Source organism: Hyaena hyaena, unplaced genomic scaffold (assembly GCF_003009895.1).
Source record: "Hyaena hyaena isolate Hyena2069 unplaced genomic scaffold, ASM300989v1 scaffold_1296, whole genome shotgun sequence".
NCBI classification, from domain to species: Eukaryota; Metazoa; Chordata; class Mammalia; order Carnivora; family Hyaenidae; genus Hyaena; species Hyaena hyaena.
Genome location: NW_024081931.1, coordinates 277279 through 421457, shown reverse-complemented (window position 1 = coordinate 421457; position 144179 = coordinate 277279). Strand labels below are relative to the sequence as shown.

The following is a 144179-nucleotide window of genomic DNA, read 5'->3' as shown; positions in this document are numbered from 1 at the left end:
TAACGGGGAAACACTGCAAACAACTAAGATTTCCTTCAGTAGCAGGATGGACACATGAACTACTGATATACCCTACAGTGATTGGCACAAATGACTTAGAAGTATGTATATTAACATGGAAGAAATATTAAAAATATAATGTGAAGTGAAAAAAACCCAAGTTATAGGATTATATATTTAGGAGGTAAAAGTTTAAAATTATGTTTGGGATGGAAACACTTTGGCTTCAGAGTAGTGGGCTCCTCCGGGCAAGAGGGAGGGGATCACATTGGTAAGGGCCACGAAAGCAGCAGCCTCACTGAACCCAAAGCAGGCTCCAGGCTCTGAGCTAGCTGTCAGCACAGAGCCCGATGCGGGGCTCGAACCCACGAACTGTGAGATCATGACCTGAGCTGAAGTCAGACGCTTAGCCGACTGAGCCACCCAGGCACCCCTGGAGTTATATTTTTAAAGCAACCTTTTTTTTTTTTAATGTTTATTTATATTTGAGATACAGCACGAGATGGGGAGGGGTAGAGAGAGGGAGACACAGATCCGAAGCAGGCTCCAAGCTCTAAGCTGACAGCACAGAGCCCCACATGGGACTCAAACCCAAAAGCTGTAAGATCATGACCTGAGCTGAAATCCGACGCTTAGATGACTAAGCCACCCAGGTGCCCCCAAAAGCAACATTTTAACATCCATAATATAAAGTTGAAAAGAAATTTGAACTAATTCCATTATGGAGTCAAACTACATACTAAGGCAGTGAATGATTTGTAGATTTTCAACACTGTACCCTGACTTAGGATTTGAGCTTCCGCTCTTTAATTATAATATAGCTAGTAATCTGCCTATGTGTCTGTCTAAATAGCATGGCCAGTGAGAGTGTATTCTCTGGTTTTCTTCTTATACAAAATCCCACTTGAAAAGAGGATAAAGTGTGTGTGTGTGTGTGTGTGTGTGTTTCTAACACTAATTCTTACTAAAAACTTCTCCAGTATGGTAATTTCAGCATGAACTTGCTTTAGCAGGGTAAAATCAATGTTCCAGACTTTTTCCCCCAGGGACTTATGCAGTAGACATGAGTTTTCTCTATGGAACTATGTGCTAGGTAAATTTTTTGTGAACATAGGATTATCTTTTCACCATGATCATATGGAATATTGAACACAACATCATCCAAATGTAAGAATGCAACTTCACCACTTCTACATTTCTACTGTACACAAAAGTTACAGGCAAGTTTAAAAGTGACCACTATTTAGAAATTTGCTGTAATCCTCCTGTGTCTATCCTTTTCACTCACTTAGTACTTTGTACAGTCTTTACTCTGCAAGTACCACGTTGTACTATTTCTCCAGTTTTCCCAAATGGCAAGGAGAGGTTTCTGACACTTTGGAAGGAAGGAGAATTTATAATTGAAAAATAAGATTTTAAGGAGTTGAGGCAGAGGAGCTAGAAGTGAACATATAAAAGTTTTTATACAATCGTTGTTGTTCACTAAGTTAGAGAAGCAAAAATAAAACATTCATGGCTGCTGCTAGGCCATACAGCTCCTCTGTGCAAAATTTACAATGTACCTCTTTTTCTGGATGGACACAGCCTCAATCAGCCAGGTGCGCTTATGCACAACCTGACCAACCATACGTGGCAGCTCTGAGCGGGATTATCCATAGCATTTTACACACCTTAAAATAATCATATGGATATGCTACAACTAATTTAAATGTGCTTGATAGAAACTTTTTTTCAAGTTTACTTAATTTATTTTGAGAGAGAGAATCCCATGCTGTCAGGACAGAGCCTGATGCAGAGCCTGAGATCATGAACTGTGAGATCATGACTGGAGCTGAAATCAAGAGTCAAATGCTTAACTGGCTGAGCCATCCAGGCTCAGTCTTGATAGATGCTTTATTGGGTCTGTCTTCTGCCCTTGAACAATATGCATGCAGATATCTTTGCTGAGATAGCATGTACAATAAGAAACATTTTTCTTCCTCTGCATCTGTGTGTCCATCCAAGTAGTCAGCAAGTCAGGCTGTTGAGTCATTTCCCACACTTACTGTGGTTCCAAATGTGATGTCCCCAGCAGAACCCAGGGACAGTGATGGGAGCAGGCATCTGCTCAGGGCCATAGTCCATAGGGGCGATGTGGCCCAGGAGTGCAGTAATGCGGCAGTAAATGGTTTCAGACACACAGCACCTATGAAGAGAAATAAAATAGCTGGAGTGCCAAGCTCTGCCTCCTGATTTTGCGATGCCCACACGGAGTCCCATCCCGTCAGTTAAAGGTGAGCAGTTCCAGGCAGCTGGAGCTCTGAAACCAAGGAAAGCATGGCACCAGGAACTTTGTGTGGATGGAAGAAATGATGGGTTTCTTTTATTATCTTATATACCTCCCGATAACTGGCTAGGATAGGAAGATTCCAGAAGAAAGAACTACCAGAAAAGCTGGAAATGTTCTGTTGATTTTTTTTTTCAGACCACTATGTTTCAATCAGAATCAAATTAGTGTTTCCCATATACTCTCAAAATACGTAATTTTGAGCAATCACACAGGAAAGTGGCAAGTAAAACACGGAACATTTTTACCTCTGAGACTTTTCTTTTCTTCTTTGTAATTAGTACGTATTTTGTGGAGAGAGCCTCTAAAACTACACACACACACACACACACACACACACACACACACACATATATCTCCTGTACCTCATTAAACTGACAATTCATTGATTGCTTTTCCAATATGAATATGGGTTCGTGTGTTTGGGTAATAATCTGTGACAACCGTCATTTATCTTGAGAAACTGTCCCGTTCTGGCCCCCGTGCAGGCTGGCTTGTGTGTCCCCTCATTCTTGGAGCACATCTTGCTTTCTGGCACAAGATGCTCCAGGCTCATCTACTTGCCCTGCCCCAGCCTGGGGCAGGTCAGCTGTCTCTTCGGGGACCCTGGTTCCTTTGAGTGGCCAGTGGTGTTTAGGACTCAGGGTCTGGCTGCTGGGGGGGTTCACCGTTACTGGAACACTCTTGCTCCCTTCTCTCTTGATGTACGTAGGTATAGAAACACACACTTAAGTTTATAATAAGTTCTGTCTCTGCTGTTTATTGAAGCTCTTGACCTCACGCCAATACCTCCAGTCTGAATCCATCACCATAAAAGTCCTTTCCTTCCTGCCTGTGTTTGTACCTCTCTCCTGCACGACAAACCTGGCTCCTTTAGCTTTACGGTTGTCCCTCCTTTTGAGAGTTTTCGTTTCCCTTGGTTTCAGTCCAGAAGTAGACGATCCTCCTTCTAACCTATTATCTGGTCACGAGTAGCCTAACACTAGGTCACCGCACCTGTCAGTCACCTCACCTCCTCTCATCACGTAGGCATTGTATCATCTCGCGTCGTCACAAGAAGTAGAGGGGTGAGTCCAGTAAGGTATTTTGAGAGAGAGACCGCATCCATACAACTATTATTACATTACATTCTTATAACTGTTCTACTCTATTATTATTGTTAATCTCTCACTGTGCCCAATTTATAAATTAGGCTTATCACGTATGCATGTCCGGGAGGAAATATGGCATATATAGGATGGTACTGTCTGTGGTTTTGGGGGTCTTGGAAAGTATCCTCTGCGGGTAAAACAGGACAACCACACTTTACTCCTCTGATCACCTCATCTGCGATCTCAGCGGCCGTTCCTTCCCCTGCCCGGGTGCCCTCTTCACTTGAGGGTACTGGTGCCCCTCGCCCCGCTCCCCTCCACAAGGGCACCCTTCTCCCACTTGCCCCAGCACCCCCGCCTGGTGCGTCTGGGCAAGGACGCCCTCCCCTTCGTGGGGAGCTCTGACAAACCCCGCCGGGCCACCCCAGTGTGCAGACAGACAGACACTGCGTTCTCCTGGCCGGGCTGACATCCTGTTCTGGGCCACTGTGACTTCTTCTTGTCTTTTCCTGCCTCAGCTGGTAGCGTTAGGACAGAATGATCTGAGAAGGAAAGAGGAAGGCAGAAGGAGGGGGAGTTACATGTACTTTTTAGGAATGAAAGGATCCTAACCTTAACCTCACCAAATAAATGTTGAGCCATTTTAAAAAACAGCGTTTATCCAAAGACGTGCCAAATTGTTGGCCTTCCCAAGGCATCCCGTGTCTCTGCTTGGCCCTGGCTGTCAAGTCCTCTTATCTATGACTTAGGTCCTTCCTTCCGTACAGTCCCAGAGCACAATCCCAAGGAAGTAGGCTTCTCTCAGCTTCCTTTATCTTCCTGAGTTTTCATTGAAGAAATGCTCTGTGGTTTACCTTCATTTTCTATTTTCAGCCATTCTACTTCCACTTCCATTCTTTTTTTTTCTAAATATGCCCATTGAGGGTGACATGGCTTTATTGGCATCAGAGTTCTCAGGCTTGCCAAAGAGATGTATAGCAGTAGGTTTGTTGCTAGAATTGATTTATCAGGAACTGGTCACTGAATTTCTGTACATGTTTATTCCTGAGTCTAGAGCTGTTTTTCTTTTTTGGTTTGTTTCTTTTTTAAGAGCTGGCATTGCAACTGATGCACAAGAGGCAATCACTGCATGTTTGTTGGATTGTAACAAGGGATCCTGACAGATGTAGTCCCCACAGTGTTTGAGCACTTGATGAGCCAAAGCTGGGAAAACTCCCGACTTTTCATTTATTTGGTCAGCTGTCCCCTTGTTCTGGGGAAACTAGGCAAGACAGGCCTTTAGTAATGAAAGGGGAAGCAAAGGCCTTCTTTTGGAACTGACAGGTGTTAGCTAAATGCTATGTGCACAGGGGCCCTTACTGTGGACAGAGCCGCCTTTGCTGCCCATTATCTCTGCATTAGTGGGGTTTTCTAGGTGCGGATCCAGGCCATGGTGTTTAGTATGTCAGTGCTCCAAATATGGGCGCAATGTGTATTCTTACTCTCGTATCAGGAGAGAGACCGTGAGGAGTCTGGGAACACACGTGGGGCTCCAAGCTTCTCTTATGCTGGAGAGGCTGTGCCAAGAAACTTTGCTTGGAGCAAGGGGACCTGGGTGGGATTTGGCTGACCCCACGCGGTGTTGTTAAAGATTGAATACTGCATTTGGGAAACGCACTGGTATAGAAAAGCGTTCTGATGTCTTTTGGGGCTCAAGGACAATACTACAGTCCTTTAGCTGTAGGAGTGGAGGCTGGGAGTTTCCTGTGAAAGGAACGGACAGTCCAACCACCAGTCATTCTGGAAAGAGGTCCGTCCTGAGGAAGGAGGTGGGAGCAGAAGGGGTGGGTCTCAGCAGAGGCAGAGAAAGAACATCTTTTCTCTAAGTCCTTAGGTTGCTCTGTCTGGAGCACTTTGGGAATGATTTCCAGGAAAGCTTTTATTTCACACTCTTAGGCTTGCTTTGAGCTTTGAGCACTCCATTCCAAGAAAAAAAAAAGAAAGAAAGAAAGAAAAAGCCAATTCTTTATTTTGATCAACATGCTCATGTATATGGTAGTGGCTCACAGCATTTAATTATCTGGCTCATCCAACATGATTGTAAAGAAACAATGAAACTAAAATAAAAAGCTGAAATGTCAAAGTAAAAAGGTCAGGGAGATCTAATTAGTTTCACAAAAGGCCCATGTTGATTTCCTGATGGAACAATTCTTTGTTGTATGGGGAACTGTCTTCCCCATTACAGGGCATTTAGCATTCTTGATTCCCTTAATTTGGGGGACAACCAGAAACCATGCCACACGTTTCCAAATGCCGCTGGGTTGAAAGTAACCTTTCGCATTGAGACCCACTAAAACATTCATTTCCTAGAAGATAGGAGGCTGCACTGGTCACGTGACTGCCCAAATGACAGAGTGAATGAGAGAGCTGGGAAGGAAACCAAGTCCTCTCACTCCTCCAGGTAAGTCTTATCATCCTCTTCACCCGAAATTAAGACACGAAAGTTCAGAGTGGTTAAGTGCATGCCTTGGGTCACACAATTCATAAATGGCAAAGCCTGTAGTCAGACCCAGATCTGCCTAGTTTCAGAGCCCACCCATTACATTCATCACGCGATGCTCATATGCTAGTTCATATCCAGTTTGAAAATGAGGATCCTAACATGCTGGACGCTTTCTGCAGGATATTTCCTCCTCTCCCAACTCACAACTAATAAAGGGAGAATCCATAGATTTTTCTGATATTTCTAAAATGTTCTAATTTTTCTCATAAAAGATACTGTAAAAGGTGACATTTTAAAGTGATAGATGATGCAGAAATCTCTAAATTGTTTTGTTATCACTCAACTATTAATTCATTTTGAATTGTGCAAATAATTAAACTTTGCTTAACCCTGCATTCTTTCAGTATGACCAACTTTATCATGTGAGTTTTCATACAGAGATATAAAATGTTGATGAAACATGTTACTATTAATGTATTGCTATTTAAAGCAAATCTTTGGATTTCTAACTGTGGAAATTAAGGATTACATATTATATTTTGTGTAAAATGAAACTAAATATTAAGGACATGTTTCTGTATAGCCTCTCTTCATAAACCTAGCCCATTAATCAGTTCTGTTGATCTGTGTAATCAGAATCATTCTGGTAATTTGATATTTGGAACTGGCACACGAGATTACTTTTTTTCCTATATGGATGATATGAGAGCTTTTCTTTTTAAAAAATTTTTTAAATTTTTTTAAAATTTACTTTTGAGAGTCAGAGAGAGCGTGAGCAGGGGAGGGTCAGAGAGAGAGGGAGACACAGAATCTGAAACAGGCTCCAGGCTCTGAGCTGTCAGCACAGAGCCCAAAGCGGGGCTCAAACCCATGGAATGTGAGATCTTGATGTGAGCCGAAGTCGGATGCTTAACTGACTGAGCCACCTAGGCGCCCCATGAGAGCTATTCTTTACCAAAATACTCTCAGTGCTATTTGCTCATGTTTCCAAGACACTTGTAAAGTAAGGCATAATTATAAATTGAAGAGACCGATGCCACCAGTGATAATGAAAATCCTTCTCATTGCTATGGTCACCCAGCAAATCATAACATGCTGATATTAAGCCTTTTGAGATTATTTTATAAATGTAACTGCAAAATTCAAACATTCTTGGAGGACTCTATCTTACATATGAAAACATTTCTTTTTAGCTAACAGTGCTTTGTTCCTTATTAGGAGGCTGTAATTCTGAGTCTAATTCAGTCATATAATTTAGAATAATTTTAAAAATGTATTTAGAAAGTCAATGCTTACAAAATGTGATTGAGTTGATCTTTTTAAATAGAACAGAATGTCATTTAGCCTTACTGGATCAGAAACATTTTAAAATACAGTGCTGTATTTCACAATCACTGGAAAGCAAAATTCTCCACATGTGCATTTACTTAAAATAGCTAGATAATTATTAGCCATTTCATAACTAGAGGAATGGTCAGAATCCCAATGTCTACTCAATTAACATGATTTTTTATTCAATTTGACAGACATGCATTACTGTATTGATAGAAATTGGAGTTGTCACCCACTCCATAGAGATTATTAAGAGGCTGTAATGTATTTTTTTTCTGTTTACATACAGTATGCAGAATAGCAAAGGCATACAAACTATCAGAAGTCATATGAAAATTTTATACATATCTAGGAATTTATAGCAGAAATCATTGTAATACCCTTTTCAAAGGGTTCATCACACATTTATTCTAAGGATGATGCCATTGCTCTAAACACCTGTTTCTCAAAATGGGGGTCATGATCGCTGGGTGCCAGAGGATACAGCTCAGATATCCATGAGATCTCCATAAGAAATTTAAAAGTTGCATTTATGTGTCTAAGGTACCCTGAAAACTTTTAATAACATCACGTTATGGATCATCTGAGCGACCGTCTCATAACTGAGCACTGCCAAGAATTTTTATGCCTCTACATGCGTTTGTGTTTCTGACTCATTAACATCAAAGAACGGTACTCTCTTTATCATGGGTTAGTAAGGAAAAAGCACAGATATTTTCATGCCAAATGAAGGCCAAGTAAGGAGTTGGCCGTGCTGTCCCGAGGTCTCTCCGCAGATTGAAGGGATAAAGTGGCGGGAGAATTGAGTCATCAGCAGTCATGGGATGGCATAGCAGTGCCGAACTCCAAATGCCTGCAGTATAGCAGTCACTACCGCATGCGCGTCAGGAGTATAGCAGCTCAGGTTCAGAAAAACATCATCTGTCGAGTTCAACTTATGTAAGTAACTTGAATTATATTGGTTTTGTCATTTTTGTTTGGATTGAATTTGAAAATTTGTTGTGCTTTATAATTTTATAAGTGCTATCAGTCCAAGGATTTTTACTCCTGTTTTTATATTTGTACACATCTAAGTAACATTGCAGTAAAAAGTAACTGAAGACAATACTAGATGGTCCACAAGATTTTTTCTTTTAAAATATTTTATTTATTTTGGGGCATCTGGGTGGCTCAATTGGTTGAGTGTCTGACTCTGGCTTTTGGCTCAACTCATGATCCTAGGGTCGTGGGATCGAGCCCTGCATTGGGCCTCTGTGCTGAGCGTGGAGCCTGCTTAGGATTCTTTCCCTCTGTCTCTCTCCCCTACTCTCTTTCTAAAATTAAAAAAAAAATTGTTTTTAATTTATTTTATTAAAAGTGGTCCTTTTGAGAAATAGCGCTCTAAACATTTTCAACCTTTTATCTAAGAATTGCCTCTGTCGTGTTGTTTTCAGTAGTTCACAATTTTCTCCTCTGGTCTTGGGTGTGTTACAGTCATTGAAGCAGACATTTTGTCGCCTGCCCCAAACCCACGAAGCCTACCTCTGGTTTCTGTCCCTCTGTTTTCCTTTCTGAAACGCAGTCTTGGTGGAACTGCCAGTCACAGTGACCCATCTCACCTCCACCCTGATTCCCTGGCCTGGGGCTGGACAGGGGATCCAGACAATGTCAGGCAGACTCTCACTGGAATTTGAGGCTCGAAGCACAGTGACACAAAGACTGAAAATAGTTGATGCTGATTCATCCCGATGGTGGAGGCCCCAGACACCCCCTGCTTATTAATTCCTGCTACTCTATTCCCTGGTTTTGCCTAGATTCTGCCCTTTCCAAAAGTTTCTGACCAGCCATTGCGGTAATTCTGTGGGCTAACCTTACCTTTCAATGAATCCCTCTATTTTTGATAGGGTGAGTCAGAATTGGTTTGTTATATATACTCAACCATTGATGGAGTCATAAGAGTAACATCTGGTAAAAAGGCTTAGTGCTAATGCCAAGAAGTTTTGTCTGGGGTCAACAAAATAATATGGAAATAAATAAAGTCTTATGAATAGCCTTTATTGGGGCTCCTCATCTGGTTTTTCATTCTCTAAACACTATTAAAATAAACTGTGGAGCTTAGCGGCCTTAGCACCAAATAGAGCTGGTTCTCTGACTTACCAGCTGTGTGTGACCTTGAGCACATTACTTGAATTCTCCAAGCTTGTTTCCTCTTAGGTTAAGTGAAGAGATTAATAGTATATACCACGTGGTATTGTTGCGAAGATTGATTAAATGAGATAAGATACATAAAATTTAGAGTAAATACTTAAAATATAAGGTGTTGTTGTTACAATTTTCACATGTATTATGAGACAGTCATTGAGCTACATGTTGGGGGGTGCAAAAATAGTAAGAGAAGAGAAATCAAATCCATCCATATTTTTCTTGGAAAAAACATTGACTTTGAAGAAGTACATTGATAATCTGTTTCAAGTGGAAAGAGAGGAATTAAACATCTCCAGGGAAATGCTAAATTAAAAGTCGAGTGAGGATGGGGAGAGAAATTAGCCAAAGAATGACAGATTGGAGATTTTATTTTATTATTTATTTGTTTGTTTGTTTGTTAGTTTATTTTTTCTTTCATGGTTCGTTGTCAAGTTGGATTCCATATAACACCCAGTGCTCATCCCAACAAGTGCCGTCCTCCATACCCATCATCCCCCTTCCCCTCTCCCCCACCCCCATCAGCCCTCCATTTGTTCTCAGTATTCAAGAGTCTCTCATGGTTTGCCTCCCTCTCCCCCACTATTTTTCCCCTTCTTCTCCCCCATGGTCCTCCATTAAGTTCCTCCTAATCCACCTATACGTGCAAATATATGGCATCTGTCCTTCTCTGCCTGACTTATTTCGCTCAGCATAACACCCTTGAGTTCTATCCACATTTTTACAAATGGCCAGATTTCATTCTTTCTCATTGCCATGTAGTATTCCATTGTATAGATAAGCCACATCTTCTTGATCCTTTCATCAGCTGATGGACATTTAGGCTCTTTCCATTATTTGGCTATTGTTGAGAGTGGTGCTATGAACATTGGGGTACATGTGCCCCTATGCATCAGCACTCCTGTATCCCTTGGGTAAATTCCTAGCAGTGCTATTGCTGGGTCATAGGGGTTCTATTAATTTTTTGAGGAACCTCCACACTGTTTTCTAGAGGAGCTGCACCAGTTTATATTCCCACCAACAGTGTAGGAGGGTGCCTGTTTCTCCATATCCTCGCCAGCATCTAGAGTCTCCTGATTTGTTCATTTTAGCCACTCTGCCCAGCATGAGGTGGTATCTCAGTGTGGTTTTGATTTGTATTTCCCTGATGAGGAGGGATGCTGAACATCATATCATGTGTCTGTTGGCCATCTGGATATCCTCTTTGGAGAAGTGTCTGTTCATGTCTTCTGCCTATTTCTTTACTGGATTATTTGTTTTTCAGGTGTGGAGTTTGGTGAGTTCCTTATAGCTTTTGGATACTAGCCCTTTATCTGATATATCATTTGCAACTATCTTTTCCCATTCCGTCAGTTGCCTATCAGTTTTGTTGATTATTTCCTTTGCCGTGCAGAAGTTTTTATCTTGATGAGATCCCAATAGTTCATTTTTGTTCTTGTCCCCTGTCTTTGGGGATGTGTCAAGTAATAAATTGTTGGGGTTGAGGTCAAGGAGGTTGTTTCCTGCTTTCTCCTCTAGGCTTTTGATGGTTTCCTGTCTCACGTTCAGGTCCTTTATCTATTTTGAGTTTATTTTTGTGTCTGGTGTGAGAAAATGATCTAGTTTCAATCTTCTGCATGTTGCTGTCCAGTTCTCCCAACACCATCTGTTAAAGAGGCTGTCTTTTTTCCATTGGATATGCTTTCCTGCTTTGTCAAAGATTAGTTGGCCAACCATTTGTGGTCCAATTCTGAGTTCTCTATTCTGTTGCATTGGTCTCTGTGTCTGTTTTTGTGCCACAGATTGGAGATTTTAGAGTGAAAAGTGATGTAATATGATGTGGCCTGTGGGAAGTTAGGGGAAAGTTGTTGTCTGTGGCTTATTTCTGGAGTTCTATATGAGAATATGGGAATTAAGGGGTGGCACCCGGTCTATAATATATATTATACTCAGAAAACAGACTCTTGGAACGGGACTTGGGGATTGGGTTATATATATATTCATGAAGCGCAGAGATCACTTGCTTGGTAGGGGAAAATGGGATGTGGATAATTCATGGCATGCAGGGGCATCATGCTTACCCCAGTTATCACTGCCTGGCAGCCAGAAGTGAAGTGCCGGTGAAGGGCAAGTCGTGGAGAACTCAGATGGCTGTGGGACTTAATTGCTATAGCGATAGTAGTGTTTGTAAGGATCATGGAGTCATCTGGCTCCTTCTGAGAACCCTACACTGTCCAAGAGAAATGAAAAGCTGTAAAGATAAACTTAAGAATACACACAGGAAACCAGAAAGTCTCCATGACAGCTTTGAGGGAATCCTTCCTTTTTGTGACTGCAGGGTTGATACAGCTGAGGGGTAAAGAGTGAAGAGGTACGAAGACAATCAAATGCTTACACATGGTAGGCTTACCCTGGGGGTAAGGGCAGTGCTGGGGCTCGAGTGGGACACGAGGCAGAGGCATGGTTGGTTTGAAGACATTTGGGCAGACAGGGACAAGGCTGAGAACTTTGAATCTGTAAATTCCCCTTAACTCCCTTGCCAGCTGAGGAAACCCCACTCCTCTCTGAGGGAACAAGCCTTCCTCTTCTAAAACAGCCTTTTATACCTGGCAACTGTCTCCCAAACTAATGTCATCACTCATTGCCTCTAGGCCCATAACAAGAGTTAAAGCCAAGAGAGCCCTGATGGAGAGGCACAAAGGCTGGTCTGGGGAGAGAGAGTTTATACATAGCCACCAGATGTCACTGATCTGTGTTGACAAGAGTCTGGGAAGCAGCTGCGAGAGCAGATTGTAAAGGTGTTAGACCAGAAGGGACACTATTTAAGGTTCTTTTGGTCTGAATTATTAACATTGGAGCACTCTTCTGGGATTCTACATTTTTTCTTTCTTCCTTTTTTAAAGACAGAGGGAGAGAGAGAGAGAGAAAGAGCAAGGGAGGGGCAGAGAGAGGGAGACACACAATCCAAAGCAGGCTTCAGGCTCTGAGCTGTCAGCACAGAGCTCGATGAGGGGCTCGAGCCTGCAAATCATGAGACCCTGACCTGAGCCGAAGTTGGATGCTTAACCAACTGAACCACCCAGGTGGCCCCAGGATTCTACATTTAATCTATTGGCTTTAGTGGGCAAAATTGACTAACCAAAATCTGGACTCAGCAGCCATGGTGAGACAGATTGTATTTTCCGAGGGTTTGGAATGTATAGCCTATCTCATGCTTAGCCCTAGGGCTAAGTAAGTTCTCTCTTTATCACAATGTAGTTTGGAGAACTAGCAGTCATTCTGATATCCCACAGAAGAGGGAATTATGCTAATGGAACTTGGTGGTCAGGAAGTAGCAAACCCCTTTGATGTCTTACCAAGAAACAAGTATGCCTTAGGACGGATAGGGTCTGGTTGTTCAGCAGGTCTGGCTGAAATCCCAGCTGCCCTGCCACGTGACCTTATGACCCAGCAGAACCAGCAGTAGGAGAAAATTTCTTTGGGAAAAGAAACTCCAATATAATAAAGATGAAATTTTTATTTTCTCATTTTTATAAAATAATATATGCTTCTTATGAAAAAATTTAAAAAGATTTTAAATGTTAATTTATTTTGAGAGAGAGAGAGAGAGACAGGTTGTAAGTGGGGGAGGGACAGAGAAAGAGAGAGACATAGAATCCTGAACATGCTCCAGGCTCTGAGCTGTCAGAGGCAGGGCTTAAACTCAGGAACCATCAGGTAATGACCTGAGCCCAAGTCGGATGCTTAACTGACTGAGCCACCTAAGTACGGCCCCTCCCCTCTTCTTATGAAAATTTTAAGACTACAAGAAAGAAGAAGAAAATAAATAAACTATAACCCCACAACTCATATAACTGTGGATTCTATTTTGATGTATCTCCTCTCAGTGTTGTTTTTTTTTTAATGCATATGTCTTTTTCCTCAGAAGAGCAGATTATATAAGACATAGAATGTTATAACTTACATTTTCTATTAAATACGTTAAAAGCACTTCCTTATTTTTCAGTTAAATAATATTTAAACATTAGTTTAAATACCTGTTTCATAGTTCATTGTGCAGATGTCTCATGATTTACTTAATTTCTTAGCTGTGGATAATTAGATTGTTTTCAGTCTTTAGCTATTTTGACAGGTTTTGCTGATCAACACATTAAAAACTTTATTCTATTAAACTAAAACCACAACCTATAAAAGAAAGAAAACTATGACCGGAAAAGTAATATATCTTTAAATAAAACAATTTATGTGGGAATAATATACATGTATTTTAAATTGGGGAGGAGAAGGGTAAAGCGTGCATCTGCCCTTACAATAATGTAAAACTTACTGAACGTAATACTTTTTGTGATTTAGGTGATTAGTTCAGTTCCATATCCTACCACTTTGAGCAATGTCTGTGACAGAATTACATGTAAAACCCACAGTTTGTATAGATTTCCTTTCTTTTTCTTTTCGTAAGAGCTGATGAATATCAAATAGCACCTCTACCATGACGTTTTGGTTTTGGTTAATTCTGCCTAAGAACGACTTGCCTAATAGTGGCCTTCTGTATCAATCATGGTTTCTATTTTCCGTATTTTGTGATGTTTGACATCTTGGGAGGCCTTGCTGGCTGGGGAGAGACTGCCCCTCCCAGGGCCAGCTGGTTCCCAGAGCTCCAACAGCTCCCTGGTGAGCGACATTTTCATATGCACATTACCCCATCCAAAGTCTGACTCCCCAGCTACTTCCTTTATTTAATTTACACCCAAACCAGTGTTTCCCCTGCCCTAAATCCGGTAACTGGAGACCCTCCCCCTCTAGCTTAGAGCCCTACGAAATTATTCAAACTATTCAATCTTAAACTTGTTCAGACCTGCCTCACCCATTTCTTCCGCCAGAAACCACAATAAAGGCGCTGGGTCATCCTTTCTCCTTTGCTCCTTCTGCCTCGTGGTGCTTTCCCTTGCGGCCCTGGGTGGTGTGGTGGCCGCCTCCCTCACCCCCCACCTTGGGAAGTGTAAGGAATAAACTCTTCTTTCAAGGGCAGTGGTCTCTGTCTGTGTCTGTCACCACCATACTTGAGTGAAACAAATCCCTAGTACCTCTTAGAACACTTACCTTCTCTCCTTAACCATAAACATTTTAAAGCTGCCTGGGGTCTCAATTCTACCCCCTTCCTGAGCCTTTCCCTGTTTATGGCAACATCCATGCTGGACTGGTGTGCATCTGAGGTGAGGGTTTAGGATTGCCCAAGCCCTGAAGTCCTGTACACTGTGTGTCCCCCCGCCTCCCTCCCCGTAATACAGAATCCCCTTTGGGTATTACAATTTGGGTTTTGTTTTTTGTTTTTAGCTGGATCTTCATGGTTTTTCCTTGTTCAAAAAGCAGAAAATGATCCATTATTTTGCTTCATAATCTTTGAATCGCTGCACAAAATGAGAGGGCCCCTGGATTTTAAATGACAAAATTTATCTGTAGCAAATGTAAATTTTACCCAGTGTGATTCTTTCCCCAAAGCTCGGTAGTTGGCCATGTAAAAGATGTTAACCAAAGCTTCCATTTGATCTCCATAGCTCTGGAGATCTTAAAAATAACTTAAAAATAACTCCTGCTGAGAAACAGAAAAGTTCCCGCAAACAATGAGATGAGGAAATACAGGTACTTCTAGGAAAACCTGTGATTCACTAGGAAAGTATAAAACAAACAGAAATAGAGCCTGAGGGCTTATGTACATATTAAAAAAGACTTTTTCCCCCCCGAAAAATAAACTTGGTAGGTTTTTGAAAAAATGACTTACTTGATAAAATGCTGAATTGAGAACATGTAGGAAATTAACTCAAACATTAAATGTTCACTGAATAGCATGTTTACACACTTGTAGGCTCAGAACAAAAATTGCAAAAGTTCTTAATAACATAATGTGTTATAACACAATAAAACCTGTTGTACTGAGGAATGATAGAATCACCATGCCTTAATTCTTGGCTTGTCTTCAGTTGGTGATAATAAGGTATTCCTTTCCCTTTCCAGACCCTCCTCCATCTGTGAAATCAAAGAATTGGACTGGCTGGATTCTTCCAGTTCTAAAATTCTGACATATTAATAATTTACTTGAGATTCTTTCTGTGACAATTCCAAGCCCATCTTTAGATCTTCAAATTAGAACCCCCTGGTAGAGACCTTTCCTCTTAATTTATTAGCAGTACCAAACACTTCTGATATATGTCAAAATATAGATGCATGCATTTATAATTTATAATAAAGAAATGAAAAAAAAGATTACTGGCTAAAATGGAAAACTCTTTGATAATGATTTCTTGAAGCAAGGAGGGTAGATGGTGTTCAGCACAGTTTTGGAGTCTGGGAGCCCACCATGTTAGTAGGCTCTGAATCCCTCTTCACTATGAGAGTAACAGTTGACACTGGCAAGTTCAATTTTAGTTCTGGTTGAATCTAAACCCCTTATTTTGCTTGTGGAATACTCCTTAGGAATATGGGCTTTTGAGTTAAATAACTGGGTTCAGATTCCAGCCTTGTCACTTGTGCTACTGCGACAAATTATTCCATTTTTTGAAGGCACAGTGTCATCATCTCTAAAATGGAGCTGAAATGCCTCCTTCGGAGAGTTACTGTGAGGTTTCAATGAGATAATGTATGTAGAGCACTCAACTGTGCTCTGTACTTACTGAGAAGCACTCAGAAAGGAGTTCCTCCTAGGCTCTATTGCCTTCTTGGATCTCAATTCTGTGCCCTTATGATCTTGTGAGATTAGGAAAAGTAAAGAAGAAATGAGATATGACTTATAATAACATAAAGGAAGCTGGGCAGGGGGGATGGAGCATCTAGTATAAGAGAAAGATGAACTGTTTTGCAAATGTAGAGAGTAGATCCTAATAGAGTTTACAAAGGCAGGGAAATTAACTTAAGAAATGACAGACTAAAAAGTTTCAGTATCAGATTAGGAATGAGCATAACATTTTGACTGTCGTAAAGCTTTCATACCACAGACATTTTGATAAGCAGATGACACAGGCTGTGATTATTATTTGGGTGAAAACAGCAGAAAACAACCAGAGGCTTCACAACAACCTTCCTCATCACCCTGGAGAATAAAATGAAATACATTCAAGGTCATTAGTTTGTTTTTTTTTTTGTTTTTTTTTTTGTTTTTTTTTGCTTGGAGTAGACATATGTCTTTTTCCCCTGTCTTTTAAGGGTTCGACTCTGTTTTGCAAGAGCACCCAGCTCATGTTACAAGTCTGGATGGGCGGAGACACCCACCTCCCATGTCGGAAGCCAAAGGGAACATTTTCTCTTTTCCAACCTGCACACACAGCCAGGGACAGCCCTGGAACTGAGCCCTGCAGACTGGATACATCTCTCAGGCTCTGGCTCCTCTCTGAGAGGTATGGTGGCATGTGAGCTAGACTCCTCTTGCTGGGCTTACCCCTGCTCAGTTCTGTGGACTATCTATGTCCAGGCTCGGTTGTGAGTTCTCTCTTCCCTCAATGTCTTGCCTTGTAGTGGCTTCCCAGTGAAACCCCTTTTTTGCTGAAGAAAACCGGTTTCGTTTGGTTTGCCCCAGAAGCAGACTCTGAGGAAAGACTTGGAAAGCAGTAGTTTATTTGGGGAGGGGGTGGCAGAAACGTTGGTTGGGAGGGTGGCTGAGTGAGATGGGAAGAGAGGCAGCTAATACACAGTGTATAATCATAGCTGCCATTGTGGGACCCTGAAATGACTACCCAGCGGAACTCTGCGAACCTGTGGGAACACGGATCTTTGTTAGCTTGCTTCCGTGGGGCGAGCACTGGGGCCGTGACGCACTGACCTCTGTTAGTCCCAGCCTGGGGGCCGCTCTGGGGCTGCTCCCTGTCCCACACTTCCGGCTGCCCTTAGCAGGGAGCACAGCCTTCTCCTGCTCTGGGACAAGCCTCCAGTTAGAGATGCAGCCAGGGGCGGGTGACTCTGGGCACAGCACACAGAGGGGATATAGGTGAGGTACTGAGAACAGCCGATCCCAGTTCCTTGAGAATCAGAACCAGGACTGTCACGTGCCAGGAGCATGGCTGGAGCCAAGCCGGCCACTCCCGGGTCAGTCATGCCAACGTCACCTGCCTCTCCAACACCTCAGCGTCTTCCTAATAGTCTCAGCCCCCCAGGTACCGCTCCTTCCAAATTCCTGGATCTTAGCAAAAACAGACCAGGCTGCGGTGTGCTGGCTGCTAGGGAATAGAGAGAGAAAAGGCTCTCTTTGACCTGATTTCCACAGTGGGAGGCAGAGTACCGAATCCCACCTAGATTGTCCTAAAATTGGGAGGAGTGGGCACTGGGGAGGCCACAGAGAAAAAAACCTGAATATTCATTGGAGCTATCATATTGGCATCTCAATTTTCACCTTCAATGGCATCCCCAAACCACGTAGCCAAACAGGAAAATCACCTGCCTGACATGATGAATTATTCTTCATGTAACTGATAGGAAGCCCCCTCAGGATCTACACCCATCTCTTATTCTGGCTATCAGGCCAATAAGCAGGGTTAAATCAGAGTAAAACTCAGCTGGGGAAGTGTCAAGCCTGCTAGCGAGGATAGAGGCTCTAATGCAGGAACACACTGACATGTGCTAGCAGCAGCCGGGAGGACGTATATGGAACCGGATCCTGAGGGTGCCAGCTGAAGGGGGGTTAGAACATAATGAAATCGAGTTGTACATTGGAGCATTCTTCCATGATATGTGATTGAACACCTTTGGCTATGACCCTGGGAAATGATAGTTCTTAAACGTTTGAAGAAAGTCAAGGCTCACAGCAAGTGAAGTAGAAATTCTAGAACTGCTGTGGCAGATGGTGGAAAAGTAGATCAGAAGAAGAGAAGAGCACATGCTGGACTGGACATATAATTGAAGGCCAGAAAGCCCATTCTGGGGAGGGTGGGGGCCCAGAGAACAGTCCATTTATGAACATATTAAAGAATGCTCTGGTCGAAATAAGTCAGGCAGAGAAGGACAAATACCATATGTTTGCACGTATAGGAGGATTAGGAGGAACTTGACGGAGGAACAAGGGGGAGAAGAAGGGCTGAAATGGTGGGGGAAAGGGAGAGAGGCAAACCATGAGAGACTCTTGAATGCTGACAAAAACTGAGGACTGATGGATGTGGGGGGAAGGGGGGGATGGACATGGAGGAGGGCACTTTGGGGATGAGCACTGAGTGTTATGTGGAAACTAATTTGACAATAAACTATTTGTAAAAAAAATAAAATAAAAAAAATAAAAATCAGGTGATCATCACTAAAAAAAAAAAAAAAAAAAAAAGAATGCTCTGGTGAGAGGGCACCAGATTCACTAAGAGTCCCTTTGGTTGTTGTCCCTATAGTACAGGGTTGATGATAGAACTGGGTTTCCTGATAAGAAGGGGAGAAAAGGACTCCACAATAATAAAGACCAGCAGGTCTTTAATCTTCAGAAGAAATGAGGCTACAAAATTGAAGTGTCATGGGGGTGGGTGGGTCTGATGTTTAAAAAGCGTACAGAGCCAGTTAATAGATGTGCTCCCCGGGAGAAAGACAGATGGGCAGGCAGTAAAGGTATTGCTTAATTTAAACCATTGAGAGAAATCCAGGATGGATAATTAAAGGATTGAATGCAGCCAGACCTAAAAGTCATAATCCTTTGCTCAGTTTTCAGACATGAGCTCTTTTAAGACCCCAGTATCCTGAATTAAGGAGCCATGTCTCTAGAAGGAAGGACACTGCAACACCATGACAAGTAGATATGGTAATGGTTCCTCTAGTTCTTTCCCAGAGAGATCCATGGCCCTTTGCTTAAATAACCAACCACTGGGGAAAGGGGAATAACCAAACATTTCTTGGACATAGGGTACAAATTGACATTGCTATCTGAGAACCTAAAGCAATTTTGTGGACCACTGTTACAGTAGGGGCAAATGGGAGGCCAGGTAATAGAGTCTTGACCCAGGTCTATTTGCTAGTGGGTCAGCTGAGTCTATAGACTGACTAGTGGCCATTTCCTTGGTCCCTAAGTTGGTATATGGCAGAACTTCTACATTGGCTCCTTGGCCTGAAAGATAAGAGCACCACAGTGGGAATTCCTTGATGCTCCTCGTCCCCTGCCCCCTGCCCCCTGCCCCCTGCCCCAGCCCCTGAGCTGTCAGCACAGAGCTCGATTCAGGGCTCAAACCCATGAACCGTGAAATCATGACCTGAGCTGAAGTTGGACACTTAACCAACTGAGCCACTCAGGCACTCCATGAAAGCCTCAGTTCTACTCTTAAAAGCATTTCAAGTGATTTAAGAGGCCTATCCAAGTTACCTATAATCTCCTTCAGTTAAAGTCAACAGGATTGTGGACTTTAATTACATCTACAAAAATACCTAGAAACACCTAGATTAGTGTTTGGTTAAATAACTGTAGGACTACAGCTCAACCAAGCTGATGCATAAAGTGGCCATCTCATTACATCCAATCTCATTAAAAAATCAAATTTGTAATGTATAGCATGGTGACTGTAGTGAATGTAACTTTATTGCATTTTTGAAAGTTGCTAAGAGAGTAAAGTTCTCATCACAAAAAAACAAAATTCTGTAGTTATGTTTGGTGACAGATGTTATCTAAACTTATGGTGGTGGTCATTTCCCAGTATATGCAAATGTCTAATCATTATGTTGTACACCTGGAAATAATATATTGTATGTCATTCATACCTCAATAAAAAATCAAACATGAGTGCTTTTCATTTCTTTAAAGAATGCTTCATTTTTTCTTATGTTTTTATTTAAATTCCAGTTAATATATGGTATAATATTAGTTTCAGGTATAGAATTTAATGATTCAACACTTCCATACCTCTTTGACACTGGCCATAGCAACGCTGCTTACTAAATATGTCTCCAGAGGCAAGGGTAACAAAAACAAAAATAAACTATTGGAACTGCATCAAAATAATAAGTTTCTTCAAAGCAAAGGAAACAGTCAACAAAACTGAAAGGCAACCTACAGAATGGGAGAAGATATTTGCATATCTCTGATAAAGAGTTAGAATCCAAAATATACAAAGAAATTATAAAACTCAACACCCAAAATAATAATGCAGTTGAGAAATGGGCAGTTAAGGGGCACCTGGGTGGCACAGCTGGTTAAGCGTCTAACTCTTAATCTCGGCTCAGGTCATGATCTCATGGTTCGTTTAGTTCAAGCCTTGCATTGGGCTCTGCGCTGATGTTGCAGAGCCTGCTTGGGATTCTGTATCTACTTCTCTCTGACCCTCCCTGGTGTGCTCTCTCTCTTTCTCAAAATAAGTAAACTTAAAAAAAAAAAAAGAAATGGGCAGTTAAGAAATGGACAGAAGATGTAAACAGACACTTTTCCAAAGAAGACATCCTGATGGCCAAGAGACACATGAAAAGATGCTCAACATTACTTATCATCAGGGAAATACAAATCAAAACCACAATGAGATGTCACTTCACACCTGTCAGAATGACTAAAATTAACACAGGAAACAATAGATATTGGTGAGGATGTGGAGAAAGGGGAACCCTCTTACACAGTGGGAATGCAAACTGGTGCAGTCAGTCTGGAAAATAGTATGGAGGTTCCTCAAAAAGTTAAAAATAGAATTACCGTATGACACAACAATTGCACTACTAGGTATTTTACCCAAGAGATTTAAAAAAAAGAAAAAAAATTTAAGGGCATTTTTAGGTTCATAGCAAAATTAAGAGGAAAGAGGCATATTCTCCTGCCCTTATACGTGTATAATTTTCCCCTAATTATCAATATCTGACACCAGAAAGGTACATTTGTTGTCTGATGAACCTACATTGACACATCATAATCACCGAAAGTCCATGGTTTACATTAGGATTCATTCATGGTGTACATTCTATGGGTTTGGACAAATGTATAATGACATGTATCCATCATTATGGTATCAGATTATTTTCACTGCCCTAAACATACTCTGTGTTCTGTGTATTCATCGTCGTCCCCTCCCCAAACTCTGGTAACCAGTGATCTTTTACTATCTCTACAGCTTTGTCTTTATAGTTGGAATCATACAGTATGCAGCCTTTGCAGATTGATTTCTTTCACCTAGTAATATGCATTTAAGCTTTCTTCGTGTCTTTTCATGGCTTGATAGCTCACTTATTTTAGTGTTGAATATTATTCCATTGTCTGGATGTAACCACAGTTGATTTATCCGTTCACCTACTGAAGGACATCTTGGTTGCTTCCAAGTTTTGGCAAATTATGAATAAAAATGCTATAAACATCCATGTGCATGTTTTGTATGGGTATAAGTTTTCAATTCCTTTGGGTAAAAACCAAGGAGCATGATTGCTGGATCATATGGTAAGAAAATGTTTAGTTTGGTAAGAAGCAGTCAGTCTGCTGTACTGTTTTTCATCCCCATCAGCAAGAAATGAGAGTTCCTGTTGTTCCACATCCTCACCCGCATTTGACATTGTTAGTGTTACAGATTTTGGTCATTCTGATAGGTGTGTTGTGGTTGAATCATTTTCTGACCAGCAAGTTTTTAGATCTTTCCATTACTTTGTGAGTTATTTAGGAACTCTTTTGAATAAAGAGCTCACCAACACCACAACAAATAAAACTGAGTATTACTGGGTGTTAAGCAGGGCACTTCGGATTCTACCTGCATTGTGTCATTAAATACTATGAGTTCAGTACTATTGTTGCCTCTTTCCTTTTTGAGGAAAGTGAGGTTTAGGGAAATGACCTAAATTCATTCAGCTGGAGTTCAGTCTAGGACGGATTGGCTTCAAGTCCCTGGCTTTTTAATTAGAACAGGTTTAGATTTACAGAAAAGTTGCAAAGATATGCAGAGAGTTCTTGTATTCCCAGTGCTGTGGACTGAATTGTGTCCCAGAGTTCATATGTTGAACCCCAGTGTGATGATATTGGGAGGTGTGACCTTTGGGAGGTGATTGGGTCATGGGGGTGGAGCCCTAATGCATGAGAGATTAATGCCCTTGTAAAAGAGAACCCAGAGACTCCCTTACTACCCCTTCTGCAATGTGAGAACACAGTGATAAGTCGGCTCTCAGTGAAGCGGGAAGTGGGCCATCACCAGACACTGAATCTTCCAGCACTTGATCTTGGACTTACAAGCCTCCAGAACTGTGAGAAATAAATGCTTTTGTTCAAGCCACCCAGTCTATGGTATTTTTGTTATTGCAGCCTGAATGGACTTGCATACTCAGTTTCCCCTAATATTTAAAAAAAATTTTTTTTAACGTTTATTTATTTTGGAGAGACAGAGAGAGACAGAGTGTGAGCAGGGGAGAGGCAGAGAGGGAGGGAGACAACAGAATCCGAAGCAGGCTCCAGGCTCTGAGGTGTCAGCACAGAGCCCGGTGCAGGGCTCTAACCCACGAACTGCGAGATCATGACCTGAGATGAAGTTGGACACTCAACCGACTGAGCCACCCAGGTGTCCCTGGTTTCCCCTAATAGTAACATCTTATGTAACTATGGTACATTTGCTTAAACTGAGTTTAACATGGGTACATTCTATTTACTAAGCTCTAGACTTCGTTCAGATTTCACCAGTTTTTCCACTAATGTCCTTTTTCTATCTCAGGATCCAATCTAAAATACCGAATTGCATTTAGCTAAGGTTACAGTTTTGTGGTGCCTGGGTGGCTCGGTCAGTTGAACTGACCGAACAGCTCAGGTTATGATCTCACAGTTTGTGAGTTCAAGCCCTGCATTGGGCTCTCTTCTGTGAGCTAAGAGCCTGCTTCGGATCCACTGTCTCCCTCTTTCTGCCCCTCCCCTGCTCATGCTCTCTGTCTTTCTCAAAAATAAACAAACATTAAAAAAAAGTTGTGAAAGAAAGCTTACAGTTTTAGCTGTTTCACTTGTATTGCCCTACAGAGAAGTTTATACATCAAAAAGATACACAGTTCCATAGTTGTTCTATGGGTCTGGGTGACACAGCTTAATAATGGGATTGCTCAGGTTGAACATTTTTGTTTTCTTTGAATATGCTGTTTTGATTTTCAGATAAACTTTGACTTTGGTATCTGACCTAAAAACTCAGAAACTTTTCCTTAATGTTTTTTGTAATAGGTCTCAGTAACACTTTTTTAGTTTCTTAGTTTTTCAGAGAAACAAGCTCCCTAGTAACCATGTTAGTGCTGCTTGGAACTTTGAAGTCCTCTTGTCCTGATGACTTCCTTCAATATGCCTTTAGTGACCTCTTCCTCTTCCTTTCCATTCCGGTGCTATCAATTTAGTCCACCCAGGAAAAGATTATTTCACATCTGGATTATTATAAGAGCCCTCAAAGGCTCTTTTAACCTCTAGATTCTCTTCAGCTCCAAACCCATCTTTAATATCAAGACCAGATGGACCTTTTAAAATCATTAGTTTCATCATATTATCCCCCTACCTAAAAAATCCTCAGGCTCTGCTTGATGATTTTGGGAGAAATAATCTAGCTCTAAAATGTTACTAAAACCTTTCTCTACTCTTGTTCCATACCATAGTCCTATGACTTTCCCAGATGAACCCTTTACCATAACAAGTCCATTCCTCTGAGTCCACCCAGCACACTGTCACTGACTCAGAGCTCATGCTTATGAGACTACCCTTGCTTGGAATGTCCATTGTCTTCTCTTTTCTGTGTCCAAATGTTTTTTCTCTTTTAAAGAATGTTCAAGGTTTATCTGATGACTCTCCAGGATGTATAAAGAGTAATTCTCTTCTCTTAGTAGTTCAGAACCTCTGGTATTTAAGTTTATCAATGTGTCCAAGTGATGAAGGGAAGCCAATTGTTAGTTCTAATTATGCTCTTCATGTGTCTTCTCATTTTGTTATTACCACCACCCACCCGTACCCGGTCTCTGTCTGGGCAAAGTTCTCTTGCGTTGTGCTCCCTAGGTACAACTAGAACAAGGACGGAACTTCAGAAGACTTTCTGTAAAACAGAACAAAAAGAAAATAAATACCAAGTTTCAAGAAGCCACAAATAGCCCAATTTTACAAAATATAAATGACTCAATCTACCTTGAGTAGTACTAGTTAGGATTAAGTTCAGATATATTGTCCAAAAACTCAAACAAAGAATGGCTTCATAATATAGTTTGTTCATTCTTGTGAAAGAAGCCTGCCGGTCTATCACTGGGGACTTAGATATTGTTTTTTCTACTCCACCATCCTTGGCACAAGGGCTTCATCCCCAAGGTCATTTCACAGTTTAATATGACTACTGGAGCTCCAGCCATCATGTACATATTCCAGGGAGGAAGAAGAGAAAAGACCAAGGGACTCAGAGTATGCCCCCCTTTAAGAGGCTTCCCGGAACTTTTACCCAACAATTAATTTCCACTTACATGTGATTAGTCATATTTATTATTATTTTATAACTTTTTATCCTTCTTGAGTTTTTATTTTATCTTTTAAAAATTCTTATTTATTTTTGAGAAAGAGAGAGAGAGAATGAGTGGAGGAGGAGTAGAGAGAGATGGGGACAGAGGATCAGAAGCTGGTTCTGCCCTGACAGCAGTGAGCCCAGTGTGCAGCTTGAACTCATGAACCATGAGATCATGACCCTGGGCAAAGTCAGAGGCTCAACCAACTGAGCCACCCAGGCAGCCCTCAAGTTTTTATTTAAATTGCAGTTCATTAACATGTAGTGTAATCTTAGTTTCAAGTGTAGAATTTAGTGATTCATCCATCACTTAATAAAACAGTGCTCATCACAAGTCCTCCTTAATACTCATTACCCATTTAGCCCATCCCTCTGCCCACCCCCGCTCCAGTAACTCTCAGTTTGCTCTCTGTAGTTAAGAGTCTGTTTTCTGGTTTCGGTCTCTCTTTTTTCTTTCCCCTATGTTCATCTGTTTTGTTACTTAAATTCCACATATGAGTGAAATCATATGGTATTTGTCTTTCTCCTACTTATATCACTTAGCATAATACTCTCTAGCTCCACCCATGTTGTTGCAAATGGCAATATTTCATTCTTTTTGATGGCTGAGTAATATTCCATATATATATATATACTGCATCATTTTTTTTTACAAATAGTTTATTGTCAAATTAGTTTCCACATAACACTCAGTGCTCATCCCCACAAGTGTCCTCCTCCATGCCCATCCCCCCCCACATCCATCAGTCCTCAGTTTTTGTCAGCATTCAAGAGTCTCTCATGGTTTGCCTCTCTCCCTTTCCCCCACCATTTCCGCCCTTCTTCTCCCCCTTGTTCCTCCGTCAAGTTCCTCCTAATCCTCCTATACGTGCAAACATATGATATTTGTCCTTCTCTGCCTGACTTAGTTCGCTCAGCATAACACCCTCAAGGTCCATCCGTGTTGCTACACATGGCCAGATTTCATTGTTTCTCATTGCCATGGAGTATTCCATGGTATAGATAAACCACATCTTCTTGATCCATTCATCTGTTGATGGACACTTAGGCTCTTTCCATGTTTTAGCTATTGTGGAGAGTGCTGCTATGAACATTGGGGTACATGTGCTCCTATGCCTCAGCATTTCTGTATCCCTTGGGTAAATTCCTAGCAGTGCTATTGCTGGGTCCTAGGGGAGTTCTATTGTTAGTTTCCTGAGGAACCTCCACACTGTTTTCCAGAGGGGCTGCACCAGGTTACATTCCCACCAACAGTGTAGGAGGGTGCCCCTTTCTCCACATCCTCGCCAGCATCTAGAGTTCTCTGATTTGCTCATTTTAGCCACTCTGACTGGTGTGAGGTGGTATCTCAGTGTGGTTTTGATTTGTATTTCCCTGATGAGGAGGGATGCTGAGCATCGTTTCATGTGTCTGTTGGCCATCTGGATGTCCTCTTTGGAGAAGTGTCTGTTCATATCTTCTGCCCATTTCTTCACTGGGTTGTTTGTTTTTCGGGCATGTAGTTTGGTGAGTTCCTTATAGATTCTGGATATTAACCCTTTATCTGATATGTCATTTGCAACTATCTTTTCCCATTCTGTTGGTTGCCTATTAATTTTCTGGGTTGTTTCCTTGGCTGTGCAGAAGCTTTTAATCTTGATGAGGTCCCAACAGTTTATTTTTGCTCTTGATTCCCTTGCTTTTGGGGATGTGTCAAGTAAGAAGTTGCTGCGGTGGAGGTCAAGGAGGTTGTTTCCTGCTTTCTCCTCTAGGGTGTTGATAGTTTCCTGTCTCACATTCAGGTCCTTTATCCATTTTGAATTGATTTTTGTGCATGGTGTGAGAAAATGATCTAGTTTCATTCTTCTGCATGTTGCTGTCCAATTCTCCCAACACCATCTGTTAAAAAGGCTGTCTTTTTTCCATTGGATATTCTTTCCTGCTTTGTCAAAGATCAGTTGGCTGTATACTTTTGGGTCCACTTCTGAGTTCTCAATTCTGTTCCATTGGTCTATGTGTCTGTTTTTGTGCCAATACCATACTGTCTTGATGATGACAGCTTTGTAGTAGAGGCTAAAGTTTGGGATGGTGATACCTCCCGTTTTGGTTTTATTTTTCAGTATTACTTTGGCTATTCGGGGTCTTTTGTGGTTCCATACAAATATTTGGATAGTTTGTTCTAGCTTTGAAAAGTATGCTGGTGCAATTTTGATTGGAATTGCATTGAATGTGTAGAGTGCTTTAGGTAGTAATGACATCTTAACTATATTTATTCTTCCTTTCCATGAGCATGGAATGTTTTTCCATTTCTTTATGTCTTCTTCAATTTCCTTCATAAGTTTTCTATAGTTTTCATCATACAGATCTCTTGTATCCTTGGTTAGGTTTATTCCGAGGTATTTTATGGTTTTTTGTGCAATTGTGAATGGGATCAGTTTCTTGATTTCTCTTTCTGTTGCTTCATCATTGGTGTATAAAAATGCAACCGATTTCTGTACGTTGATTTTGTACCCTGCAACTTGGCTGAATTCTTGGATCAGTTCTAGTAGGCTTCTGGTGGAGTCTGTTGGGTTTTCGATGTAGAGTATCAACATATATACTACATCTTCTTAATCCATTTATCCGTCGATGGGCATTTGGGCTCTTTCCATACTTTAGCTATTGTCAATAATGCTGCTCTAAACATGGGGTACATGTGTCCCTCCTGTCGGAGGCTGCGCCGGCTCCAACAGGTCCAGGGGTCCCTGAAGGATGGACGGTGTCGGCGAAAGAGAGTGAGAGAGCCCCGAGATCCTTTCTGATCACCAGGCAGGCATCTCTGTCCTGTCGGTTTTGGTGTCTTTATTTATAAGTCAAAAGTTAGCATGGCATCAGGAAACGGAATGTTTACAATGGATAGCTCTTTGTGATAAGGTGTTTTTGGAAAATGTGCAGAAACAGGTTTTACAGAAGTCTTCTTGCAGAACAGCCCCAATTATAGTGAAGTTGAGTAACTAAGAAAATAACAAGGTGTTCACATTATAATAACACTAAGATTAAGTCATAGGTTTGTAGATACTCTTATCCATCCTCATCACAGCTGCCAGGGTAAGGGAAGGTGTTTGTGGAAAGTAGGCCTTAGGGAAGGGGCTGCTATACACCATCAGTTAGCAAAGGTGTATGTACTAACTTATCTTCTGCCCTTATCTGTTCCTTCTCTCTAAGTTAGGCTCTTTGTCTCCAGGGAAGACTTGGTTTTCCAGTTATATGCTTTATTGCACCAGAGAGCTAACCATACCTTTAAAGAGTTTAGCTTATTTCCAATATATAGAATAGCCTCTTTGAGTGCATTTACCTTTGTGTCTACTTTTATGATTTCTTGAATAGCTAGGGCATGAGAGACATTTTTGGTTAGTTGATTTACATGTTGAGCTGTATGAACATCTTGGACTAACGCAACAGTAGAAACAGAATTGTACATGTAAAGGTCAGTCTTTTATGACTAGGGGTCATTAGCCTGTTCATAGCTCAAGGGAAAGTATGGAGGGAAACAGGACCTTCTGGAGACACGATGTCTGTTCCCATAATCAAAAGAAGAAGTTCCCACAATAAGTTCCTTCACAAGGTGCAATCATCATACCAGGGCCGGAATAAGGGGACAAGTCACTCCCGATATTGATCAACAAGGTACCTTAGGGGTCAGTGCTCAAGCAGAAATAATTGAGTGGGGGTGGATATCGGTCGTCATCTGATTGGCAAGAGACCGTGCAAACTTGCTTTAAGCTCACTAGGAGTTTTCTCAACTAGTGGGCTCAGAATGGCTCCCAACACCCTCCAAATCAGTATTTTGTGTCCTCTGGGTAAATACTTAACAGTCAACTGCTGGATTATAGGATAGTTCTATTTTTAACTTTTTGAGGAATCTCCACACTGTTTTCCAGAGTGTGATTGGCCATATTTAGTTTCACATTGCCATACTTAGATTCATGGGAGGATGATCAATATAGTTTTTCATTAGAGAAGATCATTTCCTTGAATAGAATGGGGTTCTGTTAACAAGCACAAAGAGAAGAATGGGTGTTGGGTGGACAATTAGTCCTCTCTACCACACATTGCTTCTATGGCTGAGAATCTCCGTTCAGAGGATGTCTTTGAGCTACAAAGCTCAAAGTCACATTGCCTCTTTGTACCTTGAACTTCTTTCCACTCTCCATGAGGGGTGTTGTCTTAGGACCCATTATATCAATGTTTTCTCAGTCTCCTGGGCTGGCTCAACCTAGAAGAGCCAAATATTTCTCTAGGTTTGTCTTTCTTGGTTTCAGTTTTTGGCCAGGGAGTCCTATCTCTTTCTAGGTGATTCTCAATATAACACAAGTGTAGTGTAATGTGCTGTAGAACTGTCCTCCAAGAGAGTAGGTGGTGACTCTAATGGCTCCCCATAAAGCATGCTTTTGGTACTTACTCTATGTGATGCCTTCCCATGTTGATTTTGGGTTTGGCCATGTGACACACTTTTGTCAGTGAGACATCAGCAAATGTCAAGCCAGAGACCTCATATGTGCTCTTGCATTAAGGTTTGCTTACTTTGATCAGCTCTGTGTAAGCAATGCAGGCCATCTTGTCAGGGAGGCTGCATGGATGAGAATAGAGACATTCCAGCTAGCAGTCTCAGCCGATCTCCAGGCATGTGAGGCCCTCTTGGATCTTCCAGCTCCAGATAAGTTGCAAGATGATGATAGCCATGTGAGTAATTCTAGACAAAATACCAAAAGAACCACCCAGTTGAGCTCATGAACAAGATCATGAGTAAATAAACGACTGCCATTTTAAGCCATTATTTTTGAGGTGGTCTTTACTGCAGAAAGAAATCTGAGCCATCTTGGACATTGCTCAGGGCTTGGGCTAGGGGTGTGGATTGGTCATACCTGCTAACCACAAGGCTGTGGTTTTAGGAATATATGCTCTATGGGGCGCCTGGGTGGCTCAGTTGGTTAAGCGTCTGCCTTCGGTTCAGGTCATTATCTCACAGTTGGTGAGTTTGAGCCCCACGTTGGGCTCTGTGCTGACAGGTAGCTCGGAGCCTGGAGCCTGTTTCAGATTCTGTGTCTCCCTCTCTCTCTGACCCTCCCTTGCTCATGCTGTCTCTCTCTCTCAGAAATAAATAAAACATTAAAAAAATGTTTTAAGGAATATATGCTCTAGTAAGCACTTGTTCTCGTCATTCAACATCCCTTTCTTCCTCTTTTGGTAAGAATACTGAGGTTTTAGTTAGGGCCGTCAGTTATTCAGTTCTCACACGTGATTGCTTTGGCCATGGTGTTTGGACAGGAAGAGGTAGGTGACCTAATCCAGACAATTAAAAGTTGGGTTTAAGACTTGTTCAAATTCTCCTTTCATCTAGAAGACAGACTGTAGTTATGGAGGGTCTGAGGAACCTGGTTCAGCCTTCCTTTTTGGTAATGAAGACACACTAAACATGCATTGGAACATACTGAAGTTTTGCTGTAAAGAAGTTCCTAAAGGAAACCCTCATGTAGAGCTTGTGAGGATGTAAACTGATACTGCCATTCTGCAGAGTAATCTGGCCATAATAAATAAATAAAAACACATACATACACCTTTGACCCAGCAACATATACACCTGGGGAAACTCTCTAGGGGACACAGATGATGATCTTCATGAGAGCAGTTTCTGGTAGCAGAGAATTAACACTAGTTGAAAGCTAGGAGGATGGACAAGTAAAATATTGTGGAATACTATGCAACATTCAAAAGTAATAATGTAGTTCAGCACCATGGCTGGCTGGAAGGTCTTGGTGCTCATCTCCCCCACAAAAACAAACAAAAAACCCAGTAAGTAAATAACTACAAACTGGTGTAAACAGCTCTGGGGAAGCTCTGGACTACAATGAAGGAGGAGCAGAACACTTCAGAGCTAAGAAACTGAGAATGGCTGCGTAGAAAAGAGTAGGAGACATTCTACCTGTGTCATGTCCAAAACAACACGGTGCCAAGAAGGATCCCCTTGGAGGGATTTTACCCCACAGGGGAAAAAGAGAGCAGAACCCTAATAAGCCTCACTGCCTTTGCAGCCTTCGCTCCTGAGGACAGCCGCAGTCCCCACCAATACTGAAGCCATCTGACGGAGCCGCCCAGAGGCCCTGCTGGTCCCCACTGCTATGCTTCTTCCCCAGGGCTGGAGCTGTCACTGCACTGACATAAAAAGGGCTATTACATGACAAACCCACAGCTCATATTATACTTAATGGTGTAAAGTGTAAAGCGTAAAGCCTGTCCTTTAAGATCAGGAATAGGAAAAGCATGTCCACTCTCAGCACTTCTACTTACCATAATATTGGAAGTCCTGGTCATGGAAATTAGGCAAGGAAAAGAAATGAAAGACATCTAAACTGGAAAGAGAGAAGTAATATTATCTCTGTTTGCAGATGAGATGATCCAACATAAAGAAAAGCCTAATGACTCTACTAAAAAATTGTTAGAACTAACAAATGAATTCAGTTAAGTTACAGGATATATAATCAACATATAAAAATCAGTTATAGGTTTCTATACACTAACAATGAACTATCTGAAAGAGAAAGAAAGGAATCCCATTTACAGTGACATGAAGAACAGTAAAATACTTAGGAATAAAGTTAACCAGGCAAGTGAAAGGCTTGTACACTGAAAACTAAGACAAACTGAAAAAGACACAAATAAATGGAAAAGATACCCCATGCACTTGGATTATAAGAATTAATATTGTTAAAATGTCCACACTACTGAAAGCAATCTACAGATTCAATGTCATCCCTATCAAAATTCTGATGGAATTTTTCAAAGAAAAAAAACTGCCCTAAGCTTTTTATGGAGCCCTAAAAGACCCCAAATAGGTAAAACAATACTGAGAAAGAAGAACAAAGCTAAAGTATCACATTTTGTGATTTCAAACTATATTACACAACTATAATCAAAACAGTAAGGTTTTGGCATAAAAACAGGCACACAACCAGTGGTCAGAGTTGAGAGCCCAGAAGACCCATGCATAGATTGTCGACTAATCTTTGACAAGGGCAACAAGAACGCACAACGGAGAAAGGGTAGTCTCTTTAATATGATATTGGGAAAACCAGATATCCACATGCAAAGGAATAAAACTGAACCTGTATCTTATGCCCTTCATAAAATTAACTTGAAATGAATTAAAGACTTACATGTAAGACATGAAACCATAAAAATTATAGATGAAATCAGGGAAGTAGCTCTTTGACATTGGTCTTGGTAATGATTTCTTGGATAAGACACCAAAAGCACAGGCAACAAAAATGGAAAGAAGTGGAGCACATTAAACTAAAGAGCTTCTGTACAGCCAAAGAAACCATCAGTATATTGAAAAGACAGCCTATGGAAGGGGAGAAAGTATTTGTAAACCATATCTCTCTCCCTTTAAAAATAAACTTAAAAATATAATAGAGTACTGTATACCTGAAAGTGGCTGAGAACATTCTCACCAAACACACCAAGAGTTAACTATATGAGGTGAGGTATGTACTAATTACCTTGACTTTGGTAACTATTCCATGATGTATATATATATCACATCACGACATTGCACAATGTAAGTAAGTACAGTTATATTTGTGAATTATTCCTCAATAAAGTTAAGGGGAAAAGAGATCATCAGTTCTAAAAACTAAGCAAGAGTAATGATGTAAATCTTTCACCCAGTGTAAAACTATTGGGTGTTTACTATAGTAAACACAGAAAGAGGATCCCATGGAATAAAAGGAATGTGAAGAGAGCAATGAAGGAGAAAAATTAAGAATCTTGCAGATTGATATGTGCCAGATTGAATGTGCCAGGAACTGAGGTTATGATTAATTAAAAAATTTGTACCTGAGGTTAAAAAAAAAAAAAAATTTGTACCTGAGGTTAAAAAAACCCCATAGTGATTTATTACAACATGAGTGATTTGCAATTTGAGACAATTTGTACATGTAATATACACTTGAATATGAGAGATTGCCCGCGTGGAAAGTCATCTCCATGGCATACTTTGAGACTTCCAAGAGTCTGCAATGCAATGGATTCTGGTTAAAATAATCTTCACTATTTCCCCCACGCAGTTAGTAAAGGAGAATGTGAATATGGGCTGATGAGAATATTTTTGCAGGATGGATGAAGAAGAAAGAAGAACATGTAATGTCAAAGGAGTGACCAACAATTGAAAAGTAACAATGTCAGCTTGAAGGCACAATTTTCTCCACTAGTGTCAGGGTGAAATTTGATGTCACAACATGATCACCAAAAATATGAGAGGGCAAATGTCAAGAATTTTCCTGATGTTTTCCTCATGGCATTCTATTCTATTTTAGTCTCATGTATCAGCTATCCAAGATTTAATACCTAGTGGAATGTACTTGCTGGAAAGAAATGAAAAATTGTATCTCACAACATTGCACATAGTGTAGCAGAAATTTTCCTCATCAACCTTAAATTCCTGTTCATAGGATTACAAAAGATAATGAGCTGATTTTTTTTTTTTTTTTTAGGATACTGCATTTTTCCCATTGGCAAGAAAATAATCAAGAATTGAGTATGAATGATGAGATGCTGGTGTATCAGTGGGTTGAGACCTCTTAAAATTGCTTTTTAGGATTTTTGGCCTATAAGATTATTTGCATACTCAGAAATCCAATGTGGTCATATCTGAATGTTCTGAAAATTATGAATTTATAAGTTTCTATATATATGAGTTTGTATCTGTGAGTGAATTTCTTTTTGAATGATCTTTTTGATCCTTTCATTGCTTTACTATTTCTCTTCTACGTTCTGTTTTATGAATTTATGAAATTTTTTTAAATTTAGAGTACAAACTGTTCGATATTGTAATATAATAACACCAGGAAAATTATATTTATAAGGTGTTTTTGAAAGTTGATATAATTTTGTCCTTATAACGCTTCTTAACATAGCACATCTGACTGTTATAATGTGGTTGGCTGGTGTATAGATTTAAGTATAACTTGGGTCAAATCATGTCCCCAAACAAAACAAATGATTGTCTGATACAATAGGTTTAAGCTATAGAACACAATTGTCCTTGATACACTACAGGGATTTTAAAAGGTTTTCTGAATTGGACAAGAGTGTTAAGCTCTGGGCCTGATATTTTTATTACCTGGATAAGTAGTACATTAGGATGCCATTCTATTCTTTTCTCAGTATTTATTATGATGTCCACGATCTATATATACGTTCCTTCCAGCACAATCCTCTTTGTACTTCCATACAATCTTTCTATTGCTTCCCCATCCTCAAAGTCCTGCCCCTTGGAGCAACTGCTTCTATTTTTTTTCCTTTTTTAAAGAGATCACCCTGTGACGCATCCCTGTCTGACTTGTTCCCTTTGGTCCTCTGAGGTGGGAGGCAGCCTGAATTTCTCGAGGCTTTTAGATGTTAAGGGCAGCTGTGGGTGGCAAACATCAGCGCCTGCTCTCTTTGCTCCACTGTGCAGAGGGAAGAATATTGAACAAGCTCTTGTCTCAAGCTTACCAGGAAAATATCTGAGGTTGGACATCCAGAGCCAGTGTCACAGTGATTGCCAAAAGGGTTTCCCCCTAGGGAAGCCGCTGTCACCAAATAAACAGTAAGTGAGGTCTGTTGTGATGAGGCAATAGATAATTCTAAGCAAGGTACACATAAGCCACACCGTCTGGGGTTTTGAATTAATTCCTTCATTCCATAAACGTTTATTGAACACTTACTTGGGGTAGTACTCTTTACCAGGCATTGAAAGGAATTTAATAATGAGAGCTGCTGTTTATGAATTTCCTCCTGCATATAAAGTGCTCTGCATCTATTTTTTTTCTGATACTTACTCCTACAACACTATCTATATATATAGTTCATATATATATAATATATTTATAAATACATATGTACACATATATTTCTAGTATATATACTATAACTATATAGCTAATGTACATATTTTAATATTTATTTATATATTTTGAGAGGGGAGGGGCTAGAGAGAGGGGGCGAGAGAATCCCAAGCAGGCTCCCCACTGTCAGCACAGAGCCTGAGGTGGGGCTTGATCTCACTACCTTGAGATCATGACCTGAGCTGAAGTGAAGAGTCTAGGGCATAACGGACTGAGCCAGTCAGGCACCCCAACACCAGAACAATATGATTTTCTCCATTTTAGAAACAAGAAAATTGAGGTGAGTGGGGAAACCAAAGCCCAAGGAGGTTAGGTGATAGCCTACTGACATGCTATGAGAGTTCTACGCATGCGCTGGCTCCCCGGGATGCCACTCTGAAGCCTGGACTCCAGCCCTCGTGTGCCTCCCTGGAAATGGAAATAAAATTGAGTGTGCTCATAGCCCTGAGGAGCACGGTGGAAGCTCAGACGTGAGGGGTGGATGTTGCTGAGGTTTGGGGCTTAACAGCCTTAAGCCTTAAGTAAAGGCTTAAGGGATTGGCACAGTCAAAGAAAGGAGGACCCAATGGCTGTGGATTTTGCCCTAAGGAAATTTTTCCAAGTTTCCACTTATATTTTTATGTGCCTTCACAAATCCTTTCTGGAATAATGCAATGCAATGTACAAGTAAATATACCAACTGACTATGGTCAGTATTGGTATGCATGAAGCTGAGGCATGTTCACCGTTTTCTGTGAGTGAGATACTCTACATTAAATAACTTACCACTAAATCAATGCTAGGAGAATTCTTCGTGCGGCTTGCAAATCCTAGGAAACATGTCAGTACTCAGGTTAAATCAGGCCAGGTGTACATTTTCCAGAAGTCTTTCTAATGTCATTTTGTCTCAGGACATCTTCAAAGATATGAAAACAGAATGTAGTTAACAGAAACCTGGGAAGACAGTAAGACAGAAACAAACCTGACCACACGGAAGAAAATCTGTTAGAGCCGTGTTTTCAAAGGAATCCCTCAAGGCCACCTTTCACTGCAGTTTCTGTTGAAATTGAGTCATAAATTTTAATAGAAAAAATATGTAATTGCTATTATTTATAGTACTGGAAAAAACCCTAGATTTGTATAATGGAAGAAAAGGTGTCAATCAATGAATAGGGTCCCTGCTAAGGAAAGCTAAACCCCAGAGGTAAAATTTAAATTTAATTTTTTGGCATTCACTGATTTCCTTCATGTCTTGAATGGTTCCCTCTAAAACATCAACTATATGTTAAAAATAAAACCTCCATACAATACTCCTTAAATTACAGAAACGTTATGAATTGTATGTAATATTCTTTCATCTTTTCTGCCTCTAGGGGGAAGTGTGTTTTCAACAATTCTGTCCCCAGAAGGTATTTTCTTTGTGGGCTGCAGGCTTCACAGGGATATTCTTTAATGTGACCTCAGTGCTGGCTTCACAAGGGAGAAGATGTTCTCTGTGAAAATCTGGAAGGGCTCTTGCTTTAGAGATCACTAAGGGGATTGTGAGAGAGATCATATAGACTATTAAATCTGGTGGAGAAAATTTCCTTATAGCATTTCTAATACATTTCAAAGAATTACATGTTGAGGTTCCTTATATAATGCTGTCTTTCCCGGTGGTAGAGGAATTAACATATAGACACTGCCTTCATTTCAAAGAGCTGGCAAACAATTGAATATAGAAAACTGGCCACCTTAAAGTTAAAAAAGTATGGTTTGTGGATATGGATGAAAACATTTCTAAATCCTACAAAAAGTCTATTCATTTCTGTAGTAATCATGTTTAGAGCTAACATTGCCTTTCATTTGGGTAATTTTCTTTTATTTTGCAGCACCTCCCTGTAAGTTTCTTTTGTTTTTATTCAGCAATTGTAGCCAGAATGTACTAAGTGAAAAGGTTAGCAATCCTTCCCCCCATTTCAGTGTTTTACAGAATTGAAAGGAACAATATTTAAAAACTGAGTCTAAAGGATGAGTTATTTCTATTTCTTTCTCCCTTCCTTCTTGATCCATTTTTATGATTATAATGCTGAAAAATTCTATTATAATCTATTAATAATTATCTTAGTGTGCTCTATATCCTCAAAACTTGGCTACATATAAAATAAAATTTTAATACAAAGAATGTTATTATGTAATGAAAATTAGCTTTGTTTCCAAACCTCTTTTACATGATGTAATAGGTGGTAATGCTTATTTCCAATTCAATCTCAGGGATGAAGATGTACTTAAGTATGTAATTTCTATTCTTTGGCCTCAATTCATCATCTGGTGAGTGAAAGGTGTCAGGCTGGGTGACTTCTAAAATCTTTTCTAGTCCTAAGATTGAGAACTTCATGATATTCAAGATATTTACACAGATTTTCAGCTATTTGGAAAAATTTTAATATCATGGAAAGTAAATTTGTAATATTAAAATTCATATACTTAAATTTACTTGATGGGTTCTCCTATGATGTGCATATTTTCAATTAATCCTAATTCCAAGGGGCGCTTGGGTGGCTCAGTCAGTTAAGTGTCGGACTTTGGCTCAGGTCACGATCTCATGATTTGTGGGTTCAAGCCCCATATTGGGCTCTGTGCTGACAGCTCAGAGCCTAGAGCCTGCTTCAGATTGTGTGTGTGTGTGTGTGTGTGTGTGTCTTTGTCCCTCCCCTGCTCTCGCCATCTCTATCTCTCAAGAACAAACATTTTAAAAATTTTAAAAATAAACTAATTTCTATGAAATAAGTAAGTCCTGGGGAGGTAATGTATAGCATGTTGACTATAGTTAAGCTTGCATTGCATATTTGAATGTTGCAAAGAGATCTTAAAAGTTCTCATTACAAGAAAAATATTTTTGTAACTATGCATGGCGATAAAAGTTAACTAGACTTATTGTGGTGACCGTTTTCCAATATATATAAATATGGAATCATTATGTTGTATATAAATTATACAATATAATATATATTATGAGACTAATATAATGTTATGAATCAATTATACCTCAATTTAAAAAATCCTAACTTCTGCTCATTGGAAAATCTTAAGGGGTGCTTTGAACACCAGCAAGGGCAGTAATGCTGGCTTTTCTGGTTCTGCTGTCTAGCTTGGGAGCTCTCCCTTTCCACAGGTTGGTATCTCGGTGCCCTGGGGTGACAGGCTGGAAGTTGAGAGGTCTGATCCAAGGGCCACCGAGAGGCCATGATACTCACCCAAACTTAAAGGTATTGCCCTGAGCGTGACCCTCGGAGCGGCTGGGGCAGAGGGGTTCACGCCCGGTGCCGCTGAAACCCCAGACTCTCCTAATAAGCCCACACCACACAGTGTGCAGAATCGTATCGCCATTGGCCAGCGTTCCCCAGACACAGGGCACAGAAAACAGTAATAGGAAACCTTGGTTCCTTCACGTCTCCTGGCAACCAGTTTCGAAATCCATTAAGACCCAAGGAATTCGTGATATAGTAGTGATCTCTTTTCTTTCTTTCCTTCGTTTTTTCCTTTCTTCGTTCTTTCCTTCCTTCCTCTCTCCTTCCTTTCCTTCCTCCCTCGCTCCCTCTTTCTTCCCAGGAGTTCAGGGAAGGTTTAATTACTGTGAAGTGCTAAATCTCAATTTCCAGTGTGTGCGGATTACTGTCTTTGTAGAATTAAAATTTTATACACATGCCTCTTTTGCAACTGATTAGAAGCTCTAATTAAATAAATGAGAGTCCTTGCAGGGGTTGGGAGGGCCTACTAGAAGCTTTAGGGCTCATGGTGCATAATCTGAAATCTAAGTGACCGAGAGAATGAAATGTTATCCATAATCACATTTCCCGTGCCAGAAAGAGCGTCAAGGAAGTGCTTTAAATGGCAACAAGAGCTGTTGCTTGAAGTTCACGTCTCCTGAAATTCCAATCTGCCTTATCACCGTCACAGATGAGAGCGATTGCCCTCTGGGGCCCCCGTGTTAAAAAAAAAAAAAAAAAAAGACAAAGAAAGAAAAGAACAACAACAAACCAACCAACTGCTGCGCCTGGGGAAGGAGGCACCGGCGTTAGCAGTCGGCGGCAAGTTTCTGCCGAAAGAGGGCGTTGGTCTAAGACTAATAGAAATTCGTGGACACAGCCACCCAGCCAGTCTAAGGAAAGCCCATCTAAACTCATTTTCAGTTTATTTTAAGTTGTGGCACTTAAGTATCAGAGTTCCCCAGTCCAATGTATCACGTTCACACTGCAAATGACCTCGATGTGTTGTCGCTTTCAGGGGGTCAAGTTCCATTGGACCCGCTTGGAGCGCGGCGGACTTCCGCGAGGCTTCTCTGGCCGCGGACTCCACAGCCGTTCCCATCCTTGTCTCCGCCGCCGTTGTGGCTGTGACCAGCCTAGGTCGGTGACAAGCCTGTGGCAAGCCTAGGTCTCCGACACACGACCTTTGTCTGTAGCGCAGAGTCCTGAGCGCGGTGTCTCGCGCGCCGGCGAGGAGAGGCGGTGAGAGCGGAGGGTGGTGCTGCTGCACCCAGGGGACCCTCGGGTGACGATTTAGGGAGGTCTCTTTAGTTACCTGGTTTGGCAAACAAAACCCCAGGACGCCTCGGAGATGCTCTTCAAGCTACTCGCCACCTCCAGAAGCCGAACTCTTCGCTCGCCTTTGGGAACAAGTTTCGCTTTTCTGCCTGCAGCGCGCCGGCTGAGGGACTTTGCGCGCGGACCCTGGAACCCTGGCAACGCGACGACTCCGGAGCGAGCCCGCGTGGCCCGGGGGAGGACGCGGGCGCACCGCAGGGAAAGCGGGGTACGGAGGGGGTGTAAGTAACGCCTCGCTGGCCGGGAGCCCTGGGTCCTCGATCGAGCCGTCTGCCCTGGGACCTTGGTCCCCGCTCCCTGACCTTGCGCCAAGGGACCAGGCAGGTCGGGTGCCCGCCCCGAGTTAGCTGCTCAGGAGGAAATTTGGCCGGAGCGAGAAAGAGGTGAGAGTGAGCCGGACCGACGGAGTTTTGCAGCGAAACTGCGAATTTCTAGGACCATCCCCTTCCTCTAATCCTGCTGGGTTTTTTGCACGTTGTGTGCGCCTGTGCGCATTTCTTTACGATCAAACACATTTCCGCGTGTAAAGCCTGGAGCTGGGGAAAGCGCTGCCGCGTGCGTGAACAGGGTAAGGCGAGGGACCCCAGGGTGGTGCGGGGTGGTGGGGGCTCCCGCGGGTGCGGACCAGGGCGACTGCGGCTTTAAGGACAAGGCCGAGAGGTGGCTGGGAGTTGCTGGGGTTGTGGACCTGGGAGGGGTGGGAAGGTAGGGGTGCGGGGAGGAGCCCTGATGTAAGAATGTTAATGAAGGCTCCCCCAGCCCAGCCCCCACCACTCCCCACCCCCACCCACCCCACCCGCTGGAAATACAAGCCCGGCCTCGGAGCGCCTTGTGTGGTAACACGCTCCGCCGCTGCCACGCTATTTAAACGCGGACTATGGATCCAGGAACCGGCGCTAATCAATGAGATCAAATGCGGGGGAGATGCACCGTCAATTACAAGCACTGGGACAAGTCTAACTTTTTTTTCTTTTCTTTTCTTTTCTTTCCTTTTTTTTTTTTTTTAACAAATACGCTTTCATAAGCAATCTTAGCAACGCCCAAATAAGAAGCCACCTCTAAGCAAAATAGAATATATAAAGGGAGGGAGGGCAAATATATATATATTTATAAGTATATATATATAAATATATTACAGGCGTACAGGTTTACACGCGGTGAACTTTTTCTTCCTTTTCTCTCTCTCTCTCTCTCTCTCTCTCTCCCTCTCTTTTTAAAACGAGTGACATTGCACAGAAGGACTCTTCCTCTGTCTTTTGTTAAGTTAGTGAAAGGGGTGTTCTGTTTTCTCTGAGCGCCCAAGGGGGCGCAGGGACGTCGGAGAGAAGAGTGGGGAGGCAAGGGGAAGGGTGGGTGGGGGGCGGAGGGCGAGTCGGCAGCGAGGGCGAGCGCTTTGCCGCGGCACGATGCCGTCTCTGCCGGTGCTCCCTTTCTCCGAGTGCGTCTTGCTGGTCTGGGCGCTGCTGGTCGGCAGCACCGGCGGCGGCGAGGGCGCAGGCCCGGGCGGAGGGCGCCGGGAGAGGGAGGCGCTGCCGCCGCAGAAGATCGAGGTGCTGGTCCTGTTGCCCCGGGACGACTCCTACCTGTTCTCTCTGGCCCGGGTGCGGCCGGCCATCGAATACGCGCTGCGCAGCGTGGAGGGCAACGGGACCGAGCGGCGGCTGCTGCCACCCGGCACTCGCTTCCAGGTGGCCTACGAGGACTCGGACTGCGGCAACCGCGCGCTTTTCAGCCTGGTGGACCGCGTGGCGGCGGCACGCGGCGCCAAGCCAGACCTCATCCTGGGGCCGGTGTGCGAGTACGCGGCGGCGCCGGTGGCCCGGCTGGCGTCGCACTGGGACCTGCCCATGCTGTCGGCAGGGGCGCTGGCCGCCGGCTTCCAGCACAAGGACGCGGAGTACTCGCACCTCACGCGCGTGGCCCCCGCGTACGCTAAGATGGGCGAGATGATGCTCGCCCTGTTCCGCCACCACCAGTGGAGCCGCGCCGCGCTCGTCTACAGCGACGACAAGCAGGAGCGGAACTGCTACTTCACCCTCGAAGGGGTCCACGAAGTCTTCCAGGAGGAGGGGTTGCATACGTCCGCCTACAATTTCGATGAGACCAAAGACTTGGATCCGGACGATATCGTGCGCTACATCCAGGCCAGTGAGCGAGGTGAGCCGGAGCGCGCCCCCTCTCCCGGCCCTTAGCCAGCTGCTCTCTGCGGCTCTCCCTGCGTGCCCCGCCGCTCCTCTGCGGACTCCACTACCCACTGCGGCGCACACGCGGATTCGCCGGGGTGTGCGCCGTGGGCTGCCGCAACCTTTGACTATCGCCCCGCATTCGAGGTCATGGGGTGAATGTAGAGGGCCTGGGGGAGGGGCGTCTGAGCCTGCAGCTCCCGCTTGCCCGGGTCCGACAGGTGCTGCGGAACCGCTTGGGCTTGTTTCTTCCTCCCTCCACCGACGCCAGCGCCAGGCTGGGGGTCGGGGGTGCACTCCGGTGCTCTGCTCCAACCACTGTCTGAAAACGTCCCAAGGCCAAACGAACCTGTTGCTCAGTCGTTTACCGGCGTGTCGCTCCCTACTAGTGCGGGAGCGGACGCTTCGCAGCTGGCTCGCGGCTATTTGGCTAGCTTGGTTCTCCGGGTTTCCCTGGCTGTTTCTCCCCCAAATCCTAGCTTTCTTTTAAAGGGTCATTGTTTCGCCCTTCTCATTTTTTACCCATGGTGCTTATAAACGAGCTCATGCGGTTTCCACCAAAAATGCCTCGCTGTGTCTGGACTCACTCACCACCCGCACCTCTTACCCCCGCCCCTGGTGTGCTGTGGTCTCTAAAGCGTCCTGACCGAGGCTTTGCTCGAGAGAGCGCTGGAGAAGCGGGCGCTGTACTGCTTTTCCAAGGGCGCCCCCTAAGTTTTCAACCCGGGTCTGTGGAGGCTTGAATAACCACCAAAGTGGGCAAAGCTCAAGGTTAAGGATGGCGGCTGCGGCTACAGGGAGCGGGAGGAGAAGCGGGTGGTCGCGGATACTTAACTGCAGAAGCCCCCCAGTGAGGCCCGGCTTACGGAGGTATAGGCTGCGTGCAGGTGGGCCCAGGTCCCACTCTAGTGCGGTTCCCTCCTTCCGGGTGTCAAGTTTGGCGCGCAAGGTGCTCAGGTAATCCCACGTCTGCTCCCCCTCGGCGCGCACGCGCCTGGATTGTCAGCGGTGCAGTCCGGGCAAAGCTCCCCACGACCCCACGATCCCACGACCCCACGCGGAGAAGCCAAAGGGGAGAAGGGCTGAGCCAAACACAGGGCTAGTCCACGACTTGGCGTGGCCAGGCGCCTGGGCGCTGGCCGTGGGACCCCGCGCAACCGGAAGCCGGGGGCGTCAGGAGCAGGTGAGAGTGGGCGCAGGCTCCACGGAGGAGGGCGCTTTGGCCACCCCTCTTTCCCAGTTTGGCCACTCGGACTCGGCTCGGGAGTGAACGCACTCTTTAGAGGGACGGGGCGGGAGGTGTTGACAGTGGGGATGCACCGCCAAGTTCTGAGCGTTGAACTCCAGGCTGTCTGCGCCGAGTCCTTGCCAGACAAGCAGGCAGGGTGCCGGGTTCGCTGATTATGAAAAAGGGCGCTTGTGTCCAAAGGCTGCGGACTCGCCGCGCCCGGCGGAGAAACCCACGGATACTTCTTTCTCCTCTCCCCGTCTCCAGGTTACCGCAGACCCCTGCAGCCCTCGGATTTCCTTGTTCCTCCGAACCTGATTCTTCAGCTCTTGGCTTTGAGGGCCCGGCGTTTCCAGCGCCTGGCTTTAGAGGCCAGGAAGGGCTGAGAACTGGGGGCGTGTTACCCTGCGGGCGCGGGCCACGATCTGCCAAGGCGTCCAGGCTGCCCCAGCTCTGAAGGTCCAAATGCTGGTGGTGTTGAGCCATGTACACATGGCCTGCGATTGCTGGCCTAGGGGAGCGGTCAGCCCAGACGTGGGCAGGCCCCTCAGCCTCACAATGGTGTGGCTGAGGCAAGGGGTAGAGAGGCGCCAGTGTCCTGGCAGGCCTGGGGGCTTCAGAGGCCCTGGGCTAGAGTCTGGTGCTCCCGATTATTTTCAATCTTTACCAAAGCCTCAGAGCTATTCCCAGAATTTTTTGCTGCCGCTTCTATTTTTTTTCTTCCAAGTTTGAATTTAGTAGTGGAAGTTTGCTGGGCTGAACTGTATTCTTTACAGGTGATAAAGCTACCATGCTTACTCTAAAATACATTTCCAGGGGCGCCTGGGTGGCTCAGTCGGTTAAGCGTCAGACTTCGGCTCAGGTCATGATCTCATGGTTCGTGGGTCTGAGCCCCGCATCAGGCTCTGTGCTGACAGCCAGCTCAGAGCCTGGAGCCTGCTTCGGATTCCGTATCTCCCTCTCTCTCTGACCCTCCCCTGCTCACGCTGTCTCTCTCTCTCTTTCAGAAATAAATAAAACATTAAAAACAAATAAAATACATTTCCAGCAGTGACTTGGCGGAAGTATAAATATTCAGTAATATAAAACAAAATAGTTTCTCTCCTGTCTTCACCCCCACTCCCCATTTCTCTACCCCCAGGAGAGAAAGTTGCCTGATAACAAAGCTCCCTCTGGGGACCTTTAAAAAAAGATTTTTAAATGGTTATTTATTTATTTAAAAAATGTTTATATTTAAAACATAAAAATTATGTTTTATGTTTATTTTTGATAGAGACAGTGCAAGAAGGTGAGAGACAGAGAGAGAGGGAGACACAGAATCTGAAACAGGCTCCAGGCTCTGAGCTGACAGCACAGAGCACTGTGGGGGGCTTGAACTCACAAACTCTGAGATCATGACCTGAGCAGAAATCCAAAGTCAGAAGCTTAACCGACTGAGCCACCCAGGCCCCCCAAAATGGTTATTTATTTATTTTGAGACAGGGAGAGAGCAAGTGGGGGGTAGGGCAGAAAGACGGGGGTGGGTAGCGGGTAGGAGTGGGGGTGGGAGAGAATCCCAAGCAGACTCTGAGCTGTGGGCACAGAGCCCAGTGCCCCGCTGGATCCCACAGACTGAGACATCATGGCCTGAGCCAAAATCATGGCCTGGGCTGCTCAACCGACTGAGCCACCCAGGCGCCCCTTTCTGGGAACATTTTACTAATCACTCTTACTTCTCCATAAGTGGTTGGAGTGTTAAATAGGGCTTCAGTATGGTTTGGCTCCCAGAGCACCTGCCTGGCTCAGGCAGTTACTGGTCAAACAGGTGGACTGCTACTAAACCTTGGTACCTTAGGCTCCTCAGGTAAAGTAGGGGAGTTGGGGCACCCCATCTTGGGGATGCTAGGAGGGTTAAATAGGCTAACACATGGAATGTGCTGAGGCGGTGCCGGACACGTACTGAATGCTCAGTAAATGTGAGGTTTTATTGTAGTTATTGTTGTTGTATATATGTGAAGGTAATCACCCTTACAGAGGTGAGGCCATGCGGTGGGGAGAGAACCCTGAGAGGAGAAGGGGGTGCCCTGGCTTTGGCATCTCCACTCGGCTGCTGCGTGGCCTGGGCAAGGCACTTACTTTCTCTGCGGTAGCACTTCCTCCCTGAAACGGTGAGGTTGGATGAGAATCACGCCTCTTCATGATGATCCTGGGTTTGGATTTGTGCTCACTGAGATCTGAAACATGTGACTGATCACATTTTTGTCCGTGAAAACTACCTGTTAAAGCTCAGAGACTGGAGAGTCTCCCATTGCCCCCTGTTCTGGAGATAACATTTCTGGCACTTGTTTTGATCTTAAATTAGTCTTTATTATTTTTTTAATGTTTATTTATTTTTGAGAGAAAGAGAGAGAGCATGAGTGGGAGAGGGGCAGAGAGAGAGGGAGACGCAGAATCAGAAGCAGGCTCCAGGCTCTGAGCTGTCAGCACAGAGCCTGACCCAGGGCTTGAACCCACCAACCATGAGATCATGACCTGAGCAGAAGTCGGACACTTAATCGACTGAGCCGCCCAGGTGCCCTTGATCTTAAGTTCGTCTTTAAGATCATATACAAATGTTTGAATTTCTTAATGGGTAAAAACTGATAATGCCACCATCTCAAATAATAATATGGCTAAAATTTCATTTGGCCATGTGCTGTACTGTAAAATTAAGAACTGAGGGATATTAATCATTCCATTTAGGGACTTTGCACTGAAGTCAATAGTTAAAATTTGCCTCCCCCTTTTACCTTTAGCCAACATGTATCATCACCAAAATATACACACCTGACAATATAGTCATAAAAAATAATGATCTTTATTTAAATTTGATTCAATTCTGCAGTCCACTGCTGCCCTTAATATTCTATACTCAGCAATAAATTTAGTGTCAAAAAGGCTAGTTTAAAAATAAATTTTTTTTCAAGCAATAGAGGCTAGCAGTTGTTTTATCTTTACATCTTATCAGATGTAGAACCAGAAGTATCATATACACACGCATTTTTTTTGTGTGTGAAGAACTGTAGTTTTATCCTTTTAGTTATTAATATGTCATTAATCTGGCCTCCATAGCAACTGTAGAGATAGCGGTATTTAATCAGGACAAGAGTCATTTATTTTTAGAATTTGCCTGGGGTAAAGGACCAAGTAAGTAGTGGGTCAGCAGAATTTTTGAGTGAAGAATGCAGGATAAGTGTAAAATAACTATCACACAGCAGGGGAAGAAAGAAGCATTGTAAGCTGTAGTGTAGAAATTCTGAAAGCCTTTGGAGTAGATGGAACTTTGTGAACAACAAAAATAAAAGTGCAATCTCTATTTTGCAAATGAAACCCATTGTTGTATAGTGTAGGAACAACCAGAAAGAAGTATTTTTTTAAAAAAATATTAATTTTATGGGAGTTAGTTATACAGTTACGTAGTTTAAAAAGTCAGAAGGTTGGGTGCTTGGGTGGCTCAGTGGGTTAAGTGTCTGACTTTGGCTTAGGTCATGAATCTCACAGTTTGTGAGTTTGAGCCCTGCATTGGGCTCCATGCTGACAGTGCAGAGATTGCTTGGGATTCTGTCTCCCTCCCTCTCTCTCTGTCCCCCTGACCCAAATAAATAAATAAACTAAAAAAAACCCACTAAGATTACACAAGCCTTATTAGGAACAAGAATTTCCTATCTCCTACTTCCTATTTCTCATTTCCCAGAGGAAAGTATTTTCAACTCTTACAGCTATTTCTGTAGATATTTGACTTCAGACCTCCAAATAACATGTTCCTTTGATTATTTCAGTTTTCAGTCTTCTCTCTTGGCCTCCCCATGGAGGATGATAATTTAGTTCTCTTCTACTGCGTATTAACCACACAGTCAAGTTTTTCCTTGCAGCCATCCTTTCCAATGGTTGTGTGAACATTTTTGGTTAGCTCAGTATTCAGTGTCTGTATCATTATTGCCTTCTAAATGCTGTTTGTAGTTGGGCCATATAGGCTAATACAATGACATTTCCTTTCTTGTTCTAGTTTTCCTTGTGTTAAAAAAAAAAAAGTCTGTTTTTGATTGTTTGCTTAGTTTCCTATGAACTTATAACTAAATCACCTGTCAACTCTATTTGAAGCCCCTTGAGATGTTCTGTTTGGTTATTATCTATGCAGTTTGCCCAGCTGTCAGTCTGGATTCTTTCTCCTCCCCCCCCCCCCCACAACCCCACCTCATCTCTCATTGCCTCCTTGTCTCTCTCTCTGACTAGATCCCTATGTGTTCACCTTTCTTGGCTTTTGCTCTTGGTTTGGTGGAACACAGCCTCCAGGAGTTTTCTCAGAAAGGGTGGATGAAAGCTAAAGCTTGATACCTTTCATGACTGAAAATGTGTTCATTCTACCCTTATACATTATTATGGCATTCTAGGTTGCAAATAATGTTCTCTCAAGATTTGGAGGATTGTCTTCTAAATTTCACTGTTGCTACTAGGAAGCTTGAATTGATTTGGATTCTTGATCTGTTGTTTGTTAACTGTTATTTTATTTTCCTGAAAAAATTTAGAATTTTCTCCCAATGTTTTAATATTTTAAAAATTATTTTATTTTTTTATTTAAAAATTTTTAATGTTTATTTGTTTTTGAGAGAGTGAGAGATAGACAGAACACGAGTGGGAGAGGGGCAGAGAGAGAGGGAGACACAGAATCCAAAGCAGGCTCCAAGCTGTCAGCACAGAGCCCGGCACGGGCTTCATGTCATGAGCCATGAGATCGTGACCTGAGCCGAAGCTGGACACTTCACTAACTGAGCTATCCAGGCACCCCTAGAATTGTATTATTTTGATGTTCAACCCAGGCTTCCTGGATCAAAACTTTACTTTTCTTATCCCTTTTCTCCTATTTGCCACCTGTCTTTTATTCATTTATATGTGTGTGTGTGTGTGTGTGTGTGTGTGTGTGTGTATGTATTTATTTATTAATTAAAGTTAGTTAATATAAAGTGTAGTCTTGGCTTCAGGAGTAGAACCCAGCGATTCATTCTTAATATGACACCCAGTGCTCATCCTAAAAAATGCCCTTCACCGTCCATCGTCCACTTAACTCATCCCCCCACCTACCTCCCCTCCAGCAGCCCTCAGTTTGTTCTCCATATTTAAGGGTCTTTTATAGTTTGTCTCCCTCTCTGTTTTTATCTTGTTTTTCCTTCCCTTCCCCTGTGTTCACTTGCTGAGTTTCTCAAATTCCTAATATAAGTGAAATCATATGATATCTGTCTTTCTCTGACTAATTTTGCTTAGCATTATACATTCTAATTCCATCCACATTTTTGCAAATGGCAAGCTTTCATTCTTTTTCATCACTGAGTAGTATTCCACATTTTCTTAATCCATTCATTAAGACATTTGGGCTCTTTCCATAATTTGACTATTGTTGATAGTGCTACTATGTACATCGGGGTGCATGTGCCCCTTGGAATCAGCATTAAAAATTTTTTAAAAAATGTTTATTTATTTTTGAGAGAGCGCGTGAGTGGGGAAGGAGCAAAGGGAGATGGAGACACAGAATCTGAAGCAGGCTCCAACCTGTGGAGCTCAAACCCACAAGCTGTGAGATCATGACCTGAGCCAAAGTCGGACGCTTAACTGACTGAGCCACCCAGGTGCCCCTCAGATCAGCATTTTTGTATCCTTTGAGTAAATTCCTAGTAGTGCAATTGCTGGGTTGTAGGGTAGTTCTATTTTTAATTTTTTGAGGAACTTACAGAGTGATTGTACAAGTTTGCATTCCCTCCAGCAGTGCAAAAGTCTTCCTCTTTCTCCATACTTCGCCAATCTCCGTTGTTTCCTGAGTTAATTTTAGCCATTCTGACAGTACCACCTGTCATTTTAAAAGAAACTTATTTAGATATTCCTTTGACTACTCCCCAGATTTCTGTTAAGTTTTGGTTTCTAATTTCTGCTACCATATTTTCCATTTGCAGCACATGGCATATCTTGCTTCACTTTCATGATGTAACATCTCTTTTTTTTTTAGAAAAAAGTTTATTTATTTATTTTTGAGAGTGGAGTGAGCAGGGGAGGAGCAGAGAGAAAGGGGGAGAGAGAATCCCAAGCAGGTTCTGTGCTGAGCCAAAACCAAGAGTTGGATGCTTACCCGATTGAGTCACCCAGGTGCTCTGAAAATATGTTTTATTACTGGTAAAACTTATGGGAAAATATGGATTTAGATTTGTTGCCAAGAGGGCCTATTTGCTATTATTTCTCCCCTAATATGTGCCCTCTGCAAGCAGACATACCCTAAAAAAGGAGGGAAGAAAAGGCTGGGTCCAGCATGACATTTTTGTTTTTAGACTCACCAGTCCAACAAGTTACTCCTTTTCCTTTGGGGCAGGTGAGGGGAGAGGGGTAAATGAAGGTCCATTGAGAGATGAGGAGCGTCACTCTATTAGAGGTTGCTCCAGTTGGACACCTGAGCCCGGGGAAAAGTTCCCTCTAACTCAGTTATGCTACCTGCACCGTTTCTGGTTCTCTGAATTGACTTCTGTCGCCACCCTCTGAGCTGCTCTCTGCCATTCTTAGAGTGATTGCAAGAACATGTTGCGATAGTGAGACGTCACACACAGAAGACACTGGGAATCAGATGGTGGCAGACGCCATGGGACATCACAAGGTCTTTGGCAAGGAGAGAAAAATAGAGCAGAATGATGACAGTCCGTCCAGAAACTTCAGATCACATCACCATCCCCCTTCTGGAAATTTAACAATTTGACCCTAAAACTTAGTATTTATATATTTAACTGTACTTAAATACAGCACAAATCATCTTTTTTTTTTTAATGTTTTATTTATTTTTTTTTTAGGAGAGAGAGAGAGAGGCAGCGTGAGCAGGGGAGGGTAAGAGAGAGAGGGAGTCACAGACTGAAACAGGCTCCAGGCTCTGAGCTGGCAGTCAGCACAGAGCCCGACGCGGGGCCCGAACCCACGAACCGCGAGATCATGACTTAAGCGAAAGTCGGACGCTTAACTGACTAAGCCACCCAGGCGCCCCAGCAGCACAAATCATCTTAATTGACCTTTATTTAAGCAGCATATAGGATTAGCTGAAGCTCTCTTTTTCTCTATACACTTTGTTGACCGTTGGTCAATGCTGGTAGTTGTGTACTTCTCCTCAGTATGCCTACACTCTTCTCACACTTGTCCACATCCTTTCCAAGAGTTGTTGTCAAATCTGTTTATACCACTTATACTTATTATAAGTATGTGATTTAATTAGTTATTATATAAACTGATGAAACATGAGTAAGAAGAGAAAGCTACTTTAGTGAAAACTATTTTAAACCTTCTGACAGATTGTATAAAGGCAAATTGCTAAAAATAGTTGCTTTTGAGTTAAGCATGAATGAAATAGCCGTAAGAGATTAGGGAACAGCCTACAGGTCTAGAAGGATTCTGCCTTCTCTCTGCTCTGCTGGTGTCTGTAAGTGCTTGTCCCAACTTAAACGGATGATAATGTACATTATGGATTTGTTTTATGCAGGAAAAAACAAATATCCTGCCCATGAACTTGGAAGTTAAGATTTCCTTTTTGAGGGGCGCCTGGGTGGCTCAGTTGGTTAAGTGGCTGACTTTGGCTCAGGTCATGATCTCGTGGTTCGAGCCTCGCATCCAGCTCTGTGCTGACAGCTCAGAGCCTGGAACCTGCTTCAGACTCTGTGTCTCCCCCTCTCTCTGCTCCTCCGCCACTCCTGCTCTGTCACTGTCTCTCAAAATTAAATAAACATTAAAATTTTTTTTAAAAAATCCTTTTTGAGAGTTTAACTACATGGTCAATACAAAATGGATGAGATCTAAAATAATCAAAATCGGGGTACCTGGGTGGCTCAGTTGTTGGGCATCTGACATCGGCTCAGGTCATGATCTCAACATTCTTGGGTTTGAGCCCTGCATCAGGCTCGTTGCTGTTGGGTGTAGAGTCCTCTTTGGGATCCTCTGTCTCCATCTCTCTCTGCCCCTCCCTTGTTTGTGCTCTCTCTCTCTCAAAAATAAATAAACCTAAAAAAAAAAAAAATCAAATGCTTAGATAGACACACTGCTGCCGTGGGTACTTTTGCCCAGCCCAAGCAGGTACTGACATTTTAAAGAAAGAATGTGTCTGTCAGAGGGTTTGGTCTTGGTGGTGATGGGAATAGGGAGAAGGAGATAGATAGGCCAGGACTGTAGAAATAGACAAAGGAGAGATAGAGGGGCAAATGTTGGGCAGAGCCCATCCAGGACTTGGGGAAGCTTGTGCTCCGGCCTGAGGTCACAGCCTGCTTGGTCCTGGGCCAGGTATAGCACTCATATGGATTCTTAGGGTTACCAAGGCCTGATGCCTTTGGGTGCCTGAATCTTCCAACTGACCTCCTCGATTCTGATTTCATCCTCACTAACATTCTACTGCTTACAATCTGGCTTCTCAGTGTGCCAAGCATGTGCTAACACAAATGTGTTCATCACCACTCTGGTTATCACTGAAATTAAGTAATCTGCATCTCAGGGTATCTAAACACACCTGAGTTAGGGGGCACCTGGATGGCTCAGTTGGTTAAGTGTCTGACTTCGGCTCAGGTCATGATCTCATGGTTCGCGGGTTCAAGCCCCACACTGGGCTCTGTGCTGACAGCTCAGAGCCTGGAGCCTGCTTCAGATTCTGTGTTCCTCCCCCCTCCCCCACTCCTGTCCGCTAGCACTCTGTCTTTCTCAAAAATGAATAAACATTTTAAAAATTTAAAAAAAACCTCGAAACATCTAAGTTAGGTTATTAGGACTCTGCTTCCCAGCAATGACTCTATTCTTTAAGTGCTGACAGCATCAGGTTCTATATGCAGGCGTTTAGAGCCAGGCTCCAGACTATGGTCAGTTGACAGAAAGCTGCTGGTGGACAGGCAGCTAGAGGCTCCCGGGCCTTCTGCAGATGCCCACTCTTGGAATCTGCGCTCTTCAAACTTGTCAAGCCCTGGCCTTCTGGCTTCTCTGCAGGACTCTGTGGCTCTTTGGTCATTTCTAGAATTGAATCAGAGCTAAAACAAGAGTCTAGGTCATAATGAGTGATGAAGAGTTTCTTTGAAAGCTTCCTTGCTAAGGCACCTTGGAATTTGACTATTTATTCCAAATATATAACAATGTTTCTAGGCACAGACAACACCTACCTCTGCAGGTATAGACCTTTAGGAGTTTTGTACTGTTAAAACTTGTTCTCCAGAGCTTTTAGGCTGTACATCGAGCCTGTTTGTGGTAAGAAATGTCAGAGTCGTGATGGAACACTTTGAGTTAACATGCACAGTGCACAGAATATCAAGTGCATAACCCTTCACGTAGGTTTGTTTTACGTCTTTCAGCAGCCATGCTTTTACGAAGAACGTATCCATCGCGGAGGGCTGCATGCATGGTGATAACTTGGTTACAGCCCCCCAGGCCTCTGCAGGCTTCCTCTTTCCAGATATGCAACAAAACACAGTGGCCTGGGTCATGGGGAACAGGAGCCATCAATGATGATCAAATTAGCTGGATAATGGCCAGGTACCCACTTCACTCTAGGTGGCAGGAAACAATGCTCTGGAGCTGTTTAAAGCTTCCCAAAATTGGCGAGTGTGGGTATAAGCCTGAAGTCCTGTTAACTATTTCCTATATATGTTGAGACAGCTTGAGAAAAATGTTTCAAAATTCAGACAGCAGAAAGCTTACACCACTCACTGCATCCTCTGATTTGCCAAATGACTGTTCTCCTTCAAACCATTCAGTTTGCCTCTCCAGGAAAATGTATTTTCCATGATGTTAAGTACAAAAAGCAGTTGACACACTTCACTGGTTTATATTGGGCAAATCTGATGATACATTTGAAGTATTTTTAAAACATTTTATTATGAAATAATTTTATATTTTTGAAAAAGATATAAGAAAGTATAAAGAACGTTTGTACAGCCTTCACCCAAATTGTGATCAATTGTTAACATTTCGCTACAAATGCTTTCATTCCAAATCTCTCCCCTCCTCCTTCTCCTCCTACCCTTCTTCAAACACACACACACACACACACACACACACACACACACACGCACACACAATGATCTTTTTATGGACCATTTGAAAGTAGGGCCATCATGCTCCCTTACCCCTAAATACTTGTCTGTGTTTCCTAAGAAAAGGGCATTCACTTATGTAACTGGAGTATAAATATGAAAAGCAAAAACTTTAACACAGATACAACACTGCTATCTAATTTACAGACTTACTCAAATTTCTCCAGTTGTCTCAGTAATGCCCTTTATAGCAAACTTTTTTATTATTATTTTTTTAAAGATCCAGAATCACACATGGTATTTAATTTTCTGCTCCTCAAAGTCTTTTTAGTTTAGAACATTTCCTCAGGCTGTCTTTGTTTCCGTGAAACCGATCGTGTTCATGAGCACAGGACAACTATTCTATAGACTGTCCCTCAAGTTGGGTTTTTGGCCTCTCTCCTGATTATATTCATGTTGCCCATTTGACATTTTGGGTCCCGGGTGTAGGCTCATGAATGTGTTCCCATGGTTGGTGATGTTGGCTTCCATCACTTGGCTACGCAGGCGATGACTCGCTTTCTCCACTGTAAAGTTACTATTTGTTCCCTTTGTAATTAGCAAGTCACTGGTGAGGAGATGCATTAAGGTCTATGTTAGGATGCTGTCCCCTGCCCTGGTTTCCACGTCCTCACTCTCCTCTGGGAAGGGGCGTTTCACGCATGCTGTTTGTTCCTCCTTCCCCAGTGGTGATCATGTGTGCAAGCAGCGACACCATCCGGGGCATCATGCTGGCAGCGCACAAGCACGGGATGACCAGTGGAGACTACGCCTTCTTCAACATCGAGCTCTTCAACAGCTCCTCCTACGGTAACTGCCTTTCCCCTCTCCCCTCCCTCGAAGGTGTCAAAACGAGGTCACAAGAGTTTGAATTACGTCCATAGATTCAAAGGATCCATAGATCCTTTGAATCCATAAAAAGGATTTTAGAAATTTGTGATATGAACACTCCCAGGACTTCTTGTAAGTTCTCCCACTTTCTTCTCTGAGAACTCAGCAAGCAGGTACCTCATACTGGTGATGGCAACAGACTTGTTTGGGAGCAAGGATAGCTCTCTCCAGCCCTCCAGATGGTCATAAATCTCAGCCCTAAAGACCCCTCCTCAATGTGTTTCCAACTGCAGGTTGTTACCACGATTGACTATTGGAATAATGTTAGTGAGATTTGGGCATAATTTTTGATAGTATAGACTAGACTATATCAACATAATAAAATATGCCAAAGTGTATCACACATTGCACGTGTATTATTTCATAAAACTTTTATTTTGGTAATATAATTGTATGTGTGTGTTTGTTTATGCATGTTACACATATGTTTGTAATGGGTTATAGCGTGAAAATAAAACAACTGTTACTGTAAATTGAAGTAAATCGTTTGAAAGCTACTGCTCCCAGGCCCTCTTCCTTCCAGATTACTGCCCATTAAGCTTCTCTTTTGTAGAAGTTTGAGATCCACCAACACATATGATTGAAAGAAGAATATAATTAAAAAAATTTTTTAAACATTTGTGTACTTTTGAAAGATACAGAGAGACAGAGTGGGCAGGGGAGGGAGAGAGAGGGAGAGAGAGAGGGAGACACAGAATCCGAAGCAAGCTCCAGGTTCTGAGTTGTCAGCACAGAGCCCGATGCGGGGCTCAAACCCACAAGCCGTGAGATCATGACCTGAGCCCAAGTTGGGCGCTCAACTGACTGAACCACCCAGGTGCCCCAAAAGAATATAATTTCTTAAAATGGATGTGGGGAAGTTCCCAGTGTTCCTGTGCTGAAGGGTGTTTAAGAAACCCATGAAGATCGCAGGTACAACACATTTCCTCCATATGTGATTAGGGCTCTCTCTGAAGGGGACAGCATAGGGCAATGGGACATTTTCTCAAGTACTGCACCTTGGCTGCTCGAAGCTGAGCAATTAGAGGGAATCGTAAGTGTGCTTATTGCAAATGGCTTGTATATGCTGAACTCTACTTCCCAGTTCTTGCTATTGAGATACAGTTAGATGGGATATAAACCCCGAAGCATCCCGCTCAGTTTCCTGCTCTGATACCCTGGCTTATTCAAGCAACCCAAGCAATAGAGCATTGCACATAATCAGATAATAAAACACAGTTCTCACAGGGATAAACAAAAGTAGCTTCTGCTTCCTGTAGTGGATAAGATTGGAGATTTGAGGCTTGAAGGATAAACATCCATTTTTCCCCCTCCTTACTGCCACCTTTGTCTTTCTCCTTCTCTTTGCATAAGCAAAGTGGTGCTTTTACTTTTTGACCACAGATCAACATGTAATTATGTTATTGGCTATAGCATTGAGTTCACTGAGATAGTGGTAGACTGGTGAAAAATGAAAAACATCCTGAGTTTTGTAAGTTGGTAACACATAGTATTTGTTTGGAGAAAATGATGTGAATGCACATTATAAAGGGCCAGTGCAATGCAAATATAAAGAACTAGAATTTCTTGCATCTACAGGTAAAGCTTGTATTACTTTTCCTTGCTAATGATAATACATGAATATTACAGAAAATCTGAGAAACATAGAAAATCATAGGGAAGAAAATAAGTTACTATAATACTGCCACCCAGCTAAACATATATTGATATTATGTAGAAGTATGTATGTCTTGCTTATTTGATAAAAAAACAGGGGCACCTGGGTGGCTCAGTTGGTTAGGCTTCCGACTTCAGCTCAGGGCATGATTTCTCAGTTCATGAGTTTGAGGCCTGCATCGGGCTCTGTGCTGACAGCTCAGAGCCTAGAGCCTGCTTTGGATTCTGTGTCTCCCTCTCTCTCTGCCCCTCCCCCGCTCACACTCTGTCTCTCTCTCAAAAGTGAATAAACACTGGGGCGCCTGGGTGGCTTAGTTGGTTAAACGTCCGACTTTTGCTTGGGTCATGATCTCGCGGTTCGTGGGTTGGAGCCCCGCGTCGGGCTCTGTGCTGACTGCCAGCTCAGAGCCTGGAGCCTGTTTCAGTCTGTGACTCCCTCTGTCTCTGATCCTCCCCTGCTCACGCTGTCTCTCTCTCTCTCCTAGAAATAAATAAAACATTTTTAAAACAAAAGTGAATAAACATTAACAGTATTTAAAAAAATTTAAAAAACATATTTACAGAAATATTTTCCAATAAAATGGTGATACTATTTCAAGTGTGGCTACATTGTATTTTATAATGCTGATATGCCATCTTTATGTAAATAGTCTGTCATTTTTCCGTATTTACGCTGTTCTTAGCTTTTTACTCTTAGGAACAATGCTATATTGAGTGGCACATGCACATACACGTAGTTATACATCTATATGATCTGTAGGATAAGTTTCCTGAAGTAGAATTTCTGGGTAGAAAGTTCTCAGTTTTGATAGATAATGCCAAGTTGACTTCTAAAGAGATTTACCACTTTATGCTTTTGCAACAAACTATGAGTTTGTCTGTTTTTCTGCATCCTTACATCATCTAACTTTAAAAGTTTTTGTATATTTGAATTTCTTTTTATGTTCACAAGCAAAGGTTTGCAGTTTCTTTATTTATATTCTGTACCTTTCTTGTTGAGTTCATTCTTAGATATTATGTTTTCTGATTGTTATTATGATGGTGGTCTTTTCCCATTACATTTTGTAATTGTAGTTGTTATGTAGATAATCTATGAGCTTTTATTTACTTATTTTGCAAGAATTCCACATATTAAATCTTCTGTTCCGGTAGTTTTTATATCATTTTCATATAGCAACAAGAGTTTTTCCTTCATTTTGACAGTTGAATATCTTATTTTTCTTTTCTTATTGCATTGGCAGGAACCTCCAGAATATTATATTAACAATGGTGACACATAAATTTTTGACTATTTGAATTGAAGTAGATGTTAAAGTATCCTTTCATTTCTAGTTTATTGAGTGTGGTTTTAAAAATTGGAAATGAGCAGCGAATGTTATCAAATACACTTGACATATACTTTTAATAAATTTCCTAATATTGAGCCATTGTAGTATCTTGGAATTAAGTACACTTTGTCATGATGACTTTTTTAGGTGCACTGCTGATTTTAAGTTTTTAGAATCTTACTTAGGATTTTTAAGTCTATATTCGTGAGTGAGATTGGACAGTAGTTTTCTTGCCTTGAGATGGTATTGCCAGATTTTAATATCAGGTTTATATTAGCTTTATAAAATTAATTGGGACACTTTCCATTGTTTTTGTGCTCTAGAACAGTTTATATACCATAAGAATATTCCTTGAAAGATGGAAACAATTCAACTCTGTATCTGGACCTAACTTCTTTTTAGAGGTAATTTTTGAAAAACTTAAAAAAATAATTTTGTAATAATTTTAGACTTACAGAAAACTTGCAAAAATAATATACAGAGTTCACGTATATCTTTTACCCAGATTTCTCTAATGTTAACAACTTAAATAACCATAGTGCAATTATCAAAATAAGAATATTAACATTGGCACAATACTACTAACTAAACTATACAAGTCTTATTTGAAATTTACTACCTTTCCTCCTAATGATCTTTTTCTGTTCCAGGATCCAATCCATTTAGTGGTTATATCTCCTTAATCTTTACCAATCTGTGATATTTTCTTAATCTTTGTCACTTATGACCTGACACTTTTGATGAGTTTGTTATTTTGTAGAATGTCTCCCAGTTTGGATTCATCTGTTGTTTTCACATGGTAAGACTGAGTTTATATTTGTTTGGCAAGAATACTACAAAAGTGATACTGTGTCCTTCTCATTGCATTATATCAGTGTATGATCAGTGTATAATTTTGGGTCAACTTTTTAAAACATATTTTTCCATGAATTCAGTTTTTCTGCTTCTTGAAAACTTAATTGCAGAGTTATACAGTGTACCCTATACAACCTACAAAGTGTCCTCGGTATTTCTGACTAGGTTCCCTTTCTTTTTTACCTGATGGTTGTCAGGTTTTGGGCTCTGGCATCAGTCTCTCTGAGGGGCTGTGCTCTTGGCAAATTGATGCAACCCTGCCCTCCCCCACAAGTCTTGGTTTCTTCTAATGATAATAATAGTACTTATCTCATGGCTTCACATAAATAAGGTAATGTATGTGAGATACATAGCAAACTTCTTGAAACATAATGAATGTTTAATAAATATTAGCTTTATTATTAGTCTTAGTTTACTTTGATGATTATAGTTACTCAAAAAATGGTAAGTTCATACATTTTTCTTGCTATAGCTTTATAGATAAGTTTAGGCCATACATTCTGTTAACAAATTAACCAGCTTTTATCTAAAACAGCCTAAGAATGTATGTAGGTACATTAGGAGTTACTTCCCACCTATATGGATTTAAACAAATGTAGAGCTTTATCCTCTCACCTGTCCAGAGGTGGGCAGTCAAGAACAGAGATGGTGGTTCCTTAGTGTCATCAAGGATGGACATTTCTGTTTCCTGGCTCCCTTAATCTTAGTGAGCAGTGTGCATCCTCAAGATCACAAGATGGTGGCTAGGACTCCAGAGATTGTGTCTTCGATCTAGGCAGGATGAAGGGGGAAAGAGACCATCTCAGTTGATTCAATTCTGTTTGAAGGTCTCTCTGGAAACCCCTCTCATTAGCTTCTGCTTGTATATTATTTGCTACTCCTAGTTGTGAGGGATGCCAGGAAATGTTTGCTTTCAGCTGGGCTCATCAGTTTAGCTGGGCTCATCCCCAAATCAGTTTAGGAATCTGTTACTAAGGGAGAAAGAAGAATGGATGGAGGGAAACAAATGTCCATGTTGGCCACAGACCCTGAGCCCTTTCCTCCTTAGAGTAGAAGAAGTAAACAGAATCTTATGGCAGGCAGGGGGACCTGGAACAAGGTGCTGGTGTTCATCATCAGTAAAGGGGTCTTCTTTGAGATTTTTGTGCCCAAAGAATCAAATATATGTTCAGGAAAAGTTTTTCAACATCCTCCCCTCCCTATGCTTCCTGACACCAAACTCTATACCAGTTCCAGCAAAAGGCTCTCTTTTAAGTAATATTTAACTTGCTATTGGATTAAAAACCATATGGATAGTGTGTCCATATTTATTGATTACTGGATTATTTGGTCTTGATGAGTACTTAAAAAATGTCAGATTTTCCCACATTATATTGTTACAGGAATTCAGAATATATTATGGGGGGGGATCCAAGTGATGGAAAATAAGACTGAAAGGATAGGTTTAACAAAATCTATGGAGAAGATGATATATCTTTCTTTGTAGAGTTTTAATAGCATCTCTTGGCATTCTTATTTATTGGCATTATCTTCTTTGGATATATGTTAGGTGGCAAGTTATTTGGGTGATCCTGTCCAGGACTGTTAAGATTACTGTAGAGTGTTCTTAGTGACTAAAATGAGCAAATCAGAGAACTCTAGATGCTGGCGAGGATGTGGAGAAACGGGCACCCTCCTACACTGTTGGTGGGAATGGAAACTGGTACAGCCCCTCTGGAAAACAGTGTGGAGGTTCCTCAGGAAATTAACAATAGNGATACAGGGGTGCTGATGCACAGGGGCACATGGACCCCAATGTTCATAGCAGCACTCTCCACAATAGCCAAAACATGGAAAGAGCCTAAGTGTCCATCAATGGATGAATGGATCCAGAAGATGTGGTTTATCTATACCATGGAATACTACATGGCAATGAGAAACAATGAAATCTGGCCATGTGTAGCAACATGGATAGACTTTGAGGGTGTTATGCTGAGTGAAGTAAGTCAGGCAGAGAAGGACAAATATATGTTTGCACGTATAGGAGGATTAGGAGGAACTTGACGGAGGAACAAGGGGGAGAAGAAGGGCGGAAATGGTGGGGGAAAGGGAGAGAGGCAAACCATGAGACACTCTTGAATGCTGACAAAAACTGAGGATTGATGGATGTTGGGGGGGAGGGAGGGATGGGCATGGTGGAGGACACTTGTGGGGATGAGCACTGAGTGTTATGTGGAAACTAATTTGACAATAAACTATTTGTAAAAAAAATATAAAAAAAATAAAACTTGGGGAAAAAAGGCAAAAAAAAAAAAAAGAAATACATTAATAGGGAACCTATTGGTCTATGTTCTACCAAGTGACAAAAGGAAAAAAAAAAAAGATTACTGTAGAGTGTTCTTGACTTCCTGATGAACTCAGAGGACACTAATTAAGGTGAAGGTGGAAGTAAAGTAGATCTAGGTGATGCACATAAATGGCCTTGCTGAAAGTGGAAAAATGGCAAAAATATTGAGAAGAGATTAAGCCTATTATGTTTTGCTATAAAAATAATATATGCCCATTAAAGTCAGTTTGTGACAATGAGAAAAGAAAAAGAATTCTCATATAATCTTTGAACTGTAGCATTTAGACACTTCCACTTTGATCTTTCTTTTGTATTGCTTTGTTTTTAACATTTTTGTTGTCCCATTGCATGTTGTGTTCTGAAGCTTGGATCACCCCCCAAACTCTGATGAAATGAACATAGAGCAGGTGTGGCACGGCACCAGTGTTTGGAGTCTGGCTTGCATTTCAATCGCTAGTGTTGTTGATCAGTGAAGTGACTTCGGATACCTTATTTCCTTGACCCTCAGTTTCCTTGTCTGTAAGGCGGCACTCATACTTAGATCTTCTTCATGGAGTTTTTATGAAGAGTAAAGAATGGAATGCTACAGGCAATGCCATTCACAATGGAATCACCCAGTAAGTGGTGCTGTTATTACTGATGGGGGCAAAACTGGACCAGCCTAGCTCATGGCAAGCGTGTAACACCTAGACGTTCAGAGAGGGTGAAGTGAGGCAAGGTCAAGAGCCTAGAGCTATACAGCCAGCCCAGGTGAACTCCAGGCATTCATTTCTCGGACATATTCTGTGGTGCCTCAGCTAGTTATCCCAGTGCGGGTACCTTTTGCCAGCACCAGCTCCCTGGCCACAGGAATGTTGAGTGCAGGGCTTGGTGGTGAGCAGGTTACTTCCTATTTCACAAATATTCTGTGCCCTTACTCTAAACACTAGCTTGGGACTCCACGATGTTTATAATAAAACAAAGCAAATTCACTTCCCTCATTCCTGAAAAAACTGCAAAGAATCATCTTTCCTGTCTTACTTTTTACTAGCAGCCTTCATTTTTATCTTCTTTATCCCTTGCTCAGGACCACTGAAGTATGTGACATTCAGCACTCTGAAAGTGCCATCACCAATGACCTCACTACCGAAGCCACTGGCTTACCTCAGAACAAGCCTCTCTGCCTCTAAAGCAGTGCTGTCCAGTAGAACTTTCTGTGATGCTGCCTGTGTTCTGTTCTAGGCTGCCCATTACAGTAGCTACTAGCCACCTGGCTATTGAGCACCTGAAATGTGGCAAGTGTGACCGAGGAACCGAATTTTAAATTTTATTTAATTTTAATTAATTTAAATGTAAATGGTCACACATGTGGATGGTGGCTGCTGTATTAGGCAGCACAGCTCTAGAGAATTCTGTATTGTTTCCACCCATTTCTTTTTGGAAACCCTGTTTTTCTTTCTTCCTTTTTAAATACAATTTATTGTTAAATTGGCTTCCATTACAACACCCAGTGCTCATCCCAACAAGTGCCCTTCTCAATGTCCATCACCCACTTTCCTCTCTGCCCACCCCCAACCCTGTTTCTCTTAGTTTTCGTGGCACAGCATTCTTTCGTTCTCTGTTAGTGCCTCTGTGTCTCCGCTTCCTCCTGCCCACTGGAAACAGCATCCACAAAGTGTCTGTGCTCAACCCTTCTTCCTTCTCTTATCCAATGCAGTCACTCCCTCTTTCACTTGAAGCCACCTGGAAATGGCATCCAGCACTCTCTCTAGCACTCACTCCTCTTTCTGGCTTCAGACCACTCTTTTCGACTCCAGCCTGGTGTTGTCACTTGGGCATTCTGTAGTTAGTCACCTTAGGTCGACCATGACCCTAACTGAAATCATTGCCATTTCCACGTCATTTCCCTCCTCCTCCATCTGGCTCTGCTCTTTCCTTTAATAACATCCCGTTTTCCTTTCCTCTTTGGCGTCATCAGTGACGTGCCTCCCTTTCTGTTGTCCCTCACTCCCTAACTCTTGAGAGTCTTGAGATTCCTCTTGCACTGTCCTCTGTTTTCATTCTCAAGGACTCTCCCTGTTATGATTGTAAAAGCAGTAACTATTTATTATTTATAATTTACTAGATTCAGAAAAATGCAAAACGAAGAAAAGAGAATTTGCCTGTAATTCTAATTACCCGAAGAGCCATGTTTAGTTTTTCGGTGTGTGACTTCCCATGACAGCCTCTCGTAACCTCTTGCCTGGATGACTGTGGCTGTGAACCCTCAGCGTCTCCCCATTCTAATCCACTGCTACTTCCCAAGGCATGATTCTGATCATGTCATTCTTCCGTTACACTCGTAAATCTCCAGAGGCACCCAGTTGTCTACTGAATTAAATTTGTCCTCGCTGATGGGGCATCATGCCAAGCCAACTCTGCTTTTCCAGTGTTCGACAGCCTGGGTGTGGGAAATGTTACGGACACATTACAGTAAGAAATGCCCACAAAAGCCAGAAGTTACAGTATCGATTATGGTTGTGACTAGAGAATTATTTAGTTTGGCTCAGATTTATTTAAGCATTATTGTTTCCATTTTTTTTCCTGGAAGACAAAACTCCAAAGTTATTCCTCTTTGGATTGTGGTAGACAGATTTCTTATATTGGATTTCACTTCTTTCAGAAAAGAGTGTTTTCCTATTTCATAACTGAGATAGTTACTGTTTCCAGTTATATATGTATTTTCTAATTCCACAGCATAAAACCCTTTAGGGTTAAGTATTTTCTTTCTTATGCACCTGGAGAATACTTTTTCCCAGAGCTGTGAAACTCTGACCCTCTTTGCCTACAAACATCACTCCTGTTGAGTCTTGATATCTCAATCAATTATAAATGAATCAATAAATATTGATTGCATGCTTATAAGAAATGGGTTCCTCCGTGGGATGAAGAATGTTCTGAACATTCTTAGAATTGGGGGTCTTCCTGGCAAATGGATTTGGCTCCTTAACAAAGGCTGTGTTGCCTGTGTCTTGAGTACCCGGCTGGGTCCCCTGTCTGGTGGCAGTAGCTGGGGGCAGCTCACTGGCTATGGGCATAGCTGCTGTACATGCTGTAGCCTCCTTGGTGTTTGTGGGAGATTTCATATGAAGGAGGAGGACTTGTCAAGCTTTGTTTGGTGGCCTGAAATTTAATCTGTGCTCATTGAGAGCGGATCTGGTTCTTAATGAATTCTATCCTCGGCCGTGTCTTATTTATCTTATAACAGCTCCCTGGCACATAGTAAGCAATTAATAAATGGTTGCTATTATTAGGATTATGATTACACAGATGCCCCCATGAACAAATTCTTTGTCTCTGCCTTTTCTCATGCTCTAGCCTGAGGCTCCCAGCTGCCCACTGGATGTCATACACATTTGCACCTTTGCCTGGGTCACAACCTCTGCCAAGCATGCCTTTCCATCCTGCTTTCCTTCTTTTAAAATCCTATTCACACATTTGGGACCAGTTGATGCCTCCTCCACCCTCCTCCCTTGAAACCTTCCCCCTTAGGAGTGCGGGAGCTCCTTGCCTCTTCCTCTACACCCTGCCTCCTGCCATAGTAAGCTAGCTGTTACCCTGTAGTAGCTTCAGTTATTTACATGACCATCTCGGAGTTCCTCTTTTTTTTTGAGAGTGAGAGAGAGGGAGAGAGAGTGAGTACATGAGTTGGGGAGAGGCAGAGAGAGAGAGACAGAGAGAGAGAGGAAGAGAGAGACAGAGAGAGGGAGAGAGAATCTCAAGTGAGTGCCATGCCCAGCGTGGAGCTTGATGGGGGCTCAATCTTACAGCCATGAGATCATGACCTGACTCGAAATCAAGAGTCAGACGCCCAACTGACTGAGCCACTCAGGCACCCCTCTGAAGCCCTCTCTAGATGGTGGTGGAGACTGTTCAAGACACTCATAATGCATCCTGTGCTGCCCATCACAGAACCTTGTGTGTGGTATACAGGTAGCTAATGTTTGTCTGACTTAAGCTGTGGTAGAAGTTCCATAGCCACCAGCTCTTTATCGAACTCTATCTAGAAGAGCAGAGTGAGTGCCCCAGAGCCCTGGCTGCATACTCCACAGGCATCCTCATTGCTTAGCTGCTGGGCTCCTGGTGTCCACTGTGGACTAGGGGCTTGGTGTGAACAACTGACTGTGATGTTGAACTCCAGAAGGTTGAATTCTTGTTGTATTTCCAGAGCTCTCTAGGGGTCATAATGATAATTCATAGAAACAACAGTTTATTGCCAAATGTTAAAGGCCCATGTTTCCTTTAGGGGTCCTGCAGGCCACATGTTTCCTCAAAAATAAAATTATAAAGAGAAGATTACATGATTCTTACCCATATAATCTGCCTTTGCTTTTGTGTAAAGGAGTGCTGTGAAGCAGGGGGTACCGGTTTCTCAATGACTCAGTTTCCTCATCTGTAAAATAGGATAATGTACCCAAATCACGGAGAGTCTTGTAAAGATTAAATGAATTTGATTAAATAAGATTAAATAGTATATAAAGTGCGCAATAAACAGAGCTTTTGTTATTATATATGTCCAATAAATGTTAGCACTTTTTTAAAAAATGTTTTTTATTTATTTCTAGGAGAGAGAGAGAGAGACAGTGTGAGCAGGGGAGGGTCAGAGAGAGAGGGAGTCACAGACTCTGAAACAGGCTCCAGGCTCTGAGCTGGCAGTCAGCACAGAGCCCGACGCGGGGCTCGAACCCACAAACCGTGAGATCATGACCTAAGTGAAAGTCGGACGCCTAACCGACTAAGCCACCCAGGAGCCCCAATGTTAGCACTTTTAATTCTATTACGATTGATGCACTGATGAATATTGTCCCCCAAATAATTTTTTTGATGTTGCCAACACTACGGAGCTATAAATCCTCACGTTCACCTAAGCTACTTTCATTCGGAAGGGATTCCAGAAATATTTCAAAAAATACCAATAATGTCAAACTTTCCCTATGAATGGTGCCAACTTTATTATACTTGTGCATGTACGTTGTCACAAACAGACATTCCTATCATTCCACATCTACATAACATCAGGCTTGTTGTGCCATTGTTAGTTACAACTCAGTTGACCTCCACAGTTGATTGTAGGTATTAAAAAAACTGTGACTGGAAAGGAATAGCAATTTACTTCTAACTCCTTGAAGTGCTGGATTCTCGAGGGGCTGAAAATTACAGTTACGTGGTTGAGGCAGTGAAGTCCACAGTGCTTTCCTTTCCCTCTCCCATTTCAAAGAAACACGTGTCCAAAAGGCCTTCTTCTCCCTTGAGGATCTTGACGTGGTCGTGTTATATCCAAGTGCAAAACTATGACAATACCGCTCACCCCAGCTGCCAACAGTAACATGTAGTGACATGCTGCAGCTGAAGAGGGAGAATGGTCCCTTTATGGTGACTGCTTTGGAATTATAAATATTTTCATTTCTCTGTAGGAGATGGCTCGTGGAAGAGAGGAGACAAACATGACTTTGAAGCGAAGCAAGCATACTCATCCCTGCAGACAATCACTCTACTGAGGACAGTGAAGCCGGAGTTCGAGAAGTTTTCCATGGAGGTGAAAAGTTCTGTTGAGAAACAAGGACTCAATGAGGAGGATTATGTAAGTGCTTGATTATGAGCCGAGACCTTCAGCATCCCGAAAACCGTCTTTTAATTAAATCAGAGGTGACAGTGTCCCATTCTGAACCATTCAAAAATTCCTAGGTTCAGGTCTGAAAGTCACTGAGCTTTTTGTCTGTTGTTTTCTTTCTGGCCAGTTCCCCCCTCCTCCATCTCCCCCACCCCACTTTTTCCAACTGCTGCAGGAAGGAAAATTGCTTTTTGTGGGTACTTGTGACCATGCTGAGTAGATGTCTGTAGACTTCCGTGGCCTGTTCGACTGGGGGCATGGTGGGGGAGAAGATGGATGAAGAATGCCAAAGTATTTCATGCCTAATTTTTCCAAAGCTTGATGGCACATTATATTTTAGATTTTAGAAGGCTCTTTCTTTTGGCAACCTTTGTGGCAACTCTGCTTTTCTCTCCTGTGGTAGCATCACTTCCCCTTGGGAATTAAACTTCCCACTCCATTAGTGGTGTTGTTATGGATGCATTTTGCCAGGGTGGACTAGGGTCAGAAGTTTTGGCCACACCAAGGATGGAGCAGAGGAACTCACTTGAGAGGTGGCACGGAAGACAGCCAACCACACCTCACGTGACACCATTGCTTTGCTGCTTCTGGTGCACTTTGCTATGTGGCCCCTCACACTCTGTGTCCTTTCTGCAGATTCTTTCTCAGAGCAGGGTGAGCAGTGCACTCCTCAGGCTGGTTGGGTGGGTGTGCTGGTTTTCAAAACTGCTTCACAGTGTCCAAAGCAAAAAAGAAGCACTTTCTTAATGATAGATATATGGCTTTGGATAGTCCTTGCCCAAAGTGGATAATGACCATCTTCGTAAGACCAGCTTCATTTGGTCACTTCCAAACAGGGCCTCTCTCAATTTCCTTATCTGAAGTACTACAGGGTGCTGCAGACATTGGCCTCAGACAGACCTACATTCAGAGCTACTTCTTAGCAGTGTGACTGGGGCAAATTGCACAGTCTCCGTTCAGACTACTTCCTAATGGGAGGATTACAGATAATCTATCTGAAGCATTTAGTGCTATTCTCATCACAAAGCTGGAGCTCAATAAATGATGCCTCTTTCATACTATTGTTATATTGCACCTGTCTTTGTAAGAATTTGCTATCAAATGATATAAAAAAGGTCTTATAAATATATTTGTTCATGTCTTAAATGTTATATATATGTATAATACATATATAATTTAAAATATATGCATACACGTACATACTGGACGGTACTGATCTAGAAAGTCAAAAGGCGCGCGAGTGTGTGTGTGTGTGTGTGTGTGTGTGTTGCAAATGTGAGCCACATATGTAACTTAAAATGTCTAGTAGCTACATTTTTAAGAATGATTTCAGGAATAGAATTTAGTGATTCATCACTTACATATAACAGCCAGTGCTCATCCCAACAAGTGCCCTCCTTTTAATGCCTCTTGCCCATTTAGTGCATCCCCCCCACTCAACACTCCTCCAGCAACCCACGGTTTGTTCTCTGCATTTACGAGTCTCTTACGGTTTGTTTCCTTGTCTGTTTTTATATCATTTTTGCTTCCCTTTCCTTATGTTCATCTGTTTTATATTTTAAGTTCCGCATATGAATGAAATCATGTGATATTTGTCTTTCTCTGACTGACTTGTTTCCCTTAGCTTAATACACTCTATTTCCATCCACGTTGTTGCAAATGGCAAGATTTCATTCTTTTTGATCAGTGAGTAATATTTCATTGTAAATATAAACCACATCTTCTTTATCCATTCATCAGTCGATGGACATTTGGTCTCTTTCCATGATTTGGCTATTGTTGATAGTGCTGTTATAAACATTGGGGCGCATATGCCCCTTCAAACCTAGTAGCTACATTTTTAAAAAGTTAAAATAACCAGGTGAAATTAATTTGAATAGTACATTTTATTTAACTCACATATAAAATGTTCTTTCAATATTTAATCAATATAAAAACTATGGATGAGACTATGTACTCTTTTTATTATATAAAGTCTTTGAAATCAATGTGTATTTTACCCTTACAGCATATCTTAATTCAGTTCAAATGCTCAGTAGCCATGTGACTAGTGGCTACTATACTGGACCGTGGGTTCTGAATAATGAAAGAAGTAGAGCTTTTGCAATAGAGCCCAAGTTGAAGGAAACCTATGATAGTATTGTCATCATCCAAATCCTTTGCTTCATGAATAGGAAAGAATATAAAGGGCACTGAGCACTTTTTGTTTGCTCCCCTACCTGAGGGGGGTAGCTGTTGAAGTTCAAGTATTACAGTAGAGGCTGTCTAATATAATGATACTTCTTGGGCAGAAGAAGTATGTATCTTTGTACCTACTACAAAGATCCATAATATATTCCAAACCATGTGTTAATGGTTTAGAGATTAGTTGTAGTTGTAGATTTTACTACTGCTTCTCTCTGATGATAACATCATTAAAACTGACTTTACAAATAAATAAAAAGTAGAAGTAGAAATTTAGAACTCATTATAGTAATTTGTTCCAGTTCTGAAAATGTGGAAAATGTGTCTACTTTTCATATTTATGTGTGTTTTAGTTGGGCTCTTTTGAGTTCACCAGGTTAGTTTAGACAGGAGGTTGTGGGGAGTATGTGGAAGAGGGAGATATGGGAGTCAAAGGCCCAGCGGCTGGTGCAGCTGGGTCTCACAGGTGCAAGACCTCACTCTACTGCAGCAGGAGATGCTTAGCACAGTCAGCAAGGCTTGGTGGTCTTCATTCTAGGGCCCAGCTCTTTTCTAGGTCTTTATGCTTCTCTTCTTTGTACTAATGGGTTGTCTTATCCACTTTCTTGGAACTTCAGTTCATGACACTCATCACAGGCTCTTCAGCCTCTGCTATTGATTTCAAATCCAGCAACTTTGGTGGACTCTCTTATTAGTTCTAAAACTTACTGCTCATTCTTTAAACAATCACATGACTCGTGAATAGTGATGATTTTGTTTCTTTTCAATTCTTCTTCTAAGTATGCTTAATTAAAAGTGTACTTCAGGGGCGCCTGGGTGGCTTAGTCGTTTAAGCATCCGACTTTCACTTAGGTCATGATCTCGCGGTTCGTGGGTTCGAGCCCCGCATCGGGCTCTGTGCTGACTGCCAGCTCAGAGCCTGGAGCCTGTTTCAGAGTCTGTATCTCCCTCTCTCTCTGACCCTCCCCTGCTCATGCTGTCTCTCTCTCTCTCTCTCCTAGAAATAAAAAAAAAAAAGTGTACTTCAATAAATTAAGCATATTAAATTAAGTACAGTTAATTAAAACTTTTAATGGCACTGGCTAGGATTCCAGTAAGAATTGAATATAAGCAGTGATAGTGGGCATCCTTGCCATGTTCTTAACTTTACTACAAACAGCATATAGCATATTTCATATCTGTTCATATCACCATTTAAACATAATGTTTAGTGTGAGGTTTTTGGTAGAGTCCTTATTAGATTATGAAAGTTCCCTTCTATTCTTTGTTGATGAAGTTTTGTTTTGTCTTGACAAAATTACATCTTTTATTAGAATAACTGAAACAAATAGCATAACAAGCATCAAAGTTTATATAATGTAGGTTTAAGTTTATATAATGTAGGTTAGGGGAAAGGCTTTTGGACACAGGTTAAAAAAATTTTTTTAATGTTTGTTTATTTTGAGAGAGAAAGAGAGATAGAGAGCAAGCAGGAGAGAGGCAGAGAGAAGGAAACAGAGAATCCCAAGTAGGCTACACACCGTCAGTGCAGAGCCCGATGCGGGGCTTGATCTCATCAACTGTGATAAGTTTTACAATCTACTGTCTTTGCAACTTTCAAATATATGATACAGTATTGTTAACTATAGTCATCATACTATACATTAGATTCCCAGAACTTATTTATCCTATAACTGAAAGTTTTTGTACCTTTTAATCACCTGCATCACTAGATTTTTCTAATTTTAATAATGTTTACACTCCTGGCATAGCTTTGGTCTCTCTACACTTCAAGACTTTGAGCTTTTCTATTACCCAGGTATATTGTGGAGAATGAGATTTTGGTTGAATCTATGCCTGTTTGTCAAGGTGCAGCTTCTTCGGCTGGGTCACCTCAGAGGCTATTGGCAGTCTGGACATTAGCGTCTCAAGGTTAAATATCTACTCCTGTTTGCCTTGTCTTTGGTGGGTAATGAGGTGGGTGCATGTGTGTGGTGTATAGAAAATCAGATTGCTGGGGCACTTGGGTGGCTCGGCTGGTTAAGCGGCCTACTCCAGCTCGGATCATGATCTAGTGGTTTGTGAGTTCGAGCTCTGCATCAGGCTCTGTGCTGACAGCTCAGAGCCTGGAGCCTGCTTCAGATTCTGTGTCTCCCTTTCTCTCTGCCCCTCCCCTGCTCATGCTCTCTCTCTCTCTCTCTCTCTCTCAGAAATAAATAAAACATTTTTAAAAATTAAAAAAGAGGAGGATTATTAAAAAAGAAAATCAGGTTGCTTAGGGCTCGACTATCATTAGGACTGTGGGTGTTGCATGTACTGTAGTGGTCATTATACGTGAGTCTTATGATGATATTTCTACCATTCCTGTGGATAATATAAACATATTTTTTAAAGTTCATTTGTTTTCTTACTAATGAACCTACTGGAGACCTGTTCCATTCTGATACATCATGCTTTAGCCGGGTGCCCGGGCCTCCTGGAGACAGTGTAGCCTGATGGTTAACTAGCAGGCTGGGCATTTCATAGACCAGGCTCTGTCGCTTACAGTTCTTACCTTGGGCATGTTTCTGAAACTGTGCTTAGTTTACTGGCTCTAAAATGAGTATAATAATTTTTAACTGGCAAGGCTGTTGAAAGAACTCAAGAATTGTATATGAACGATACTTAACACAATGTCAGGCACTTTGTAATTATTCAATGGATGATAGCTATTATTTCTCTTACTCTTTTTTCTTACACTCCAGGCCAAAGTGTATGATGCTCCTGCATAACTAGTACTTCTACGTAGCTTCCAGATCTCAACTCAGACACTGTCATCACAGGATGTGTCTTTCCTGAACTCCAGACCATCTTATGGCGCTCTGATCCTTTCCATCATAGCCTCTCAGCTATGTCTGGGATTTTCCAATTAAATCTTACCTCTTCTACCAGACTGTCAACTCTGAAAGCAGGAACTCTGTCTGTTTCTGTTCATTCTTGCATCCTCTTGCTGTCGGCTTGGCATGAAGGAAGCAGCCAGTACACTTACACTTTTATTATGATGCTTATTATTTTAGTTATTATTGAACCAGAGGACATCAAATTCAACCTACTCCTCGCATGGTGATGGGAAGGTAGGAACTGAGGTCCAGGAAGGTGAGGTGGCCTTTCCAAATGTAGCCCGTATGCTGTAATCAATATAACAATGTTGAGTGGTGAATAAATCCTATGCCTAGACCTTGTTAGGTCCACAAAGCCAGGAGTTCACTTTCACTTACAGTGTGGGAGGTGGTATTGGGAGATAGGAATGGGTTTTCACAACGTGGATTCTGAAGACCCTCTGGCAAAATCTAACTTTAGATTTCATCACAAGTCCGAAGTTCGAGGTAAATCTCTGCTGGAGAGGCCCTCAAGTAGCAAAGGGGCTCCCAGCGTGGCTCGGACAAGTGTTTGTGGAGTGCCTGCCTGCCTGGCTTTCTCTAGTGGTGTTTATTGTGTTGCCCGTGTGGGCAGTGGCTCTGACTCAAGGGTATCTTAATGGGTGTTTGACCTTTGCCGTGTGAGTGGTTCCAATTCTCCGGCACTGGCATTTGGTTTGAGAAGGTGCTGTGTGGTGGCTAAGCCAAGATTAGTTGCATCCCTTGACTCCTGGTTCAGTGATTTCTTTTTCCACTACATCAGTCTGACCCTTTTATTAACAACATGCCCACTATGGGGGTGAACCCGTGACCTGAAGATTAAGTGTCTCAGACCCGACAAGTGAGCCTGGCAGGAGACACAGGCTGAAGGACTTCCTTCCTTTTCCTGCACCCTGCCTGCACAAACACACACTTCTGAGATATCAGTTTCCCCTTACTCTTTCACACACTTCACAAAATCTACTAGGACTCTGTCTCTTCTTCATCGGCAGCAACCTGTATTCCCTGTTTTCTTCTGGAATGTAAATCATTATTTCTTAGATCATGAGATGTCATTTACTGTGCTCCAGAGAACATGGCTTGGAGCTTGATCTCTGACCATGCAGTGATCCCATCTGGGGTGGGGTCCTCATCACCTACAAACTCTTAAGCAGGTGTATAAATATCCATGGCCATGAGCTCTGGAAGCCCACAAGATCTGCATTTCTGTGCCAGCATGGATATAAAACATTACACGCCTTCAGTGTAAAACATTCTCATACACTGACGGTACACACAGAGATGCGGACAATTTATCTTGTAGCAGACCGTGTATGGAGCCTATGTGAAAATATCCATGTTTCTAGTGAAATGACATTAAACACAGTGGAGTGGGCTAATTTAGTTCTTTAGTGAGAAGTTCCTTCCAAATCCACCCAAGTTTCCACGACCTCTTTAAGTGGATAATGGTCTCTTGACTTAGTGTGCATTAACTCTATACTTATGTATAAACTCTTGTGTGTAAGTGAAACATGTGCATATTTCTAGAGAGAGGGCCCAGTACCCTCCACTTGATTTTTTTTTTTTTTACAAATAGTTTATTGTCAAATTAGTTTCCACATAACACTCAGTGCTCATCCCCACAAGTGTCCTCCACCATGCCCATCCCTCCTCCCCGCCACATCCATCAGTCCTCAGTTTTTGTCAGCATTCAAGAGTCTCTCATGGTTTGCCTCTCTCCCTTTCCCCCACCATTTCCCCCCTTCTTCTCTCCCTTGTTCCTCAGTTAAGTTCCTCCTAATCCTCCTATATGTGCAAACATATGATATTTGTCCTTCTCTTCCTGACTTATTTCGCTCAGCATAACACCCTCAAGGTCCATCCGTGTTGCTACACATGGCCAGATTTCATTGTTTCTCATTGCCATGGAGTATTCCATGGTATAGATAAACCACATCTTCTTGATCCATTCATCTGTTGATGGACACTTAGGCTCTTTCCATGTTTTAGCTATTGTGGAGAGTGCTGCTATGAACATTGGGGTACATGTGCTCCTATGCCTCAGCATTTCTGTATCCCTTGGGTAAATTCCTAGCAGTGCTATTGCTGGGTCCTAGGGGAGTTCTAGTGTTAGTTTCCTGAGGAACCTCCACACTGTTTTCCAGAGGGGCTGTACCAGTTTACATTCCCACCAACAGTGTAGGAGGGTGCCCGTTTCTCCACATCCTCGCCAGCATCTAGAGTTCTCTGATTTGCTCATTTTAGCCACTCTGACTGGTGTGAGGTGGTATCTCAGTGTGGTTTTGAGTTGTATTTCCCTGATGACCCTCCACTTGATTTTTAATGGGGTCGTTGTCACAGAAAAGTAAGAATCGTTGACCTAGACCATGGCTACTCAGTAAGCCTTTTGCTCAGTTATTGTCCGAAGCCCTGTTCATTCTCACGGACAGGGGACAGCATGGTGTATGCACTGCTGCATTGAGAAATCACTCCCCTGGAAGAAAATGAAGAAACACTTAGTTGCTTGAAGATTTCCTGATCTTAAATTCAAAAACTAGTTAGTTAGTTTTTGTTAGTTTTATTGCTGAGATGAAAGAGATACGAAGTCATTCCTTCCTTCCTTCATTCTGGGCTAGAGAGTCAGCCTAGCCTTTCCAATCGCTAGTGTTTTCACATTATGTCTTTAAGATGTAGACTCAACTTTGTCCTTGCTACTATTTCTCAGTTTGGCCCGAGCCAGTGCTGGAGACGTCTTTTCCCCTCTGGCAGCCCGTCTGACTTCTCATTTGTGTAAATCCCATTCTTGGCCTTTCCCCTTTCTCCCTATTGTGTTTGGCACTTCTGACGCCCATTCACTGCTCGGCTTCATGAACAGTTGGCTCTGCCATTGGGTGAGGCTCACCTTCTTTCCCTGATGTTGTTGCTGTTTAAATCAAAATAATACATGCCATTCTAGATTGAATGTAACAAGCGAAAAAAAAGAAACAGACTGAATTAAAAATAAATTTGTGGTGCTGTAAGAGTTGCAGACAAACAGGAGTGTCCTGGTGTTCTCTACTCCTTACTCCCATTCCATAGAGGCAATAATTCTCAATGTTTCTATTGGCTGCTTCTGTTGTTTATCTCTGTATTTCTAAAGCAGCATCTTGATATTGCTGTTTTTGATATGAAAAGTTTGACATAGCTCATTATTTCCTAAAATGGAAAAAGACTCAGTTCCTTTATACACTTTCTTTCCAAATACGTGCTTTTCCTTTCATCCTCCCAACATTTTGTAGCATAGATTTTAGTTACAGGTACATTCATAAAATAAAATTTGAACAATAGCTGTCCCGCCATATTAAGAGCTATTATTATTATGACCATAGATATATTGAACGATGTAGCAGAACCATGTAATGTTCTATGATTACAGTTCCTTGTGGATCTAGATTTTTTTCTCTGAAGTTAATACTTTCCTTGCTTTTTAAAATTTGCTTCCATGTAGTTCTGTTTCATTGTCATTCCCTCATTCTCATTCCATAGAATGATGTTAGTGATTTTTTTTTTTAGCCTTTTGTTTTCCTGCTCCAGCTTAGAGCAATTACTTATATATCCTTTAGTATCAACCTGGAAATGTCCTTCAGTTTTCTCCTGTATTGATTCCCCTTTATCTTGGTTATTAAATCTCCTCCATAGTTGAATTTCACCTTAGTTTTGAAGAACAAGATGATACTAGTGGAAAATCTTTTGAGACTTTGAATATCAGAAGACATTTTGCTATCTATCTACCTATCTATCTATCTATCTATCTATCTATCTATCTATCTGTTTGTCTGTCTATCTCTCTCTCTATCTAATTTAGTTGGGTATAAAATTTTAGTTTAAGGATTAATTTTCCTCCACATTTTGGTGCCATTGTTCTATTGTTTTGCAGATTTTGGTGTTATCATTCTGATTTTTCATCTTTTTCATGTTATTTTCTTTTTCTCTATCTCGAAGCCTTTACTATTTTCTTTATATAATAGTGATGGCTTACTCAAGAGTCTAGTCAGGAAAAATTAAGTAATTCAACAGAAGGAATTTAATAGGAGAAACTAACTTTAAAGTGGAGGAAGAGCCGAAACACCAAATAGAATAGTAAGGCAAGCCAGAAATTAGCAACAGCAAAAAGCCATTAGCACCTCCCAAGCTAGAAGGACCAGGGAAGAGAGTTTTATGGGGATCAAAGACTTAGAGCTGCTCATAGGAGCTAGCAGCATGGAAGAAATGCAACCTCTCCTAGAGATGCTACCTAAGGCTAGGTGAGAGAGGTGGCTTTCCTCTTCTTCCTGACTCTTCCACTAGTGCTCCTTTTGGCTGAACCAACCAGAAGTCAGCTGATAGGGAAATGCAGCCTGGAAGAATCGTCTTCCTATGATTTAGAGCAAGCAAAGCAGATGTAGGAAGGGAAATGAATTGGAGACCATAAGGGAGACCAGCGGCTAACTCGTGCTCTGATATTTCACAATGCTTTCACCTTGTGTGTGTCTTTTAAATTCTTTGGGCTGGTCAATTTGCTTGCTCTTTCCAGAAATTTTAAAGTTGGATGTAGGCTCTTGTCCATCAATTCTCTAACTTTTTTCTCCCATTTTTCAACTCCGCCTTTTTCTTTTCCTTTCTGAGAGATTGCCTCATCTTTATCTTCCAAAGTGTCCATTGAATTTTAAATTTCTGCTCTCATCTTAAATTTATAAGAGCTCTCTCTTTTTCTCTGAGTGACTTTTTCTAAAAAACAGTACCCTGATATTGCTTCCTGAATTCAATGTCTTATCTTTCTGCATATATCCTTTCATAGTTCTAGAACACATTTCTTTCACATTTTAACTTATCTGAGGTTGGGATCCACTTTATAATTGGTAGATGGTCATAATTTAGTAAATAGAATTTTTTTCTAAGGGAAAATAAAACAAAGGTGCTTTTTACAATTCTGGTATCTTACTTTTGCCGAGACAAGGTGTTTTTTGTAAGTTTTGTTTTACTTACATTACATTTTGCTTACATCGGATTCCCTTTAAAATATTAATTTTGATTTCTTTCTCTTTCATATTACAAGGCTTTCTTAAACTGTTGGTAATCCTTAGCTGTCTATTTATACTTAAGGGTGAGCCATGAAAGAGGCTATCTAGAAGTTCTGCATTCATGGGAACTTGTCTAGAGGTAGACTTTATTATAGTGTAATAACATGTTAAGCTAGCTTTTTCAAAGGGTTATCCTAAATATGGAGGTTGTATTTCTTAGGCTTATCAGTTTTATTAAAGAATTCTTCTCCAGTGGAGCACCTGGATGGCTCAGTTGGTTAAGCATCTGACTTCGACTCAGGTCATGATCTCATGTTTCTTTTGTTTGAGCCTGGCATCCAGCTCTGCACGGAGAGTGTGGAACCTTCCTGATATTCTCTCTCTCCCTCTCTGCTCCTCCCCCACTTGCACAGGTACACACTCTCTCACTCTCTCAAAATAAATAAACTTAAAAAATTTTTTTAATATAAGAAAAATGAATTTTCCTCCAGATCTCTTCTTCAGAATCATAAGCCTTTCCTACATTCTGGAAGCCCATGGTGGGGAAGCCTCACCATTAGGATTGCAGACTTCACTTTAACCTCATTTTTAGTTTTATGCTTCACCCCATCTCCAGATGTGCCTGGTACCTTTCTGTTCAGATTTTTGTGTGTCAACACCTTTGGCCAATAAACCTCCTTTTTTTCTGCCTGGTTGGGAAGGGGCAATTTTTTTTCTGGGTAAGGTTTGGCGATGGCTGGAAGGGGGGTGCATTTGAGTTGAAGTGATCTGTTTATAGACTTTCAATGAACCCCACCATTTTCAACTGCAGGGCATCCCTACCTCCAGAGGTAACTAGTGTCTCCAATTTCAGGACCTCTGTACGGGAATTCTTTGTTTCTTACTGGAACTGCCTGCCCTGTTCCTGTGCAGACTCTAGTTTTAGTTTCTGGGGTCTATTGAATTGGTTACCCTTTTCCAGCTTCCAAAATTTTGTTGACGTTTCTCATCTACTATTTCCTTCCTGTACTCTTTCCACTTATAAGTTTATACCTCAAAGAATTCTTTTATTGTTGTTTTGGTAGGGATTTTGGAGGGAATGTGCGTTTTACCAGAAGTCTCCCAGGATTGTTGAATCTCAGTACCATGCAAATGTTCAAAGATGGTGATGGTGGCTTGTTTTGTTTGTTTGCTTGGTAGTGATGGGCGGGGGGTAATCTTGTTATATTCAAAGCAAGGAAAAAAGAGAATGTGTGTGTTGGAGAGAGGGCCTATCATGTTTCTATCATATTTCTTTTGGTCCCAAATGCTGTAGTTCCTTTAGAAATTCCTATTCAATTACAGATTCCCTTCCAGTGGTTACTTTTTCTTGATTTACCAGCTTAGTGCTCACTCTCTCCCCCTCACAGACATACCTGCCTTCTGTGAGTCTTTAAAAGCAATTATATACAAGCAACATACATTGACAGTAATACTAAGAAAACAGTTGTTCTTTTACAGGCTTGTCATACTGGTGTGTGAAGACCTTTTTCTATTTTGTGTCTAAGGGTAAACTCCTCTAATACAGCTTATGGATCGACTTCAATTGAAAATGATTCCTTTGTATATATACAGGAACATCGTCTAGGGATCCTATTGCCAGTATAAGTAGTTCAGTTTTTTAAAAAAATATAATTTATTTTCAGATTGGGTTCCATATAACACCCAGTGCTCATTCCAACAAGTGCCCTCCTCAGTGCCCATCACCCACTTTCCTCTCTCTCCCACCTGTAGTTTAGGTTTTAAAGTAGATTTTTTTAAAAAACCAAGTCGACTCAGTTTAAGGTTTGAAGATGAGTTATTTAAATAAAAATAATGGGAGCTATTTGTGTCCTGTTAGGTTATTTGTAATTCATTGCAGTGCAGTGGTAGCAATTTAAAGCCCTTTCTAGAATCTGCTAGGACTCTTTTATTGTAAAACAAAATATTTCAGAAAAAAAGTTAAAAACTGAGATACCACCTCACACCAGTCAGAGTGGCTAAAATGAGCAATCAGAGGACTCTAGATGCTGGTAAGGTTGTGGATAAATGGGCACCCTCCTACACTGTTGGTGGGAATGTAAACTGGTGCAGCCCCTCTGGAAAACAGTGTGGAGGTTCCTCAAAAAATTAACAATAGGGGCGCCTGGGTGGCTTAGTCGGTTAAGCATCCGACTTTCACTTAGGTCATGATCTCGCGGTTCGTGGGTTCTAGCCCCGCATCGGGCTCTGTGCTGACAACTAGCTCAGAGCCTGGAGCCTGTTTCAGAGTCTGTGACTCCCTCTCTCTCTGACCCTCCCCTGCTCACACTGTCTCTCTCTCTCTCCTAGAAATAAATAAAACATTAAAAAAAATTTAAAAAAAAATTTAACAATAGAACTCCCCTATGACCCAGCAATAGCACCGCTAGGAATTTACCCAAGGGATACAGGAGGGCTGATGCGTAGGGGCACATGTACCACAAGGTTCATAGTAGCGCTCTCAAAAATAGCCAAAACATGGAAAGAGCCTAAGTGTCCACCAACAGACGAATGGATCAAGAAGATGTGGTTTATCTATACAATGGAATACTCCATGACAATGAGAAAGAATGAAATCTGGCCATGTGTAGCAACATGGATGGAACTTGAGGGTGTTATGCTGAGCGAAATAAGTCAGGCAGAGAAGGACAGATACCATATGTTTGCACGTGTAGGAGGATTAGGAGGAACTTAACAAAGGACCATGGGGGAGAAGAAGTGGAAAAATAGTGGGGGAGAGGGAGGGAGGCAAACCATGAGAGACTCTTGAATGCTGAGAACAGACTGAGGGCTGACGGGGGTGGGGGGAGCGGGAGGGGAGTGATGGGCATGGAGGAGGGCACTTGTGGAGATGAGCACTTGGTGTTATATGGAAACCAACTTGACAATAAAGTATTCAAAAAAAAAAAAGAAAAAAAGTTAAAAGACATTTGGAAATGTAAAACATGTTAAGAGGGCCCCAGTGTGGGGTTCAGTTACTGTCCTATGCAGGACTGTTTCCTCTGAAGGTGATCCAAACCCTAGTTATCTCCGGGGTCACAGGCAGCGTTACTCTAGAGCCAAAGGCAATCCAGCTGGGAAAGAGCTCTAGAAGAGAAGGCAGAGTTTCTGACTGTGAACTAGGGCAGTGAACTTGGGCTGAGAAAGCCCTTGGCCACATTCCTTTACCTCTTGGGGCTTCCTCTATTATAAAACCAGATATTTGGGCCACCATCTCGAGAAGCTTTCCCATTCCCGGTTTTCTATTATTACATGCTGAGAGTGTTTTTCTAATTTAGAACTGTCCTCCTCTGGGTATGGAATGTACATATCCCTTACTGAAAAATCAGAAGTGCCCCCCCCCTCCATTTTAGGAGACTTTTATGACAATGTACTATTTTGCTGCTTGTAACATTACATCAGGAAAGTCTCTTGGAAATTTTCATTACTTCAGCTTTAAAAAAACAAAGGACCAACTTTTCTTCAGCTTTGAACTGGTCACCATTCTATGATATGTAACTGTTTATATATGCAAAATTCACCTCTGTATACATAAATTCCGTAATTGTAGTGTTCTGTGCTCAGTTCACATTAGCAAAGATACAGCTGCAAGTGTACTTTTGCAAACACAAAATTAGAGTCTAGTTTTTAAGAGTGGATCAGAACTGTTTTTTAGGATTTTTCCAATTAATCTCAGACATGGCTTTTTGTTGTTGTTAAAGAAAGGTGTTCTAGTTATAAAGAATGTGTAGAGTCCATTTTTTAATGAAATAATGCTGCATCCTTAGTGTTTTGGCTTTCAAATTCAGTTTCATGCTTCTTAATGCCACCTCTGTTCTTGACTTGGGGTAGAATTTGGTAAATGCTGTTTTTATTTCTAACCAGGTATTCTGAGCAGGAGGTGATTTTATAACCTTGAATATTTGCTCGTTTGAGGTTAGCGGGCCACCCATAGCTTGTTTTTTCTCCTTATTTAAACGTTGAAGATTTAACTAATTAAACAAATATTCCAGCAGCGTTTGGTGCACAGTGGTATTGTTAGGGAGGTGGGATGTGTATTTGGGCATTTCTGCTCTTCCAGGTTTCCCTCTGACACTCAAAAATGAAATGGGAAGCTTGAGAGCAGCTGATTTATCCAGCCAAGGTATTGGAACAGAGACAAGTTTAATAAATCATTGTTTAGATAGGCCACGCATTACATTTGGGAAGTCCAAAATGTTGAAAAACAACACTCTCAATGAGGGGATGGCCTAGCAGCAAAGCTGTCTAACCCAGCTTGTATTCTGACACTGGTTTTGCACAGGAACAGTGTGGGAGGTGACATCAGTTGAAAAGTTATCAGCTCATCAATAAAATCTTGGCCAGACACTTCACCCCCTCTTGTCTTACATAGTATCATTTAATTGACTCTGTATACTCTGAGATTTTTAAAAAAATTAGCTCTTCAGTGAAAGTCATGAAAGAAAAAACCCGCAGCTGATGGACGCAAGCCGTGTTGGCCGCACTTCTGGTGAGGTAGTGCACAGGAAGTTTTTGTGTCTGTGAGAGATGCATTAGAATAGAGGAGACTCCCCCTCCCCCCCCAACCAGCCGTCACCCTTTTTTGTCCTCACCCCCTTTTTTTAAGGCCAGCCAGGGAATAATTTGTCAGAATGAAAAGGCCCTTTCAGGCACTGGAGAGCTTTGCTAATTGTATTTGAAAGAGTAAAAGCAAACCACAAGTTGGCTTTTAACAGCAGAAAAATAATGAGTTCACATGCCAACGTATTAATAAGATTAGTTGTATTAGGAAAATGTAATCAGGCAGACAGTGGCACTGCAAGAGGGATGGCTTATTAAATGCCATTCTTTCTTCTAGCTAAAGAAATACCAATTGGTGTTCAGAACACATTTAAATAAAGATGTACTGAAATCTAAAATATGGTTATTTTGCTTTTCTGGAAATAAAGAGGAAGATTGCTTTGAAATTGTGTATGCTTATAACTTTTAAATCACTTTGTTGTGCCAAATTAGAATGTTTTAAAAACTTGGGAATCTCCCGATGAAAGTGCTCTTTTGTTTGGTTGTAGGTAATTATCCATTTGCTTGTGATTTTCACATACTGGCAGGTGTGGATTGCTTCATTGCAAAAATACTATTTTTTTGCAGAACAGGTGCAATCTGAAAATGTTTAAGGAAGAACCACTGTACCTTTGAAAAAGGACTTTTCCAAGCAGTAGGCTTCATTTTGACGTTTTGAAAGACAATCATTGTTTTTTTCCATTTCCATTATGTATAATGATGTAATTTCAGTTAGAAAGATATTTTGCAATAAGGGTGACAATATACTCAAATATGCATGACTAAAATAGCAATGCAGTGTGGAAATACGCTTCACAATTGAAAATCTAAGCTGTTTTACTTTTTTTTTTTCACTTCTATTGTCACTGAATGGAGTAGAGGGCATCTTAGTACATTTGGTCAAATTCTTCACAATGAAAACACAATTTAACTTATTTTTTTAATGTTTATTTATTTTTGAGAGAGAGGAAGAGAGATAGAGAGACAGAGCACAAGCAGAGAAGGGCAGAGAGAAGAGGGAGACACAGAGTGTGAAGCAGGCTCCAGAGTCTGATCTGTCAGCACAGAGCCCGACGCGGGCTTGAACTCATGGACCGTGAGATCATGACCTGAGCTGAAGTCGGATGCTTAACCAACTGAGCCACCCACGTGCCCCTTAACTTCTTTTTAGAATTGTCAGATCATGTAAAATATGGACTGTGGATACATGACCAATTCAGCTTACAGAAAGAACATGCATCAGCTCCAACAATTATACTCCTTAGTGTAAGCGAAGGAGCACATGGCAAAATTATAGAGGATGAAAGTTCTGATTGTTTTTTGGTTTTGGTTTTTGTTTTTGTTTTGTTTTTGCTTTCTCCCCTGGTTCTCCAGGGGCTCAGGGGCTCAGCATCCATCTTTTTCTACTTGGTGAGGAACTCATTTACACAAAGATACTATTTATCTTATCAGGATATCACATTTAAAGGAAGAACCTAGAAAAGGAAGATTCACATACATGAACCTAAAGGTGGTATTTTGCTGTCAGGAGGAGCCTGACATATGCAAGAGCCTCAGGTGCAAGAGCCTCCCATATGCCAGGACTCATTCTTTCTCACAGAGCTCTGCTCAGGAACACTGTGTTAGTCAGATCACCCTGTGGCTAGAGCAGCACAGTGATTGCAGAACTTCAACTCCCTTACACAAAGCCTCGCTCTATTTCACGAGTAGAGCAAGCAGCAAAAGGACTGCATCTCACATAATTTGACAGGAGCCAGAAGAGAATGCCCATGTGTTCGGCCTTCCAGCTTGGGAGAAGGGATGCGGCAGGGCCCGGCCAGCATCGTTGGCCACTGGACTAACACAGGACTCTGGGGTTTGATGCCGACAGCAGCCACAGGTTTTTAAAGTCCAAGGGTAGAGTTCTGGTTCATGAGGCCTGGCCATTGATGTTGCTGTCTGTGTGGGTGGATGTGGTGGGGGAGCCCAAGGTAGTGGTTCAATAAATATTAATTAATGGGCATTGAAACAATTGGTGACCTCGGGGCATGCCACCTTGTGTGCCAGAGACTTTAATCTGTGAAATGGAGAAAACCACACTGAGTTGCTCTTGGAAGTTATGAAAAATGATTGTAAAGGGGTTTTGTAAGCTTAAGCGCTTTGAGTGATAGTGTCCAAAGAAAACAGCCCCAGGAGCTGAGAGCAGAAGATCCCACAGCCCTACAGGCAGCGTGCAGTAGCAGTTTTCAATGACACCCTTCCTTCCTGGGGTCCAGCCAATTGTGAAAAGAGAGGAACTAGAATAATATATTGCTAGGGACTCAGTCCTCTTCCCAGTTGTGAAATTTGAAAGTAGCTGAAGCTGTAAGAAATTCTTTTGCATTAGTATTTATCTTCTGATTCTTTCCTCCCTGGAGTGAATTTGCCTCATTTTGTAAAGTTCTAATAATCTTGCTCCCACAGGCTGTGATTGGATGTAAGAAGGAGATGAGCAGGGAACTTCCATCCTTCCTTCCTTCCTTCCTTCCTTCCTTCCTTCCTTCCTTCCTTCCTTCCTTCCTTCTTTCCTTCCTTCCTTTCTTTTTCTTTCTTTCTTTCTTTCTTTCTTTCTTTCTTTCTTTCTTTCTTTCTTTCTTTCTTTCGGTATACTAAACAATTTGACAACTGGTCTACATTTAGAGATCTTTATTAATTATTTCCTTTATTCTCTCCTTTTCCTGTTATCTCTGTGTGAGATAATTACTGATTCACTGAAGTCACTGTGTTTCTATCCTATCATAAAAATCTTAAAGATTTGATTTCATTAGCAAATGGCCCTGTGTTAGATTTGCCCAGTGTTGCCATACAAATTATACGCATTTCAATTTTAGGACATTTTTCCTTTCCTATACTCAGCAGTGACACATATTTATGTCAACCCTATGTCCAAGAATTTCTTGGGTAGAGCAGATTTCAGATGCAGCTTATATGCTCTCTGGGTGCACACGTATTTTTATTGACCACTTGACCAGGTTTATCACCATGCATATAGTTAAGTCTGAAGATGGTTATTGTTTGAGTCTGCATGGATACCATCAAGCATTTATCAAGCCCTTTCTTTGGTCAAGGCATCGTGCTGGGTCCTGTGAGGACAATTTAGTGTCTGTGTGGGTATCTCTGGAAGGTTAGGTAAGAAGAGATGGGGACAGATGAGCCTCCTAAGCAAAGCTAAGTGACTCTGAGCTTAGAAGTTGGAATGTCATTAGACACAGTTAGGGAATAGTGAGCAAAATAACCTGGCTTGACCGGAGGGATTTCATAGGTAGTAGTTTGGAAAGGTCTCCTTCTGTTTTGAAATTTGCACCTTCCTTGGCCGCCAAGACACCCCCGCCTCCAAGTTCTCTGCCTGCTGTGGCCCTCCATAGTGTCCTTTCATGAATCCTATTTTCCACTTGCTCCACAAATATTGGTGTTTCCCAGGGTTCTTCCCTTGGCCCTTCTCTCTCTAAACACTATTTCTGGGCAGCACATCCACTTGTCTGGGCAGGATGTTCATCTCTATGTGGATAGCACCTAAATTTATATCTCTAATTGCCGCCTCTCTCCTGAATGGCAGGCTCCGGCTTCCAATTTCCCACTGGCACCTCTGCCTGAATAACACGGTATCTGCCTGCCTCATCTTTTTTTGGGGAACTGCTCCATTTCAGCACTTTGCTGGAAAAAGCATAAAGGGGAGTCAAGGAGGATGGAAATTTGAATTCAATGAATTTGTTCTACATGCAGAAGGAAGTAGGAAGGAGGAGACTATAGTCAAAAAGAGGTTTTCAAGGATTTTGAAAGTAGAGCAGCTCCAGGTGATGACAAGGTCTGGGGTCTTGCTCCTCAAAGGGTGGTCATGGAGGAACTGCGTTAATATCGACTGGGCAATTGTAGAAATGAGGAATCTTGGTGCCTCGTTCCTCAGGCCTACTAAATCAGAATCTGCATTTGAACAAGATTCCTAGGTAACTGTACGCACATTAAAGTCTCAGAAACATTGGTCTAGGGTCGGCACATGAGAGTGAGTTGAAATTGAGTACAGATGAAATTTATCAGATAATGGCAGTCAGGGAACCAAGAGGCTATGGTGTTGGATGAATGAATAATGCACAGGGACATTGAAATCGCCCACTATGAATGCAAGAACGTGGGTGGAGAGGAAAAATGTGAGCTGACTGCCAACCTCCTTAATGCATTCATTATGCCCTGGGAGTGGGGGAGGGTCCTTGCATCAGATGACAGTGATATTTGACAAAGAATTTTTGACATCTCAGTTCTTTGAGAACACAGTCTCTAATTAGGACTTTTCCCCTTTAAGTTCCCTGTCTCAGCTCTTAAAATAACATAGCAGGTTCTTAAATGATGATGAATTGGCTTTATGAGCAGTGGACTTAACGAGGCTAAGCCCCTTTTTTTTTCTGGCTTTATTTCAGTTTACAATTTGTCTTTTCTTCTTCTTCTAGTTTTCTTCTTCTTCTTTGTTCTTTGTTCTTTCTTCTTCTTCTTTTTTTTTTTTTTTAGTGGTCCTAGAGTTCACATTAACAGATTTAAGAATCTGGTATCCAATATTACCCCCTCCCCCACTTTGATCCTGTTTTCCTGACAATTAAAAGTGTGTTTGCTAGGATAGACTTTTGCATTCTTTTTTTCTTCCTCCTGATACGCAGATAACATCTTGGAAATATTATGTTAGAGAAGTCATGTTAGTCTTTGAAAGAAGAAGCTGATATCCTTGGTGTTTTTTCTATGTCTACGTGTGAATTCGGTCCTTAGGGAGGTGCCCTGCTTGATAAGCAAGTTAACATTGATGATGGTGCTGGTTTGGAGTCGGGAGACTTGAGTTCTGTTATAGCTCCTGATATCTGTGTGACTTCGAGTGAATCAGGCAACTGTTGTGGGCTTCAGTTTCTCATTTATACGATATGCTGGTTGGACTGTATGAACTCTAAATTCCCTCATGTTATGGAATTTTGTAATTCTGTAATTCTTTTGGGCTGTACCCAGGAGTTTCTTCTATTGTGGCCAGTATATTTATTGAGCTCAGTGTTATTCTGCCTTTCAAAATACTGGGGCTACCGCCATGATTCAAAATCATGACGCATCTGCATCTAGAATACTCTCAGTTTTGGTAAATTTCTTAAGAGTAATGAGTCTCCTCACATTAGCAGAGTATGTTAACTCTACAGGTTTTAAAAAAGAAATAGAATATCTTTTAGTTGCCCAAGGGAATGAAACACTTTTCTTAATGAGATAGACTTAAAAAGACCAATGTCTTCAAAATGCATAATAAGATGTAGCATGATCCAGCCTTGTGAAAACTATGGGGCATTTCTTGAAATTTGAAGACTTAACTGAATTCTCAAACCGTAGACCTGAAGGCATACTTTCAGGATAATTACAAGGAAGGACTATTTTTCCTGGTAGTTAGTAAGCATATGAAACTCATTATTTGCATAGTTTCCAAAGGCTGTTTTAAAATGTGTTCCAGAATGATTTAGATAAGTTCATTATGATGGATTCCAAATGGGACTGAGAGTGTGTTAGACATTTGGTATGTTGCCCTATTCTTTTAGGTTGATATTTAAGATCCATAAATGTCTTTTAAAAATTATTGATTTAAAATTTTTTATTGAATTTCAATTGATGGTAGAAGACACAGAATTAGACTGGACAAAACATGAATGTTGTCCTGATTGTTAGGTATTTTCATATGTACTAATAGCACCAACTGTGGAAAACTTCCACTATTTTCCAGGCTGGAGTTGTTTATTTAGGGAACTGATTAGTAAAGAAAACTTTTTTTTGAGAGAGAGAGAGAGAGAGAGAGAGAGAGAGAGAGAGAATCTTAAGCTCCATCCATGCTCAGCGTGGAGCCTGATGCAGGGCTCAATCCCATGACCCTGGGATCATGACCTGAGTCAAAATTAAGAGTCAAATGGTCAACCAGCTGAGCCATCCAGGTGCTGTAATAAAGAAAACTTTTTATGTGGGAAATTTAAAATATATATAAAAAGAGGGAGTGTGGTGTAATGAAGCTCCATGTACCCACCACTCAGCTTCCACAATTATCAACTCAGTGTAATTTCATCTATAAGGTTTCCCCACTTTCATCCCCATTCAAAACAATTTGCTGATTATTTTGAAACAAATCCAAGTGTCCTCATTTCATCATATGTTGGTTTGTATCTAAAAGATATGACTCTTTATTGTATATAATTCAGTATTGTTCACTATAGTCACCATGCTATATATTAGATACCCAGAACTTATTAATCTTATAACTGGAAGTTTGTACCTTTTGACCAACGTCTCCCCATTTTTCCCATCCCCAGCCCCTGGCAATCACCAGTCAACTCAGTTTCTATGAATTTGACTTTCTTAGATTCCACTTATAGGTGAGACCATAGAGCACTTGTCTTTCTCTCTCTGCCTGGCTTATTTTGCTTAGTGTAATGCCCTCTAGGTTCATCTATATTGTCACAAATGGCAGGATTTCCTTCTACTTTATGGCTGGATAATATTTCATTGTATATCTATCAGTTTCTTTATCTGTTCATTCATTGATGGATACTTAGCTTTTTTGTGTCTTGGCTATTGTGGATAATGCTGCAGTGAATATGGGGTGGCAGATATCTCTTCAGGATATTCCTTCAAATGTATACCCACCCAGAAGTGAGATTGCTGGATCATATGGTAGTTCTATTTTTAATTTTTTGAGGAATCTCCATACTGTTTCCCATAATGACTGTACTAATTGTACTAATACTACAATCCCACCTACAGTGCACAAGTGTTCCCTTTTCTCCACATCCTTGACAATATTTGTTCTTTCTTGATTTTTGTTTTATTTTTGTTTTTTTTTACTTATTATTTTTTAAACGTTTATTTACTTTGAGAGAGAGGGAGAGAGAGAGAGAGAGAGAGCAGGGGAGGGGCAGAGAGAATGGGAGAAAGAGAGAATCCCAAGCAGGCTCAATGCTCTCAGCTCAGAGCTCAATGCAGGGATTGATCTCAAGAACTGTGAGATCATGACCTGAGCTGAAACCAAGAGCTGGACACTTAACTGACTGAGCCACTGAGGCATCCCTTGTTTAGTTTTTTTATTTTGTTTCCTTTTAAGGTTTATTTATTTTGAGAGAGAGAGAAAGAGCAAGAGCAAGAGCAGAAGAGGGGCAGAGAGAAAGGGAGTGAGAAAATTCAAGGCCCCATGCTGTCAGCACAGAGCCTGAAGTGGGGCTTGATCGCACAAACCATGAGATCATGATCTGAGCCAAAATCAAGAGTCAGATGCTTAACTGACTGAACCATGGGGGCGCCCCTTGTTTTTATAAATAATAACGATCTTAAGAATTGTGAAGTGATATCTCACTGTGGTTTTGATTTACATTTCTCTGATTATTAGTGATGTTGAGCACCTTTCCATGTATCTGTTGGTCATCTGTATGAACTGTTTGTGGAAAAATGTCTATTTGGGTCCTTTGCTCATTTCTAAATTAGATTATTATTATTATTCTCTCTTGACTTGTATGGGTTTCTTATATATTTTGGATATTAAGCCCTTAACAGAAAAACGGTTTGCAAATATTTTCTCCAATTCTGTATGTTACTTTTTCATTTTGTTGCTGCCTCCTTTGCTGTGCAGAAGCTTTTTGGTATGATATAGTCTCACTTGTTTATTTTTGCTTTTGCTGCTTGTGCTTTTGATGTCATATCTAAAGAAAATCATTGCTAAAACCAATGTCCAGGAACCTTTTCCCTATGTTTTCTTCTGGTAGTTTTATGGTTTCGGCCTCACATGTTGAGTTAATCCATTTTGAGTTAATTTTTGTGAGCATCATAAGATAGAAATCCAATTTCATTCTTTTACATGTGGATATTCAGTTTCCCTGCACCACTTATTAAAGAGAATAGCCTTTTTCCATTGTGTATTTGTGGTTCCCTTGTCCCAGATTAGTTGATCATATGTGTGTAGGTTTATTTTTAGGCTCTTGATTCTGTTTGATTGACTTCTGTGTCAATTTTTATGCTAGTACCATACTGTTTTGATTACTATAGTTTTGTAATATGGTTTGAAATAAGGAAATATGATGCTTCTTGCTTTGTTTCTTTTTCTCAAGATTGCTTTGGCTGGTTGTGATCGGTTTTGGTTCCATACAAATTTTAGGATTGTTTTTCTACTTCTATGAACATTGCCATTGGAATTTTATTTTTTAATTTTTTAATTAAAAAAATTTTTTTAATGTTTATTTATTTTTGAGAGAGAGACAGAGAGGGACAGAGCATGATTGAGGAAGGGGCAGAGAGAGAGAGGGAGACACAGAATCCAAAGCAGGCTCCAGGCTCCAACCTGTCAGCACAGAGTCCAATGTGAGGCTTGAACTCCTGAACCTTGAGATCGTGACTTAAGCTGACGTCTGATGCTTAACCGACTGAGCCACCCAGGTGCCCCATTATGGGCATTTTAACAATATTATTTCTTCATAACCATGAGCAGACAAGATATTTTCCATTTATTTGTGTCTTTTTCAGTTTCTTTTTATCAATCTCTTACAGTGCACAGATCTTTCAGTTCATTGGTTAAATTTATTCATTCCTAAGTAGTTTATTGTTTTTGATGCAAATACTCTTATTTCTATTATTGTAAATTTGTTTTACCTGCTCTTGAACTCAGCACCATACTGTATGAATGGAATCATACAATATTACTCTGTGCCTGGTTTCTTCCACTTGTATGCCATTTTGGAGATTTTTCATGATGTTTTATGTATAGTTCGTTTTTCTCTTTTTAAAATTGCTGAGTAATATTTTATTATGTAAATACACCATAATTCTACAATTTATTCTCCTGTGGATGAGAACTTGTTTTTTCAGGTTGGGACTATTATCACTAAGGCTGCAGTGAGCATTCTCGTACAAGTCTTTTTGTGAACATATGCTTTCATTTTCATTGGGTAAATACCTAATAATAAAATTTCTGGGTCTTAGCATAGGTATATGTTTAACTTTCTAAGAACCTACCAAAGTAATATTTTTTAAATGCCCACCAGCAATGTATGAGAGTTACAGTTGTTCTAAAATCTCATCTATATTTGGTGTTGTCAGATTTTTACTTTTAGCTATTCTGATGGGTGTAGGATGGTACTTCATTGTGGTTTTAAACTGTATTCCTCTGGTGACTAGTGATTTTGAGCCTCTTTTCATGTGCTTGTTGGCTTACTTGACTTTTGTGACCTTTCTGCTGAAGTGTTTCATCCAGTCTTAAATTGGGTTGTTTATTTCTTTGTGTTATTGGTTTTAAACGTTCTTTTTAAGTATTCTGAATGTAAGTTAGAAATATGTATAATGAACATTTTCTTTCAACTTTTCACTTCTTGATATTTTTAATAATCCTTTTTGATGGCAGATTTTTTTTATTGATGAAGTCTTTTTTTAATGTTTGGTGCTTTTTTTTGTGATCTCTTTAATAAAACTTGCTAATCCCAAAGATACAAAGATACTCTGTTTTCTTTCACAGCTTTATAGTTTTAGCTTTAAAAAATATTTTTTTAATGTTCATTTTTGAAAGAGGGAGAGAGACAGAGCATGAGCAGGGGAGGGGCAGATATAGAGGGAGACACAGAATCAGAAGCAGGCTCCAGACACAGAATCGCAACTGTTAGCACAGAATCCGATGTGGGCTTGAACCTAAGAGCTGTGAGATCATGACCTGAGCTGGTCATATGCTTAACCAGCTGAGCCACCCAAGCACCCCTATAGTTTTAGCTTTTATGTTTAGATCTGTGATCCATATCAAATGAATTTTTGTATATGTTGAGAGATAGAAATCAAGGTTTAGTTTTTTCCCATATATTTTTTTTAGTCAGTTTGTCCCATTACCACGTGTTAAAAAGATTCTGTTTTTCCCTCTGTGAATGAAATGTCTTGGTCAAAGCTAAGATATGGATATTAGTGTGGAGTTTGGATTCTTTTCTGTTCCTTTAATCTATTTGTCAGTATATATACCAATTCTATACTGTTTTGAATACTGTGGCTTTACAGTAATCTTAAATCTAGTAATACAAGTCCTCTAATTTGCTTTTCTCTTTCATGGAAGTTTTGCATGTCTTAAGTTCTTTCTTTTTTCTGTATACATTTTAGAATCAACTTGTCAATTTCTAAAAAAAATCCAAAAACAACTTCCTGGGACTTTTGATTTGCATTATAGTGATCTGCAGACCAGTTTTGGGAAAAACTGATATCTTAAAAACACTAATCTTCCTATCCGTGAATATAGTATATCTCTCCATTATTTGAGTCATCTTTAATTTTTCTCAATAATGTTTGTAGTTTTCTGCCTAGAGGTTCTGCATGTCTTTGATTAAACTTACTGCTAATAATTTTGTGTCTTCTGATACTTTTGTAAGCAGAATAAAAAATTCATTTTCAATTTTTTGTTAGTAGAATATAGAAGTACAATTGGTTTTTGTATGTTGACTTTGTATTGTTTTCTGTTCTTCAGATTGAGGTATTTACTATCGATATATCTTTTTAAAAATCAATTAGTTAATGCTAATTTATTTTAATTTTTAAATTATTTTTTAACATTTATTCATTTTTGAGAGACAGAGATAGAGCACAAGTGAGGGAGGGGCAGAGAGAGAGGGAGACACAAAATCTGAAGCAAGCTCCAGGGTCTGAGCTGTCAGCACAGAGCCCAAAGTACGGCTTGAACTTACAAACTGTGAGATCAGGAGCTGAGCTGAAGTTGTTCACTTAACCAACTGAGCCACCCAGGTGCCCCACTACTGACATATTTTTAAGATCATGGATTCAATTTGCTTTTAAGCTTATCCAACGAATATTTATTTTTTCAATATTGTACTTTTAGTTCTAGAATATCCACTTGTTCTTTTTTAAAGCTTACATTTCTCTGCCGATTTCTCATTTGGTCTTTCTTTTTGGTGTTTTTCTTTAAGTCTTTGAGCGTATATAAAGCTGCTTTAAAGTTCTTATCTGCTAATTTCAACATTTGGATCATTTCAGGGTCATTATTTTCTTGACTATAGATCATCTCTCCTGCTCCTGAATATCTAGTATTTTTTGAGTTTGTAATGGATGTTGTAGATGATATGTTATAGAGATTGTATTCAGTTATGTTCCCCTGAAGAGTGATTTTTTTTGTCCCAGCAGGAGGTTAAATTACTGATCAACCACTTTTGGAAGCTTGGTTTTATTTTTTATTAAGGTGATTCTGTTTTGGTTTACTTTCAGTTTTAAGATGAATCCTTAGTCTCTTGGTATAGACTCACTTCTAAGGTGTGGCCCATATGGGGTTTTACTAGAAAGCCTGAGATATTTCTCAAGGTACAAACTCTGAGCCCTCTTTTGTGCAGAAGGCAACGATTTCAATGTTCCTTAGCTTCTTCAACTTTCCAGCTGTTGCTGTCCACTGGATTCCTTGGTGTCTCTCTTGTGCATGTGCAGTTTAGAAATCAGTTCAGGACACTGGAAGTTTATGAACAGATTGGAATGCTCCCTTCCCTGTGTCTCTTTTCTGCCCAGGATTTACTCCCTCACTGTATGTCCTCCCTATCAGCTCTGACCTCTATAGCCACGGAGGCTGTGACTTTCTGCTTGAGTCCTAGACACCCCATGTCTCCTGGACAAGGAGAACCCTCAGAGGAAAACCATATACATTTAGTTCTCATGAAATGTGGTCCCTTTTTTCAAGGATCAAATCTCCTCTGTTTCCAGCCTCTTTGTGGTCACTTCCCATTGTCTTCAATTAGTTCTTTCTAAAACTTTTTGTTCAGAGAGTTTGATTGCTTTTTGAAAAATTAATCTGATACAAACTACTCTGCCAGTACTGGAACTCCCTTTTTAAAAATTTAGCTATATACTGTTATCACACCTGAAAGTTTCCAATAATTCCTTAATTTCATCTAATAAACAGTATTCAAAATTTTTAGGGAATTAAGCTTTTTGTGGGGGAGATAATATTTAGTTTCATTGTGTGTGTTTTATAGCAAACTTGACGGAAAAAAATTATTAAAAGAAAAAATGTTCGGGGGCCTGGGTGGCTCAGTTGGTTAAGCGTCCAACTCTTGATTTCGGCCTACATCATGATCTCACAGTTTGTGAATTCGAGCCCTGCATTGGGCTCTGTTCTGACAGTGAAGAGCCTGTTTGGGATTCTCTGTTTCACTCTCTTTCTGCACCTCATGCTCATGTTCTCTCTTTCTTTCTCTATCAAAAAAAAAAATTAAAAAAAGAAAAAATTCATTCCTTCACTGGCTGAGAATTATATTGTTAGCTTCAGCACGAGAATCCTGTATTGGTGTCAAAATCTGGAAGTCTTTCTCCCAGTAGTAGCTGCTGAATCAACTTAATGGCAATCTCAACTACATCAGACCCAGTCAAAAGCAAAGAAGTATATGAAAAAGGCTTTTGAGGGGCGCCTGGGTGGCTTAGTCGGTTAAGCGTCCGACTTTCGCTTAGGTCATGATCTCGCAGGTTCGTGGGTTCGAGCCCCGCGTCGGGCTCTGTGCTGACTGCCAGCTCAGAGCCTGGAGCCTGTTTCAGTCTGTGACTCCCTCTCTCTCTGACCCTCCCCTGCTCACGCTGTCTCTCTCTCTCTCTCTCTCTCTCTCTCCTAGAAATAAATAAAACATTAAAAAATTAAAAAAAAAAAAGAAAAAGGCTTTTGAGCAGCTAAAACAGACATATAATTTATTAATTTTATTATAGGAGAATCTCTCAAATCCTCAGTCAGAAACTGTTTACCCCATTTTAAGGATTAGAGATTTGTGATTTCTTCCCCCAGCTTACAGGACATTAGTAGTAGTAAATCTGAGAGAAGAGGATGGTGTCTAAAAGTAGGCACAGTGAAAGTAGCAGGCAATGACAGGTGACAGTGGAGTCAACTCAAGTGAGTACAGTGTCTGTGTGAGATGCAGGGCTGGATCCTAGGAAAACTAAGGTACCTACCATATGGTTTGTGCATCAAGGGGCTTGTGGAATGTCAGGATGTGGAGGCATGGAAAAGAGTAATACAGACTGGTGAGTGAGATAATACGTGCACTAAGTGCGCTTGTGGAAGAAAGGAGGAATTGGGTGACTCAGGGAAGGATGCAGCAAGAACAAGTTTGAGTGGCTCACAGAAGCTTGATGTGTCCATTAGGATCCTGGGAGGAAAGAAAAGACACATTGAAAGGAAATGAAAGAGACCTCAGGAAAGGGACTATTTCAAAGGTAAGTGTGAAGTTAAGGAAAGTCAACAAAAGATGACAAAGAACCCCAGGGCCTGCAAACGTGGGAAGCTGTTACAGTCCCTAGACCAGAAAGGGCAAGAGGAGGGAGAGGTTTCTAGCACCCATGAGGTCTGTGGCTGTTGGGAAGCTGGGGAGGAGTACAGGTCACATCCTGACCTTTGTCTCCTTCTACCCTCTCATCTGCTGAACCAACCAGAAGCCAGAGGACAAGGAGACTAAGTTGATGTTGTCCATATATGTCAGCCCCCCAGGGCACAGAGCTGGTCGAAGAAGGGTGGAAGGTGGATCTGAAGGGGGCAATATGAGAATAGCTGGTAAACTTGAGTAGGAGTTTGCTTTGGATAAGATAAGACCCATGTGGAGGGCATTCAAAGCCCAGGGGCTAATGTGTAAAGGTACTTCCTGGCAAGCTCAGAGAATCCAAGGGATTTTGTAGGTAGGCATAGAGATCACTTGGGAGTGTGGCTAATAGTAAAGAGTGTTCTTCACCACCCTGAAACATTTAGACTTCGTTCTTTAGCTGTTGGGGATCCTGGAGTCACCAACAGGAAGGGCTAGATAAGGAGATGCCGAAGAATCAGTAGCCAAGGGAAGGAAGCATTTCAGAAAGGGAAGCGGGTCCCAGCTCATGTTCTATCAGCATGGAAGAAGTGACATTATCTACAAACATACAAGTTGGTGTCAGCATTGTATAAAGAGCTCAATATACTTTTCTTTTTTCTTGCCTTGCCTTGCCTTTCTTTTCTTCTTTTGAGAGAGAGACAGAGACAGAGACAGAGAACATATGTGCACATGGAGACAGGGCAGAGGGAGAGGGAGAATCCTAAGCAGGCTCCACACTCAGTGCAGAGCCTGCTGCAGGGCTCAATCTCATGACCATAAGATCATGACCTGAGCTGAAATCAAGAGCTGGATGCTTACCTGACTGAGCCACCCATGTGCCTCCACCTGTACAGTTTTCAATAGCAATGAATCCTCCTGGACTGGCTATTGTCACAACCTTACAGATGGAGAATCATAATAAGTTAAAATCACATTCAGCATGCTTATGTTACCAAGGCAGGAATGTATGTGGCTAATTTTAGAAGCACTTCCATCAAAAGTGTTTATATTATTCAAAAACTTTGATAATTAGAGAAATAATAGTTAAGAACATGGAAACTTTGCTGATATGAAACATCTTTTTTTCTTTGATGAAGCTGGGTAGATGAAGCTTTGCTACATTTATTGCTATTATTTATCAGAGTCATCATATTTCATGTTGCGTGCTAGTTAAAAAACATTACATTAGTAGATCTTTTATTACCTGGCTTGGCTGCTGACGTGCTTGGAACAGACTGGTCTCTGAAGTAGGACCTTCATCCTTTACATCCAGCTTGTTTAGATGCTCCTTTGGCATTACAGGCCTTTTTATTCCTTGCTGGGACAAAGTTAACTTTATCTGAGTCAATGACTTATCAGGACTCCTGATCCACTTGATCTGAGTCATGTTGTATTAACCCTGGCTTAATGACTGAATTCAAAGATCAGGGGCAATTAGTTAGAGATGAGGGGCAATTAGCCTATTGTCTCATGGCTCTTCTCCTTGCTTCTTCCATCCTCTGCCTTCTCATTCCCTCTCCAGGTGTGGGTTCTATTCCTCCATCACCCTGAGGAACTTTGTCTGTCTTAGTCTCCTTCATAGACTCTCATTGCTCTTTGCAGTCTCCATACTCAACTTGTAGAGCTACCATGTCAATTAAAAACACAAACTAGACACAAAGCTTTTTTCCAGGATTAGTTGGCTGAACATATGTGTCAATAAGATAAATTTCATAACTAGGCAGTTCTGGTTTGGATCCCTACTAAGAGCTTGCCCACCCAACATTTTCTGGAATTTTGACCCCCATCCATTGACCAAGATATCTCCATTCTGTTAGAGGGTTAGTCAGAGTCTCTTTCAGGGTATAATAACAGGCCCTATCTATGAAAGCTTTATAAGGACTAAATGCAGTAAAACTTAAGTGTATACGTAGCTCCTAGCATGTAGGAGATGTTCAATAAAAGTTAGCTGTTATAATAATTACCTGGCAGTAAAGAGAACTGCTTGGCTTTCTTGAATCTAGCATTTTGTAAGCTTGTTAGCCACATTACTGTTATTTCTAGAGTCATCCATTACATTTTAAAGAATGCTGCTGCTCTATGGAATACAGCTTGGGAAACTCTGATTTAAGAATTGAACAAAACTAAGCTGCTGACTGTTCACAGTGATTGAATAAATCAAAAATGCTGGAACTAGGAATTGGGGTTCCAGACCTTAGCTCAGTCCTTACTTGAAATTACTTAAAGAAAAGGGGACTGGTTCTATTTTAAGATACAAGACAGAAATGAAAAGAAGTACGCCCCTCCCCAAAAAAACCCACACCCAAACTTGGATTTTTGCTCATCTCTTCCTTGCCATCACACCTCCAGATGACTCAAGAAATTCAGGGGAAGTGATCTGAAGTTCTCAGGTTGTCTAAAAGAATGTCATCAAGTTGGAGAAATTAGAATCTACATGTTCCTTTTGGTTTTGGCCTTTTAGAATTAATGAAGCCAGAAATTGTCCTCTCATGTTTCCCTGTTTCCATCTCTCTTTGGTCACTTTTCCTGTCTTGGGTCTACCTCACCCCCTGCTGCCAGCCCCAACCCTTCTCTCATTGGATTTTGGTATATGCATTTACCCACTTCAACATTGAACCTTATAGGACCACAGACCCCTGGGAAGAGAGGTCAGTGAGTGTCCAGAGCCGTCTTGGGGTTTGGGTCACCAAGCCTTCCAGAGGTACATCTGGTCAAGGACTGGTAGAAATCAAGGCCAAGGGCAGACATTGCTCACTTGATCATCTGAAATCCAGGGACAATTATGTGATTATGTATGTGTACTTCTCAATGAAGCCATCAAGGGTAAGGGTGATGAGAAGCATCCGGATACGACGTGTGTGTGACACATTCAGAGGGCAGATAGATCAGATGACTGAATTCTCTGCGTGAACAAGGGGAGAGTTTTTAAGTCATTCTCATTTGCTTGTGTGCCACAGCCACCAATTTCAGGAGTCTAACTCCATGGAGCCCTCCTCTACCTTGTTGCCCCCCACCAGCAGGCCCCATGTGGCTTTCCTTGCTGAGGTTTGTGTGTGTAGATGAGTGCCATATATTTGCACTGTGGTGTCTGCGTGGAGCCTCCAACTCTGCTGCAGTCATTAAAAGGCAGCCAGTTGCTGTGGTATGGGAGACAAATGAGGGGTCATAACTTGACGTAATGATCTTCCCAGGACTGCTTTTATTTCATGATGCATGATGTGTTCAGTGATGAGAGAGAGAAAAAAAATCTACCTCTATTTGTTGGCAGCCACACCCTAGGCTATAAGATCTGAGTCAATCCCAGTATAGGTATTGCTATAGGGGTGGAGCTGGGCCCAGGATAGAGACAGTTATTTGAAAAACTTAGGGCAACTGCCCACCCATGTCAAAACTTCAGCAGATGGAGAAAGAAACCTGTCAGACATTATGGCAATGCTTGGGCCTAGCACACAGCCAGGTTCTGGCCTCTCTCTGATGTGCTGGCTGACTGTTGTTAATAAGCCACTTGACCTCTGCCTTTCCTCAGAGTTCAACTAGGATAAGAATTTAGGTTTTCAACTTAACTTTCCTCAAGGCTAAAATAAGCAAGTGACCAAGTGTGAATTCCATGAAGGCAGGCCCAGTAGAGAAGAGCAGCCACTGGAGTGTGCCAGTAAGGAGGAGAACCCCCTCTTTTGGTGTTGACGAGGTTGTGATGTCACTTGGTTTATGGAAGTTCTTGCTGTTATCCTAAATTAGCGATTAAACTTTTTTTTAATGTTTATATTTGAGAGAGAGAGAGACAGAGAGCATGCAGGTGAGGGGTAGAGAGAGAGGGAAACACAGAATCCGAAGCAGGCTCCAGGCTCTGAGCTGTCAGCACAGAGCCCGATGTGGAGCTAGAACTCATGAACTATGAGATCATAACCTGAGTCGAACTCAGACACTTAACTGACTGAGCCATCCAGGCACCCCCTAAATTATAGATTTTTAATTTTACAATTCAACAGAAAATGGAATGAAAACAAGTAGTATCTCTGTTTTTATTGCATGTAGATCACTTGCAGGCCATTTCTTTTCCATGGCCATGATTGACAGGGGCCCAGTAGGATAAGTTTCACTTGAGGGTCTTATTCCTAATTAGATAAGCTGCCATTGTTCATTCTATGTTGGGGAGAGAGTGTGTCCTGGACCTGTCTCTCATCTTACCTTTTCAGAAAGCCATCAGAATCTTCCTAACCCCATCTCCCCTTCAACTGAATGAGAGGTTAAGGGTCATGTCTTTTTCAAAAGACTCTTGAGAAATGTTTCCCAGCACCCTCAGCTTTCCTCATTTGCAATCTGAACCATTGATTTGTGGTAAGGAAGATAGAACCACTGTGTAATATGCTAGAGTTACGTGAATACCACAAGCAAAATCCCAGGACAGCCTAGTTGTGGCATTATCTTTGGTAGCTTTCTCCCAGTGGCCTCTGTCTGAGAGCTTTACAGTCTTTCTCAGACATCCAGATGACCTGGGAGCTAGATTGCTGCTGTGTTATTCATTCTCACTTTACAGAACAGCTGAGGCATGCGGCGTACTTTGTTTACTTGTTTGGAATGCAGGCATTGAAGAATTCATCCATCCATCTATCAGTTTTCCCCTCCAAAGAGAAATGAGAAAGACTTCGTTCACGGTTACAGATAAGAGCCATGTTATGAATGGTAATTCTATATGCTCAGTTAAAATATAACAAGATTTCTATCCAGCTTTCCCCATGATAGAGGATTAAAAAAAACCAAAACACTAATGTACATGGCTGACAGGTGCTATCAGAGAGGAAGGCCAGTGGCAAAATGGCTTTCTTTCATTTGGAATACCTGCTGCTGGCCACGTACAGAGCCGCCCTCTTGCTGATCAAGAGGATGGAGATGAAATGATGAGAGAGTTAGGGCCAACGTGTCATCTTGTTCTGGCTAACGTCCCTGAATGAGTGGAAGGTGATGAATGACTCCCATCTTGTTTAAATGATAGACACTTTATTTGATACCCAGCACAGATAATTATTATCCTGATGCTTGTCCCTCATGGTGGTCTACTTCATAACTTTCTAGTGGGGAGTTCACCTATGTGTTTTGTGGAGCTGTGGGGCTATTTGGTTGAGATTGTAAACTTCCAGGGCTGATGAACTACATTGTTCTCTTAACTCTGTTTAGTATCTAGCAGGGTAATGGCTGTATTTATGAATTTAATTAAGACTTATGCCTAATGACAGTAAGGAAGAGCTAAATGATGCTCAGTACTAGAATACTCAGGTGAGGGTATCCTGTTTTCTTTGATTAGTAACAATAGCATGATCTGTAATGGATCACGGATGTCAAGGTTCAAATTTTGTTATGACCAGAGGCCGGGGGGCAGAGCAGATGACCTTGTTCATTTCAGCCTGGAGGCCGAGTGAAAAATGTTTCAAAGGCAACTTAATACTCTGGATCTTTGTCTCCCTCATAAAAAAAAGGTTTGCACTTGCGATTTTCAGTGTCTGTAATGTGCTGATGGGCTTTCCTCCCATTAAAAAACACGTGTGGATGTGAGAATGTTCTCCTTGAGAAAAGACGGTCTCTAGGGTTTTGCTTCTGGCTCGAGGTTCTATGAGGTAGGTGTTATGAAACTTCCTCCGCAGCAGGCCGGGGTGCCAGTGAGCCTCGGCGCAAGTCAGCAGCTCTCCTGCTAATTTTGGCAGGAGAGGGAAACACTCAGCCACTCTGAGAGGAAAGGAGGTAAATTTTGCTATCCATTTACAAATCAAGATAGAATGAGTTTTCAGACCTGGGCATGTGTTCAGAACCTATTCTCTTCTGCCATCAAACCTGTTAGGAAAAGGGTAATCCAAGTTCATGTTTCTTAGCTAGATAACCTGCAATTGTAGAAGGGGCAATTTAGGGGGCAGAGCAAGAAGGAAGGAAGAGGAGGGGCCAAGAGTTACTTGATGCTGGGGCACATGTCTAGTGCTTTAGGTGGGCCATGTCGGCATGGTGGCCCTAGGTTTTGAGAAGGAATCAGGAAGATTCAGGAAGGAATCAGGAAGAGGAGGAAGGTAAGTGGACAGCTGATACCCAGTGGCAGGTAACTTAGGATTTAAGCAGGGGCCAGACTAGGCTCCCCAGGAACAAGGAGAGGGAAAACTTCAATTAGAGAGTGTAGAAAGACTGATGAGGAGGGATGCTCTTTTGGTTCTCAGAGTAAGGAGAGGATTAGACCAGAGCTCATCTAAGGCGCTCTACATTTTCCATTTTCCAGGGTTCTATGATTTCCCTATGTAGCAGGGTGAGTTTTATATAATTATCCCAGGGAAGATAGATTTTTCGAAAAATGTTTTTATGAGGACCTAAGAAATCACACAGCTAAAGTCCACTTATGTTATTTGTTTTTAAAGTTTGTTTATTTTGAGAGAGTGTGTGCAAGCAGGGGAGGCGGCAGAGAGAGAGAGAGGGAGAGAGATTCCCAAGCAGGCTTCATGCTCTCTGTGCAGAGCCCCATGCAGGGCTCAATTTCATGAACGGTGAGAATATGACGGGAGCTGAAATCAAGAGTAGAATGCTTACCCAACGGAGTCACCCAGGCACCCCTAAAGTCCACTTATTAAAACTCATTAACTCATCAGCATGCACACTTTCTTAAGCCATGATGACTTCATGGTTTAAGCGAAAATTTCATATTCCTTTGGAAAATTGAATTAGCATAGCCAAATCAGCAGAAAATTATCTTTGACTAGCTGTTATTTCTACATCACTCTTCTTTGCCTAAGAAAACAATGACTCTGAGACTTAAGCTTGATGGCTAAGAGTAAGAGCCAATGTCTACCATTTGCTTTCTTAGTCCCAGAAACTGTTTCTGATGTTTTATATGCACACATTCGTTCAATCCCCTGAAGAGCTCTGTGGGATGAGCAGGCACTAAACCCCCGTTGGGCCAGTGAGGAAATTGAAGATTAGAGAGATTAAGTAATGTATCAGGGCTAGGCTTAGACTTTGGGTCCAGCAGCTAATTCTGAGTTTTTCTGTAAGCAAACACTCCTCCTCTCCCAGATGATAAGCAGACCTGACCAGTGCAGGCTGCACGCCTCATGCTTGGGTAGAATTAAAGGCTTGACACTCAGGAAGTAAGAACACTGCTTGACATGTTAAAGGATGAACAAGGAGCCTCCGTTCCATTAAGTGTAAAATGAGTCCATAAGGTATGTTATATGATAGAGTGCTTATTTTCTGAATACTGCTATTAGGAATTAGAGGCTAAGCAGGATCCCTAGCTTTATAATTCTCTATATGTACACAGCAACAACAATTAAGCCTAACAGTGAGTGCTAACTCTGCCAGGCACTGCTGGAAGTCTTTTACACTTATTAATTCATTTAAATGTAAGAGCACCCCCATGAGATAAGTACTATTATTTTCCTCATTTTCCAGATAGGGAAAACTGAGGCCCAGAGTTGTGGAGAGACACATCCAGGAAGTGGGAGAGCTGGGTAGTGAGCCCAGGCTCTATCCATTCTAGAGGCCATTATTCTAAACAGCCTCTCAGCACTGGACTGTGGCAAATGCAAAGTATTTCCTTCTATGACAAAAAACAGGACTCACTGTCTTTAAGGATGAGATGAGGCCAAAGTAGCACTGGACAGTGAGCTGTGTTTTCTGTGGATGTTTGTGTATTTGAGCCAGGTGATGCAGGTTAGTTGTGGTACTCTCCTATGGAAAACTCTTCTAGGGATGAGGCATGGAAAGCCTTCTTGCCAGGACTCGTGGTGGACATCTGTGGAATGCTGAATGCATTCTGCTCCATGGCATTCCATTCTTGACAGTTTCTCCTGAAATAAAAAGACTTGAGTGTGTGTGTGTGTGTGTGTGTGTACTTTTATACGGAATTTGTAAGCCACTAAATTTCAAGATTATATTTGGTCATTTCATGTTCAATGGGTTTAAATATGGTATCTGAACTTTCAAATGATGCTTATTGAATGAAACAATGTTCAAAGAAATTAAGTGATTTCCCCAAAGACACATGGAGCTTAAGTTTCTTGAGGGGAAGGGCTATCTTACTTGAGCCAGGACCTGGTTGGGATAAACAGATGGTCCAGGCATGTTTCCATTCCTGTCCTTAGAACGTGGTGTGGGGGTGGTCCAGAGGCCGGGTAGGGATGGTCCTATCCACAGGAACCACTACAAACACAAACTGGAAAGAGAAACTGAGGTCCCATTGCTGACGGAAGAGAGGACACAGACGCCAGGCAGGGAGGAACGGCACTCCTCTTTGAATCCATAACACCAGCATTAGAGTAGGCTTTCAGTAGTATCCGAACATGAATGAATGGATCCCTACTGTTCTTTTAGTCACTTTCATATTCAGAGCATGGGGAGATCATGGGGACTGATGGAGATGAAAACCTAAAGGAGGAGGTTAGACTTAGGTTGGCTTGCGGTAGAGAGTAGATGTGAGGAGGAAAGAAGGCACCCATGTAGAGGGAACTATGGACAAGTGGGATGCACCTGGAATACTTAACCTCATCAACAGGTACAATTTCCTTGACTTGTGTAATATCTTGTCTGCCTTCCAAATTCCTAAACATGGGAAGGATTTTCCTCACTAAGCCAGTGCCAGGAAAACCATGGCATGATTCTTGTCGGCTACACTTTGCCCATCTCTGCCATTGCTTGTGGACCTCGAGTCTAACTGGTTAACCATTTTGATTTACTTACATTATTCATGAACATTGAGTCATTGGTGTTTGTGTTCACCCAACTGGGGTTTCCTTTCCAGGTTAACATGTTTGTTGAAGGATTCCATGATGCCATCCTCCTCTATGTTCTGGCTTTACATGAAGTGCTCAGAGCTGGTTACAGCAAGAAGGATGGAGGGAAAATTATCCAGCAGACTTGGAACAGAACATTTGAAGGTGAGGATCAGTCTATAAGGTGACAACACTTTGTAGATGATCAAGCTGCTTCTTCCCTGGTTCTGTTTTTCTTTTTTACACCTATGGGACTTCGTCAGTTTCCTGTTTTTCTCAGCTGTAAAGGATAATAGGTCAAGATCAACCTACCTCACAGGCTTGTTGTGACAATTAAATGAGATAAAGCTTGTGAAAGTGCTTTGAAAGAATCCCACTGAAACAGGAAGTGCCTTGTCTCCTTTGGATTGTTAGATAACAAGCCCATGCTTCTTCAAATTAAATTTGTCACAAGCCTCCTTCACAACAAATAATTAGTTTGTGAAGAGTCCTGTGATCCGTTTTAAAAGAAGTAGCTTCAGATATACATTCATCTGTTTAATTGTGGGTCGTTTGAGATTATAAGCCAGTCCAATCAAACCCTTTGCTTTTATTTTATTTCTAAAATGGTAAATATCAGCTGTGGCTTTCTTTAAAACAGAGAAGTATAAGAACCACTGCAAAAAAAAAAAATGGCCCATAATCTCATCACTCAAGCAACCTCTGTTGACATTTAAAAATTGTACAAGAATGAGACTATTCTTGGCTGGAAAATTTAAACAGTACAAAAATGTACAAAATGAAAAGTGAAAGTTTTCCTTCCCACCCTAGTCTCCTCTCCCTAATGTACCCACTATTAACAATTTCCTATGATTCAGTCTAAAAATATTTTGTGCCTTCTGCCAGCACATATGCATTTGTATATCTTATCAAAAAATTACACAAAAGGAGCTATACAATGAATGTCAGTCTTCCATCTCAGCTTTTTTTAAAAACTTGTATATCAAATAAAAAATTTTTCCATATGAGCACTCATAGATTTAGCACATTTAAAAATGATAGTTCTATATTTTTCTACCATATGGTTGTACAGAGATTTCTTTAACCAGTCTCTTATTGATGGATACTTCAGTTGTTTACAGTTTTTGCTGTTATGCAAAATGCTGTCACAAGCATCTTACACACCTTGATGAATTTCTGTGAGTACATCCAACAGGGAACATTTCTAGTCATGGGATATCTGGGTCCAAAAGTATGTTAATGCCTTTTAAGGTGCATTAAATAGTGCCAAATATCTTCCCCAAAGATCTACTGGTCTGAATTCTTGCTAATAGTGTATAGAATGCTGGTTTCCTTTCACTTCACTGACACCTCAAAGAAAATTAACATGGACTCAATGAGAATGACCCAGCTGCTGGAGCCCTGCAGATGTCAATGTCATATTCAGGCGTCCATTCATTCATTGCATCTTCTTGAGCATCTACTATGTGCCAGGCACTGTTCAAAATGCTGAGGGTTTGCAGTGAGCCAAAGACCCTCTCTGCGATCAATTGAGCTTTCTGGGGAGTAGGGGGAACTGGTGATAAACAAACAAATACACCATTTCAGGGGCAATAAAATAAAACAGGGTAGGCAGATAGAGCGTGACAGGAAGGCACTTTGGGAGAACTGCTAATTTAAAGAGAGAGGCCAGGGAAGATCTCTGATACGTTGCAGTTGAGTAGAGACCTGAGGGAAGTGAAAGAAATTATGCAGATGTTTAGGAGAGAACATTCCAGACAGAGCAGAGAGCACAGAGACCTTGAGTGTACCTGGTGAGAGAGTGCTGAGTGGCCCCCCTGAAGAGCAAAGAGGTTTGTTGGGCTCAAGCACAGCACGTGAAGGGCAGTGTGATAGGAGCCACAGTCAGAGAGTGACTGATGAAATTTTTCAGTGATGAGAACAAGTACTGCCAAGTCTAGATTTGTGGAACATATCTATCTATCTATCTATCTATCTATCTATATATATATATTTTTTTCATTTGGGACTTCAATGCACTCCATTATCTCATCCTGCCCTTGTTTATTAGAAACGGTCAGACAGTGCTGCGGGGTCAAGTTCCAGCTGTCTGGGCAGCAGCTATGGTGACAATTGGATTTAATTTCTCCATGGTGGTTTTAGTGAATATCAGATCTTACCTGAAACTAGAGTGGCATCTACTTTACTTTTAGACAGTAGGACATGAACAAACAAATAAGCCTCCAAGATTGTCTTGCTCAACTTGTGACTGCTTTAGTTGAAGAGTTGGAATCCCACCGGATAATTCAGGGGGCATATTAGGACAGATTCAGATTTCCCAGAAGTTGTGCCCAATACACTGAGAAACTGGTGTATGTGGACACAACCTTGGTAGGCCACATCCCATTTTTAGCTATTCCTTACTACATGGTGTGGTCATTTGTTCTTGGTCTTCTGAAGGAGGTTGTTAAGGGAAGGGCAGGTGCCCACAAGAGCTGGAATTCAGCGTTGTATAGGGGGCGTGGACTAAATTTTCCCGTAGGTCATCCTGATTCTTCCATTCTGGGGCCAGGTCTACACAGACAATATGAAATGAGCCCTAAAACAATCAACTATATAGTCAAGTCTAAACTTAGACCCTTATTTGTCCCGATGTAAAGATAATTGAAGCCAGTGTAAGTTTTGACCTTGAATTCTTTGGAAAGCCCATTTTATTTGCAAACTAAGGATCAGGCTGAGGGTAGCCCCCAAAAGAACTCTGAGAAATGGTCATTCTGTAAGTGATCATTTAATTGTCAAGGGAAAAATACTCTGGATGTTATTTGACAAATTTGGATTTTATTACCGTGAAACCAATGACCATCTCTCAAGGCTCTCAATAAATGGCCTGGGAAGAAGCTGAATTTCCTCTCTGTGGGAGAGGTCAGAGTGACAAGGTAAATAGGACTGTGGCTCAGATCGTGAGGTCCACTACAGGCCAATGGAAATGAGGGTGGTAAGTCTCATTACTTATGTACAGGAAAATTCTGCTGTCAGCTTGACAATCTCACCTTATACACAATACTCTCAGGTGAAGTCTCACTTGCTAATCGGCCACGCTGAGGGTTCTCACCCCATTTCTTGGCAGAGTTGTAATAGCTTAAAGTGTAATGAGGTCTTGGATTTACTAGGGCCACCTTGTCTTATAAAATAAAACTCTGCAAAGCCCTTAGCAGAACACACCTTTATAAACACCTATGAACAGGATGACAAATGGTTTTGGATTGGCAATATGTTCGGAGATAAATATGATGTTTTAAATTTAAAAAAAATTTATTTACATTTGAGAGAGACAGTGAGTGAGCATGAATGGGGGAGGGGCAGAGAGAGAGGGAGACACGGAATCGGAAGCGGGCTCCAGGTTCCCAGCTGTCAGCACAGAGCCCAGCATAGAGCTCAAACCCACAAACCATGGCATCATGACCTGAGCCGAAGTCGGATGTTTAACTGACTGAGTGAGCCACCCAGATGGCCCAAGATAAATATGATTTTTAAAAACGACATTTACTACTTAAACATTGTATAGGGTGTCAAGAATAAACAAGTATAAGATAGATGTATCCTCTGTAACCAGTATATATTAGAAAGACAAAATAATCAAGATGAATGGCAGCTCCATTCTGTTTGCGGCAAAGTAGACCAAAGTCTGGAAAAATCAGTGGGCCTTCAAACCACAACCCAAAGGACAGTAAACCCAAATACTTGCCCTCTCCAAACCACACTAGAGGATGGAACTTTCCCTTGGGATCCCTTTTCCCAGACATTCATTTTACTTCCAGAGAGAATCAAATCAATAGAAAAACTAAGAATTACACTGAACTCTAACACAGTTTAAAATGAAAGAATACACATTGCCTTAGTTAATTAGGATGTGGCTGACCTATGCATTCTTTTGTTCAGCTAATGAAAATTACAGTATAGACATTTAATATTAACTAATGATATATATTCACTTTCACTGATTAGCTGTCTAAGCCACTGTTGCTGGCCAAAGCAAATTGAAATCCTTTGTGTGGGCACTTAGGCTCTCCATGCTCTGGCCACCATATTCCAGCCTTAAATCTCACTGCTTCCTTCCACACACACGGGCCACCTCACCCAGAACCTCACAGTCCCTCTGGTTCCTTTCAGCTTCCGTGACTTCGTAAATAGTAACAAGGCTAACCTTTCTGCTTAGAATACTGCCACTTCCTGATGGCTGCTAGTCTAAATCATGGATTTTACTAACATTCCCATAAAAGATCTGCTCTTTCACTGAATCCTCCCTGCGTCTCCAACTGGATGTGCCAACTCGTTCTCTGAGTGGGCATGGGCAGGTGCCCTCTCCCAGATACTCCAGGTACAGTAACAACTAACTTCTTTTGCACCTGTCGTGGGAGTGTTTTACCTGTTGCAGCTCATTTAATCTTCTCAACAGCCTCTTGGCTGGGAGGTACGAGTGCATTTCTTTTACAGTCCTGAAGGTGGAGGCCCAGGGGGCTAAGTCCTTGCCCAGGGCCACACAGCTAGTAAATGTGAAAGCTAGGATTAAAATACCTGCAGTCAGATTCCAGGGCGAACAAGTGAAATCCTTCGTCCAGGCTCCCGCTGTCTTGAGTGGGGCAGTGTGTCCAGTTCAGCACCTAGTAATGGCCCAGAACTCATGTGGATAAACAATGAGTGACATTATGTATCTATATGAGATGACAGATGTCAACTAAACTTACTGTGGCAACCATTTCACAATATACCCAAGTCAGACCTTTATGCTGGATACTTGAAACTCACACAGTGTGGTAGGTCAATTATAGCTCCGTAAAACTGAGGAAAACCCCCAAAATGAAACAAAACAAAACAAAACTGAATGAGTGAACACGAGTGGGGTGAAGGCTCGCTCTTCTTTAGCTCGTGGCTCCCATGGCCCGTGAGGCAGCCCCTCTGTTCTCCTGTACCCAAGGGTGCCCCTCTTGACACACATTCACTGAGTCCTGGGCCTAGAATGACTTTTCTCCTATAATGTTTGGCCAGTGATAACATGAACTCACGACAGGTCTAGGAACGCACCACGTCCCCAGCCTCTCTCTCTTTGCAGTTTTTTTTTTTTTTCTTAATTAATACAAGACTCTGGGATAAGCATGCTGCTTTTGGAATTAGCCTTAATCTTTTTTTTTTTTTTTCCCTAAACATAGTCCCCAAAGAAGGTCATTTATTTCTTTTCATTTTTAAATGGAGAAATGTTAAGAATTTAGGAATGCAGACACAGATGAAATTACAATGTCTTTCCAAATGCCAACAAAAATGCTTAGAGTCTGATGAGCTTCCCTGTGGCATGAGTTTGTTTAAAAAATCTTGTCAATTCATTTTCTTGTTTTTGTTGGCAGACAGAGGTATTTGCAGTCACTGACTTGGAGTCCTTCCCATCTCATCCTCTAGGTATTGCCGGGCAGGTGTCCATAGATGCCAACGGAGACCGGTATGGGGACTTCTCCGTGATTGCAATGACAGACCCAGAGGCGGGCACCCAGGAGGTGAGCGAATGAGACGCTGCTTCGGCCGCTCCTTCTGCTCGCTGACGTCCCAAGGAATGCATTTGTCCTGGTGTCCACATAGCTGTCCCCAGAGCAGCCTCCAAATAAAAATGAGCTGGAAATCTAGGAGTTTCCAAGTAGAGAGGGCTCCCTTCTGGTTGAGGGGATCCTGGAAGATTTCAAGAAATAGTTCCACGTTTATCCCGAGTGGGGAGATCCTGTTTTCAGTGGCTGAGTGTGCTTCTTTGGTGGCTCTCCCCCAGGGTTGAAGTTTCCACAGCACTTGATGTGACCGGGTGTAAGGGGCTTGCTGCTTTTCTCTTAGTACAAATATATGTGGCCTTTGTGGGAGGAGCAGAGCTGGCCGGACCTGACGCTTGCTACGTGTACTGAATGATTTTTACCTTTGGAGTGGCCTGAGTCTCACGTGCACTCTAGTTTCTCCCTCTGTTATGAGTGGGTAGTAAAAGTCTATTATGGGCTCGTTGTGAGGTTAAAGTATTTGGGGGGTGCTCCGTATATGCCAGGGATTGTCATATTTTGGTAATTATCTAGAAATTCTTTTTTACAATGACATGAGCTAGCCTGTGAGAGCTTGCTGGCCCTCCTTCAGGTGACAGAGGGGAGATGTCACAGGCTTCTCAGGAGCAGTGTGCTAGTACCCAGGAAAAAAGAGAAACAGACCCTGAGAACCTGGGTGGGAAGCTACTTCTATATCAGGGCTCAGGAGGCTGATGGAATATCTGTTTGGACCAGAAACCATGGGCAAACTTTGAATCAAGCCATCAAAGAATACTGAACCAAGTGAAAAAGAAAGTTCAGTCTCGAAATGGGGGTACAAATGGGGTAAATTCATCAGAGAGGAGAACGTAACCCTCAAAGTCAGGGAATGATCTTTCAAACAGAGAAGGGTGAAACAGGATGTTCCTAAAAGATACCTTTGACCCTTTATATGCCCAGCTAGTTGAGTGGCATGAGGCTGTGTGCCGGTACTGGCTTAATCCCATACTGGGTATGAGATGCCTGGCTCCCCCCCCCACATCCCTGAGATTAATGTGGGGCTTACAAATGGCTGCCTGCGGGCGGGCTGCTCATGGCAGATGGGCAAAACAGCACATCCTCAGATGAGCAAGGGAAGAGCCAGGAATTCCAAGATTATTGTTTTCTGTATAACCACTTTCCTGCCCTGGGGAGCCATGGTCCTCCCTAAGTTATGCCTCCTTTAAAGGACCGTCAGTGACCACAAATCTTGACTTACGAAGTCCTCAAAAACACATCATTACAGTCAGTGTGACAGGGAGCCCACCCTATGCCTCCTTTGGAAACAGGTAACTTTGACCTTTCAGTTTGCACATTTTCTGCTTTTACATAGGTTATCGGTGATTACTTCGGAAAAGAAGGTCGTTTTGAAATGCGGCCGAATGTCAAATATCCTTGGGGACCTTTAAAACTGAGAATAGATGAAACCAGAATTGTGGAGCACACAAACAGCTCTCCTTGCAAATCATGTAAGTTTAGAGACTTAACTTGCGCCCATCTCCCCATCTGTAGTGTCAGTGTTACACAAGTTTAAAAGACAGGTGTTTTGTAGGAGCTCATGTTCTGAACATTCAGCTTTATTTTTCTGATGTGGTAAAACCCATGGGAACAATTCACGAACTGGCACCCCACCTTCACTAGAGGTTTCTAGGTCTTTCTTCTTCCATCTTTTCCCAAAATGCTAGAAACCTTCTCCCTATTACGACATCTCTTACTGTTGCTTAGCATCTGACATTGCTGTTGGGGAAGAAGAAATAGATCAAATAGTAAATGTGTAGCAAGTCTCATTCTGATGTTCAGAGTTTGTAGGTACTCTCCTACCCCTCAGAATCAAATAGATAATGTCCCTTAAACACCCCCAAATTGGCAAATTGGCAAATAAGTATAAAATATGTTATTTATGAGAAGCTTTGTCATAAATATGAAAGCAAGTGGGCATTCTTTTTTTTAATTAAAATTTTTTAAAAAATGTTTATTTTTATTTGAGACAGAGAGAGAGGCAACGTGAGTGGGCAAGAGGCAGAGAGAGAGGGAGACAGAGAATCGAAGCAGGCTCCAGGCCCTGAGCTGTCAGCATAGGGCATGATGTGGGGCTTGAACCCATGAATCATGAGATCATGACCTGAGTCAAAGTCTGATGCTTAATGGACTGAGCCACCCAGGTGCCCCAGCAAGTGGACCTTCTTATAAGGAGCTTACAAATAGGGAGTTTTGGAAATTGTTGCTTTAGAAGAGACCTTTGATAAGCTAGTGAGGGGGAACCAAGTGAATATTGACCTTTCAGGCCAGTTGGTCACTTACGCTAATGTATTTATGCTCATTATTTTGGGACCAGCCTTCAAACCATGTTATTTATATATATGCAATAATTACAAGGAGGAGTAAAGCATAAATGTATTAAGAACATTCTCTGGAGTTACTGGGCATGACCCTTGTCACTACTGGTTTTGTGATCCTAGGAATGTTCCTTTACCTCTTTAAACCTCAGTGTTCCTGTATGTAAAGTGAAAAACAGTGCACCCAACTCTTAGAGCTGTTCTGAGGATTAAATGAGATGATGCGTTAAAGGCAGACACTACACTGTTTATATAAAGCTAGGTTTTTGTCATGTTTATATAATAAGTGGGACACTACTGAACTCGATTGTTTCAAGTTGTTATTCCCATCTTCACAAAGCTATATAGGACATTTTGACATGGAACTCTGGCTCTAGTGAGAGAACATCTAAAAACAGAACATGAGCCCAATGCATTTTTCACCAAATCTTCTAGCACTTTTAAGTGTCATCATCCGTCTGCGAAAGTAAGATGTGCTGGGTCAGTCCCATGCTCTGTCCAGTTGTCTTCTCTGACTAGGAACTCAGGGTGGATGTATCTCACATTTCATTTCCTAGTGTTCCTCAGATCCTTCTGGAACCTGCTTTCTCCCCATTGTTCTCACTGTCTTCGAGCGTTGTGTTCGTCCATCTGGTTCCTTCTTAAATGCTTCTGAAGCTTTGCACTTAGCAAACAAATGAAGGTGCGGGATCCCCTAGAAAATCTTTCTTTAAAAAAAAAGGAAAATTTGCCTCAAGTGGGAAATTGAGATACACCTTCTAGTGAATGAAACTTGAGACATTTCTGTTTCTCAAAATGAACTCTGATTATCTATGTTTCTTTTTTAAGCAGGTGGTCTAGAAGAATCGGCAGTGACAGGAATTGTTGTGGGGGCCTTACTAGGAGCTGGTTTGTTAATGGCCTTCTACTTTTTCAGGTGAGAACTGTTTTATCAAGTTTTAAAATTCACTCTCCTTTATTGCCTTTGTCACTTGCCTTTGTACAACCCTCCTTGTGACTTGCCAATATCTTGCTCTTACCTACAAAGCATGGTGGTTAAAAGAACGAAGCCGTTCTTCTGTGACGGTCTTTGTGACCCTGGCGGTTTGGTGGTCAGTGGGTTTGTGTACTGGGTAGCAGGCCGGGGCTTTCTGCTGCATCTGTCCCCTGTGGCCACAGAGCCACTGCTATCCTTTGATCACATATCTTCTGACCCAAACTCCTACTACCCACCAAGTGTGTATGTAAGAGAGAGAATGCGGACAAAGGAGAAACAACTATTTTTAAGCTTCCTCCAATTCAGAAATAGGTGACTGGGTTCACTTTCTGAAGAGGAAGAGGTGTCCCTGAGCAGTCCACAGTCTCAGGCTGGTGTGTGCTCAGTATTTAGAGAATCCATGTGCTTAATTATCATTGTGGTAAAGCCCCAAAGCTTGTAAACTTGTAATATTTATGTGTGTTCAAGATACTGATAGTCCCATATGATGAGGGCAGTCCATTCCTTTATAATCTTTGGTGATTGAGTTTGTGGCTTATTCTCATGTCATTAGCCCAAGATTTCTTCATTTCTGTATGGAAATTGAACTCTGGGTGTATGTGACTCTTTGTGGGAACAATTGTATTCCTGTTCCTTTGGTCACAGCACACTTAGTCTGATCTTTATCTAGGGCACATCCTGGGAGTTAGGGAGAGCTTCTGTGGCAGAATAGACAAGACGCGACCCACAAGGCACCCGGGGAAAAGGGGGAGGTTTGTTCTATGGCATTTCAGAGAGCATGCCAATTTTCCTCCTTGAATAAGTGCACAATGCCTTGGGGCACACAGCTTTAATCTCTGACCAGGGTTTCATATTCTGTCACTTCTCATTTATCAACCCAAACCCAGATGTCCCTTGAGGGCATTCTTTGTAAGAGAAACCATAGTATTTTGTAGCCAACTGAGGTTTTATTACTACATTCACTTTCCCTTTACCCAGGAAGAAATACAGAATAACCATTGAGAGGCGAAGCCAGCAAGAAGAAAGTAACGTTGGAAAACATCGAGAGTTACGGGAAGATTCTATCAGATCCCATTTTTCAGTGGCTTAAAAGAAAGCCTTTTCTTTTGGCTTGAGATCCTTTAAGGAGATAGATGGGATGAAAGACATCAATGGAACAGAAGGGGCGCTCTTGAAGAACTCATTCTTTTAAGCAGTTAGTCGTTTTGTTGTACAACTTCTTTAGAAGCTCAGGAACTATTATTAATCACCATATGCCCCCTGGCCTTTCATCTCATGACAAACAAATATGAGAATATAACATCACTCTGTTTAAATGGGCATATGATTAGGTTTATGTTTTGAAAATGTGGTGTCTCCATATCTTGATGGCTTTTGGGGGCATTTCGCACAAGGCTACAAAAATGTGGTTTTCTTAAATGAAATGTTTTATAGCTAGAATAAAACCATTTCTACAAGTAGAGTATTCTTGGAAAGAGTTTAACATCCAAAAAGAGGAAAATATAAAGAAAAATCTCAAGGTTGGAAATACAGCGTTCCTTTCTCTAATGCTGGTGGACAGATTTGAGGTTGAGGACTGACTGCTCTGTCCAATGTATATATTCAGGTCCTGATGTCGCATCTCAAAAAAGGATTTCCTGCCTGTCTCCTTCAGTGTCTCATAAGAGCTATTCTGGAAGGTTGTAACTATTAATAAGAGGATTTATATAAGAAAGGCAAATCTAAAATGTTTCATTTTTTTTAATGTAAAAAAAGCCCTACCTATTTCATGCTAACATTTTATTTTTAGGTATTTTTAATCTTATATTTTGCTATTAGAAAATGTGTCTATTTTTTCATTATGAAGATTAAATTCCACTTATATTTTAAAAGCATGGGTAAAGTGTACAACAAACCAATGATGATGAAAGATGCTTCCCTTTTTCTCTGTTTCCCCCTTCCCTTTGGCTATAGTCAAATGCCAATTGCTGCTTTAATTTCAGAGACCTAGAATCACAGACTCTATGAGAGTACAACAATTTACCTGTTTTAAATGCAAGTTATTTTAAGGATGGACCTCTGCCAGTTCTGGCCAAATGATGAGTTTCAAGATAAAGGGTGGAATTTATTGGAATTTTAAGGCAACCCTTTTTCCTCAAGAACAACTTTATAGGGTATTCGAATTTAACAGTAAGCTCAGAGATGATAAATTTTAAAAATGCATACATGACATTTGGCTAAAATTCAGTGATATTTTGGTTAAAAGAGGGAATCTAAATAGCTGTTATATTCCTTTTCAGTTGATTCCACAAAGCTTAATAGTCATCCTCTAATAACTGTGCAATGGTGGGTTAGGTGTGGATATGTAAAGGATTTGAACAAAGTTGAATAGGTATTTACCGAATATCTACTTTGCACCCAATACTCAGCACATAGGTTTAAACTCAGGTTGCCATTTTTGCTTATAATTTATGGAGAAAACAGTGAGAGAATAGGAAGTTGCCAGATTAGTGTACCATCTTGTAATTATGTCACTAGGGTCTTTCCTCAATAACATTTTGAACATCTGGAAAATAGTTTTAAAAATTATCTTAATGACTATAAAAGACCATGTATAGAGAGGAAAATAGAGGAGTTAGAATAATTCCTCGGTAGTGATGGAGGTCATAGTTCATAATAGTGGAGGAAGGGAAGAGTGAAAGCTGCGTGTCTTGGAAACTGGCCTGAGGTTGCTTCCCGGGAGGTGTCTGCCTCTGTCACTCCTACTTCAACTGGCCAATGGATTTTTTCAGTGAATGAATTATTTCTGTATGAGGCATATTTCCCCTTCACGTTTGAAAAATGGGATTCAGGCAGCTGGAGAGCATGATAACAGAATGAGCTGTGATCAACCGAAATGACTACACTGTAGTTCTCCATGGTGGATGTGAAGGAAAAAGTGCTGACTTTAAAAAAAAAAAAAGATGGAAAAAGAAGGCAAGAAATGCAAGCTCCAGAAATTCCAATGTAGGAAGAGAGTTTGGGAGGTATAATTTAGGAAAGCAAAACATTTAACAGCTCAGGACTCCTTAAAGTGAAAACATAATGGAAAGTTTGCATCCATCTTATTTTCATGAATTGAGAGCTTATTTCTCTTTCATTTTTATTTTTCAATGATATTTTCAATGTATTTTAGAGATATTCATTTTATACCATCTTCTGTTCGTAAAAAATGTAAATTTCAACCCTATTTGCTTATTACAGGGGAAAAATCACTCTACCTGGTTGTAGTTTTTGGGTAGAAATGTTTCTAACCTTTCTGGAATTGATATAGGGGCCCACTAACTGTAACGTTTTTAGAACAAATATCTTTTATTTCTACTTCAGGTAGTGGAATAGTTCTAAACTTAATATTTTATACCCAGATAAAATGGTAGAATTGAGGTTTTTAGTCTTTTAAAAATGGCGGAACAAATCATGAGGTTTCTCCTATGTACATGCCTTTCTCTTCCAATCTTAAAGCAGTTCTGGGGTTCTTAAGATTGATTGCTTATTTACATGTCTGGTTGCACCTCTTTCCTCCTTGAAATCATCTAATGCATTACCAAAACTCTGTTAAGTTTTGAAAACTCCATTACATTGGAAACCTTTGCTAAAAGTGTAGGTGTTTGGCCCAAGCTTACCCTGGGTTAAGACCTCTGGAGATTATAATTTGGGATTTAAGTTCCTAACTGCTAAGCAGCATCTTTGACAACTTGTCATTCATACTCCACCAGAAGCCACATATTGTACAGTGAAATAAATAAGGCTTTAGTTCTGAAATCACACTATAAATTTTTACCCTGAAATCTAGGATGTTAAGATTTCAAAAGGGAAACTTCATCGGTATTTTCTCATCTGGCCAAACAAGCTGATGTTTATATAGGTCAAAATGAGTACAAACTTTTTGCATATACTCATCATGTTGGAAATAAGTATAGGTTTTATGGTCATCATTGTCACTTTCTTAGGGGTTTTCCCCCCTTGGACTAAAAAACAAAGCTTTCTCCAGATGATCATTTCCATCCAGAAATTTCTATCTAGAGTGCATCTTCCCCCAGGCTGAACACAGGTTCCATGAGGAAGCCCCTACAACATTACATTTCTCTGAACTGTCAGCTTGTCCTTTCCTGAACCACATACATGGTTCCACAGGCTTTCAAATAGTTTTGTTCTTGTTTTTGTTTTTACATTTCAGAAGCTATATTTAGTGGAGAGAGAAGAGAAATGTATGGAAAGAGAATGCCCTTTCCTCCTCTTCTCTAAAATTCAGATATTTTACTTCCCTCTACTTACAGGCTTGTAGGGTTAACTTATTCCAGGCATCTGTATCCCCTTTGTCCCTAATTTACCACTTTCCTTCTGGTTGCTACTGATTTTAGAAGCATAAGACATGTCATTGGCAGGGAAATTAAAGCTGTTGTATAGACCTCATACAGTGACAATTCAGAAAGTCACTTCCGTGGCATCACCACCTTCTTGTGAGTATACTGTACAGGCTGTTTGTGGAAGTCTGCTTAGGAGGCCAAGTAAAATATTATACCACCAGTATTAAGGGAGTGTTTATAAATTGAAAGGAATGTGGACCTATGTTTCTTGGGACACAAAGAACCCAGATCCTGAGTGGATACAGAATAAAGCCAAACACCAACCAAAATCAGGTCCCTCCATCTATATTTCATGGGTTTTGTTTAGTTATACCCCGTTGGTTAGTGCTTAATGGAGAAGCTGAAAATGGGCTGAATTTCTTCTTCACTGGAAAAAATGGAAACTGTCTGAAAACACAAAATATGCTTTGGGGGCAGTCAGAAGCATAGAAAATGAGAAGGTGCTGTTCAGAGGGACCTGTTTCAGTTGATTTAAACTACAGAATACCCAACAGTTTAGTCCATCTTCAATAGCCAGACTCAGCAAGAAGCTTGGGACGCACCTAGCAACAAGAGTCAGGAGCCTGATCCTACAAAAGAAACAGAAGAGGGTGGCATTGTAAGCTGCCACTGTCTTGGCCACCCCTTTCTCCCTTACTCCCTCTCTGCTCCTCCTCCCCCATCCATCATGGCTCCAAAGATGCATCGGCATCTTCCCCATGCAGGTAGAAACTTGAGTAGGACCTCTGTGCTTCCTCAGAGGGAAAGAAGACAAAACAGTGCTGCCTCTAAGAGTGTAGCTGGCTCTGGATCAGAACCCTTATGCTGACTTGACCACACATGCTCTTGGGGCAGTTCAAGCTTGTGATGTGTGTATATTCCAACAAGCTTGGCTTTGGTTTTCAGCATGTAGATCTCACAAATGTCTCTTGCAGGCATACCCCACAGCTAGACTCTAGGATTAAAATGACTTTCAAAAGGTGCTGGATTGGAGTTTGTTCAAATTTTTCATTAACCACTAATGTTAATTCATACCAAAGGTAAAGCAATGCTAAACCAACTGATGCTGTTAATGTTCTTGTTGTAAACTACTTCAAACACGGTGAAAAGGTTTCAATGGGAGTCGAGTCTCGGAAGTAAGAATCCATATGTCATAATAGCTCTTTGATGTATCAGGTGTGGAATGATTCCTAGAGGAGAGATTTGAACAAGCAAAACTAAGAGTTAGCAAAAAATGCTGTTGCTTTGATCCACATGTTTAGGGATCTAAATTTTATGCACGGGAATAAAGGGCCCTTCCACCAAGGGCATAAATCAACGCAGACTACCAAATTGTTTTTTATTTGCTAAGGGAACAAAACTGTCATATAATAAATAATTGGGCAGAAAATGTTGAGAAAGAGGAAAATTTGGATTTCAAAACGGGATGCCCTATTTATTATTTAATGCCAACATCTGACAAAGTTCCGTCTTACAAGACAGTGATGAGGTGCTCCCAAAAATCTGCAGATGCTGTGAGTTTGCAGACCTTTTTGCTGGGTCCTGGGAATCTGAGCTCTGTGCTCTGTGTGTGGTGAATGGTTGAAATCAAGAGGACGTGGAACAGACACTGTGGAGGATTACTTCTGTAGCCTTTGTCTTCTGGGCCATTTATTACTCATTGTTATCTTAAATATAGGACTACCAACCAGCAGAAATCTACCATGAGCATGGTAGAAAAGTAAAATAAAAGCTGCACAAGCTATATACAATTTATTATTCTAATGTAAGTAGAACTATCTGCATATATGTGATTTAATTTATTGTTTTGTGTGGAAAATGAAAGTTAATGACTGTGGATATAACCCCTGTTTTGTATAATATATTTTTATTTCTGGTGCAAACTGGTCATTTAAAGTATCTACTTCATTTGGTGTTTGGATATAAATGTGTTCTTGTCAATGTTTCTATTAAGCAAGAATGCCACATGCTCACACTATAACCATGGTGTTCTCATTAAAAATACATCCCACGGAAACTTTTTCCTGTTTGTAATTCAACCAACATACACTGCACATATCCATATTCTCTGGGGACTATCTGTTTTCCTAGGGTGAGTTTAAGTAAAGATCAATTAGTGGGTGTGATGAATTGTACTGCTTGAATGGTATTTATGAAGAACTCAAGAATTTCTGCCCAGCAAAGAGAAATTTATAGAACTAAGAACAAATTATTATTGTTTTACTTTTTAATATTTTATTATATATATAGAGAGAAGGCATGAGTGGGAGAGAGGAGCAGAGGGAGAGGGAATCCCAAGCAGGCTCCACGTTCAGTGTGCAGCCCGACACAGGGCTCGATCCTACAACCCTGGGATCATGACCCAAACCAAAATCAAGAGTCAGATGCTCAACTGACTGACCCACCCAGGTGCCCTAAGGAAACAATATATTATAATGAGTGGTAAGCCTTGAATTGTCAGGTAAGAGAAGAGCCCTTCAGGTATACTATTCTCTTCCATCTCTACAGCTTGAGAACACCACACAGTTACACAGTTGGCCTCACTGACTCCTACTGCCCAGCTTGGAGAGGTCCCAAGTCAGCTTTGTCACTAGAGAGCTCCTCAGGTTCTGGTGTACTCATTATAGTGATGAGTTTTAAGCATCTCTAGTTGCCTCAAGGTTGCAAAAAGCTGCTTCATTATCTGGGAAATTACTTATGATTTGTTTTAAGCCAGAACACCACATAGCGATTTCCTGGTCCTGCTGCTGCTACCACTGCCCGTGGGGTCCCCTGACAGCACTACGGTGCCACTCACACTGAGGGCTCGCATTCGGGACGATTCTGAGCAGGATGCTGATTCTGTTCTGGAGGTGGGAGTGGGGGTTGGGGAAAAGGTGTGGGAGGGCAAGCCGGAAATGAAGGGTGGGGCCAGGAAGCCTCCAGGACACACAGGCTGTCTTAGTCCACGCAGGCTGCCACACCAAAATACCGCAGACTGGGGGTCTTAACCAACAAATTTATTTCTTACAGTATGGAGGCTGCAAGTCCAAGATCAAGATGTCTGCCAGTTTGGCTCCTGGTGAAGGCTTTCTTCTCGGCTGATAGATGGCTGCCTTCTTGCTGTATCCTCACATGTCTCTTCCTGGTGCATGTGTGCGCAGGGAGGCAGGCAGAGATAGAAGTGTTGGGAAGCCGGAGCTAGTGTACTGAAGTGACAACATGCCGGCTCTGATCTGATGAATGAGGTGGCACAAGGCACCCACACAGGGTCGACCAGCTAGCTCCCTTAGCATCGGTGCCCGCACTTGGGGTTCTTCTGATTGAAGGCACAGTTTCTATATACTCACACAGAGGAAGTTAAAGTCACAAGATTTATTACTTACAAATCCCAGAAATGGGTGTGTAGGGGGGCAGGAAATGCAATAAGCAGAGGCGGGGGAAGGTGGTCTTCTGTCCTAGGTCACAAGGCGGCAGGAGACAGACAGCAGGGTAGCAAGCACCTATCATTTATAAGGTAGGGACAGAGGTCACGAACTTCTCACAGGCTTAACTCCAAGTGATTATTTTATTTTCTCTTATTAAAATTTTTTAAATGTTTATTTTGAGAGAAAGCACGAGTGGGGGAGGGGCAGAGAGAGGAGAGGGAAAATCCCAAGGAGGCTCCATGCAGTCAGCAAAGAGCCCGACGCAGGGCTCGATCTCAGGACTATCAGACCATGACCTGAGCCAAAATCAAGAGTCAGATGCTTAACTGACTGAGCCACCCAAGCGCTGGGCCCAAGTGGTTATTTTAAAAGGTGTCCTGCAAAAAGCAAAGCAGGAACTTATGGTGGGACACCTAAACTCAAGTCCTTATCTACATGCCAACTGTGGATGTGAGCAGTGCTATCATACTGTAAAATGCCTAAGCAGCAACTCAAAGACAGACAAGTAGAGAGAAAGAGGGAGAGGGGCTCTCTTGTGTCTCTTCTTATAAGGACACTAATCCTATTAGATTAGGGTCCCACTCTTGTGACCTCATTTCCAAATAGAGCCACACTGGGGAATTTGAACTTCAACATATGAATTTTAGGGGGAATACAAATATTCAGTCTATAACGTACAGAGTATTCCTAACTACTTTCCCATATCACCCTGGGCCCCAAGGCCTTCTTGGATCTCCATCTCATGTATTACCTCGTCATCCCTCTCTGAACTTCCTCATGCATGCCCAGTATCCCACGAGAGGCCAAATATGTCTCATCATTGTGGCTAGTGAGGGCTACGTTCCCTGGAGGAGCCCTAGGGAGCTCCAAAGACCAGTGATTTAGGGCCCTTCCCTAAGGCTAAATCATGGGCTTCAGGAGTTGATATAAATAGGACAATTATTAGGAGAAGTATCAATGGCTGTGTTTTTTTTTTTTTAAAGCAACTTAATAAATTATCTATTAGCACCAAACTAGAACTGAGAAAAAGAATTCCATTTGTAGGCTTTGTGCATCCCTGAGCATCATTAGCTGCTGAAGCTCTAACATTCCCATTTTGTAGATGAGGACACTATCCTCAGGTTATAACCCAGCTCCATTCTTGTGATTGTTCACCCTGTGGGGAGTGGGATGCTCACTGTCCCAACCTCATGGACTGCTGTGAAGACTTCAAACTTAGAACCCTGCCTGGCATAGAGCAAGGCATCAGTATGATGATTATGATACTCTCCTGTTTCCTTGGATAAGGGGACAAAGCCCCCAGGTCATCATTTTTCAGGTCTTTCAAGACAATTTGGCTTGATGACAAGTAACTCTGCCCTGCTGTAGGATGAGATGGCAGTGAGGAGGAAGAGGTCCCTCTTCTCTACATTGGCCCCCTTCCAAAAAGTCCAGACAAGGGCCAGGAGTGGGCCAGTGACAGTCACATTGTCTCTGAAGCCCTCAGAGGGCCAGAGTAGTTTCATTCAAATCTGCTTTCCCCTCGGAGTGGAGGTGCCTGCTGGCCTACTGCATCCACACTGCCGCACACCTACTTTCTTGCCCTGGCTTATGAGAAACGCTAAGGACTGAAGAACCTAGCATTCCTAAGAACTGCTCCCTGGACGTCATTACCCTGTGCAACCATGCCAGCAGCTGTCATCTGCCAGAGCAATGCCTGCCCTCCCCCCAATGTAAAGGGTTCTCATTGGTCCCAAAGAACATCTTTCCCGTCAGTGTCTGACCTCAGTCCAAGTCTCTCCTGGGAATGCTGGGACTTTGCAGCACCTCATAAGGATGTTAGTGGGTAGCTAGGAGGATTGCCTAGTGTAGACAAAGGGGGTTCTTATTCCACTGCTACTCTGGTGGGCCAAGAGAGATCAGGCATCAGACAGCCTGGTGGAAGATGATGCATCAAAGTCGTGAAGTTCCTAGTGCCTATAGGGGCACCTCCCAGGCCCAGGGACACCAGAGACCAGAAGAAAGACAACACTGCTTTTCCAAAAGGGCCTCTGATAGTTCAGAATGAGGTTCAGGTAAGGCACATCTGGGAGGCTGCATTCCAGGCTGTGTCACCCCCTCCTTATCCTGTAGTATGGTGGCCGGTGTGGGGTGCTATCCACGGAGGGCTTGAGAAGAACCAGCTGTGCAGGAGAGATCTCTACTCCTTCAGCAGGAACGTCCTGGGTGCGGTCAAAGGGGTTTTATGCTTTCAGGCAAAAATCCAACACAAGACTGTAACTAAATGAAACTTATCACCTGGTGTCTTAACTGTATACCTCTCATGGCTGTTCTCAGGATTTAATGGAGAATGGGCAAGAGTGCGTGCCCTTCTCTATTCGATAACACCAGCCAGCTATTGAGAGCCCTCTGCATGCCAAGACTGGGCTAAACACCTTAAGTGGGTTCATTTTCTGAACCATTATATGGTTGACTGTGGTCACTTAAAAAGGCACAGAGAGGTTAAGAAACTTGCCCAAGTCCTCCCGGCTACCAAGTGGCAGAGCTGGGGTTTGAAGTCAGGTTGCTGTTTCCAGACCATGACCACGCCAAACCATTTAGTCTAGCGGAGTGGTCACTTTTCGTCTTCTGTAAGTAGACCTCGCTTCCTTTCTTCACCTTCCACATCCAGTCAGATACCCATCCATCTCTCCTTGTCCATCTTCCCTGCCACGAAACAAGACCTTTATCACCTCAGCCCCAAAGTAGTGAGGCAGCCTCCTGGCTCCTCAGCTCCCGTCTTTTCCTCTTTCTCGCCGCCGCCATGTCAGTCTTCCTAAGGTGCTGCTTTGACCATGTCACTCTCTTGCTCAGTAACCTCTAACGAGCCCCGCTCGACCCCGTCAGATTCCACGCTTGCCCCTGGTGTTCACAGCCCTACGCCCCCAGTCTTGCTTTACTGCCTTACTAGTAGCAAGTCCTTTGGTTCAAACTGTGCTGAATTTGACTTCCTCAAACCGATTTCCTTGTCATACACAAAACATTCCCTGCACTTTCCTGCTGTAACTTTTTAGCTCCTTCACTCCTCCTGCCTGGAAAACCCTTGACTTTCTAGTCGGGTCTTTCATCTGAGGTTCACGTCTGCTGCTCCGAGACCTCCCGTCCACCTTGGCTTCAGGTGGGCTCTCCCTCATTCTGTGGCATGTATTGTCTCAGGGGTTACGACTGCGAGCTCTGCAGATGCGTTCTGTTTGGACAGCTAGTGTTTAGAGACAGGACAAAAGGAATTTTAATGCCTTTGATGGGGCAAATACTCTCTACTTTGCCCGAAGCCCTCCATTCCCGATGTTTTGACATCCAGCATTCTTCACTAATTTACAGCAGGTTTTGGGGCTTTCACTCTGTCTGTTTTGCACAGTCTTGTAGCTTTGTACCATCTCTTCTGTCGCCACCTTATTTATCTTTTTAACATCATAACTTCTACAATGTTGGTCTTCAAAGAATTCCCTGACACTTTTCTCTCCTTTTATCTTCTCTGTCAAGTACTAAGTATTCCAAAATAAAACATTTCCTGCACCAGGGGAATTATTACCCAAAGAAACTCCGTATAGTTTTTGTAAGGTTAATACTCCATAATGTTTCTGCTTTGTGCAATTTTCTTAAAACTGAGATATTCTTAAATGGCGTGCTTAAATCTCTGTGTTTTTCTTTTTTTTTTTTAACTAGCCATAGCATCTCAGCAAACTACAGGTCTTTGTTAGCCTCAGTTTCTCCCTTAGTAGAATTAGAAGAATAACAACACATTTGAAGGGTTCAAGTAGTTCCTGATATGCAGGTCAACCAATGGGGGTTGCTACTATTTTAGCGCCTCAAGTTCTTGGGCTCCTAGTGTCAAGATTGGCCCATAACTGTGGCCCTGGGGTCTTCCTTGTATGTGACCTTATGGTAGATTCTATCGACTCCCTAACTTCATTTCATAGATGAGGACCCTGAGGTGCGCATAACGTTGTGGGTGGGAGGTTCCTGGCAGATAGTAGCTCCCCAGGACCCTCCAGGGCTACCCTAGCTCACGCAGTCCCTGCCACAGCCCTGTGAGGCACTGTGAGATAGTCTCACTCCTTGCCCTGGTGACCCAGCCAGGAAATGACACAGCCAGGGCGTAAAATACAGCAGTGGCCTCTGTTACAACATGCAATTAGTGTCATCGCTCATGCCCTAAGTATGCCTGGATGACCCTCAAAGACCCTCTCGCCTTTAATCCTCCATTGCACATTGTCTTTTCAGACATCGATCGTGATGGTAAGAAAACGATGGGGCCTTCAGTGCAGAATTTAGGCCTGCTGCTCGAGGCTCCCGAGCCACATCTGCAGGATGGTTGTCTGTCCAGGAAGCTTTAGCGGTTTGTGCTCTAATAAGAAAAATAAGGACAGTAATAGGGAACTGTTCATAAACACTAAATGACTAAATATATAAAGCTTTGACTTTTTTCCCGTGAGAGTACAACTATGATTTTGTGTGTGAGCTGTGAGAATACCTTTTGTATCATCAAATAGTAGTGATCATAGTGGTTCCCCTCCACCCCTCGCCCTTTTTCCTTTTATGTCTTTACTTGACAGAATGAAACATTGGTAACTGATAGCTGCAATTCATGAAATCCATCAGTCTGGAGACATTAGTCAGTTGCCTGATGAGATTACATAATGTCTGCCTGTTTATTCACTGGGACCTGAGAATAGATCCTGGGCCAGGCTTCCCCCTCGTTGTATCTCAGTGGCTTACAGACATCCATCCATCTGTTCAGTAAATCTTTGCTGGCTGATTCTTTTAAAGGCCAACAAAACTTGTTTCCACCCCAGATTCCTAATAGTTTACCTTTGTCTTCCTTGAGAGAGCTCTCACATTCTGACTAGTGGAGTGATTAACAGGCTACTTTTAAACCAAAACTACTGGCTCCTCATCCCTCTGCTCCTTCCTTCAAAGGTTTTCATAACTGTTTCTTAAAGCCAGCCTCCAGTGTTAAACTTTTAGTTACACTTACAGGCAGCTCCTATAGTGAAACAGAGCACTACTTACCAGCTGTTTATAATAACAATAGTGATAGAGATAATAATGCGACAATACACTTAAAAACGATCACGCTGAAACATTTTTTTCTTACTTTATTAAGCATTTTCTAATTTGCTTAAATTTTTTTTTCTTAAAAAATTTGAGTATAGTTGACACACAATGCTCTATTAGTTTCAGGCGTATGGCGTAGTGATTCAACCTGTCCATACCTTACGCTGTGTTCACCCCAAGTGTGGTCCCCATCGTCCCCATCCAACACCGCCACAGTATCATTGACAGTATTCCCTGTGCTGTGCCTTTTATTCCTGTGACTCACTCATTTCATAGCTGGAAGCTGGTGTCTCCCACTCCCCTTCATCCATTTTGCCCATCATCCCCTCACCCCCATTCCCTGTGGCGATCATCAGTTTGTTCTTGGTATTTACAGGTCTGATAATGCTTTTTGTCTGTTTATTCATTTGTTTTGCTTTTTAGATTGCTAGTAAAATCATATGGTATTTGTCTTTCTTACTTAGTGTATCCTTCCAGATCAGCACACTGAAACATTTTTTTTTCTTACTTTAAGCTTTTTCTAGCTGCTTTAAGAGAAAAAACGAAGAGCCCCTGATGCCAAAACCCTGCATATCAGTCCGGATGCTTTTTTTTTTATTCCTAATTTCTACCAATCCAAGATCCTATATCTTCTCATTTATGTAAGCCTTAGCCCAAAGGCTTTCTTAGATCTTATTTAAGAATTAATTGCTATTCTCTGGTTCATCTCTGTCATATAAAGAAAATGACTCCCCGGTGGTGTGCTGGAGTTGTTTGTACTAGCTTGTGAGAACAATTTATTATATTTGCAGAAACTTTGTGAGATGGCTAACAAAGTCATTCTTAAAAGCTAAGTTATATAGGCTTACAATTAAATACATTTTATTAAAAACAATGGTAATAAATACTCAAAACTTCACTTTTAAATTATTTTGCTGTTATCTATGCATTTGAGATTATTTACATCTACTCTACTGTAAGGCATCTGTATGGGAATATAAAGTAATCATGTACCGCACTGTACATCTCTTCTTAGCTCCACATTCAGCGACATCAACTTGAAATTGGTCATATTATGAGTATTTCCACCACAGAAATCAACAAATACTATAAATCATGGCACATTCCCTCCAGAGACCTGGCTGTTAAATGCTGACCATCACACCAACTATCCACCATTCTCTTCTTCCCGCCAACTGAACCAAGAATGCACTCTGGCAATGATGCTTCTCTTTCACAGAGAAAGAAATTGATATTCTGAGAAGTAAAAAGGAATTGATATTATGAGAAGTTAAGTGATCTGTTCAAAGTCTCACATTCATAAACAGTACTCAGCACTAAAGCCCAGGGTTTCAAGAGCCTCCTTAGTGCTCTTTTTATGCTAGAGAATGAAGGACACCTCAGACTCTGAAAAGAACCTTGAATATTAGCATGAACTTCCCAGCTTAATGGCTCTGGAGAAAGTGCTGCCCTGAGGGTCTCCCAAGAGATCAAAGATTTGATTCCTGTGACAGAAATCCCTAAAAGACAAAAATGCTTTTATGGCCACAGCTAATAGTCCCAAATTGTTTTACAAGAAACCATAGGTATTTTAGTGAGGTTTGTATAGACATTGGTAGTTGGGGGATGGGAAGGGGAGGTTCAAAAGATAGATAGCCCTTAGGAATCTGATAATTGGAAGGTTTGCCTTTGTTGAACCTCTTAGAACCCTCATCTCCTCCTAATTTTACAGCTCTCACCCTCACACACCACATACCCATACATGGCACACATAGGAAAGTTGGCAACATGATTAAAAACACAGAAAATAATAGGCCTTCCAAGTAAAATCTCAGTCCATGCATTTGTATAATACTATATCTTGTGGCATTTTCAATATTATATTTATGATGTAGAACCAATCTAGGCACACTCATAGTACAGCACAGAAATTTTACAGGCTTCCTCAAGAGTAATGAATGCAATTCCTAAATAGAAGAGAGGAATTCAGAATCAGCCTCATATAAACTCTCAGAGACCTACCACTATTTTTTATTCTCTTATAGAACAGTGTTTTTAATATTCTTAATTTTATTCCACAAAATCAATAAAATGAATGTACTATTGAAAATAAATTAATGGCTTGCCTCATCCTTTCCAGTTGTTATTTGCATGGTCCAGCTACTGCCCTCAAAGGACTAGTGTTTTCTTTTTCTACCCTCACTGGCCAAGCATGTTCAGTTCCTCCGTAGGCATCATATCTATGCTTGTGTGGTGGTATTTCTGACTCAATATTTGACTTGCAATTTTGTACCCAATCTCCCACCACTCTAATTTTATCTCATTTTCTATCTTAGGAACTTAGTTAGCTACATTGTAAATATTTCCCTTCACAAACACAATATATAGTGTTAATAACAGAGCATTTGTCTAGAGATAATGTTATGCTGAATAAAAATGGGTAGGGAATATTTCCTCTGTCAAGCCATAGACTTAGATCTTCAAATTGTAATGACCTCCTGAAATTTTCAAGTATGAGTGATGCTTCTGATATATAAACGAAAGGCTATGAATAAGCAAGAAATGGACACTGAGTGCATTCAGTGGCCCTCTAGAGGGTTGGGGATCATTTAGATGTTCACATGATTCTCCTCTTCACTGTTATCACGTTCAGACAGGATACTGAGAAGTGTCGGAAGCTTATGCTGTTTAGTTTAACATAGAACTTTCTATAACAAAGACAGATCTGGGTAACCTTGATAGATTTTATATTGCTGTGTTCTTATATCATGTAGAAGATACAGAGTCCAGGCATGCCCTATCTCAGTTAAAGCCACTTTCTCATTACTTCACTACATTTGGTGAAGAAGCTTTCTGATGTGATCCAGAATTCTCACCCTTTGCTTGAGAAGTCCGTGATAACTCAGCTATACCAGTAAGTCCCCAAGAGCTTCATTCCTTAAATCCCTATCAAACATGTACAGGAGACATTCCTGCAGCCTACTTAGGAAACTATTTCTTGAGATATGGTCATCACATTTCTGAAAAATTATGGTGGCAGCTGATCCAAAATCTTGGCCTTGAACTCCAGCCAATGTTTTCTTGACTCCAAAGTGTCCTGCCAAAACAAAGTAATTGCACAGCTGACAGAACCTCTCTTGTTACCTCTTAGGAATGACCATAACTTACAGCCTGCAATGCCAGTGGGGGTCTCCCAGTGAACATGCCACTCTTGGTGCATTTCAGTGAGTCACCTCAAAGCTAACGATCGTCTCCCATTTATCTTCTCAGGAAAACACAAAATTCCTGTTTCCTTCTTTGAGGAGAATGACATCACCGATAAGGAGCTCTGTTTTTACTGTAACTGTGTGCTCCTTTTTTCCTTCTAGATATCTAAAACTGTGACCTGACAGTTTGGTATCATTTCCTGGGTCGTCCAATTCATAAGGTGCTAGTTCCTGGCGTGAAGTGGCCATGACCGAAGCTGTCACTACACAGACTTCTGAAAAGAAAGACATCCCCTTTGGCTTTAAAAACAAGTAGGCAGGTGAGGTGGTTGCTAGTGGGGAGGTGGTTAAGGGGTGGGCAGAACAGATGAAGAAGATTAAGAGGTACAAACTTCCAGTTATAAAATAAATAAGTCACAGAGATGAAAAGTACAGCATAGGGAATATAGTCGGTACTATTGTAATAGCATTGTAAAGTGACAGATGGGAATACAGTTATCGTGATGAGCACTGAGTAATGTATAGAATTGTGGAAACAGTAGTTTCATCACACCTGAAAGTAATATAACATTGTATGTCAATTATACTTCAACAATAAATTAAAAAAAAAAACAACTAAGCTCCTACAAAATTCAACTTGGGTATGTGACTTGAAGGTTGTAAAGCAGGAGGAAGCCAGAAAGAGGAGAAAAAGAAAAAAAAAGTGAGAAAGGCTATGAATCAGAAAAAGACCAGGAGACTGGTCTGTAGGACAGGAAAAAGCCATCCCCTTCGCATGGGATTCCCACTGCAGCACAGAAGAGAACATCACCCCGGCTGTTAATGTTCTTAGTAGCAACTGAGATCACTCAGAAAAGACCCACTTCTGTGCTGAAAAATTGATTATGTGATGTGGTATAAAGGGTTGCAATCATTCATTGTTCATTCAATAAATGTTTTAAGTACTTGTTGCTAAATGTTGGGGACATAATGACTTAAAAGAAAAAAAAAAAGAAATAAAACCTAGCTAAACAAACAAACAAAAAACTGGCAAGCTCCCTTCTTCTAAAAAGAACACTTGCTGAATTTTTCTGAAAGAATATTATAGGCTTAACTGTTCATTTTAAGGTAAAGTAGGTTCTTGGCTCAGGATCCTCTGGGCTATATAGATTCTAGAATCCAGGTGCTTTATAATGGGGCAGGTGGGAAGATGGATCCCTAAACTTTGTGAACCTGGGTGAGAAGATTAGAAGCTGAAGGCCTTTGATAACTAAATGCTCCTCACGCTAGAAGACTCTGAGGGTCTCCAGGGTTTGTTGTTGTACTTATGAAGCTTCAATGTCCTCTGCTTTGTGATAAACATATCCAGAAGCAGCATTGAAGAAAGTTCATTATGTTCATCTTTAGGACCAGCCAATGGGAAGAAAGATTTGGAGGCTGGTTCTGATAAGGAGGCTAGAAGTCCACCAAGGGTCATCCAAGAGAGATATCTAGTCATGGCAAAATTTCTCTAGAACATTCACTCTCTGTTGCTGCATGGCTGTTAAAACTCAAGTCCTGGTTTCTGTAAAATGGCAAACTCCCAATGCCCCCTTCATGCCAAGGGCAGTGGCCCTTTGGCTCATGCTCTTACTGCTCTGGAGTTCATTCAGTTCCTTCTGCATTTTGGGACCCTGGAGCTTTCTCTTGATTTTTCTTTGTGAGCTCAGTTATACATTTATAGGAATGTTTGATTCTCTCTGTCATTCTCTCTCTCTCCCTCTGTTTCCTTCTCCCCCATCTCCCCCCATCTCCAGTATTTCTAACTGTTCTGTAATGGGCAGTTTCCAAACAATCATATTCCCCCATACTGCCATAAATAAAGTCTTTGCAATCTGATTAAAGGGAATGGAAAGAGATCAAGAAAGAAGCAGTGGATGCATTTTCTTACTCTTAGATGGAAGGGCCAAGCACTGGCAAAGCCCTAAATCTGGTTCTTTAGATGAGATGAGTTTCTGTACACAATGGTCTATATTTTTCCTGGGAAGAGCTCTGGACAGGACATTGGTTACATTCTGCTGCAGGGTTCCTCGGTGTGCTGCCTGGACCACCTGACTGAGTCCCTAAACCTCTGTTAGTCACACTTACTACCTGGGAGATGTAGGCTCCTATTTATGCCTATGGTCTGGACTACTGGTCTCTGCTTCTTAATCTCTGACCCATTGGCTAGCCTTATTTTTAGTTCTTTGTGATCCTGTGGTTTCTCAGAGGAATGAGAGGAGCCTGAATGTTTTGAATTAATGCCTTGCTCCAAACTAAAGAACTATGCATGCATATGTGCCCATAGCTGGCTCACCTGACCCCCAGTTTCCTCCCAAGCCCAATCCATTCTTGTGTTTTAGCTCTCAGGATATACTTTCTTTTAGTCTTCTCAACAGAACAGATAGGGGCAAATCATATGAAGACTCTGCCTTGACAGTTCAGGTAGTACTGGTCCTAAGGAGAAGAGACTGGGTGGATCTCTGGTATCAAAAGATGTGGATCTATCAAGACATTCAGGATTGAGGAGACCTGAAGTTGACAGAAAGGAGGTCTTGCATACATTTCTTCAATCCCTTTTGTATTCTGAGGTTATTATCTCAACTCTATCCTCGTTTACACTCAATACTTTCCAAGTCACTAGGAAGGACAGAAAAGTCCAGACACCTTAAAACTCTGCATTCTTTCTCCCAAACATCTTCCTGTTGTCTGTGAAGAAGTCTCTCACCAGTCTCTGCTGTAGTTTATTGTCAGTGAGATAATTGGCAGTCTTTTTTTTTATTGTAATAAAAAGAGCATAACATAAAATTTATCATCTTAGCCATTTTTAAGTTCAGTAGTGTTACATGTATTCACAGTGTGGTGAAACAGATCTTCAGAACTTTTTAATCTTGTTGTTCTAAAACTCTGTACCTATTAAACAACAACTCCCCCTCTCCCAGGTAACTACAATTCTTCTAGTTCTGTGAATTTGACAATTAGACACCTAAGTTGAATCATACAATATTTGCCTTTTTTGTGACTGGTTTATTTCACTTTGCATAATGTCCTCAGGGTTCATCCATGTTGTAGCATGTGGCAAGATTTCCTTCCTTTTTAAGACCAAATAATATTCTATTGTATGTATATATATTTTCTTTTTACACTGATCTGTCAATGGACAATTGAGTTTCTTCCATCTCTTGGCTATTGTTAATAGTGCTGCTATAAACATGGATATGCAAATATCTCTTTGAGACCCTGATTTAAATTCTTTTGGGTATTGTAAGTGAGATTGCTGGATCATAGGGTAGTTCTACTTTTAATTTTTTGAGGAACTTTCATACTGTTTTCCATAGCAGGTGCAGCATTTTACATTCCAACAAACAATGCACAAGGGTTCCAATTTCTCCATATTCTTGCTAATACTTCTTTTCTTCTTTTTTTTTTTTCTGATAGTAGCCATCCTAATGGGTGTGAGGTGGCAATGTCTTTCTTATACTTCTTCACATGATCTATGGAATTATGGATGTTTTGAAAATATATGATCAGCCAACCTTTGGTTGCTCAATTCAACTTTCAATGGCAGATGGGGATTCAAATGATCTTCACTATTCAAAGAAACTGTGACAAATTAAGCGTTTTCTGATCAAGAGTGGAAAACACCCAGAACATTCATGTTTGCTTTCCATCCAAAATTATCACTCAATTAATGTTCACCACCAAATTCCACCTGGTTTTGTTACATAAACTTTATAGAGCTCTCCTTACAAGACTTCTGTGTGTTTTCCTAATGATGGAGAGACCACTTCATCTTGGCTTCTGCTTTTCATCTGTGAGCTCATGCTAGGGTCATTGTGCCGTGTCTTTTATATGTTTGGACTAGACTAGAACTCCAATCCCTCCTGATTCTAAGTCTTGGTCTCTTTTCGAACTGGGGTGGTTGGCTTCTTTTGGAGGTCACAAAGGTCACCTTGGCTACCTCTAAGTAATGACCACAAGCAACATATTTTCATTGTAAGTGGCTTTCTTGTTCATCAAATTTTATTGGGAGGTTGATATTGGATCAAAACCTGGTGTATTCCGCTTGGCAGCCTGCATGCTTAAGAGCATCATGCCATTCCCAAGGAGGGTATCTCATGGTGCCTTTCTGCCAGATGTGCCTCTCTTCTAATGCATGGCTCTAAAATAATAAATCATATAATTTATATTGCCTTTTATTTCCTAATTATCTCTTGAGTTTCAGTCCTGCATGCATTCAGCACAGCAAAGTACATGGCAAGGAGAGAATTTATGACTCACAATTGCTAAATATTTCATCTTATTGCCTGAAGGCAACACAGTGTGCCAACCTATGCTTGACCAAACCCTACTAAACATTTGAGTGCAATACAACTGAATGCTTCTGCCCTTGAAACTCATTGGCTTTTGGTGCTTTACAAATATGCTGGTATGGAACCATAATGTTTTTTGATCATGTGACCAAAGTGGTGGTTCTGAAACTGTGCACCCTGTTGAGGCAACAGATCCTATAAACCTTTCCTACTCACACTTGAAAATACAGTGCAAAAGTACCCTTATCATTATTAAAGGATACAATAAAGTATGTGAAGGATTGATATGGAAAGGAAATTTTTTTCATGACCAAAACTATGGTGAGCATAAATCAGAAATCTTAAATTCAACAGCAGAGAAGAAAGATTGAAAGGAAACTGGGTCCCTGACAATTTTAATGATTCATCTGGAGCCACTACTTAAAAGGCTTATTGTTAAGTGACATAAATATTACTTAAGCTAGTTAGTTGAGTGTGAGTTCTTGGTCATTTCCAATCCAAAGTAACCAAAATCATGAAGCCATGTGTAGGGTTTTAACTAATGAACAATGGGTTTTTTAGCAAAAATATGACTTGGTCAGATATGAATTACAAAAAGATGGTACAGTTTCATTATTGAAGATAGTGTTGTAGGGGTTTAAGGATAAAAAAGAGGACCAGGTTTGAGGGGGAAGATTATGAGGTACATCTCAGACATGATGAGTTTAATGAGCCTTAAGTTTTCTTAGTGAAGATGCCAAGTGGGCAGTGGAATATTTGAAACTTAGAAACTTAGAAACGAGATCCTCTCTGGAGAGATAAATTTAAGACTCATTGATATATATAGTTACTGAAGTCCTGGATATGGATGGATGGCTTAGGGATGAATCCTTGTGGCACTTCAACATTAAAAAAAAATTTTAATGTTTATTTATTTTGGGGGGGTAAAGGGAGAGAGGAGACAGAGAAAGAGAGAGAGAGAGAGAGAGAGAGAGAGAGGCAGACTCTGAACTGAAGCAGGCTCCAGGCTCTGAGTTGTCATCACAGAATCTGATGCAGGGCTGGAACCCATGAACCGTGAGATCATGACCTGAGCCAAAGTCAGACGCTCAGCCAACTGAGCCACCCAGGCACCTGGAGGCACTTCAATATTTCATGCCGAGATAGAAGAGGATGAATCTCAAAAGGAGACAGAGGAGAATATGAAATGTAGGTCTGAATACCTTAAAGTCAGTCCATGAATTTCTACCTAAGAAACCATTGGGCAGAGAACTGGACTTGATGATTTCTCAGAATTCTCCTTCTTCTGAGATCCTTGATTTTAATATAATTATGATTGCTCCATATTGTGGCATCAGTGATAAATACTGTTCAATCTTTTTTTGAATCCTATCAATCTCAAATAATCCTTCTGCCTTTGAACTCAGATTGCATATTATCTGTATTCCTGTTAGGGCATAAGCCTACTTTTTGTATTGTGGTTGTCTGTGACTTTGCTTCATTTCTCTTACTAGAGAAGGTGTTCTTAAAGGCCAGAAACATTGTATTTATGTCTTTATCTTTCTCTCCAAACTGCTCTACTTAACTGGCAAGGTGTTTTGAATATAGCTGGACACAAATAGATTCTTTGGTGAATGAGTATTTGGTAAGTATTTTAAAATACTGAGTGAAATTGCTAAATTTTAAAACTGAATTCTTGAACACAAACTAGAATGTCTGACTGAACATAAAGGCAAATAAAGATCTCAACCTGGAGAGATCTAAGGGTCATGGAACATTTCTCTAAAGTCCTCTACCTAGTGAGCAGCCAACTGTTTGCTTAGGGTGGTAAGATCATTACCAATCACTGGCTTCCAGATTTCTGATTCAATCTAATGATCAAAACATGCAGAAGATAAAATAATTTTACTCTGACCAGCATTCTTACGCCTCAAAATCTGATAATTTTTCTATTTCCTATAGTACTACCAGACTGGATCCTTCCTCAGTTGAGGAAGAAATGAATGTTACACTTGACCAAAGTAGTTTTCAAAAATGGATTTAGCATCAGAGATTGGTATAACTTGCTAGATAGTCAATATTATCAGCTTGGTCTTACTATAGTACAGTTTTGTGACTGTGTTTTTCACCCAAAATAACACATTTAACATTCAGCTGAGTTCATACAAAATCTAAGAGTTGGCAAAAAATTGATCCATTGTTATAGGTAAATTGGATAAAGCACAGAATGGAAGATTAAATGAAATGTACATTTATTGATATCTTCTATTTGCTGGTATGTTTAACATTGAAATTTTATTTGACAAGAAAAATTAAAGCATATGTGCACTTGTTTTCAGCTCTTACTCATATGTTCCTAAGTAAATAGCATTTTGAGTATTTTTAGGCAATTTACAATGATCAATTTAAGATAAAAAATTAATTAAATGACTTCTATGTCCCAGGTTTTGAAAAAAATCTAGATAGGTACTTCTGCTTTCACATATCTAATACTCCCTCAAAATTCCCTCTTTTTTAAGCCAGCAACCATTAAGTTACTCTTAAACCCACACTAAGTACTATTTAACACAGGGGACAGAAAGCCAGATAGGTCTAGGTTTTGGTATCAGTAGTGTCTTTGTTGTGGAGAGATCAGTTTCCAAATTCTCACTACACTGTACAGACCTGTGTACTTCAGGCAACTTTATAGCTCAAACCCCACTCCCTGGGGACTTATAGCAACTTGTAAATCTATGAGGAATTTTTCAGCAAAGTTCTATTTCTTAGTTTATTCATGGATTAGACTTATAAGAGTAGATTCATTCTAAGGCTCTAATGAGCAGTTTTTTTTTTCACACTGAAAAGAACATTTGCTTCTCTTTTTCCAATATTCAGCTTATGATGGTTTTAGAATTTATGTTCTCAATTATATCCCCCATTGACTTTGAAATCTTAGAAAATACTCACCATGGTTCTTCCCAGAATCCAGCACTGTTCAAAGCCTTTCTTTATGTAGCATTAGAAAATGGAGACCCACGAAATTATTTCACATGAGTTTGTTGCTCTGGTTTACTTCTAAGAATATTGGCTCTGCTCTTCCGACTAACCAGAAGTAGGTGCCTCCTTAGCGCAGTAGGCAGCGCGTCAGTCTCATAATCTGAAGGTCCTGAGTCCTACTAACCAGAAGTCATGACAGTGGTCTAATAACTGAGCGATGTCTGTTATTAGGTGTGGAGAACATGAAGCGGATTTCCATATTAAGTTTCTGAGATGGGCTGAAGGTAAGTTCTTTTTTCTTTCACTGGAAAAGATTTGAGCTAGATTTTTTTTTTTAAAAAACAAGAGATGTCTCCAGAATGAAGTCCAGAACACCAGTCTGAGAACTACTAATGGTCCCATTGCCTGCTTGGTTATATGTGCCAGGATCACATCTGTGACTGGTCTGGATTGTTTCATTTAGTTGACTTCTATGGGGCTAACAGTATACAGGCCTTTAAAAACAGAGCAAAATTTCTTTTTACTCTTCAATACTTGCTTATTTCTGTTTTATGATTTCCAACCTTCATTCTTTTCTGTTTCATCTAACTCCATATGCATTTCAAGGGTATCTTCCTCTTTTTGAATGATAAGACATAACATTTTTGAGATGAAAGGTCATTTTGAGTTCACCCACTATAATGTCCTTATTTTACAAATGAGAAAAATGAGTCACAGAGAAGGGAAGGAAATTGCTTTCCATAATTTAATGGGATTTGTCTTAGATCCTAGTTCTTCTGAGTAGTGATTCAGCCAGCTGCCTAAAACTGCAATGTAATCTGAATCAGGGATCAGAACTAAGGCACATATATCTGAACAGTCTCTTCCTTCACTATATGACTCCATATTAGTTTTCTACCCTATGAACCAAATTGCCACAGACATAGTATTTTAAAACAATATACATCTATCTCTTAACTATACCATACTATGTGCCTTCAGCTCCCAGAAGCCACCCTCACTATCTTGGCATGCGGGCCTTCTAACATGGCCATTTATTTCTTCAAAGCCAGCAAGTTTTTAATAAGATCGAATCTTCTACAACTTAACATAATCAAGGAGAGACATTGAATCACCATTGCCATATTGTATCAGTTAGAAGCAACTCACAAGTAGCACCCAGACTCAAGAGAATGGTATTATAGAAAGGCAGGAACACCAGAAGATGAAGATCTTTGGGATCACTTTAGGGTTTGCACAACTACAGCCCCAAACAAATGATTGACTTGGGCTAACATCAGAATGAATTCCAGGCAAGCAATGTTTTCACTGTGGATAACTGCAAATTTGCAAATATATTTCTAAAGGTATGTCTCCAAGATCTATCCTCTACCTTATTCAATAATTTTATCCTTTTTACCAATGACTCCATGAAGATACAAAAGATGAGTTTTTCAAATTTATGGGTGAATGAGATCAGTGCTAACATATAATTTGGATGACACAATTAGGTTCTATCCTTATTTCCATGCTAACGTTATGGGGATAATATCTTCTGACTATATAAAATGATCTTCATATTTGAATCCTTGTATGTAACCCCCTATTCAGCCAGAGGCTCCATTTACTTTGTGGAAAATTAGGTTTTTTGCAGCAGGAATGCAAAGACAAAGACAATGCTAAACTTTAGACTCCAAAATGGAAATTTGGAGTTCACAGACTGACAATATTTTCAAAGACAGGTTTGGTGGTGGAGAATAGATTTTCTAAACTTCTTTAGCTCTTAGTAACAGTAAAGGGCAGAGGGGACTAAGGTATGATGTCACAGAAGCCATTAAGGAAGGAAGGAAAACTCACCTCTTGCAATCTCAGAGGGCTGTGAGGAGGAGAAAGGAGGCAGAGTCGGATATGGAGGTCTGATGTTAGGGCCCTTAGGGTCCTTGTCCAAGGCTCCCAACTTCAAAAGTGCAGAAGTATCCAGATAGGTATATGGAAACCCAGTCATATTGAGATGATCGGTCCGTTTCCCTAGGCACACTCATGGTAACCTGCAAACTTCTGGAATTAGTCTCACAATGGGCTGGGCATCCATGGTTTCTAGTGTGGTGTGTCACTGGCAGAGGGCCAGCTTGATAAATCGACCCAAGGCACCATTTCAGCTTCCTTGTGATGCATCTGTGTCGTTCTCAGAGCCCAGAAAATTTCACATGCCCTGGAGAAGGCACATGGAGATGCTTAGAAGGCTTGGATTGGATTGAAAACCAAGGTTCATAGTGACAATGTAGGACCTTACTAGAGCTCTGTGATCCTGGAAGACAAAAGAGGGGAAGAAATCCCCCATCCCTTTGTGTTCCAGGAAAGGGCTCATTGCAAAGAACCATCATCACCCATATGACCTAGATAAGATTCTCCCATACTGCCTGGTTTATCTATAACAAAGCCAGACAGATACCCACCAAATTCCCACTTTGCCTCATAAATGATTAGGTGAACTGCTTGTGTCTATTGGCCAATCAGAACAAAATACTTTTTAATCGAACTTTAGCTAGTTAGGATTCTCTCCTAACCTCAGGTCTCTGAACTTTGCCCTACCCTCAGTCTCAGCAGCATATAACCCCTCCTAAGAATAGGCTGGCCTCAGGGTAAAATATTCTCTGGTAACTATTCCATCATACCACCCTTTCATCCCACCTCCCCACATCCAGTTATTTTTACTCTTGTTTACTCCTCTCTATAAAAGAAAAATTCTTTTTGCTGAATTCTTTTTTTAAATTAAAAAAATGTTTATTTATTTTAGAGACAGAGAGACAGAGTACAAGCGGGGGAGGGGAAGAGAGAGCCAGAGACAGAATCTGAAGCAGGCTGCAGGCTCTGAGCTGTCAGCACAGAGCTGGATGTGGGGCTTGAACTCACAAACCATGAGATCCTGACCTGAGCTGAAGTCAGACACTTAACAGACTGAGGCACTCAGGCACCTCTCTTTTTGCTGAATTCTTGAGATGCGTACAAACCTTATGCTCAAGATATCCTCTCTATAACAATAGTCCCTAATCCTGCTGATTTTCCCTCTTTTGCAACAATCCTTTTGAAAAAAGTCTCTCCTTAGTAAGTCTGGATTTATTTTTGTTTTGATAACAGCATACAGTAAGTTTGTAACCAGAGTCAAGTGGCCAGAGCCACTGATCCAGGTGTGGAGCACCCAAGGCTCAGGTAGTCTTTGACACCTCCGGGATGAGGCCAGCTGAGTTATTCCACTGTACAGACCAGGCAGTACTAGAGGAAGTCACTTGGATATGAGGCCCCAGTTCCATCATCATGAAATCTCATGATTCTTTCCTTCAACCAGTCAACATCTTGGAGAAGAGGGGTTGGAGTGTACCAAAGGACTAAAAATTTACTCAAAAGAATCAAGTCAGTTTCTTCTGGCTTAAAAGTCTTTTTTGGAGACACTTTACCGGAAAATTTATTTTTTTCTTGCCACTCAGCAGGGTCTTATGAGGGTGACTAGTTCTGTTACCAAAAGTTTACAAAAGCTACTTTTTCTTAGCACTACTGACAGTAGTGAGTACAAATTTGTGACCAGCTACACTAGAATTATGAATCAAATAAAACAAGAGGATGTTCCACAGCAGTAAATATAAGATCCTGCCTTTGAGTTCAAAAACATTGTAAGTACAGGATGCGAATATTTGGTTTAGGAACAGCACGGCAACACTCAGGAAGAAAAAATTAGGGGTTGTATTAGTCAGGAATTTTTTGGTTGCAACTTACAGAAACCCAACTGGAATTAGGCAAAAGGGCAAAAAGGGAATTTATTGGCTCTCAGAATCCAAGAACAACCAGACTGAGGGAACGAACAGAGCTGCTGGGTTTCAGGGATAAATGGGGCAAGGGACGCAAAAGCCCTGGGGACTCTCTATTCTAGTCTTGGCTTCTCTTTGGGTGGCATTCTCTCCTTTGGGTTTTCTTCTCTCTCACTACTGATGATCTTTCAGCACTAGGCAGTGCATTTATGACCCTTAAATGCTTGGAGTCTTACCTCTTCTGACTTTTGCTACTGAACTTAAAAGAGGCTCAGAAAATTCTGTGGAAGAATTCTGACAGGGCACCTGGTAAGGGCTCTCCTGTAGCCAGGGAAACACAATCATACAAAAAAGGGCAGTTTTCAAAATAGTCATTTAAATATGCTTATGGGGAGGGGAAAAGAGGAGGGCCATTCCAAAATTTCATGAAGTAAAGAGGGTTTCTGGATAAATAACCCTAAAGAGTTCAAGTATAAGTGTGTGGCCCACATTAATACTAAGATAGTGAAAGAATGTGTTTCTAAGAGAAGGTTTATGGCAGGAAGCTGGGTCTGTAGATGTGAAGTTTAGGGTGCAGCAGTTGATACACCAGAGGCTGGGGTTTTAACATAGTGGTCCTGCTTACAGGAGATTACAGACAACATGGAAGGGATTTCTGGGGAAGCAAGTAGCCTGGAGAGGCAACTCAATCCATTCCATGTTATTGCTGATGCAGCTATCTTGAGGACCCCCTGAAAGCCCTGAGGATGTTTAGGTTGGAGGGGAAAACCCAGGAACATAGCAGCTGTTGTCAGCTGCTCCTCTTCTTTATAAACTGATACACAGATGGGGCACCTGGGTGGTTCAGTCGGTTAAGCATTCGACTTCGGCTCAGGTCATGATCTCACAGTTGGTGGGTTCGAGCCTGGTGTCAGGCTCTGTGCTGACAACCAGCTCAGAGCCTGGAGCCTGTTTCGGATTCTGTATCTCCCTCTCTCTCTGACCCTCCCCTGCTCATGCTGTCTCTCTCTCAGAAATAAATAAAACATTAAAAAATTTTTTAAAAACCTGATACACAGAGACTTCAGGGTGACAGACTGATTCAGTATAAGGACTTCCTCATAATGAAAGCTGTCCCGGGGTTGGATGGGTGTATATGATGAAGCAGTGAGGTAACAATAAATGACATTATAAGTTTCATTTATTCACTCCTCCATCCCTTCATTCATTCAGCAAGTCTTTATTCAGTAACAAATAGACAATGGGGATAAATAGACAACACATTCAATAAGAGCAGCTCATCACCACACCATGTACACCTGGCCCAGTGTACCAGCACTATATTAGTATTCATTAAATGAATGAAAGGTATGCATGAGTGAAGGGGTATGGTCACTGTGCTGGGTATAGAGATGACCATAGGTCCCTCATGGAACTGACAATCAAACAATTGATTAACAGCGATAATGCTCTGCATGCAGTGTTGCTTTCATGGACGATGCACAGGTTGCTTTGAAAGGATGGAGGAGTGGTATCGGCAGAAGGTGCTTTTGGAGCTCAGAGCAGGGTTGGCAGAGTTGCAAACTTCCTATTGGAAAACATGAGGAAGGTGGGGAATAATGGGAAGGACATTCCCAGAGGAAGAAGAGTGTAGAGAAAGGAAAGAGGTGGGGTCAGGTGGTGCTTCCTGCTCCTGGATTGTTCCCTGGTCTGATGGAAGCCCCACTTCAGTGCCTATGGTTCAGTGAGATGGTTCTGTTCCTTCCATTTCTGCACTGCATTTCCTCTTCCTCCCCACTCTGTGTCCTGGGCTGGAGGGGGCCAGCCAGGGAACTTTAGGTGTGCTGAGGAGGCCTTGGGGTGGGGAGAAAGAAGGAATCGGTTATCTTAGAAAGTGGGTAAAAAGCTGCTTTAGGGCACATGTTCACCTTGGAAATGTTCTATTTAGCAACTGGGTCATGCACATCTTTTTTTTACCATAAGTGACACCAATAAATGTTAAAAAGATGTTTAAAAATGTTATTTTTAAAAAATCTGCCAGGTTCTCTCCATCATAAGGGGAGAGGGCAGAGGTCTAGAGCACCAGGTACCCTTACCTCCTCATAAGAAACCCTTCACCCAGTTCTTCCTAAAGCATTCTCTTTCTCACTGTCACCCTCTCCCTTATCCAAGCTGACCTCTTTTTCTCCATTGTGATGTGAAGTGATGTCGTGAAACATAATCAGTCTCATAAATATGTAAATGGTAGGCCAAGTTTAATCTCTTTTGCCCATTCACAGTTTATTTACATTTTAGTACCAGAGAACTTTTTTAGCCAAAGCAATGCCATTGTCAGTGAGAAATTTGAGCATCTTCAATAGAAGTGGGAGGATTTAGAGGATTTATGACAAAATTAACTTCTTTCCCCACCAATCCCAGGATTTTTCTTCACACTGAGGGTCATGTATTGGGAAACCAATTTTGTGAGTCACAGCTGGTATTTTAAAAAGAATGAAAGAGAATTGAATAGGATGAAATAGAAGAGATAAAAACATCAAAGTTCATAGCATGTAGTAAGAATAAATGATGTTTTGGGGTGCCTGGGTGGCTCAGTTGGTTAAATGTCTGACTTCGGCTCAGGTCATGATCTCACGGTTCGTGGGTTCAAGCTTCATGTCGGGCTCTGTGCTGACAGCTAGCTCAGAGCCTGGAGCCTGTTTCAGATTCTGTGTCTCCTCTCTTTCTGACCCTCCCCTGCTCACGCTGTCTCTCTCTCCCTTTCAGAAATAAATAAAACTTAAAAAAAAATAAATGATGTTTTACAAAATGTATTTCAGGTAAATATAAGCATGTGTGTGTGTAAATAATGTAAATTGTATTCTTTTTGCTGCAGGTTGTAGCAAAGACGAATGTTTGAAAAATGTTGCCTTAAATTTACTCTCTAGAAAAGTACAATTTGATTTTGCCTAAATGAGTTGGCCTTTTTTTTTTAAAGAATAGAAACAACTCTTGGCTAGTCTATCTTGCTTGGTGGTGGTTTCTAAGCAGAATATTTTAATTTATTTTTTTAAGTCTCATCAGAGGAGTGGAAGTATCTGAGTTTTTCTAAGTCCTCTCAAGAACACACACAAAATGAAATACCTAACAATTGTTTCCTGCCTACCTAAGCAAATGGTTCTTTGCCTGAGATTATAATGTGCCTGAGGGAGCATTAGGAAACATGAAAACTTAGTGTTTCTAAGAGCCTTTGAGGATTAGAGTCATTAATAATGTGTATCTGCTCTCCAGAAGAGTAAACATGGATTTTGTATTGGACTTTTCTATTTGTTTAAGGCAGAAGAGCCAACATGTCTTGTTTAAATTAAATAAGATCACTGTTTGAATAATCTTGATGAAAAAAAGCTAGACCCACTGCTAGTACTGAAAAGTGTTCCCTTGTTCCCAAAGGCCAGCTGTACCCTTGAGTCTACAGTATCAGGTGTTGGGGCAGCAGAAGGCACAGAAGTGTTTCTAAAGATTATTCCATTTTATGGTAACTAGATATGAAAATGATAGTCTATATAAACAATTTTTTCCCACAGAAAAGCCTCCTGAGCTCTGTAGAGATACATGGAGGATTCCATTTTATCAAGTCAAGAGGATGGCTGAAAGTGCCAAGTCTTTAAGGTGAAACAGATCCCACTGGAAATTCAGGAAAAGTGTGAGAGTTTCTGCCCCAGGGAAACCACCCAGAATTGTAACCTAGTTGTTTATGTGATAAGGTTTGCTCAGAGTCTGTGCCACCCAGATGCATTAAAAAAATAAAAATGAAAAAAAAAAAAACCCTACAATTCTTTGGCCAGATTGATAATGAGTAATGATTAACAAAATTTTCTTTTCCTTGGCTAGACTTCCAGGCGAGAGATTATTTCTCCCGGGTGGTTTAGAGAGGAGCCTGCCTTTGTGTGTTCACCATGTTCCAGAAGGGGAGGCAGAGCTAATGCTTCTCCCACAGGTGAAGTTCCTTGCCTTCGGTGGCCTGTATGGATCAGGCTGCCTTCTAATTACATCATGATCATTTTAAAAGTGAAACTCCAGGAAGCAGTGGGCCCATGAGCAATCCCTCCGACTTCTCGGAACCCTCAGACACAGAAGACTAAGTGGTTACCTTAATGCTATAATGCTTCACAAGCTTCAGAACATAGCCTGGGTGCCCCCTCCCTGAAATTCCATATCCCCGAGAAAATACAATGTGCTAAGAGAAGTCACCCCTAAGTCTCGTTTGTTATTTAATTTTAGCATGAAAAACTTTTTACTTAAAAGGAATAATAGGTTGGGGAAGCCTGGGAATATCAAATGCTTTTAGTATTTCTGTCACATTTGGCACCATGCAATTTGAACAGACTTGTTCATAGTTTAATAAAACGATGTCTATAAAGAAGAAGTGAAGTTAAAAGTGGCATGCAGGGTCCCAGTAAGCACAATTTTAGAGAGATATGGACCAGCATGATTATCAGAAAGAGGGAGGGTGGGGCTGTTGAGAAAGCTGCCTGACAAATGGCAAACACGATCTTTTAAATAGAGAGCTTTGCTTAGAAATGAATGGTCTGTCTCATATTCTTGCAAAGTTACAGGAATTATAGCAAATATGATCCAAGTTTCACTAGAAATGGTTTATGGACCAGAGAACTATGTCTGGAGAGACAGTTGAAGAAAATTCAGTAAAAGCCATGAAATGCAAATGAGGTTTAAGAGGCCCGGGCCATCGATGAATGCCTGTCAGGGGCTTTTCCCAAGAAGAGTTCTTTTGGGATGAACTTCTCGATTCCTGTTTTCATCACTTGCAGCCTAACATATGCCTTTCTCCTCTGAGCGAGCTGGGCATGTGTATACTTGACATCTCCCCTAATCCTCCATACTACTCAGGAGAATGCAAGAGTTTCACAGATAAAGCATGATAGGAAGGATGAAAGAAAAGAAAACAGAAAGGTTATAATGAGGAAAATAGAATGCGGGAAAAGAAAGAAAGAAGGAAGAAGAAGCAAATCCTACTAGAGCCTAGAAAAGAGAATGCAGACAGAAACAGAGGCAGGCTTCACTTATCTTGTTTCATAGTCTTGCAGTCTCGTTAAAGCCAGGACTGATGTCTGCTTCCTTATCCTGGGAGAAGGGGGAAGTCTTATTCGGGCTTGGGATATGACCAGGAGTGGGATTCTAGAATACACAGCACGCACAAGGCCTCCTAGGAGGGCCAGTCAGATTGAGTGAATTTTAGACAAGAGATAGAGCAAAAGAGAGGAGAGGAGGGGGCCCAGAGGCAGTATGTGGGAAAGAACTGGGCAAGTTTATTTCCGATACACAGCAAATGTTTTGTGTGTTGTGCAAACTAACAGTAGATGCATGAGGTGGGTCTTGGCACAGAGTAGGTTCTCAATAAATTGCCACTGGGTGAGGTCTGATAATGGAAACTGGGGGTGAGCAGAGAAGTAGGTGCTAAAAGACTGAAGGGAACAAATGATTTTCAAGCATATTGGAAGGATATGTGTTTCGAACTGATGTGCCAATTGTACATTTTATGTTTTTTTGGTGAAGCAATCCCTCTAAGGATCTTGTTGGCAACATGTGTTGTGTTGTGTTGTGTGTGTGTGTTCCACTGTGGTCATCAGTGGACCACTTCCTAATTCAAGACTCTGAACTATTTTCTTCTTGTGAACTGGACGCCAAGCCAGAAGCTTATCTCTCTGCAGGCATCACTGTTCCTATGAGGGGCCACCTTTCCTTCCTCCTGTTTCCTTCCTCCTCATTTCCACCATCATTGTCACTTGGCAAGGACTGGGACCCCCATGTGAACTGTGCACACCTGCTACTGCTTGTCGATGTTCACTGAAGGCTTAGACCTCTGCTGCTGCCAGCACCTCATGTCCCCCACAGAACCCCCTTTCCTCTTTCTGGGATCCCCATCTCACTGCTGGGGCCTCTGCACACCCCCACGGCTGGACCAGAAGAGAGTGAAGGAGAGTGGTGGCATAGCCTCTGCAGTCCTGACCTGGAATTTGGGATGTTTTCATTACAAAAGCAGCTAGTCGCAAGTGGTGATGAGATTTCAAGGCACTATATGCATAGTACTA

General features: G+C 41.5%; 1 protein-coding gene across 3 annotated transcripts; it reads left to right on the top strand.

The window, feature by feature from the left end:
• The first annotated feature begins 40668 nt into the window (after window positions 1-40668).
• On the top strand, window positions 40669-112125 carry NPR3 (natriuretic peptide receptor 3). 3 transcript variants are annotated; one of them, XM_039223224.1, is made up of 8 exons: window positions 40669-41419; window positions 53437-53559; window positions 65238-65404; window positions 102189-102324; window positions 107590-107684; window positions 109057-109192; window positions 110891-110975; window positions 112014-112125. In XM_039223224.1, the coding sequence occupies exons 1-8, from the start codon at window positions 40669-40671 to the stop codon at window positions 112123-112125; spliced, it is 1605 nt and encodes a 534-aa protein (XP_039079155.1). The 3 variants fall into 3 exon arrangements, with proteins under 3 accessions (XP_039079155.1, XP_039079154.1, XP_039079157.1); XM_039223223.1 differs by having other exon boundaries at window positions 110888-110975; XM_039223226.1 differs by lacking the exon at window positions 40669-41419 and adding an exon at window positions 50493-50538 and having other exon boundaries at window positions 110888-110975.
• Window positions 112126-144179: the final 32054 nt, after the last annotated feature.

What these genes read in the sequence shown, in the direction of transcription:
- NPR3 (XM_039223223.1), top strand. Translation starts at nt 40,669, where the DNA reads ATGCCGTCTCTGCCGGTGCTCCCTTTCTCCGAGTGCGTCTTGCTGGTC. An exon ending in TTGGAACAGAACATTTGAAG is followed by an intron (nt 102,325 to 107,589) that starts GTGAGGATCAGT and finishes CTCATCCTCTAG; the next exon opens with GTATTGCCGGGCAGGTGTCC. An exon ending in ATGGCCTTCTACTTTTTCAG is followed by an intron (nt 110,976 to 112,013) that starts GTGAGAACTGTT and finishes CCCTTTACCCAG; the next exon opens with GAAGAAATACAGAATAACCA.